Below are 144,179 nucleotides of genomic sequence, written 5' to 3'. Positions count from 1 at the left end.
ACGTGCGGTCCCTCCACAAATAAGCCACAGATATTTGGGACCTTATCGACGCAACCTCTTCAGACATCTTCTTCTTCACAGAAACCTGGAGCAACCTCTGCACCAGACCAGACATTGCCATCGCCATCCTTGACAGCTACAAAATCAGCCACAAAGACCGCCCCAACCGTCCAGGAGGAGGCATTGCAAAAGTCTACAAAAGCTCACTTCGACTGACCACGCACTCTAATGACCCAACGGTGACCAATGAACACCTCCACTTCCAGATCCGGACCAACCCCAATGCCACCCTCCGCGGCACCCTCATCTACAGCCCCCTGAGCACTTTCAACGATGCCATTGTAGACCTCATACCACCCCAGGCTCTCCCATCAACCTACTACATCCTACTCGGAGATCTCAAGATCCACCTGGAAAACCCCAGTGACAAGAATACCACCCCCTGGTAAACATCGGTTACATCGTGATGTTTACACCGGTATACCTTTACAACGCAGGTATTACAATGCAAGTCATTACAATGACTTGCGCTGGATAGCGCTCTGACATAAGGAATAGTATGATTTACTATTCCAACACCTTCCCTACTGTATGTAGACTGGAGTTGGAGTAGTAAATCATACTATTCCTAAGTCCAGCGCCCTACAGCGCAAGTCGTTGTAACGACTTGTGTTGTAATGCCTGCGTTGTAAAGGTATCGCGGTGTAAACACCGCAATGTAACGTCGCATATTCCCACACCCCTCCTGGGGAACCTCGCCAACATCGGACTCAAGCAGCTAGTCACCGCACCAACCCACGTTCCGGACACACGCTCAAGCCCATCATCTACGCCAGCAGTAACTTAAACTACAGCCACACCACCGAACTCTCCTGGATCGACCATCATTGTATACATCGTGCCTTCACCATGCCCACCATACACCAATGCCATCATCGTCTCCCTACCCCTCGCAGCTGGATCAAGGCCACCGAAGAACTTCTCGTCAACTCCCTCAGCACCACCACTCCGCCAACGCTTACAGATGACAACACCGCAGAGCGCAACATCCACTGATGGATCTCCAACTACGCACACACCCCTCAAGTGAAGACCAGGCAAACAACACTCCAAGAAGCCCAACTGGTTAACTCCTGCCCTCCACTAGTCCAGACGCACCTAAAGACGTCTCAAGAAGAGATGGAGCCACAACAATACCCCTGAAACTCACACAAACTTCCAATCCACTGTCAATGTACACCAATCAGAGGAAGAGGTAATCCCCTGGATTGATAGGTTTCGTTCAGGTTGGTGTCTCTTCCTGCACACCGTCAGTCAACTCTTCAACACCATGGCACAAGGGTGTCTGCGTTGGTGCATGGCAGCCATTGTGCGTAAATGTAAGGGAAAAACACAATGGGGCTCATTCATGAGCTCCTTCCGACAGTTTAAAGCCGCCAGTGCGTCATTTTCTTGACGTACTTGCAGCATTAATTTTCCACCACATTGCGCCGTATTTACAAAGTGACGCATCTAGGCATATGCGTGACCTAGTGAAGCCTTGTGCCACATTATACCTGCGCCAGGCATGACGTATGCAGGGTGGGCATTCCCACACAACCAAGCCTCATAGGAGTGGCGCAGTGTAATCCATAAAATTTTACTGCGACGATTCTAGGAGGCCACTGCTTCAGTACCTTGCGCCTGCCTCACAGCAGGCGTAAGGGTGACGCAGTGCCACAGGAATAGGCTGGCCCGTGCATTGCTGGAGTTGCATCATGCTTGTGACACAACTGCAGCAATGCATGGCTTTAGCACTGACAGATATGTCAGGATTCCAGATGTATCTGTCATTAATTGCGACATGGAGAGCCGTACAGGGAATACAGCGCATCCATGGTATTGCAAGAATAGCTCAGTGAGAAGTGTTGGAACACTGTTTGTTCACAGCGCTGCAACACTTTACATGGATTAGGCCCCTGAATGGGCCCTATCTTATTGATAGTGTGCATTCCTGCCCTTTTGTTTTGTCGCAGGGCAATGCAGCAACATTCCTTGCAGCGCTGTCCAGCACCAAAACCTTCTGAGATGAGACCCCAATTATTTGCACCAAGTTTAAGACCAGTTATTTTCTGGCCTTGAAAAACTGCCTCTAACTGGAGTTAGAGGCAGTTTTTTGGGTTTGCACCATACATGGAATTTCTTGTAAATATCTCAAAGTGGGTTAGCGGCAGTTTTTGCACAGGAACGCACACCTTGCATCTCATTTTCCTTAACTCCAGCTAACAGAAGTGGCGATCTTAAAAATTCACGTTTACACCAGAAAAGTGCTGCTAACTGCAGTTAGCGGCAACTTGTGAATACAGCGATAAAAAAAAGCTGCCGTAACATCAAAAAATTGACGCTACGGAGGCGTTAAGTCCTTGTAAATATACTCCTTGATTTGAGCACAGAAAAGGAAAGTGCAATGTGCAAAGGGAGTAAAGAAATGTCCCATGGTTGCTTCAGATGTTGTCTCCGAGCGTTCCGCGGAAGTTTATTTAGAGGAACCAAACAAATGTGGAAAATGCAAGTACAAGCAGCACTGTTGGCCCAAAGTTAGATGGTGGCTGCACAGAGATGTATCAAGCAGAGATCATCTTAGATTCAAAGCAAGTAGAAAAGCCACAATACAAGGGAGCAGCAGATTAACCCTGGAGTGCCTCAGATGTTGAATAGGGACTGTGCAATGAATTAATCAGATTTTAACTACCAAGTTTTGTAGTACAGATAGTATTTGCAGTACCCAGTTTCACTGCTGCCATCAGGAGGAATGTAACTTTTTTGATATTTAATGTGGTATAGGCAATTACCGCCTAGCGGCAGGTTTGAACTCCCAGACAGACAAAGTCTCTGCGGAGGAGAACTTTTCTTTCTGATGTTTCCAGGGAATGTAGAAGTTAATTACTGACCAAGCATGGGAATGCTTGCTCAGTGTTGCCATATCCTCTAGCCTTGACAGTTTTTTTGCGGTAGCTGTTGTGCACTTTTTAAATGCCAGCAGTGGTAGGCTATCTCTGCTTTCCTGTTCCTTCTCATCTCTTGTTCTGCTTTTCTAGCCTTTTTCATATTCTATTTTTCTTCAGTATTTCTCTTTTCCCACTTATTCTGTGCCTTTTTTTCATTCCTTGACACTGCTCTGCCCCTGCGGCCCCCACTTCCAGCGCTTCTTCCCGCCTGCCAGCGGACCAGACCCTCCCACCTCCCTATCACTACTTAATGGCCGCCACTGCGCGACCGTGCCGCCGGTGTGCCACAGGCACACTAAAGGCAAGTCCGTCTAGGCCTGTCTGCCCCTGGACCGCGCCCAGCTTCACAGACCCTGGTCCCCGTGCCTTCACCGCAATTACCCCAGCATCCTCCATGCTCTCAACACCTGACAAACCACTGCCTGTCACCTAGCGTTGCCAAATGACACCCAAGGCCCATTAAACCGCCGCAAGTGCACCTTCTCCCCTCCCCTCCGCACACCAGAACCACCAACCACACTCAACACATCAGCTGCATCCTACTCAACACACGCTCCCTTAACAAACACGCTGTGGAGATCTGGGACCTGCTTGATTCCATCTCCCCCGACGTCGCCTTCTTCACGGAAACCTGAATGAGCCACACCTCAGCCCCAGACATCTCCACCACCATCCCCAACAGTTACAAAATAATTCACTAGGACCGTGCCAATCATGCACAAAAACACTCTATGCCTCACAACTAGCTTCGATGACTACTCACCCGATATGGAGCATCTTCACTTCTAGGTCCAGACCAACCTGAATGCCACCCTCCACAGTACCCTCATCTACAGACCTCCCGGACCCCATTCCCCTTTCAGTGAATCCATGGCCGACTTCATTGCACACAACGCTCTCGCCTCAATGGACTGCATCCTCTTTGGCAACCTCAATTTCCATCTGGACAACCTCAATGACCACAGCACCTCATCCCTATTGGAGAGCCTTGCCACCATCGGACTCAAACAACTTGTCACTTTCCCAACCCACTCAGCAGGACACACGCTCAACCCCATCTTCTCCGCAAGCAACATCTCCGTCAGGCACACTTCCGAACTGCATTGGACTGACCACCACTTCGTCCATTTCTTCACCAAACTCACAGAACACCTCTGCACCCACAGCAACCCGCTCAGAAGCTGGAACAAGGTCTCTGACAACCAACTCACCACCTCCCTCCACAAACGCTAACGCCTCAGCACGCAACCTCCACCTATGGATCTCTGACTGTACCAACACACTGGCTCCACTCAGGAATCCCTCCGGCAAGCAGCTGTCCGAGAAAGGCAGCTGGTTCTCCCCTGCTTTCCAAGAGTCCAGGAGCACCTACAGATGGCTAGAGAGAAGATGGAGAAGCAGCAAGACCTTGGCAGACCACACAGCCTTCAAAACCACTGTCACCACACACCAGCACCTCATCAGAACCACAGAGAAAACTGCCATACAGGAACGTGTCAATGCCAATGCACACAACAGCAAAAAACTCTTCACCATGAGCAAAGAATTCGCCAAACCCTGCATGGATGACACAGACATCCCTCCTCTCAGGACCTCTGCGACAACCTTGCCACCTTCTTCCACCGCAAGATCATAGATATCTACGACAGCTTTGCAACCCAGGACCCATCCTCCCCACTCGCAACCACCACACCCAAATGCTCCAGATCCCAGCTGACCCTGCTCAAATGGAGCACCCTCACCACTGGTGACACCCTAGGGATCATGAAAATCATCCACTCTGGAGCCCCCTTGGACCCCTGCCCCCATGCCCCCACCACATTTTCAACTGAGACGGTTCCACCATCTCCACCGAACTCTACCACACCATGAACTGCTCCAGTGAGTCCGCTACCTTCCCTGAAGACTGGAAAGCAAAGATCAACCCCCAACTGAAAAAACCCTCTGCCGACCCAATGAACCTCAAGAATTACAGACCCATCTCTCTGCTCGCCTTACCAGCCAAAGTCATTGAGAAGGCCATCAATGCCAAGCTCACCGAATTCATTGAAACAAACCACACCCTGGACCCCTTCCAATCAGGCTTCCGAAGGAACGACAGCACAAGACTGCCCTCCTTGCTACAACAGATGACACCTTCACTCTCCTCGACTGAGGCGAACCCACAGCCCTCATCCTCCTGGACCTTTCTGCCACGTTTAACACTGTCTCCCACCACACCCTCTGCAGAAGACTCCACAACGCTGGCATCCCCAGCAAAGCCCTAATATGGATCATCTTCTTGCTCACGGCCGAACCCAGAGAGTCAAGCTCCCACTGTTCTCCTCAGGACATATAGAAATCAGTTGTAGAGTTCCTCAGGGCTCCTCTCTGAGCCCCACTCTCTTTAACTTCTATGTGGCCCCGCTTGCTGCCATCGCCAGAAACCACGGACCCAACATTGTCTCCTACGCTGACGACACCCAACTGATTCTCTCCCTCAACGAGCAACTTTCACAACGGGATGAAGGCAGTCGCTGCCTGGTTGAAGGTCAACTGCCTCAAACTCAACTCCAACAAAACAAAAGTCCTCATCCTGGGCACCACTCCCTCTGCCTGAGATGACTCCTGGTGGCCCGAAGCGCTCGTAACCCCCTCCACATCCTCAACTCTTCGCTCTCAATGAACCGCCAAATCAATGCTGTCTCATCCTCCTGCTTCCACACACTCCGCCTGCTTTGGAAAATTTTCAAGTAGATCCCCAAAGAGTCCAGGAAAGTGGTCACCCAGGCGCTCGTCAGCAGCAAGCTCCACTATGGCAATGCACTCTATGCCGGCACCATCCAAAAACTCCAAAAGAAATTGCAGAGAATCCAAAACCCTCGGCCAGACTTATCCTGGACATCCCCTGCTGCAGCGACATCTCCGGTCACCTGAGAGACCTTCACTGGCTCCTGATCAACAAAAGAATTACCTTCAAGCTCCACACGCACGCTTACAAAGCCCTCCACAACACTGGACCTGCATACCTCAACCACTGCCTTTCTTTCTACACACCCATCAGACATCTCTGCTCTACCCAGCTGGCCTTGGCCACTATCCTACGGATCCGCAAGACCTCAGCCGGCGGAAGATCCTTCTCCTACCTTGCTGTGAAGACCTGGAACTCTCTACCGCTACATCTCTGGCAATCACCTTCACTGCCTCATTCTAGGAAGGACTTCAAAACTTGGCTCTTTGACTAAACTGCAGAACCCCCTAACGGGTGATTAGCCACGCTCTATAAGAACCCCGATTGACTGATTGATTGATTGACCTCAGGCTTTTTATTTTTTGCCAGTGTGTACTGTGAACCCTAGCCAGAAGGGCAGTTACAATGCTCAAATACATGGACATCATACGAAAGGCTCAACAGAATTTTAAGGGTATTGCCTGGTATATTTATGATGAGGAGTTCATGGCTAGAGTAAGTATTAAGCCTGATAAGCCATGGGGAGAGGTGGCTCCTGTGCTGTGGTTGCAGTGGATGTTGCCAATACGCCCAGCGCTTGTGGCACACACTGCTATTGGACTTCTGTTGCATTACAGGCCCTTGCTGGGACGTCCCACATGTGTGGGGGTGCGGGTTTTGTTGGGAGAGGACAACCAATAGTACCAGGTGGGGCATGTTGAGGATTTGACAGAGGAGCCTGTTTTCAACAATTGTGCAAATTCAGACAAGAGTGTTTAGGGTGTTGGGGTAGGCAACCACTTACTCAATGCTTTGGACAAATCCCCTACAAAACGACCAGGGATCGCCCTTTAGGGGCAGTGGGCAGCAGTGTCAACCTTTACACATTGGCACATACTCCAGTTAAGATTGGAAAACTGTCATGGTGGTTGGGGTGGTATCCTGACAGGAAGGCAGCTTTGAGACTGCAGGCTGGATCTCAGTTTTACTTCAGGTTGGGTTATCAGGGTCCTTGACGGCAGCATGGAACAGATAGTTTGAGATCGACTAAGGACCTTCCTGATGTGGTGTGGGAGAAGTTGAGCGCTAAAGTACTCGAGGGTAGGATTGCAGGACCATTTTTGAATTGGCCACTGCCTGATCTCATGTTATCTCCTTTGGGGGTTGTGCCTAAGTAAACTGCTAAGGAATACTGCCTGAGTCATCATCTTTCGTGACCTACAGGTTAATTGGTTAATGATGTTATTGTGGAAGAGGATGCATCAGTGCAGTATGCTACAGTGGATGATGCTATCAGGCTAGTGCGTCGGAGTGGTCAGGGAGTAAAAACTGGCAAAATGTGATGTGAAATCTGCTTCTCATATATTGCCTGTTCATCCGGTTGACTTCCAGTTTTTTGGATGCAGTTTGAAGGGGCAATATATGTGGATATAGTTTTGCCCATGGGATGTGCAATGTAATGTTCCCTTTTCGAATGTTTCAGTACGTTCTTGCAGTGGGTGGTGATGAAGAAGGCAGGTTCTAAGTCAATGTCACATTATCTGGATGACTTTCTCTTTTCTGGTGGGGGGGTTCAGGTCAATTTTCTCAATTGCTGGATGCTTTCCAAGAGGTGGCACAGGAGTTTGGGGTTTCCTTGGCTCCTAATACAACCATGGTTACATGCTGAAAAGGTACAGAAAATTGTTACTATGTTGAAAGAGGCAAGTGAAGAAAGGAAGTTAGAGCTTCGGAAAGAGCAACGTTTGCTAGGCCACCTGAATATTACTTAAGGGGGAATCAGAACCGAGCGTACTTACTATAAGCATATCTGGGGCGCAGCTACCACACCATAGAGTGAAGGTCACATTGGCTTTGCAAGACGATTTCAGAATTTGGCTGCAGTTTTTAGTTTGCTTTAATGGTGTCAGCATGTTTTTGATGACGAAGAAACCACACAGCATGTGCAAATATTTTTGGAAGCAGCTGGAGCCACTGGTTTTGGGCTCTATTGGGATGGGTGATTAGGTGTGGAGCAGTGGCCAAGTCATTGGTTGAGTCAAGGTAGAAGCATATCTCATCCTTATTAATAGACTTACCCGTTGTGAACTCTAAATCAACCTCGACTCTCAAATATGTAGCCAAGCAGGCCCTGAGAACCAGGCTCGCAATTACTGATTGATAGGTCACAGGTGGGAGGGTGCGTAGCTGGCAGGCTAACATTCAGGCAGGAAACTCTTGATCAATCCTACATATAGGCGCAGCGACATTACAAATGTCAAGGGAGATTGCCCAATAAAGCACACATGGCTGGACGGGGTACGGGCATTCCAAAAAAACACCATAAAAGTCAGAATCCACATCAGTTGAGAACACATAGCCAATCAGGACCTGGCACACGTAGTGATCACACGCTCCCTATGCTGGACATCTGGACACGTTATCCACTGGCCAGATTGTGTCCGCACGAGGTAGAGACCCATCTGTGGTAACCATTAGACAATTAATTTATGACTTCAAAGGCAGCAACAAACATTCCTGATATATATGGTACACTGGAAACTTTTACAACCTATTATGTTTTTTATATAAAAAGGATACCTACAGATTGTAAATTGAGACGATTTTCAGATCCTGTACCTGTAAATGTTCTCCCGGCCGTAATGTTTAATAAAACAAACTATTCCTGTTTTGCCAAACACTTCTTGTCTTCTGTTTTTTAAGGGATTTTAAATGAAAGTAACATTGGCACTGGTGGTGTGGGGCTGTGAACGTGTTAATAGAAGTGTGGTGTTTAATTGAGATAATATGACGATAGTTCATTTGGTGAGCAGGCAGAAAGCTCGAAGCCTGAGGGTTTTGAGGTTGTTGCGGAGGTTTATGTTGAGCTGTCTACATTATAATATCATTTTTAAAACAAGTCCTGTCCCGAGAGCGAACGATGATACAGCTGATGCCTTATCTCGTTCACAGTGGCAGAGCTTACACCAGCTGGCCCTGGGAGCAGAGTACAGGAAGACCGAGTTGCCGCCAGACATCTGGGCAATGGGGGAATGAGTGTCTGGGTTTGGTGGAACATACTATATCCAGATCTAACCTGAGACCATACATGCAGGATTGGAGAGAGTTTTTAGAAGGTGGTGGTAGACAGAGGTAGTGATGTGTGTAACATTCAACCGCGTACTGAAGATGTTATGAATTTTGTGTTGTCTTTAATTCAGCAGCAACTATTTCTGATAAGTTGGTTGGTTTATCATTTTGTAGAAGACTTACCTGGGGTTATGACCCAATGGAAGGTGCTTAGGTGAGACTTGTTGGGTTGATCCAACTGGTCCAAGTTCGGGAGGAGGGGCGGTCTGGGTTTATGAAAGACCCAGTTTTGTTTGATTTGTTATTTAGGGTAATAGGAGTTTTGAGTTTTTGTTGTTATGGTGAATGTGAGGCTAGAGTTTTTTAACTTTGTATGGTTTGGATGTTTTTTGGGGCGTTTTGGGGATCTGAGTTATTGGGTTTCAGGAACAAGCCTGGATTATTATTCCAAGAAGTGATGATGGAGTTTGGGGTTTTAAAAATATGGCTACATCAGTCGAAGAACGATCAGCAGGGTAGGTGGAAGTGGATCATTTTGAGACGCTATATTGTGGGTGAAATTTGTCCCGAGGAGTGTCATGACCAGTCTGCGAATATGCTATGTCCTGCAAATATGCACCAAGTGGTTACCATATATCATGTGGTTGAGATGTTGGTGGCTGCAACTGTGCATATAAGTCACTGTTTGTGTTACAATGTGTTAAACGGTGCAGCCATGCCTTTATAGTTGGCGGGTGTTTACTGCCCCATTTGATGTACAGTGCTATCGCCACAAAGCGTCGTGCAGACTTCGGGATTTCGTGTACAAACCCCGGTAATGCCAACAATGGAGCATGTGTAAGTTCAAGGTGAGGCATCGGTGACAGTTCTACAAAGATTGCCCCCCCTCCCAGTATTTAGTATGACTTCAAAGGCAGCAACAAACATTCCTGATATATATGGTACACTGGAAACTTTTACAACCTATTATGTTTTGTATATAAAAAGGATACCTACAGATTGTAAATTGAGACGATTTTCAGATCCTGTACCTGTAAATGTTCTCCTGGCTGTAATGTTTAATAAAAACAAACTATTCCTATACCTGCAGAACCCTTGGACAACAGGGCCATAGTTGATTTATACATTTTCGACATTAGATGGTCCCCATCAGTGTCCTTAATGAGTAGTGTCAGAGGTGAGAAAACAGAGGGTTCAAGGGGATAGCTGGGAATTTGGGCCTTAAGCGCACCCTGCAATCTCGGAAGTATAAATTGATCCATCAACGGGGCATGACCACTTGGGAACAGGTCCCCTATTGTTTCCAGGCCATATTTGGCCACTTTGCGTTTGACTAGGTCCTCCTACGTGATGGGTATCCAAGTGTTAACCGGAAATGGTACAGCAGGGGAGTATAATAGATGATATCCTGTTGCCCTAATAAGTCTTTTACAGGCCCAACTAGTCGTGGAAACTGTTTGGATGTCATGCAGATCACACGGCAGGCCCGCAGGTAAAATCGCTGCCAGTGGCGTGGGGTATGTTAGATCAGCTTCAGGTTTAATATAGGGAATTCTTGCATCAACATGATACAGATGCCTGGCAAAACTACACCGAGCCACCAGATAATATATATGAAAGTTAGGCACCCTAATCCCACCGCGCTTATAAGGCAATGTAAGAGTGTCCCAGCTAATCTGCTGTTGTTTGCTGCCCTAAATAAGCTTCAAAAAGGAGGAGAAACCAAGAGCTTTTTAATGAGGTCCTGCACCGTGCTCCGAGGGATAGAGGACAAAACCAAGGGATGCAGTTCCTCTAGGATAGAAGGGGAGTGGGGGGGGAGAGCGATTAGTCTCTATAGAATGCCCTCACACACCTAGCAAGGTGTCATGCTTCATCATAGGGCTGTGCTCCTCGTCGGGCCGGCGCTGCAATGCCCGACGGGCTCCCGCGAAGGGGCTCTTTTTCGGAGATCTTTTATAGAGACAGCCGTATGGGTGCGTGGGGGTCAGTGCAACAAGTGTAGTGAGTGGTGGTGTAGTGAGTTAAAATAGGTATGGTATTGCCAGACAGTGAACCATTTTATTCTGATGGTATACCAGCCTAAGTAAAAATAGGTGATCCCAAGGGATTATAATGATCCCTAGGGAGATCAGAAGGTCGACATGTTTCTTGCTCTATGCCCAAACGGGTCGGTGGCAATTCATCAGGACCAGGTGAGAAAGTGCTCAAAGGAATATATAATAAATGAACTCTACTACATAATTGGTGATGCAAAAATTATAAATACATCACCATGCAAATCCATTGGGTCCCTATGAGGGGTGGACCCGTTGTTGCCCTAAATAAGCCCCAGCAGTAGAGTACGTAATGTTGTAAAGAAAACCTTTGTTAGCAGAATAGGGATATTTTGAAATAAATATATAAACTGGCATAGTACCACCATTTTGATTATTGCAATACGGCCTGCCATGGACAAAGGCAGCTTCAGCCATCTCTCGACACCGCTGGCAAGCTTGTCCGTTGCCGGGCCATAATTAAGCTGTAATATTTGTTCAGAGGCCCTTTGTATATGAATGCCCAAATATTTAACAGTCCTCGCACCACTTCAGTGGGAAGTCAATGTCCCTGTCACTGGGGGCAGTTGACAGGAGGAAAATTTCAGATTCGCCCCAGTTTATATGCAGACCGGACAATGCCCTGTATCAAGTTATTTCTCGAAGTAGAGGTCTTAGGTTGTTGGCGGGGTGTTGCACATATAATATAATATCATCAGCATACAGTGTAATGAGTAACGGGCCTGTGTTGAACTGTAAACCTCTGTGAAGGTGCTTCTCCTGTAAGTGACGCACCTGGGGGTCCAGCGCAATCACAAACAGCAAGGGGGAAAGCGGACAATCCCTGCTGCGTCCCACGTGTAGGGTCAAATGCAGGTGTCAGTCTACCATTTATCCGGATGCATGCCATAGGCTGTGTATATAACAGCCTAATGAGTGAGATGAACCCCAGCGGTATTCCCATTCTACCTAGTATGGAATGTAGAAACAGCCATTCCAGAGAGTCAAAAGCTTTTTCAGCATTCAGTAATACCGCTGCAGCAGGAAAACTGGGTGTAATTCTGTGAAGTGCAGCAAACAGTGTGGGCAAGTTGATACCAGTGGACTTATGTGGTACAACCCCGGACTCGGCTGGTGAGATTATCTGATCGAGAAGGAGCGAGAGCCGTGCAGCCAACAATTTGGCCAATATTTTATTGTCCAAGTTTATTAGTGAAAGGGGTTGTGAGAAGCTTGCTTGGTATATGATGCACACTTATGTAAGTGGGCACCTTGTACCAATCCAGACAACCCTTATGGTGATTTTAGTGATCTTAGACAACCTTAGAAAGCTCTCTAAGTGGTAGCTGTGCAGAGCAGCTTTCAGGCTTAGTCCAGAAGGAGTGTAAAGCAGCTAGTTTTACTAGAACATAATCTTGTAGGCATAGATTAAGTGAAAAAGAACCACACAGTGTATTTATAAAAATATGTATTTATTATAAGACACTCACTCACACATACATCTCCTAACCCGCAATATACACAATGCACACAATACTTTTCAATAGAAACAGGCAAGTAGTATGAAATACACAGTGGTCACCAGGGGAAGACCAAACCATATACTAAAATAGTGGTATGCGAACCACGACTCAAGTCAAAACTATACCCAGAAGTCGTAGAAGTGCCGGAGACCCAAGGAACCACCCAAGGTAAGTAACCAGGAGCCCCATGGAGGCCGTGCAGAGTGGGAACAAGACCACAGGATCAATGCAAGTCAATCAGTAAGTAGTGGTTGCAATTTTTAAGAAGAAGGAAACTTTTTGGTGGACCCTGAAGAAACCCAGTGGAAGACAGAAGGTTGGAGAGCCTTGGATACCCTAGGAACCAGGATACATACACCAGGGAAGCCGGGTGCATAGGTGTGAAGGGGCGTCGGAAACCGCAGTTGAACCCATTGGAGGACTTTAGGAAAATGTTACTGCTGGAGAAGGTTAAAGTGTCCAGTGGAACCCAAAGGTGGATCCATGGAAGTGAAGTACCTGCAAGCAGAGGGGAGAGATTCTATGCCACTCAGGAGTGACCCGGATGCACGGAAGACGAATGCCCACCAATGTCGAGTATTGCAGGGAAGCTGACGGTGACCTTGAAACTGCAGCTGTGCGGACCAGGTGACGCTGTGGATGACCAGGAGACTGGTACGAGCTGTCCCACGTTGGATGTCGAGAGTTGAGAGGTTGGTGTCTGTCGGGAGCACCAACAAACTTTGGCAACTGCAACCAACATGGAAGTTGAAGAAGGGACAATGTCGGGACCAGCAAAGTCCAGGTTACTCACCACAAGCAGGAGAGTCAAGGCAGGCCCCAAGCAATCAAGGGAGCACAAAGAATTCAAAGTTGACCCTTTAGAGGACCCACAGGCCGGAGGTACTGGAGTCGCAAGAAGACCTAGAGCAGCTCATCAAAGATGCAGGCCCATGGTGCAAGTAATGCGGTGAGGATGAAGATCTTGGTCACTGGAGATGCTTGAGGTTGGGGCTACTTGGAGTCCAAAGATCTTGGTGGAAGGAAGCCAACAAGATTTTGCAACTGTAAATCAACATAGTGCACAGGGGTTCGGTTCCTGAGGCTCCGACGAGTTATACTGGCCTCAAACTTGGTGAGAGGACAGGACAGGCCTCAAGGGATGTGAAGAACCACCACCTGTGTTCCTGAACCTTTTGGAGTCCGTGGGAGCTCAGGAGGAGCAGACCAGTCAGCTTAGTTGCGGTGCCTGCAGATGCAGGAAAGTGACTCCTTCACTTCAAGGGAGATTCCTTCAGGTGTCTGGGATGCCCACAGGCCTTGGAAGGTTCCTGTATGGTGCACAGGCATGGACGTTGCAGCAAACAAGCAGGGAGACGAGATCAGGACCAGCATAAATCTTCCCGGTTGCAGCCTCGATGCACAGAGCTAAGTCCAGAGTGCCCAGACGCTTGAGAAAGAAGTGGTGTCTGACATTAATCTTGTCCCACGATGAATCTATTTGTTTATTTATTTTATTTGAAAAGTTTTATATAGCGCTGGCTGGACCCGGAGGTATCAGAGCACTTTACATGAGTTACAGTGAGTTACAGGTTACATAGTTACATCAATTACATCAAAGAGTCACAGGGGGAGGAGGAGGGGGAGGGAAGGAAAACACAACACGGAAAACGAGGAAAACAATGTCAGATATCCGGCTGGGTAGGTGACGACCGAGGGGGTGAAACCAGGGCCAGACTCCTCTTTAGCTGCATATGACAGCTCCACCGGCCATCGGCCAAGGTTGCTAGTGCATCAAGATGAGTACAAACAGTTTTGGTACCTGCCCAGGGGGCGTCGTCAAAGGTCCATCAGAAGTTCCATCAAAGTTCTATCAGGTTAGGGCCAGGTTGATTCCGGCTCCTTGGAATGTACCGTGATCAAGGTTTCCGTCAGGGGGTCATAGGCCAATTGACAGCACCCATCCCGGAGTTACTGGGAAGCTAAGAATTGCTGTTGGGTTGATATGCATGCGATAGCAATGCTTCCAGGACCTCTATCTTAAGGTCAGGCGTGTAGAATGTGTAGGACCGGGGTAGTAGGGCACTCGGTTGATGCCCGTGCAATTCTCTCAGTGTGAGTGAGGTTGTCGCAGGACAAGGTGGAAAATCAGTCCTATTGCTAGACTTTTGCGCTGTGGAGACCCCTGATGTGAGCAACGAAATCACGCTCCGGGTGCCATATTAGGGACAGGCAGAGTCCTTGCCTAGCCACCTTCACGCAACTCTGCCATGATTTTCAGCCATTTTGGAGTCAGGCAGGGCGGGAAAGGATCCTCCCCCCGTCTGTCTGGTGCCTCGTGTGTCCCACCCTCCGGTAAGCCCTTAAGTACCCTAAGGAAAGGGTTGAGATGATTCACAGTTCCCTCCCAGAAGAGGGGTCCGACAGTAGGGCAGATACTTGCATGTCCTTTGTCCAATTTCGCGCCAGAGCGAGAGCTAACGGCTCCCTGATCTGGTTTGAAGTGAACTATGCATGGAGGGCACCAAGTGTGCCCCTCAAGCAGACTGAGTGGCGCTGGCAACCGCTCCCACCTGGCCCCAATAAAGTAAACCCTGTCTAGGAGGTGGTGACACCTCCCTGTGACAGGATACCTATTGTTCTGCCTTCCCCTGCTCAACTTTCGCTCAGCAGCAGGAGGGCAGAATCTTGTCTCTGGTCTGCAGCAGCTATGTTGTGCTGTCTGGGTCTAAAAGAGTGGTACCGGGTGCGCTGAGGGCCTCCCGGAGGGGTTTACAGTGCCTGGAATCATACCTTCCACACAGTTTACAGTGTGGTAGTACGATGATTCCCACATGTTTGATACCAAACATGATAGGGTATGTTACAGCCAGTTTTGAGATGGTCATTTCTTAATGACCTGGTGCTCCTCTTTATGTTATATGGCTGTCTCACTTACAACCCAGGAGAATGGACTCCGTAGGCTGTAGGGGTGTTGTGCTCATGCAGGGGCACCCTCACACTTAGAACCAAGCATGATGCCTTCTGGATTGAAAGGCATGCTTTAGGAGGGACTTATAGGTTTTAAGTGCAGTGATCCTAGATATAGGTAAACCTATATCTTTCGTAAGTGGTGCTAGCACCAGCTTACACACGCTGCAATGGCAGGCTGTAGTTACAGTTTGAGTGGTCCCTCATGGGTGGCATAATACATGTGTCAGCCCATGGGGGTCCCCTGGTGTACCTTAGTACCATATACAAGGGACTGATAAGTGTACACCAGTGTCCAATCTGGGATGTACCTAAGTACTTACCATACCAATTATGGGAGAAAGCACAGAGGCTGGGGTCCTGATTAGCAGGATCACAGTCAGACTAGTCAGAAACAGTATTACATCAAGCAAAAATTGGGGGTAACCACAAAAGCTGATCCGACTTTCCTACACAACCCCCACCCCAAATTTAAGGAGATGAGACTAACCTTGCCCAGTTGAGTCTTCATTTTCTAAGTGGAAATATCTGGAGAGTCCATCTGCATTGGCATGGTTAATCCCTGGTCTATGTTCCACTGTATAGTCCATCCCCTGTAGGGAAATGGACCACCTGAAAAGTTTGGGGTTTTCACCCTTCATCTGTTTAAGCCATAAGAGGGGCGTGCGGTCTGTCTGAACAATGAAGTGAGTGTCAAACAGGTATGGCCTCAGCTTCTTTAAGGCCCTGACCACAGCAAAGGCCTCCCTCTCAATGGCTGACCAATGTTCCTCCATGGGGGTCAACCTTCTGCTGATAAAAGCTACTGGTTGATCCTGGCCCTCTGCATTAAGTTGTGTTAACACAGCCCCTACCCCTATCTCTGATGCATCTGTCTGAACAATGTTGTTTTGGAGTAGTCAGGACTTTGCAGGATGGGAGCAGTGCACATGGCCTGTTTTAGGCCATCAAATGCCTTCTGACAGCTTATTGGCCACTGAACTTTCTTCTGCATTTTCTTTGATGTCAGGTCTTTTAGGGGACTCACTATGGCCCCATATCCCTTTACAAATCTTCTATAATACCCAATCAGGCCCAAGAAAGCTCTGACCTGTGTAGTGGAAGCAACACAGTCCACAATGGTCTGGATTTTGCTCTCCAAAGGTTGAACCTGGCCTCCACCTACCAGGTGGGCCAAGTATACAACCTTGCTGTGCCCTATCTGGCACTTGGTGGACTTGATAGAGAGGCCTGCCTTTTGCGGGCCTCCAGAACATTTCTGAGGTGGACCAAGTGATCCTCCCAGGTGGAGATAAAGTCAGCTATATCATCTAGATATGCTGCACTATAGCCTTTCAGACCTGTTAAGACTTTATTCACCAACCTCTGAAATGTGGCAGGTGCATTTTTCAGACCAAAAGGCATCACAATAAATGTATAATGCCCACTAGGGGTTGAGAATGCTGTTTTTGGCTTGGCATCCTCAGCTAGTCTGATATGCCAGTAGCCAGCTGTCAGGTCAAATGTACTCAGAAACTTGGCTGAGGCCAAAGTATCTATGAGTTCATATGCCCTGGGAATTGGGTGAGCATCAGTTCTAGTGACTGCATTGAGGCCTCTGTAGTCCACACAAAACGTCATCTCTCTTTTCCCACCCTTGGTGTGAGGTTTTGGCACAAGGATTACAGGACTAGCCCAGTGGCTATCAGAAGGCTCGATGACCCCCAATTCCAGCATCTTTTGGACCTCTGTCCTGATGCAATCCCTGACATGGTCAGGCTGTCTGTAGATTTTACTCTTAACAGGCAGACTGTCATCTGTGTCTACTTCATGGGTACACCAGGTGGTTTGACTGTATGTCAGGGAGAACATATGTCTGTACTGATAGAGGACCTGCCTGCAATCAGCTTGCTGTTGGTCAGTGAGGGTGCCTGCCAAGGCTACTCCATCTACAGACCCATTATCAGGGTTCTGAGAGAGGAGATCAGGGAGAGGGTCACTCTCTTCCTCCTGTCCCTCATCAGTTGCCATGAGCAATCCCATGTCAGCCCTGTCCACAAAATGTGTCAGGTGGTTCACATGAAATACCCTTTAGGGACTTCTTGGAGTGCCTAGGTCCACCAAGTAGGTGACCTCACTGTTCTGTTCAAGGATTGCATGGGGTCCACTCTACTTGTCCTGTGGAGCTGCTGGGGCCACAGGCTCCAACACCCACACTTTGTGGCCTGGCTGATAAACAGTCAGGACAGCCTTTTGGTCATGCCAAGCTTTTTGGAGTTCTTGGCTGGCCTCTAGGTTTTTGCTGGCCTTTTTCACGCACTCAGCCATGCGAGAACGCAGGCCAAGGACATAGTCCCCAATGTCCAGTTCAGGAGGTTTGAGAGATTGCTCCCAGCCTTCCTTCACTAGACACAATGGACCCCTAACTGGATGTCCAAACAGCAGCTCAAATGGGCTGTAGCCAACCCCCTTCTGAGGAACCTCTCTGTAGGCAAAGAGAAGGCAGGGTAGTAAGACATCCCATTTTCGCCTAAGCTTTTCTGGGAGTCCCAAAATTATACCCTTGGGGTCTTGTTGAACCTTTCAATAAGCCCATGCACTGTGGATGGTAGGATGTGGTAAACTTGTAGTTTACTCCACACCCTTTCCACATGGCAGTGATATAACTAGACATGAATTTTGTACCTCTGTCTGTTAAAACTTCCTTAGGGAAGCCCACTCTGAAAAAGATTCCCAGGAGGGCCCTGGCCACAACAGGAGCTATAGTGGATCTAAGGGGAATAGCTTCTGGGTACCTAGTGGCATGGTCCACCACAACTTGTATGTAACTGTGCCTAGATGTAGTTGGAAGGTTAAAGGAACCACCAATGTCAATCCCCATCCTTTCGAAGGGGACCCCAACCACTGGAAGTGGAATCAAGGGGGCCTTTGTGATGCCACCTGACTTATCACTGGCTTGGCAAGTAGCACAGGAGCGACAAAACTCCTTTGTGTCTTCAGACATAAGGGGCCAGTGAAAGTGAGAGACAAGCCTGTCCCAGGTCATGCTTTGCCCTAAGTGTTCTGCAAGAGGAATATCATGTGCCAGGGATAATAGAAAACCTCTGAGCCTCTGAGGTATTACCAACCTCCTGGTGGCACCAGGATTGGGGTCTCTACATTCAGAGTACAGAGACACCCATCTTTCCAATAGATCCTATGGGACCCACTGACATTCCCTCCTTCCTCAGCAGCAGCTTGCTGTCTGAGGGGTTCAAGAGAGGGGCAGGACTGCTGCTCCAAACTCAAGTCTGCTCTGGAAGGCCCCCCGCCACCAAGAACTCTGCCTGGCCAGGCCCAAGTTCCTCAGGGACAGTACCCTCACAGGGGCTGAGATCATCTCCCACAGGAGACTGATCCTCACTGGGAGTTTGTGAAGAAGGCAATTCCTTACCCTTCCGGTTCCTTCTCTTGAGGAGCGCCTGGTCCATTTTTCCAGGATCTGGTGCTTTGTCAGTGGTGAGCTGTTTGGCCTGAGTCCTATTAACAGCAAACACACTGGCAGAGATGCCCATCATCTCTGCATGAGTCCTGAACTCCACTTCAGCCAAGGCTGACGTTGCTAGATCATTGCCCAACAAACAATCTACAGGTAGGTCTGGAGATACCACAACCTTCTTAGGTCCAGTTACCCTTCCCCAGCTGAGGTTCACATCTGCCACGGAATGGTCAGTCCTGACTTTGCTAGTGTTGGTGACTTGGTACATTTGTCCAAGTATGATCTGATCAGGGGACACAGGTTTCTCTGTCACCATAGTGACACTGGCCCCTGTGTCCCTGTAAGTCATTGCTTCTTTTCCATTAATTAAAGCCTGTTGTCTATACTTGCCCATATTAGTGGAACTGATTAGTAAGATGGCAAGATCTATGCCACCATCACAGACTAGAACAGCCTGAGCTGGAGTTCTGACTAAGTCAGAACCCATCTCAGAACTCAAGGTTAACCCCACTAATCCCTTGGTTGCTGTACTACCACTTATACTTGTGTTAGGGGAGCAGGTGCCTTAGGGTAGTAGTAATAGTAGTAGTTTCCTTGGTCTTTGGACAATCAGCATACCTTGTCCAATAGGTCTTCACCTTACACAGGTAACAACAAGGTTTCTTTTTGCCTTTCTTAGGCTCTTGGGACCCCCCCAGATGCAGGTTGTTGGGGCCCTTGTGAAGACTCATTTTTATCTTTAGCCTTGTCCCCACCCTTATCCTAGGATTTGAAAGAAGCCTGCTTCTTCTGGTCACCTCCATTACCATGTTTTTTCTTGCTTAACCCTAGTGTGAACCCATTTGTCTGCCTTCTTTCCCAATTCTTGGGGAGTGGTCAGATCAGAGTCCACCAGGTTCTGATGTAAAAGCTGGTTCTGACAGTTATTACGGGTGTGCTCCCTCATAATCAAATTGTACAATCCTTCATAGTCCTGTACCTTGTTTCCATGAAGCCAGTCTTCCAGAGCTTTAATAGCACTGTCTACAAAATCTACCCAGTGCTGGGTGTGTACTTTCTGTGTGTCCCTGAACTTAATCCTACACTGTTCAGTGGTTAACCCATCTATGAGAGCTCTGTTCAGTACTGAGTAATTGTCCGCATCCTCTTCTATAAAAGCGAGGAGCTTATCTCTACCTTTGTTAGCAAACGAGAGCCACAGTATAGCTGCCCACTGCTCTTAAGGGACCCTCTGAACTTGACAGGCCCTCTCCAAAGCAGTGTTCCATTTATGGATATCATCCCCCTCCTGGTAAGGAGGAACTATCTAGCTCAGGTTCCTATTGTCAAAAGAAGTTTCTCTGATTCTAGGGACGCTGTTGCTGCCACCATGGGACTCTAGTCCCAGTTTCATCCTAGCCTTCTGTACTTACAGGGACAATTTGTCAAGGGCCAACTGCTCTTCCCTGAGCCTAAGCCTAGCTTTCTCAAGTTTGAGCAATTGGTATTCCCTGTCAAAAGAGCTGTCCCTTTTTACTAGATATGAAGGTCCCTATGGAAGTGTCTGAAGCATTGGATTCTCTAGAGGAGGATCTAGACCTCCTGGGTCTACTCTGAACCCTTTCAGGAGGATGAAAGGGTGTCTCCTCTGTGCTATCTGCACTGTGCCCTGAGGGGTCAAAGTTTGGCAGGTTGGAATCATTTGAGTCCTCCTGCCCATACTCAGAATTGAGATCGTCAGGAAGCGCCCCTGATGCTCTCTCTTCAAGAGTATCCCCACCCACATTATCCTGTCCTTCTGCCTCTACAGGATGACCATCATCCTCATGCAGCAGCTCTAAGAGCAATTTAATGGTGGGGTTGCACCCTGTCTTTATCTTTCTAAGGCTACACAGGGTCCTTAGTTCCTGGAACTTTAGACCACTGTAATTAGCAGACTGGGGCTTACTAGTATCCTCAACTAAAGACATGGTTCTATGTGTAGTGAGGTGTTGAACCTACCTATCCTAGTGGAAACTACACTCTCCGAGGTTAGAGAAAGGTTTGTGCTAGACCCTTAACTACCCAACCCTAAATTCAGTAGAACTTACTTATTCTAAGCTGTATTATATGTGCCTAATATTAGTGGTGTTTTTTTTTTTCAATTAATCGACACCAAGATTATCTGGTAAAACAATGCAGGCTTGAATCCCAACCGCTGCACATCAATCTGAGAAGCTGGCTTGGTATATGATGCACACTTATGTAGGTGGGCACCTTGCACCAATCCAGACAACCCTTATGGTGATTTTAGTGGCCTTAGACAACCTTAGAAAGCTAAGTGGTAGCTGTGGAGAGCAGCCTTTAGGCTTAGTCTAGAAGGAGTGTAAAGCAGCTGATTTTACCAGAACATAATCTTATGGGTATAGATTAAGTGAAAAAGAACCACACAGTGTATTTATAAAAATATGTATTTATTATAAGACACTCACTTACACATACAGATATCTCCTAACCAAAGATATACACAATGCACACAATAATTTTCAATAGAAACAGGTAAGTGGCACGAAATACACAGTAGTCACCAGGGGGAGACCAAACCATATACTAAAAAAGTGGTATGCGAACCACGACTCAAGTCAAAACTATACCCAAAAGACGTAGAAGTGCCGAGGACCCAAGGAACCACCCAAGGGAAGTAACCAGAAGTCCCACGGAGGCCGTGTGCAGAGTGGGAACATGACCACGGGATCAATGCAAATCAATGGGTAAGTTGCTGTTGCAATTTTAAAGAAGAAGGACCCTTCTCAGTCAACCCTGAAGAAACCCAGTGGAAGACAGAAGGTTTGAGAGCCTTGGATACCCTAGGAACCAGAATACCTGCACCAGGGAAGCCGGGTGCATAGGTGTGAAGTGGCATTGGAAACCGCAGTTGAACCCAATGGAGGACTTTAGGAAGATGCTGCTGCTAGAGAAGGTTGATGTGTCCGGTGGAACCCAAAGGTGGATTCAGGAAGGGAAGTACCTGCAAGCAGAGGGACAGAGTCTATCCCACTCAGGTGTGACCCAGATGCACAGAAGACGAATGCCCACCGATGTCGAGTGTTGCAGGGAAGCTGAGTGACCTTGGAACTGCAGCTGTGTGGACCAGGTGATGTTGTGGATGACCAGGAGCCGGGTATGAGCTGTCCCACGTCAGATGTTGAGAGTTGAGGGGTCAGTGTCTGTGGGGAGCACCAACAAGCCTTGGCAACAGCAACTAACATGGAAGTCGAAGGTACAATGTCAGGACCAGCAAGGTCCAGGAGACTCACCACAAGCAAGAAAGTCAGGGCAGGCCCCAAGTAATCAGGGGAGCCTAAATAATTCAAAGATGACCCTTAAGAGGACCCACAGGCCGGAGGCACTGGAGTCACGAGAGGACCTCGAGCAGCTCACCAAACATGCAGGCCCACGGTGCAAGTGATGCGGTGAGGACAAAGATCTTGGTCACTGGAGATGCTTGAGGATGGGGCTACTTGAAAACCGAAGATCTTGGTGGAAGGAAGTCAACAAGCCTTTGCAACTGTAAGTCGACGAGATGCACAGGGGTTCGGTACTTGCGGCTCCAATGAGGGATACTGGCCTCAAGCTTGGTGAGAGGACAGGGCAGGCCTTGAGGGATGTGTAGAACCACCACCTGTGTTGCTGAGCCTTTCCGTGTTTGTGGGAGCCCAAGATCAGTAGACAAGCCAGCCCAGTTGCGGTGCCTGTGATAGAGATCAGGGTGCATATAATATCCCTACTTCCACAGATAGAGTAATCTCACAGTTACACGCACATACATTCTTCATACACTAGGGCCCATTTCACTAACATACGCTCAAATACTCTACCAGCAATAACCTGTGGAAAGAAAAACTCCTAGACACCCTGCATCTATATCGGGGTCGATAAGATCTGGTTATTGAGACTGCCCTTAAACATAATCTAAACAATCTATACAATAATAATCAAATAGGATACTCAATAATTGACAAGAAATAAGAACCAACACCATATTCAAAGTTATATTGCTTTATCTAAAATTAGTCAAAGAAAATCAATCATAATAAATCATTTTTCTCATAGTTACCTATTCTAGCTAAATGTCAGAACGAGTCAGGACAAGTCTCTCGGTAAAGTTTCTCAAGACGAAGTCCTCTCAGCAACGATCCTCACCAACGCAGATTCGGAACGCGGCAAAAGGCAAATGGCAAGTGGCAAAGCCCTCTCTAGGCTAACAATTCTTATAGCAAGTTAAACAAAGAAAAACATAATTTGTAATAACTTCTTCCGTCAAACCTCTGAGCAAAGCGAGAAGGAAAGGATGTAGCATCGCTACATTTAAAAATCTCCGCTCAGGAAAAATCACAAAATAAACATAACGGAACAGGAACCAAAAAATACATTTGTATCGTGTAACTCCACGTCTCCTCGGCAATGAGATCATAGTTCAGAGTCTTTCTTTAAAGCTCCTTTGTTTTCCCAAAGCTGCCAAGGACGCTTCATTTCACTTGGAGATCGCCCAAAACTGCTGCTGTCCTCACAGAAATTTTCAATCAAGCAAGGCAAGGACTGTGGTCAGCTGACTTCAGGACCATATTCAGCAAGGCTCTCTCTCGTCACGAATTCTACTCGAGGCCAGGCCTTTCGTATCGGCCATCTTTATTTAGGCCACAATAGGCCACAATAGACCATCTTAATTAAAAGTGACAAAAACAACGTTACCACAGCATAGTGATTGAACAGTGTTAACCCCACTAATACCCTTATGTGTATGAAATTATCTAGCTCTTGCAACATAGAAAGCATTAATTCGAAAAGCAGTTCGTGCTTAAAAATAAACAGCACTCAGCAACATTTATTTAATAAAACATGCACATTGTCAATAGCAACACATAAGCGTCCCTCGTGTCGGTTTTTCTCTTGTTAATACATACATGTTGATTAATAAAAAAAAACATTTACACAAAACAAATAATTAATGATTAAAATTAATAATTTTATTTTTACCACGTTTAGACAACTGAAGCTTCAAAACCCAAATGAATTTTCAACAGAAAACTCTGCTCCAGCAATCCCCCCTTTGGTGATTTTATCACCAAATAAACCCCAAAAAAAAATTAGTGAAAATTTAGTCCCATTTTAGGAGAAATCGGAAATGTCTTTTTCTCATTACACAACACTACACACCAGTCACTCTTTCATCATCCCTCTTTGTTTCCAAATAAACACTCTCCCTCAATTCTTCTAATTCAATTTCTTGTGGTTCTCTTTTCAACCTTTTGTTTTTCTTCTCTTTATTCAGTTTCTTTTTCCCTCCCCTGTTTTTAAAACACACACACACTAATCTCAGTATCAATAAAGCAATAATTATGCAAGTTAAAGGAAACAATATTCTACCTATAATAGTACTACCTATTTTTGCAATAAAATCTTTAACAGCTATCACTTTATTAGCTATTTTAGTCCATAAACTCTCAGCTTCAAGTGGTACTAATTCTTCATGCAAATCAGTAATATTTTTGATATAGACCTTCAGGTCTTTGCTTTCATCTGGAATGTAAGTGCAACAATGTTGAACTTTCAGCATTCCGCAAACTCCACCCTCCTTGGCCAATAAAATATCAAGGGCAAGTCGATTTTGCATTGACATGGCACGTACGGCACTTAATTCCGTATTCACTAAAAGAAACCCCCCAGCGGTATTTGTCGATAAGCGATCCACCACTGTTGACAGTTTCCGAATTCCATAAGCATTTAAAGAAATTCCCACTGCTGGAATTAAAACCCCAAAACTATCACCCACAATTTCAGACCAAGTTTCTCTCTTGAAACGCATTAGTAAATTAATATGTTCTACATCTGTTATTTTATCTATATGAAAAATCTTTGGAAAGACCAAACCCACATAACACGTGCCATACCAATGGTCAGGCAACTTGTAATAAGCCTTGTTCCCACAAACATAATACACTCCTGGGAAAACTGTATCTTCACCACCTCTGAAACCCCAACCTGTTGCAATGAAGTATGTATCATGGCACTCACTAGTCCCAACAAAATATGTATCATATTGGGATTTCCTTCTTGTAATGCATAGTTTACCCTTTTGTGGTACATCTAGAGCTAAAGTTGGACTAGCCCCATTTCTCAATTCTTTTCCCATCTCAATGTCCCAAATTGTTTCACTCACTTCATATTTCCCAGCTTTCTCATGCATGTTCAATCTCCTTTCCTCTACCATATCCAGGAAAGCTTTTTCCTCTTCTTTCAGACTGCAAGTTAAATTATTCTTAAAAATGTAATCTAATGTTAATCCTTTTTCTTCAATAAAAATTTCACCAAAAGTGTTAGCTTCTTTAGCTGGATTCAACTCTTTGTTCATTGGCAAATGCAATGCCCAAAAATACTATCTCTGTTAGACATCTTATAATCTACTTTCCCTAACAAATAAAAAACACTACTTAATATACTACATGAAATACCATATGTAGGTGGCAAATGATGATAAGTAACACCCTCTGAAACGGATGCAGGTAATTGCATACAAACGTAGCAATCCCTCACTTCCATTGTTTTCACATATTCGTACAACAACTTCGAAAAAACATTACTAGAAAAATTATTAATTGACCTATCTTTGTGTATGTAAGTATTACTAATTCTATTCAAAACTACTTTTTGCGAATTCTTCTCTATATCTGTCATATTTTCTGTATGCATCTCAAATGTAACTTTAAAAGTAACTAATAAAACTAAAACTCCCCATAATAGCATTAATAATCCAGTACAGCAGCAGCACATTCTACACCATCTTTTAAAGAAGGCACATCTACTTTGATCATCCTCTATGTTAGCCATTTTATTACTTTGACCTTGTCTTTTGACTTAGCCTCTACTACTCCACTACTGTTATGCTTTGGATTACTTCAGACAACTGAATTTTAGACTTTCTCTTTTCACTTTTCCTCCAAGTGATTTCTCAGTTCACTCAATTTGGATATTCATCAGTTTTCACTACTTCTTCTTCAGCAACATCAAATTGTATCAGATCATCAACAACATCTTGTGCATCTGACTCTTCTCCAATGTCAGTCAGAATAACTTTTAAGATTCCTTCTTTTTCCTCAACCACTTTTCTCAAGATCCCCTCCGGATTATCTCGAGTCACTGTTTCTTCTTCTCCTTCTTCAGACAGTGCCACATAAGACCATTCCGGTGATCTGTACTTTTGGTTGGGTCTTCTTATTCTTTTTATTTCTTCAGGTTCTCCTGATTCTTCTTGCTCCTTTCTTTTCACTTCTTTTTGACTCGATACTTCATTCACTTGTTCAGCATTTGATGTATTCGTTCTTATCACTCTGTATCTCAATCTCTTTACTCTGTTGTTAGGCCAACGATCTCCTTTTATCACCTTCTTCGGCCTAATTTCTTTATTGTTTCTTTCTCCAATCCAAGTTCTCTTTCTCAGAACTCGACCCTCTGTTTGTTCATTCTCATTCTCATCCAATTCTGTTTCAAGTGCCTTCTGTTTTCGTTTTCTAGCAGTTTTCTTTTCCTCCACAGTTTCTTTCACCACTATTTGAGACTTCCCTACTCCTGTCCCTCCTCGGATCTCCGACACGCAATCTTCTTGCTGTCTACTTGTCCCTTCACCTAGCTTATTGGAAGAGTTCCCTACACCTCCTCGGGGGTCTTCCGCAATCTGTCCCTCTCTATCTTCTTCTGACCCTGCTTCTTCAAGTATAATCTCAAGTGGTTCTTCAGTCTCCTCCTCTTCTGATTCAGGAGTAATCTCTGTGGAATTGCTCTTTTCTTTTCTTTTTCCCTCACTGCTTTTTAAAACTTCAGGCTCTCTTACAGAATCTGATCTCCTTTTTGAGACTCCCAATGGTTCTCTTGGAGTTTCTTCTGCTTCTTTTCTCACTGGTTCTGGGTCTTCATCATCACTGTAATCTGATTCTTCAAAATACTCTTTACCAGTTCCCTCTTTTGGGTTTGAAACTCTCAGAGTATGACTCGCATGCACCCAGTTTTTCACACCAGCACACTTCACTGCAGTTGTCGTTGTTAGAATGACTTGTCTCGGTCTTCCCCACCTTGGAACTAAGCAATTTCTTCTTCTGTGCACCTTAATCCTCACCCAGTCTCCTGGACTCAGATCATGAGCTTGCTTCTTCTCAAGTGTGGTAGCTTCTTCTCCAACCTGGTGAAACACAGAATGAACTGCGTCAGCCAGGCCTTTACAGTAATCCAAAATCATGTCATCAGTTATTGTCATCAACTTATTGACAGGTACAAATGCATGGCGCATTGCACGTCCCATGATTATCTCGTGCGGACTTAAACCAGTAGTTCTATCTGGAGTAGATCTAACAGTCATTAGCACTAGAGGCAAGACGTCCGGCCATTTCATGCCAGTGGCTAAGCACATTTTTCCAATCCTATTCTTGATTGTGCCGTTTATCTGCTCAACCACACCAGAAGCCTCTGGTCTGTATGCACAATGTAGCTTCTGCTGTATGCTTAATGCTTCACAAATCAAACTCATAAGTTCATTATAGAAGTGTCCACCTCTATCAGACTCAATCGTCACTGGAAACCCGTACCTAGGAATCAACTCCCTTAACAGTAATTTTGCCACTGTCACTCCATCATTTCTCCTAGTCGGATAAGCCTCAACCCATCTTGAAAACAAACAGACTACAACTAGTACATATCTCAGTCTATTCACTTGGGGCATTTCAATGAAATCAATCTGCATTCTTGTAAAAGGACCTCCTTCTCTGCCTATTGTTCCCAGACTCACCACTGTTTTTTTCCCAGTGTTAAATTGCTGACAAATCAAACACCTTTGACAGATGCTCTCTGCAATTGTCCTGAACTTTGCATTGTACCAGGTCTGTTTGAACGACCTTATCATCGCATCCCTCCCCAAATGTCCCTGGCCATGATACATCCTTGCCATTGACGACAAAATGGAGTTGGGCATTACTGGTCTGCCATCCCTGTAGACCCAAACATGGTCTTTTTCTCTTGGGGCACATCCTGCCTTAATCCAATCTTTTTTCTCTTCCTCTCCTGCCTCATCCTGCAACTGCTTCACTTCATCCCATGTCTCTAAGGCATTAGTAAACATCACAGAGCAAAAAGACATTTCCCCCTCTCTTTCCCTATTAATTGACTGATTCGATTTTGCACAGTATTGAGCAATGTCATTTGCATACCGGTTTCCAACCGTGATAAAATCATCCCCTTGTCCATGGGCAGCACACTTTACAACTGCTAACTCTTTAGGCAGCTGTATCGCCTCAAGTAATTTCCCAATTGATTCAGCATTCTTTATTGGAGTTCCACTCGATGTCAAGAAACCTCTTTGTAACCAAAGCTGGCCAAAATCATGCACCACTCCAAATCCATACTGACTATCAGTCATCACAGTCGTCCTCAAATCTTTCCCAATTTCACAAGCTCTTGTCAATGCCACTAATTCAGCAACCTGTGCAGATTTCACTCCTTTCAATGGTGATGCTTCCATAACCTCTGAAACTTTGCACACCGCATATGCTGCACATAGCACACCATCATCATTTCTCAGACATGAACCATCCACAAACAACACATGATCACTCTCATGTAAGGGAAGATCCCTTATGTCTGGTCTCGGTTTCGTACAGTACTCAAGCACATCCAAACAATCATGATCATCTTCTGTTTTCACACCCACATTTTCAATATCTGGCAAAAGTGTCGCTGGATTCACATTTACACATCTCTCAAGAGTCACATTTGATGCTCCTAGAATCACTTTCTCATATTCAGTCAACCGACTATGTGACATGTACTGAGTTCTGCTTCTTGTCAAAAGAATTGCCACATTATGAGGTACGAATACCCTTACAGGATATCCCATTATGATTCCCTCACTCTGTTCCAGACTCCTGCATGTTGCAGCCACAGATTTTAGACAACCTGGTAAACCCACAGCTACATGGTCAAGTGTCGATGAGAAGTACGCAATAGGCCTTCTCAGTAATCCATGCTTCTGAATTAACACTGAAAGTGCACATCCATTTCTCTCACTGCAGTACAATTCAAACTCCTTTTCGTAATCAGGCATACCCAAAGCTGGAGCCTCACACATTTTATTTTTAAGCTCTTCAAATGCTGCCATTTGTTCCCCATCTAGTTCCAATGGGTCTGTCATCTCACTTTTTGTCAGTTTAATCAGTGGCTTTGCTATCAGCGAAAAATTAATTATCCACTGACGACAATAACCCACCATCCCCAGGAACATCCTCACTTCTCTCTGGGTCTTTGGAGCTTTCATTTCCCTGATGATTCTGATTCTGTCATCAGTCACTTTTCTCAGACCTTTTTCAATATTATGTCCAAGATAATGCACCTCTTTCTTGCAAAATTGCAATTTGGCTGGAGATACCTTTAACCCTCCATCTGCCAGATGATTCAGTAAAGCTATGGTATCTACTTCACAAGCTTCTCGTGTCTTTGATGCCACAAGTAGGTCATCAATATATTGTACTAGTACTGAACTTTCAGGCATGATCAAACTCTCCAACGATTTTTTCAACAACTGATTAAATATCGAAGGACTCTCTGTATACCCCTGTGGGATTCGACACCATGCTAAAATACGCTGGCCAAACCTAAATGCAAAAATCGGCTGGCTGTCATGATGCAATGGAATTGAAAAGAACGCATGACACAAATCAATCACTGTATACCACTCAGCATCATGTGGAATCTGATACAGGATCAATGATGGATTTGGCACAATAGGACAACATGCCACCACAATTTGATTAACTTTCCTCAGATCCTGTACGATCCTAAATTTCCCATTAGGCTTCTTTAGCCCCATTATCGGTGAATTACACGGACTACTCAGTAGTTCTCTCAGGACTCCCTGCTGAATCATTTTCTCAATTATAGGAGTTATTCCCTCAATTATTTCTGGTGTCATTTTGTACTGAGAAATGTTAGGATATGTAATTCCTTCTTTCACTGCAATTTTCACTGGATCTACATTATTCATCAATCCCACATCCTCTCCAGTAAAATCCCAAACTGTCCTTCTCACTGTGTCCCTCAGCTCTCGAGGCAAATCCTCTGGATCAAACACAGCAAATGCACCAATTAACTCACTTTCCCTGTTTTCTAGAGTCACTCGGTACAAAACATCCTCATCTGGTGTTTCAAAAGCTATTCCATCCGGTGTACAGAAAATTGTGCAATTCATCTTGCATAACAAATCCCTACCTAACAGGTTCACCGGACTCGTGTCACAGACAATAAATCTATGCATGTCTGAAAATTTCCCTATCTGTACTCTTACTGGTTCCGTAAGACGTGTTCTGATTTGTGTATTGGCTACACCAACTACTTGGATTGCTTCATCCGAGAGAGGAAGATTTCTAATATCTGTTGACCTGACAGTTGATCTTGTCGCACCTGTGTCTACTAAAAAAGTAACACCTTCTTCATTTATTTTCCCATCCACAAATGGTCCTGCCTGGTCTATTTCTAGAGTTGCACCAAGTATGCACTCTTCCTCCTCTCTTCGGCACCGTCAATAATCACCCTCAGACTCACTCCCTTCATTCTTTAACAAGTACTGTTGTACCTGATTAGAACGCCTTGGTTTGTTTACCTGCTCATCATTGTAGAATCCCGAATCCTGATTATACTTTTGTGCTCCTCTATTCTGCGGCAAGGGCGGTTTTGGCTCTTGACTCTGCCGTCTCACAACTTTCTGCTGTTGCTGCTGTTGATTATTCCCCTCGTTCTGCACCTGTTGATTCAAGGTTTTACCCTCATTATTCACTAATGGTGGATTCGTACAATCATTCCTCCAATGTCCCAATTGGCCACAGTTGTGACAAGGAAACTTTTTTTTTCGTTTCCTCAAGATTCCCTTTTCCATTCCCTGCATATCTAGGTCTATTCCCTGCATTATTTCCTGGATTATTTGCCTGTTCCATCAACTGTGCTTCCTGTCTTTCTGCAACTTTCACTTGTGCCCACATTGCTTTCTCTTTCAGCTTTCTTTGTTTTGCTTCAATTTCATCACTGAAGTATTTAGCATGTCTCAGAATCTCATCTATTTTCTTACTCTGCCAATCCACTGTATGTTCACGAATTCTCTCACCAATTTCAGGTCTAAGACCATATACAAATCTGTATACAAAATGACTCAAATCTTTGTCACCCAGGTGTTCATCTCCACTGAATTGTTTAAACACCAGTATCAGCCTCTCGTAAAAAGCATGAACTGATTCTTTTGCTTCCTGTTGTGTTCTATCTATTTTTACCCAATCTGTCTCTTTTGCAGGTACTTTACTCTTCAGGTATACCATCACCTGATCATACTTTCTCATTACCTCTGGATCTGGTGCTCCTGTTCTTGGATCTCTTGGATATTCCTCAGTAGGCCAACTCACAACTATTTTACACTCAGTCCACAAATCTACTGGAACAATTATATCAAACAGACTATTCAGGTCAATCCACAGCACCTTTGACAATTTCACAAACCTATCTACCTGCCTATACCACTCGACGGGCGTTTCTCTCAATCGAGGAAAATCATTCGTAAATGATAAAATATCCTGTCTGGTCCATGGAACATGTACATATCCTCCTCCAGGTGTTTCTCTCATAGGATAATTATCCACTGATTTCTCTTTTTCTCTCACTGGAAAAGCTGAATAAGTTGTTCTATCTTCAGATTCCTCTCTTTTCTTATACCACCTATCCTTCCATTTTTCTACATCTCCCCATCTTCGCAATAATGCAACCATTTCTTTAATCTGTCCTGTTCTACCAGTCGCATTCAAATTTTCAATGTCCTTTTCTGAAAAATCCATCCTGTAGGTTTTTTGCAAAGCTTTAACCTTATCAATGTCAACTCCCTGCTCATTCGCTATTGCTCTTAACCTGTCATGTGTATTTCTCGCTCTCCAGGTAATATTTTTACACATGAACATTAGTTCACCATCATGATGACTTTTAAGAATTTCTGTTGGAACTGTCCCTGTAACAAGCTCTTCTAATTCTACCCGTAACCTAGCCACATCAATTGTTTGCGAATCCTTATCCTTTTTCTGAAGAACTTTCATCCAATCATTCAAATCTTCAGCTGTTATTGCAGTAGTTTTCCTCACTGGAACCACTCTCTTTTGCGGTTCTAAGATTGGCATCCCTGAACAACTAGCTTCACTAGCATCTAATATTTCACTACATGTGTCACGTCTGGACTGTCTCAGGTCACTACTTTCTGTCCTTTTTTCTGAATCTCCTGAAGGACCAACTGAACTTATCAAATTATTCCCAACATATGGAATCACCAAACCATTTTCACCTATTCTCTGCTTGTCAAACACAGGAATAACCGGACCTATTGTTACAGGCACCGTAACAGCTTCCAGATTTTTCGTTAACTCCCTAATCTTTTCAGTTAGCTCTGTTGTAGTTCTAGCTAATTCTCTTGCATTTTCGTCACCACTTCGATTCACTTTCTCCCTGAAAGAATTACCATTTCTTGATTCAGGTGTCACATTTTCTGTCTCAATGATACAAACTGTATCTCTTATTGGAGAAACAACTGGTGTACTCTCTTCTGGTTCTGGTCTATATGGAGGTGGTCTTTTGTAAATCATGTCATTCAAGACTTCATCTTCCTATTCATTAACTCCATATCTTCTCATTTCTGCCTCAGGAACCCTCTCTGCTCCTTCTTCAACTGTTCTCATTGGATATAATCCCTCTGACATACTAGCATCTCGCCACCTTTTCATTCGATCATGATGAGTCTCACGATCATGTCTCCTCCCAAACATGTACCTGTACTGTCCTCCAGATCTCTGTTTTTCTCGCTCATGTACTTCCTCTTCCCATTCCACTAAAGCCTCAAACTGTGTAGGTCTTGGTCTCGGGTCAAGACATAACATCTTTTCCCGTAAATTTCTCAACACGGCCAAATTAAATGAACCATGTTCTGGAAATGCTAGAACACCATCTTCTTTAGTATACCTAATCCAATTCTCCAACCATATACAGGTATGATACCCATATCTTGCAGCCATGTAGGATGCAGGTGTTTTCGGTGGAGGTAATAATTCACCCTCTCTCGTCTTAACATCTTTATCCTTGTTAAACCACTTTTTAATTTTTCCAAAGAATGTTTTCTTCTTTTTCTCCTCTTGGTAATACATTTTAGTTTTTACCAAAGCTCTCTACTCTTTTCCGTATTATAAATATACAATACAGATTTTCAACCAATAATAGCGCGACTCACACTAACGCACCAATCCTGGAGCGTCTACGTCACTAGAATTGCTCTTCCAATCCTTGCGCGGCTCACACCAACGCACCAATCCCAGCGCGAACACTATTCTGATCTATTATCCAATCAGAGCGCGGTCTTCCTGACGTCAGCAGTCGTTGCAGTCGCTTGTCTCCTGTCTCCTGTCACTCGTCTACCCCTCCTTTACAAAATCTTTTCAGTAGACTTCGTGTCAAAATTTCTACAAAATCTATTAGTTACGACATATAAACATCTCCATTGTCTGCTTCGCTAACCACAGAATAGTAAAATAAATCTATTTCACAAGAACCTCTCGTTGACACAGTAGCACTTCCCTCTACTCTGCCCTTCTAACATACATTCATTAACTGTTTCCTCTAGGACTTATCCAAAGAGTCTTACAATCAACTAAATGTATATACATTCACGCACATTCATGCAAGAAAATATAGTACATACACACAGAATCCTGCTTCCCGAGAACAGCAAACAATCTGCTCCACTACAGAATTATAACACACATTAACCAAGCAGTTTACCTTGCCCAGTTCCTCAAACAAGCTCAGAGAATACCTATTACTCCTCCCGCGATAAGCTTTAACGGCAAACCTTACGGATCCCTGGGACTTAAGACCAGAGTTTCACAGATAACCTTCACTACCATACACACTCCTTATATACCAGAAATATATTCTAATAGTAACATACAATAATGTCACTGATTCCGAACCCAGACAATGTGAATTTTCCTGCATACATACAGGACCAACAATCCCGTCTTTCCCGAGAGCAGCATATACTTCCCTCTGCCCTACTACGGAACTGCTACCAGCTTCCAAATTCCAGAAGCACTACATATAACTCAACATGACAACTCCAACATATAGTATTAGTACATATACCAACATCAATAATCAATAATCAATATGTAATCTAATCAGATCAAGACAATCATCAATAACCATCCTAACTCTGCTACCAGGAAATTGATAGAGATCAGGGTGCATATAATATCCCTACTTCCACAGATAGAGTAATCTCACAGTTACACGCACATACATTCTTCATACACTAGGGCCCATTTCACTAACATACGCTCAAATACTCTACCAGCAATAACCTGTGGAAAGAAAAACTCCTAGACACCCTGCATCTATATCGGGGTCGATAAGATCTGGTTATTGAGACTGCCACTCCTTTCAATGGTGATGCTTCCATAACCTCTGAAACTTTGCACACCGCATATGCTGCACATAGCACACCATCATCATTTCTCAGACATGAACCATCCTCTGCTACCAGGAAATTGATAGAGATCAGGGTGCATATAATATCCCTACTTCCACAGATAGAGTAATCTCACAGTTACACGCACATACATTCTTCATACACTAGGGCCCATTTCACTAACATACGCTCAAATACTCTACCAGCAATAACCTGTGGGAAGAAAAACTCCTAGACACCCTGCATCTATATCGGGGTCGATAAGATCTGGTTATTGAGACTGCCCTTAAACATAATCTAAACAATCTATACAATAATAATCAAATAGGATACTCAATAATTGACAAGAAATAAGAACCAACACCATATTCAAAGTTATATTGCTTTATCTAAAATTAGTCAAAGAAAATCAATCAGAATAAATCATTTTTCTCATAGTTACCTATTCTAGCTAAATGTCAGAACGAGTCAGGACAAGTCTCTCGGTAAAGTTTCTCAAGACGAAGTCCTCTCAGCAACGATCCTCACCAACGCAGATTCGGAACGCGGCAAAAGGCAAATGGCAAGTGGCAAAGCCCTCTCTAGGCTAACAATTCTTATAGCAAGTTAAACAAAGAAAAACATAATTTGTAATAACTTCTTCCGTCAAACCTCTGAGCAAAGCGAGAAGGAAAGGATGTAGCATCGCTACATTTAAAAATCTCCGCTCAGGAAAAATCACAAAATAAACATAACGGAACAGGAACCAAAAAATACATTTGTATCGTGTAACTCCACGTCTCCTCGGCAATGAGATCATAGTTCAGAGTCTTTCTTTAAAGCTCCTTTGTTTTCCCAAAGCTGCCAAGGACGCTTCATTTCACTTGGAGATCGCCCAAAACTGCTGCTGTCCTCACAGAAATTTTCAATCAAGCAAGGCAAGGACTGTGGTCAGCTGACTTCAGGACCATATTCAGCAAGGCTCTCTCTCGTCACGAATTCTACTCGAGGCCAGGCCTTTCGTATCGGCCATCTTTATTTAGGCCACAATAGGCCACAATAGACCATCTTAATTAAAAGAGACAAAAACAACGTTACCACAGCATAGTGATTGAACAGTGTTAACCCCACTAATACCCTTATGTGTATGAAATTATCTAGCTCTTGCAACATAGAAAAGCATTAATTCGAAAAGCATTTCGTGCTTAAAAATAAACAGCACTCAGCAACATTTATTTAATAAAACATGCACATTGTCAATAGCAACACATAAGCGTCCCTCGTGTCGGTTTTTCTCTTGTTAATACATACATGTTGATTAATAAAAAAAAACATTTACACAAAACAAATAATTAATGATTAAAATTAATAATTTTATTTTTACCACGTTTAGACAACTGAAGCTTCAAAACCCAAATGAATTTTCAACAGAAAACTCTGCTCCAGCACCTGAAGATGCAAGGTAATGATTCCTTCACTTCAAGTGAGGTTCCTTTGGGTGTCCTGGATGCCCACAGGCTTTGGAAGGTTCCTGTATGGTGGACAGGCACGGACGTTGCAGCAGACGAGCAGGGCGACGAGATCAGGAGCAGCAGGAGTCTTCCCGGTAGCAGCCTTGATGCCCCGAGCGAATTCCAGAGTGCCCAGACGGTTGAAGATGAAGTGTTTCAGAAATTAATCTTGTCCCACAAAGAATCTAGGGACCCGCCCTCAGTTAAGCCCTTACATACCCTAAAGAAAGGGATGGGACAATTCAGGGTTCCCTCGCAGGGGAGGGGTTGGACAGTGTGGAGGATACTCCCATGTTCTTTGTCCAGTTTCACGCCAGAGCAGGAGCGAACGGCTCGCTGAGCTGGTTTGAACTGGACAATGCAAGGAGGACACCAAGTGTGCCCTTCAAGCAGACTGAGTGGCGCTGGCAAGTGCTCCCACCTGCCCCAATGCACTAAACCCTGTCTGGGAGGTGGTCACATCTCCCTGTGACATGATACCTATTGTTCTGCCTTCCCCTGCTCGAGAATTGCTCAGTAGCAGGAGGGTTGGATCGTGTCTCTGGTCAGCAGCAGCTATGTTGTGCTATCCGGGTCTAGAAGACTGGCACCGGGAACACTTAGGGCCTTCCAAATGAGCTTTACAGTGCACAGAATCATACCCCCCACACTGTTTACGGGGGTATGATTCCAACATGTTTGATACCAAACATGATAGGGTACGTTACAGCCAGTTTCGAGATGGTCATCGCGTAATGACGCTGTATTCCTCTATATGTAATATGGCTGTCTCACTTACAACCCAGGAGAATGGACTCTGTAGGCTGTAGGGGTGCCCTGCTTATGATTGGAGCACCCTCACCCTTAAAACCGAACACCCTGCCTTCAGGATTGAAAGGCCTGCTTTAGTGGTGATTTATAGGTTTTAAGTTCAGTGACCCTAGATATAGGTAAACCTATATCTTTCGTAAGTGGTGCTAGCAGCAGCTTACACAGGCTACAATGGCAGGCCTGTAGTTACAGTTTGAGTGGTCCCTCATGGGAGGCATAATACATGCTTCAGCCCATGGGGGACCCCTGGGGTACCTATGCCCTGGGTACCTTAGTACCACATACTAGGGACTGATAAGTGTACATCAGTGTCCAATCTGGGATGTACCTAAGTACTTACCATACCAATTTAGGGGAGAAAGCACAGAGACTGGGGTCCTGATTAGCAGGATCCCAGTCCGACGTTGATGTTTATATGTTTTGTAGAAGCTACCCGAGAACCCATCAAGTCCCGGCGCTTTTGAGCCTTCCATAGCATCAACCGCTTGAATGATCTCTTCCTCCGTAAACGGCTCCGTAAGAAATTCCTGATGGGCTGAACGTAGCCATACCATGGCTATTTCATCCAAATATTAATTAACGCCCACACTGTCCGCAGTGGCTCTTGATGTATGTAGGTCAGAGTAATAGGCACGTACTGCTTTTTGTATGCCAATGGTGTCAGATATATATTCGCCGTCTAAGCCCTCAAGGGATCTATGACTGGCCTCTTGGGGGTTGCAGTAATCGTGCTAGTGTGCGTCAAAGTTGATCACCCTCCCCGTATCATCAAGCTGCTGCATATTTACCCAGGTAGTGTGCTTCACTCTCCGCCGCTTTGTTGTACTCGGCCAGTAACGTAACACTACGTTTTAAACTGGCGGGCTGGTGGTGTGATATTTGGCTTTGGTCCAATGCTGCTAATTGTGCCTCTAACTGTGACAGTGTGCACCATAGGTCCTCGAGTAGCCCAGCGCTCTTGGATATACATAACCTCCTTATGTAGGCCTCAAAAGCCTCCCATAACGTGGCTTTGGTTTTTACCGTCCCAATATTGATATTGATGTAAACCACTGTAGCCGAACGCAACTTGGATTTAAATAGTTCATCCCGAAGGGCCATCTCCGGTAATCTCCATGTCCTCTCTACCCCACCTGCCCTTGGAATACTCAACTTCAGGAGGACTGGAGCGTGATCGGACAGTGTATGTGGCAGGTGTGCCATCGATGCAATACAAGGAGACAGTATGGGCGCAAGGAGCCAATAATCTATGTGGGCCCACGTGCTGTATGGCGGGGAGTAGTGAGTGTATGCAGCTTGAGCAATATATTTATGTCGCCAGGCGTCAGATAGCATGTATGCATCCCTGGGTGCTGTTAGTGTACATCTGACCCTAGGTTTTGTATCCGGGGTGGAAGATGTACTATCATGCTTGGGATCAAGCAGTATATTAAGGTTGCCCCTTCATATAAATTTGGTCTGCCTTTATCTGATCTATTTGGGTCAATAAGTCCAGGTAGGATTCCGGGTCATCTACGTTCAGGGCATAGACATTGACCATGAGTAGAGTGTGTCTCAGTAGGCAGCCCTTTACTAACACATATCTCCCCGCCGTGTCAGCGCGTACCGCTAACTAAACCGGCACCCTCGTTTATGAATCTGTATGACTACCCCCTGGCACACGTGCTACAACCACCAAAGTATCTGTGTAGGGCCTCAGCCCGCTGTAAAATATAAAATTGTACTAGGTGGCAGGTGTGTTTCTTGAAGAAAAGCTATGTCAACCTGATTTCTCTGTAGTTAATACACTACCTGCTTACTCTTGCATGTATTATTCAGACCTCAAATGTTCCAGGAAATCAGCATGAGGTTGGCAAAGGGGTAAATCCTATCCTTCATAACCCTTGCTAGGCAGAAGCGTGTGTACTGTTCTGTTCAATAAACTTAGTACGGTTGTAACAATAAACATGAATACAAATACCCTTGAAATGCTTTGTGCATGTCCTACCCTCTCCAGCCCCCACCCATCCCATATCTTCTACTACAGGAAACCCCCATACCCCAAAAAGAACAAAGGGTATGAAAACCTTCAAAACGTCTAAAGGTTATCAAAACGACTTACAAGTACTGATGTGCAACCGCACTTGGGGGGTGGCAACACTACGCCGAAACCCCGTTCATGCAGAAAATGTAATAAGCAGTTCAATATACATTTGCAGTGAGACCCATTTCACATGCTGCCCAACATGACAATCATCCCCACACCCTCCGGAAAGGTTATACATTCCTATGCATATCCCAGGTCTGTATGCACGCAGTGCTTAACTGGCAGAAAACAAGTCAACACTGGCCCCAGAGTTGGGCCCTGGGCGGGGGCGGTCTGGCGAGGCTACTGGACAAGTTCCCTGCGACTTGGAGAAGATGCAACAAAACTCTTGCGTGACGGCCGGTGTTTCGAAAATCCGAGATCTTCCCTCGATGTCAACTTGTAAACATGCAGGGTATAGCATACAATATCTCAAGCCCAAATTACGGAGGGTAGCCTTGACACCAGCGAATTTGCAGCGGGCGTCCTGAACCATTGCAGTAAAGTTCAGGTATATCGATATTGTTGAACCCTGACAGTTCAAGGGACCCTTTTCTCTTGCCAGGCGTAGGGCAGTGTCCCTGTCTCTGAAATTCAAGAGCTGAGCAATTATCGGACACGGTCGGCAGCCCGGGTTAGGGCGTGGTCCCAGGGCGTGGTCCCAGGGTGTGGTGTGCCCTTTCCAACACAAATTACGTTGTAAAGGCCTTGCGACCAAATATGTCATGTAGTGGTGGCTCCACAAAACCATCCAGTCGCCCTATGCTTGTGCATTCCGGGACGCCCACTAAGTGAACATTATTGCGTCGTCCACTGGCTTCCAAATCTTCATTTTTATTGCCCATATTTTTCAAGAGTTTTTCCATGCATCCCATTTGTTTAGTGGTCTGGGCAGAGCTGTCTTCTAAATTGGAGATCCTGCCGTCCACATTGTCCGGCTTAAACTTGTGGCGGTCCAATCGCACACCTATTACATCTAAGCGCCTGTCCAGCTAATCAAAACAAGTGTATAGCGCCCTACAGCCAGGCCTTAATTCCAACATGAGGGCCTCTGTGACCCGCAAGGCAGCAGCAGACACCGCCGCTCGGTCCCCACCTTCAGCCATCTCGGTGCAGGGAGGTTCTCCCTTCAGTCTGGTCTTGTCAAAGTTTAGCCTGCGCTGTTTAGGGTCGCCACATACCATGACCCGTGTTTGTATAGGATATCAACTTCTCTGTGCACAATGCGCTAGTATTCTGTGCAGGCAAAAGGAAGGAATGGGCAACCCGCCCCACACTACACAGCTGCAAGGTGATCCACTAGTTTGAGCTAAGTGGGCACAGGCCTGACCGTCTAGGGTGCTCTGCAGGGGCTTAACCTTGCTCCTGTTATTTTCGTCCGGCTTTGGTGATTAGTTCATAGCCGAAAAGTGGGTGAACCGTGCCATAAGGTCCAAAGGAGGAAGAGGTGTGGCGCTGCGGCCAGAGCGACTGACTCTGGAATCTGGGGATCACGGTTCGATCCCCAACACCGGCGGCAGATTAGCCCAGCACCATGTGACTCCGGGCAATAGCTTGCTTAATCTTCCTGACGGCCCCCAGCGCCTAGAGACCCTTACGGGTGATTGTTTGCGCTTTACAAATGTGGCTATTAAAGGCCCATCCAGAACTCACTCGCATGTATTTATGTTTGTCGCGTGTACTTCCTGTATGAGGCCACGGGGACACACCACAGCTCACCCAAATACTGTGCTCTCCTGGTGTGCAACACGTGGACTCATTGTCAGTGAAACTGATCTCCCTCCCTCGCAGCTCCTCCATTAAGTGAGGCCTTCCCTGAGCCCCTGCACTCTCGAGTGTTGGTGTTCGAGACCCTCCTCCACCCGCAGGCTTTACCTGCGCCTCATCACTAGTGGTCCAGTGGACCTCTGTCTCCATTCTCTCGCTCCGCTTTTTCTCTCCTTTTTCACACGTTCTTTCCCCTCACTTCTATCTCCCACCTTCACTCTCCTTCTAGGTCTTTCCTCCGTTTTCTGTCGTTTTCCCCTCATTTCAAGCTCCCCCCTTCACTCTCCTGTCTTTCCTCCGTTTTTCACTCGTTTTTTACCCTCATCTCAATCTCCCCCTTTCACTCCCCTTCTGAGTGCTCTGTCTTTCCTCCACTCTTTCTTGCACTTTTGCTGCCTTATTTGCACTTTTCCCTCACTTTTTGCCTTTTTACTTTTGCCTTTTTCAGCCTGTTTTATCACGCCGCTGCTGCCCCCGCGGCCCCTCCCCTCAAGCACGACCAGTGAAACTGGCCCAATCCAGCTCCCCTCCCCGCTCCCAGCTGTCCAGCCCTTCCCCACCTCTACTTAATGGTGGCCGCTGCCTGGACAGGCGAGCAAGACCACTGACTCATTGTAAGTGAAATTGCTCTCCCTCCCTCGCAGCTACACCATTAAGTGGGGCCTTCCCCCGAGCCCCTGCACTCTTGAGTGTTGGTGTTCGAGGCCCTCCTCCACCCGCAGGTTTCACCTGCGCCTCATCCCTGGTGGCCCAGTGGACCTCTGTCTCCATTCTCTCGCTCTGCTTTTTCTCTCCTTTTTCACTTGTTTTTTCCCCTCACTTCTATCTCCCCCTTCACTCTCCTTCTGGGTCATTCCTAAGTTTTCTGTCGTTTTCCACTCATTTCAAGCTCCCCCTTCACTCTCCTTCTGTCTTTCCTCCGTTTTTCACTCGTTTTTTACCCTCATCTCAATCTCCCCCTTTCACTCTCCTTCTGTGTCCTCTGTGTCTTTCCACCACTCTTTCTTGCACTTTGGCTGCCTTATGTGCACTTTTCTCTCGCTTTTTGCCTTTTTCCATTTGCCTTTTTCAGCCAGTTTTCCCCGCCGCTGCTGCACCCCCCCCCCCCCCAGCACAACCAGTGTAACTGGCCCAATCCAGCTCCCCTCCCGGCTCCCGCCTCCCAGCTGTTTAGCCCTCCCTGACCCCTACTTAATGGAGGCCGCTGCGGGGACAGGCAAGCAAGACCACTGACTCATTGTCAGTGAAATTGCTCTCCCTCCCTCGCAGCTACAACATTAAGTGAGGCCTTCCCCCGAGCCTCTGCACTCTCGAGTGTTGGTGTTCGAGGCCCTCCTCCACCCGCAGGTTTCACCTGCGCCTCATCCCTGGTGGTCCAGTGGACCTCTGTCTCCATTCTCTCGCTCCGCTTTTTCTCTACTTTTTCACTCGTTTTTTCCCCTCACTTCTATCTCCCCCTTCACTCTCCTTCTGGGTCTTTCCCTCGTTTTCTGTCGTTTTCCCCTCATTTCAAGCCCCCCCCCTTCTCTCTCCTTCTGTCTTTCCTGTTTTTCACTCGTTTTTTACCCTCATCTCAATATCCCCCTTTCACTCTCCTTCTGTGTCCTCTGTGTCTTTCCTCCACTCTTTCTTGCACTTTTGCTGCTTTATTTGCACTTTTCGCTCTCTTTTTGCCTTTTTCCTTTTGCGTTTTTCCCGGCCGCTGCCCCCGCGGCTCCTACCCCCAGCACGACCGGTGCGACTGACCCAATCCAGCTACCCGTTCCCGCCTCCCAGTTGTCCAGCCCTCCCCAACCCCTACTTAATGACGGTTGCTGCATGGCCGCGCAGCGGCCACGCCACCGGCGCGCCAAAGGCAAGCCCGTCTGTGCCCGTCCTCGACCCGACTGCGACCAGCGCCAGGAACCTTGGATCTCTGCACCGCCAATGCTACGACCCAGCGGCACTCCACGCTCTCAACCCAGGCCGCAACAACTGCAAGCTATCATCACCAGCCGACACCCACGGACCCTTCAGTTGTCACCGCTGCCGGCACACCTGCAGCACCGCCAAGACCAAGGACCCAGCGCAACCCGCTCGCAAGTACACAACCGAACCGAAGACCCTGCAATGCACCCTCCTCAGCGTCCGATCCCTCCACAAACACGCCACCGAAATCTGGGACCTCCTCGACAGCACCACCCCGGACGTAGCATTCTTTACTGAAACCTGGACCAATTCCACCTCGGGACCGGACATCGCCAATCCCCAAGGATACAAGATCTCCAGGAAGGACCGCCCCACCCGTTCGGGAGGAGGAATCACCATCGTCCACAAATCCACCCACCGCCTGAGCACACTCCCCGACGAGCCCACAGACCTGATGGAACACCTTCACTTCAAGATACTGGCCAGCCCTACCTCCACCCTCCAAAGAACCCTCATCTACCGACCCTCTGGACCCCGCGGACTTTTCGCCAACTCCATAACGGACATCATCTCCCCGCTTGCCATCGCGTCCACCAACTACACCCTACTGGGAGACCTCAAATTCCACCTCGACAACCAACTCGACCCCAGCACCACATCCCTCCTGGACAACCTCCACAACATTGGACTCCGCCAGATCGTGACCGAACCCACACACTCAGCAGGACACACCCTCGACTCCCTCTTCACAACAGGAAACTCCATCACCTTCAGCCACACAACCGAACTCCCATGGACTGACCATTGAAGCGTCCACTTCACCTTTAGAACACCCACCATCCACAGACACCAGCACCTGCTCCCACGAAGAAACTGGACCAGAATCACCGACGACCAACTAACCTCATTACTCAGCAACTCCACCCCAACCATCACGGAAAACGATGACCCTAACACCGCAGCCGGAAGGAACCCTGCACAGATGGATTTCCGGCAGTGCCAACACCATAGCCCCCCTCAACAACACCCACGCCAAGAAAGCTAGATGGTTCACCACCGAACTTCGAGAGTCCAGACGCACTTGCTGCCGCTTAGAAAAGGCCTGGAAGAACACCAAATCCACAGAAGCCCACAACAACTTCAGAGCTGCCACCAACGCCCATCACCAACTCATCAGAAAAACAAGCATTTACAATGCAATGGTCTCGGCAATATTATAGGTAGAGCTATTGGTATTGCTCATTATTTTTTTATCATTTTTGTATCCCTAAATAAATGGCATTGTCATTTCTATTGGCATTAGCTTTTTTTTTTTGCATATGTGATACCTATTGCATTAGCAGAGAGAGAGTGAGGTAGTGAGATAGAGAGAGAGAGTGAGGTATTGAAATAGAGAGTGAGATAGTGAGAGAGAGTGAGGTAGTGAGAGAGAGTGAGGTAGATAGAGAGTGAGGTAGATAGAGAGTGAGGTAGATAGAGAGTGAGATAGAGAGAGTGAGGTAGTGAAAGAGTGAGGTAGTGAGGGAGAGGGATGTTGTGAGGTAGTGATATATAAGCATAGAGTGAAGTTGTGATGTAGTGAGATAGAGAGAGAGGTAGTGAAAGAGAGAGTGAACATGAGTTAGTGAGATAGAAAGAGTGAGGTAGTGAGATAGAGAGTGATTGAGGTAGTGAGTGAGAGAGAGTGAAGTTGTGAGCTAGAGAGTGAGGTAGTGATGTTTTGAGAGAGAGAAGTTGTGAGATAGTGAGGTAGTGAGATAGAGTGGAGTAGTGAGGTAGAGAGTTATGTAGTGAGAGAGAGTGAGGTAGTGAAACAGTGATGTAGTGAGGGAGAGGGATGTTGTGAGGTAGTGAGATGTAAGCAGAGTGGTGCTTTCCACTTAGGTCAGATAATGAACCCACATCAAACCAACCCAAAGAAGCTTCAAGATAACTTCTCACACAACCGCCCAAAGATAGGAAGTATCTGTTACAGGTATGCTACAACATGAACGGGGCAGCCTCCAAGCCTTGAGCACAATATTTAAGCTCTTCCACCATTATCCACACAAAAAATCCACACTCTTAAAACCATGCACAACAAATGCCAATTATTGGGCCTGCAGGAAGCTTCCTGACTACGTCGCCGGTATCATCACAATACAAAAGCTACTGTAAAATGCATAGGCCTTGAAGCAGTTCATCTTTTTTGTAAGGCTGCAGTCCCAATTTAAACAACTAGAAGCTGACATCTCATGTCATGTCATGCTGTTGGAAAAAAAATCTATATTGCACAGCTTGCGCTTCATATGGCTTTGTGATGGAAGTGTATTTTCCAATATGAGTGAATCGACATGTACAGCAGGAATCATTTGGGACTTCAGTGGTGTACTATATCCTGAGATTCGAGATGTCTCCACGGGACACATTAGCCTCTGTTTTCATGCTGAAATGAGGGGCATTCGGTGCCGCCAACCTTTTGGCAAAACTCTCTATGGGCATTTCAATGAAGAACACAGACAGCCATAGCGACCCCCACCACTCGAAGCCCCTGCCGGCCCCAACAGACTGCACGAAATCTCCAAAATGTATCTCTCAAGTTTCGCTTTTCATAAGTTTTAAGGAATTTTTTTGTCAAACTGTTTTTATTGGGATTACAGGGTTTCAGCACCGCACAGTAGTTCTACGGATTTCATGGGGATGTGTCTGAGTGTTTAATTCATGCGCATCTGCTGGGTCTGTTTAAAGGTAAAAATTATAAACTAATTAAAGGTTTTACTAGGTGCACCAAGTAAATTGTCTGTCATAGGCCTAGTTGGCCAAGCTTGCCACACTTTTCCGATGCAGTTGGTTTTGAACAATAGCACTTGATAAGCGTGGCTAGACTTGAAAGCGGTTTTCGAAGCGTGCTCCTACAGTAATGCTTATACTATCCGGCCTGCAACCAAATAAGATCTCACACACTGCGAAGCCGCCCCCTTTTTTTAAATTTTAATATAGCGCAAAGTCGACCGCTTTACGAGAGCATCAGTTGCATTACAGGCTGATGGTGGAGCAGGTAAAACAAAAATGTATATACCTTCTCTATTTTGCATGGAAATACAAAATTACGTAATCATTCTAAATATTAACCTATACTAATTGTTTAGAGAGTTGGTATTAATCAACCTTACACCTTAATAAACACGAATTACACGCGGGACTAAATGCAAATTGCATGACAAATAACCCCAATGAATATCTGTGGTACACATATTAATGGTAGATTGTGTTGATATAGGAAATTGCATGATTTATGTTGCTTTGTAATGTTTTGCGTTCCTGGGGTGGTGAAATCGCGAGTATTATTGCTTTAAATGTTGCTGTAAGCTAGGAGAATACTAATATATAAAGGGATTAGTGTGGGTTTAAACGTTAGAATCTTCATTTCCGCATATTAATAATTCTTTATCTTTGTTTTGCTTAAGTTGGCATTCGGGCCTACTAGGCCGCCATATCCAAAATGGAGATCGGAAGTGGCCACCGTCGTGTGAGTGCGATGTCTACTGCGCAGACTCGGATGGCTCTGAAGATCTCCAGGCGTCCTCTGACCGGGTCACAGTGTTCCTCGTCAAGGATAGGAACGTGGAGGACTGCCAAAACTCAACTAGTGTGACTGACAGAGAATACAAAGGACACCTGTCCTTAGCGGCCTGCATATTGATACTTCGGACCCTTTCGCATGAGAACTGTCCAAACCATGGGATGACATCTTCGGTCGCATGAGAAACAAGGAACTCTGTGAATAAAGTCCGATATTGCAAATTTTGATGGCTTAGCCAATCAGAGCTATTCCTAATGTAGCAATGTAGCATGTTACCCAAAATGTATTATAAAAGGGGGGTTAGTAGAGGGGAGGGAGGTTGTTGCGTTACAAGAGTGTGATCCGAATTCCACGTTGACCGATTTGCTTGCACGAGTATCGGGTCCCTGGAGATCTATGGGACTGTGCCGAGCAAAAATAACTTTTCTCCGAACCGATTGGGGTTGTAGACTGAATTTGATTGGAGGGTTACATCGGAAGAGATTTGATTTATGCAGGGCTGATAGGTAGTGGGAGAATGGTCGCCAAAATCAGAGATTAGGTAAATATAATTGTCATACTGCTTCATGCCAATGTTATTAATATTCTGATTTATTATAATGGTGATTATGCCAATGAGGGTGAATTTAATTAGATAAACTAAACATTTATTAACAGAGAATGAGTTTGTGATTCTTTAACCCCTTCGCTGCGGCGGAAATTCCGCCGCAGCGCTGGGGGGTGCGGGGGGGCAGCGCGGTGGCGAGGTGCTCATGACGGAGCCACTCTGTCATGAGCCACGGTTGGGCTGTGCTCATGACGGAGTGGTTCCGTCATGACTCCGCCCACGGCGCTAATCGCCCGCACGGGCAGCGAATTAGCGCCGCGTGGGCGGCGCGGCCGCCAACGGCCGCAGCATGACGGAACCACTCCGTCATGAGCACACAGCAACCGTGGCTCATGACGGCGTGGTTCCGTCATGAGCACGGAACGAGTTAAAGGGTATTGATTAAAGATTGAGACTTTAAATGTGTTTTAGCTGGTTCTAAATAACCAGTCCAACTAATCGGTCCATCGACCAAGTGGTGGAGTGCCTTGATGTTAAAGTTAGGATTCTATAAGTACAGATGTATAATATGTAAATACTGTAAATATTTCTTTCTATAGGTAATAAGGCACCCCCACCACATGTCCAGCACTTCTCTTCATCCTGTGTGCAGATTCGAGTGAGAGGTAGGAGTGTTGGTGTTATGGGCCCCACCTGTGAATGTGTGCATGAATGAGTAAGTGTGACAATGGATCTGTGACGCAGGGAGGATATGTAAATGTGCCCTTGAGCACTGACACGTTCTTTTTGCTAGGCAGGGGGGAATAGTGATTTGCCCAGAATTACAGTAAATTGAGAGTCCCTGCCGAGACTCGAACCCGGTTCCCTCTATTCGAGTTAGATCGCGCTAGCCGTTAGGCAACATCCGGCGATCTACCCAGGGGCCATCTTCCCCTTCTCTCCCACTCCCTTCGTGTACGAGTGCTTAGTAATTAAAAAACAGACCACCAACATAAAGGCCACAATGATCCCTTATCACTAAAGAGAAGACTCGCACGAGAGATGCGGAAACTCTGCTTTGGCTTCCTTCTTTTCCGTCCGTCTTTTCTCAAGCTCGCCCTGCACTGGTCACTCACACTGCACAGCAGACCCCGCCTTCTACTTTACGGACCACCCTTGATATGACGTCTTAGCTAGTAGGTCGTCCCAACCCTACGCTTATAGTAGGCCCGCCCCGCCGCCAGGTCTTTCCTCTGAAGTAGAGCACCGTTGCGCCCTTGAACCTGAAGGTAGGCCACACCTCCTTCGGTCGAACACTCCCTTTGGCTCCACCCCTCCTTCCAGTGCCGCCTCCTTCGCAGCAAATCTCCATTCTCCCGGCCCCGCCTTTTTTTTTTTTTTTTAGAGCCGCACGTGAAGCAAGCGTTCAGACGAGTGCGATCTATAGGCCACGCCCTTTTACAACCTTCCTCAGAGCGGGCTTCTTTCAAGCCCGCCCACTACCATTAAAGGCAACGCCTCGTTTACCTCCGAATTCAGTTTCTTCATTCAATGCTCCGCCTTCCCCCTCGAAGCCACGCCCGGAGCCCGCCCTCTGGCTTGTGCTACCTTGAACCTGGCGATCGTGGGCACACTGAAAGGAGGTGGTGTTGGCACCCTGACGGGACGTCGGAAGCCCAGCATGTCCCGGAGGAAGCAAGGCAGCAACCCGCAGCACCGCAGTTCCCTCACGGGTTCGTAGCATGGTGGTGTCGCAGAGGGGGCGTGGACAGGCCGGACATTGCGAGGGGGCGCGTCAGATAACGTAGGGAAGGGTTGAGGGGTACATATAAGTTATTTTCACTTGGGTAACGAGATTTGTTTACCAACCCCTCTTTGTCCTTTATTTGGCTGATATGCTGTCATGCAGCGATACCTACCACTAACTGCCCAAGACTCCTTCCAGAGTGAGTAGCACCTGACACGTGTCCTGGGTGCCGATAGATCGTTGTATCGTGCCCTCGGTGTAGAATGAAGTGATGTGTTTCAGAATTTCGACTGTTCCCTTTATTCAGATCGAGCGCGCTGTATATCTAGAGTTTATTTATGCATATGTATGAATTAAGCTACACCAGTGCCTGATTTAGGTCGAGTGTGACCTGAAATGAAACAGCGCCTGCTGTCTGACCTCTTACTCCGGTGATCGTATCGACGCTGACACGCGTCCTCTGAAGAGGGTTCTTGCTGTTAACGCGAGAGAGAGCAGGGATGCAGTTCACGGAGGAGAGCTACTTTACACACATGTACTTTAAGGAGTTATCCGAAGAGAGGTTTTAAAATGTTTTTTCAGACCTGATTTAGCCTAATTCAACTTTCAAGTCTTTCAAATTGTAATTTGCATATTTTCTGGAAGATTGTTCCAGAGGCCAATTGCATTTTGTGCATTTCTACCAAGAGGAGTAAGTGGTCTCTTAACGCTTGTGTAGAGCCTTTATTGTTGACATGGTATACATTGAGTTGTTTAGGTTGACAGCCATGTTGGAGATATGCGTGTTTCTCATAAAGAGGTAGTCAGGAAGAGTGAACATGGTGGTCGAATTGATGGATGTTAGTTACTGATTGGTGATCTGAATGTGTCCTCCATACGGAGTGATCTCAATCAGACCACCAGTGTTTTGGTAAATAGTGATGTAAATGAGATGATTCCAGCAGCTTTACCTCACAATGTGCGGTCAAGAGAGGGTTTATAAAATACTGAGTGGCAGAGTCCTCTATCTTGGGGTGCAGTAAAGTCGAATTGACATTTTGAGTTCATAGAGGTGATATTTTTAAGTGTATTAAAAGGAGGGGACTTTTGCAACTTTTTGGAAGATATACCAACAAATGCTGAGTAGGAGACTATTGCTGTCGATGTGTCATTGGTTAGTGTGTTGAAAGGCATAACAGTGCCTTGGTGTCATTGTGTGGTGCACGATCAGTGATAAAACAGTTGTCACACTTGTGATACAGTATTATTAACACGTAATATGTATGTCAGTCACCTGATGGTGCTCGTTGAGAATTATTAGCACACTGTTTCCCTTTAAATGCATGGTGTCCTTGCAGTGTTATAAACGCACAGTGCTATTTGTGTCATTCCATAGTGTGTATGTATATGATAACAGCCCACTCAGTGGATCACAGCCCATGCACACACAGTGGATGATCCTCAGAACATTGAATGTGTTTAGGATTCATAACATAACCCGCCAGCGTATGAATCTGTTTTTGCATGATGTTTGTGTGTCTGCATACAATAATATTTACAGAGTGTGCCCCTGTCATTGCCTGGTGTGTATTTAACGATTTATACATTTACATGTAGTGTACGTGCGAGTGCTTGCATCAGTGCAGATTGTATGTACATTAACGTGGTCATACGTTTTCACACCTTTTTGTTCGCTGGAGTACCGAAATAATACGTACACAGTCTTACTACCTAGTCAGTGTGTGTCTCTGAGCATTAACTGAGGGTGTGATTTTTGTGTTTCAATTGTTCAAAGGAAACAAAACACATCTCGAGAGCTCCTGTCACCCATGGGCCCTTCCATTCTCAAATGAGGTGTACATCTCCCATGATAACAATTTAAGAGAGGCCCTGAGTAGTTCATTTTCATCAACAAAAACGTTTACAGGCGATTCTTCATATGTTGATGAAATGCTCATGTATGCCTGCGCTCTTTTTACACGTGGCGTTCCTAAACATCCGCCTACATCAATCAGCCTGCCTTCAAATGCGGCTCAGCCCAAAATATGGCTGAGTTAAGACAGCAAACGTGTATGTGAATGGGCCCATCTTGGGAGAAGAGAACCTCTATACTTGTGCTCTTCCTCCTAAATCCGTATACAGGTTATGAGAGCAGCGGTGTTTTTGGTTTGCATACAGTAATATAAACACGGTGTAGCTACACCTGTGTTGCCACGGTGTCTCTGCACCCGTATTTCACCACATGGCATGAGTCCATCTCAATACACACTCTGTCTATATATACACTCTGATTTTGTGTGTGCATTGTATTAGGCACAGTGTGTGTGTGTCCCACAGTGTAAACACACAGTGTGCGCACTTGGAACTCACTATGGCATGTTTTTACTACCATATATGCATGCACCTGCCTTATTATCACGTGGTTTGCATTGTAATACACCTTTGTCTCGGCATGGTAGCTGTACGGTAGTTGCAAGCACATGCTGCGTGTTTACGACGCCGTCACCACTTGGCGTGCGCGAAGTTTCTAAAAGACGCACGCCGTGCGTGATCCCGTGTCCCTGCCTATTGTGCGTGTAGCAGAATAAACCCATGGTGCTCGTGCAGCAGTAAAACCCGCCGATGTGTTCAGGCACCCGCCATGCGCCTCGTGCGCAACTGGATGGACCTTCCGGAAGAGAGGTCTGCTCGATGCCCTGCTCGTGAGTAAGAATCTAGTTCCTTATCTAATCTGAGCAGCACGGGAGGGGGACCTTGGCCATGTGTCCGTGTCTGAAGCAAGGACCGGGGCAGGGACTGGGGGAGGAGGCCCTCCGAAGAAGGAGGTGGAAAGAGGAGGGGCCAGTGCTCTGGTTCTTGAGATGCGGAGCCGAGAAACAAGAACAGGAGAAGGCTGTAGTGGCGCAGGGATATACTAATTTGAGACACGGACTCGTGGACTGGGGGCCACGAAGAGGGTAATTGGAAGAGGAGGTCTATGCATTGGAAGAGCGAGGGGAGTTTATAGAGGAGAACGAGGGACACGGTGCCCGAGGGAGAAATTTGACGAGGAATACCGGCTCAGACAGTTGGGGAGAAAATGGGTTGATGCACCGAGAAGAGTTGGGGGCAGGGCTAGACAGGAGGAGAGGTAGGTTGGTGACGGAGTGGTTGGATGGCGATGGAAGAACTGGAAATGACCACGTGTCTGTCACGTAATACTTCCTGACTTTTAAATCAACCTCACTTTGCATTCTTTTACTTGCAGTTTCACTTCCTCAATTATTAGCATGGACGTAAATGTCTACGCTTGAGAAGTGGTACTTGGTACACCTACTGGGCAGAAGAAAGAGTGGTGCGGTAACTGAGATGCGAGGGAAGGGAGTAGCAGAGCTAGAAGAAGTATAAATGACACAGCTGTTAAACGGATCCACCCAGGTGGGGAGTTTCAGCCTGTCTTGTTCCCACAGCAAATAAGAGTAGCCGTGCCGGGGCTTATAGTTACATTTCCCATTACATTTATGTGTCCACAAGTCCCTGGCAGACTAGAATATTTATGATTTGGGATTAGTTGACATCTATGTAGTTAGGTGTGTGCACTGAATGTCGTGGGATTCAGTAGGATGAGGGTAAGAACTACATAAACCATAATAATAATAAGAAGAGGGGGATTGGGAAAAGTAGAAGCAAGTGTGTACGTCTCTTGGGAAAAGTCAGCAGGGACATGAACAGTGGAGGAACAAGGGTTAAATGGTCTGGGGCAATAAAGACGGGAACTAGAGACTTACAGAGGGGGATGGATGCAGTTATGGGGAGAAGGGAGTGGAGTAGAAATGCTCGGCCTAGGAAGATTGGCGCATAAACCAGTGGAAGAGAATTCTGCACAGGAGCGGGACATAAGATGTCCAGGTCACCCCAACCTCGCAGTTCTTGAGTGCCATTACTTCTGGCATGTGATTTGTAGTCACAAATTTGATTTCAGCACCTCTGCTCTGGAAACGTTTCCTCTTCCATTCAGAAGATGGGGAAGAGATGCACACCCATGCACGTTAGTAAACTGGTGGAGGAACTGGTAGGAGCCCACTATGGGTACAGTGACCGGGGTGGATGGCAGTAAGAAGTGCCATATGCATACCAGGTGAGGAGGAATACAAGGGATGGGCCACGGTACAGGGATTAAGTGGAGAGAGAGAGCGAGCGCAATTCAGTTTGACGCGCAGGCCAGGAATTGATTGGCATGTGCAGTGGAAATGGAGCTGCAGAAATTGGGGTAAATAATGAGGGGCAGGTGGAGGATAGTGAGCAGCAGTGTGCACTGTGGAGAAGGAAGTGGAGTACAGTAATGAAGGAAGTAGAGCTGGGTGAAGTTAATGATGATTCAGAGGAAGAGGGAGTAGATGACGTATGAAAGATAGGATATATGCCCCGCAGAGGAGTGTCTGATGGTTGAGAGCTCCACCCTGTCAGAATAATTCTCCTCCGCAAAAGCAGGGGACAGTGAAGTGAATTGTCTGTTGCACTATTTGTGCAGTTATTTGTTTGACATAGGCGTTGGTGGAAGGGCTTAGTGATGTGCTGATGATTGGATGCAGGGGTGGTTATAGTGATGAAAAGGGTTTTATGTTAGCTTTGTCATGACTGTTGTGGCTAATCTGATCCAGTATGTTTGGTCCAAGGCTGTTATGGGCAGGGCCACTGGAATTCTGCGATACTATGGCGGCAGCATTTTTTGCATAATGATGGATTTGATATTTTTGCTACATAATCCATCATTGTATGTATAATCCGCAGATTTTAACATAAAAAAAGTTTCTCGCTCAAACTGATCAAAAGTTACTGAAAACGCAGTGACATGTTCATGCACAGTCAATGGTGCTTTGCAATGGTTAACTAGTCAATCTTTCAGTTGCTTATTTGCATTTGGTTGTTAAACTGGTACTAATGAGGTGAAATCTTTTCCCAGACAGTATTACCATGTGTAAAAATGGCAAAATGATGAAGAAATACATCAAAAATGTGCAGCATTATGCAGAAAAAATGATGTAGAAATACAATACAAAATGTGCAGCATTATGCAGAATAATTTGTCTTTAGTTGCTGCATAATTTGGTCAACCCTGTCGCATAATTCAGCGCTACCCTGCCGTATAATTCTAGTGGCCCTGGTTATGGTTCATTGATAGCAAAATACTGTTTGCTGGGCACTTGTGTTGCGATTGGGTATATGACCTGTTAGTTGTGGCACACTTAGACTGTCTTGCATTCCCTTGGTAGTTGTCAGTGGTATACATACGTGTATTCTTGGTTGACTCTGGTATTAGTTGGTGGTATGATCCTGTTGCTTTGACCTACAACCGTCGTACACATAACTATGCAATACAAGGTAGTTCTTTGGCATGACGGACATGTTATATCAAACAAAATATTTTATAGATGAAATACTGTAGTCTCTACAGTAGCTGTCTTTTTCATTTTCCACAATTTCGAAGCCCATGTTAAAAACACGTGTCTCTTCTGGTGACATACATAGTCACAGTCTGATGCTTCCCACTACTCTCCGCTGTTTTTGGCAGGTCTCCTACCATAACGCAAAACTTTTTTCTTCTTTGAGTTTGGTGTTGTGGGAGAGGCTGTCTCTCAGTCTACTCTCAGGACACTACAATAGCAAATTCTATCTTCAGAGAATTAGTGGCTGGTCTGTGTCGACCAGTCTCCATTTCCAGCATGCGGTCACTCCGCATGCATTTGGCTAGTGCTTATTATGATGTGGGTCTTTTTTTTTATCTTTTCTTGATGTCATTTTTTTCACAGTTAGTAAATCTTACAATTTAAAGTTGTGACCAAATGATTAGTAACATTTTGCTCGATTTATATATGTTTTTGTTTGTCCTTATTTTTTGTGCAGTTACCACCTTGATATGATGTGAAAAAAATGGTTGTGCTTACTATTAAACTACAAGGGTTAGATGCCACCAACAAAGCCAAAAAAATAATCACACACCTGACAGTACACGGGTTCTAGATTCTCTTCAGAAGGTGGAAACATCATACTGTGTGTATTCTGTATTTAGAGGCTTTGCATACTGCCTGTTGTAACCCTGTCGGTTCAAGCAGGTCTTTTTACAGCCTTCCCGTTAGAGTGTCTGGACCATATCCGGCACTAGATAGAGATTAAGGACGGATTTAACACATCGGCCCGTGGCACAGAATCTGGGCTTCTTTAAAAGTGCAGGGGATCTGAAACATTGGCATCACCATGGTTCAACCCAACAGATCTATCCAGCCAAGGCAGAACAGAGCATCTTCACCAGGGAACATGAGACACATGTAGGCCATATTATTACACTTCCTGTCAGAGCTGGAGATCTCATTTTACACCATCATGTAAGTGGCTTAAATTCTGTACTAGGATTTCTACGTCCTCCTGCAAATGAGATGCGTTTGAAAACCCAAGAAGACCATACTATGGTTCCTTGACTGTCTTTTCACCTCCCTGCCCAATACATCCCCAGAAGCAGGGCGCCTCTTTCGTTGTCTGCTCTGTGGGCCAAGTGCAGCTTGGCAGGACTCGGTGACAGATGATCCCTGGAGAGCCTGTGGGGTTCTGGCTCAAGTACAGGCTTTCCCAATGCTGCCTGTTTACGACTTCAGGTACTGAGGCCAGTCTCCTGGCGAGCGCCCAGCTCTGATCTGCAACACCTGCTTTCCGCCCGGGCTGGTCCTGCGGTGGCGTGCCTGAGCACACCTTTGGCAGGCCTTGCTGTCTGACAGTTGAGGACTTGACGGGCAGAGCCTGTGAAGGTGTGTTCCTGCCCATGGACACAAACAAGTCCAATGTGAGAATCTTCCTCGCTGTCTCACCGGCACATTTTTCCACCACACCCAGGCAGGTGTGCGGGGAGGGGGTGTCCATGGAGCCAATGCTTTCCTTGTCTCCTGGCCAGCAACCATCGCTGTTTTTTTTTTTTTTTTATGGTAAACGTGTTCACTTCCTGTACAGCTCGAGAGTCCAGGTTTCTCTTTAAAATGTAGGTCTTTTGTTTCTTATGCTTTGCACAAACACTTTAAACCTTTTGCCGAGCAACCTATGAAGTCTTGTGTGTTTCTGTCCATTTTTAAAGAATAAAAAGTCAGACTATATCGGTTCTAAGTGGTGATGTTAGTGCTCAGCATGTCCCCTCTGCCCAGTGGCTAATCTTCAATCTGTAATATATTGAAGTACCGCTGATGATGCCAGAGGATTGGTTTATCCCGGGACACATAGATTAATACCCTACACAGATTTACCAGATCCAGTTGTAATTGCACTGAGTGATGACCCCCATCTAGCTCTGCCAGTTTCATTGTCACAGTCTGATTGGTCCATATGCAACATAAAGTGATGATGCCACATGAAATCGATGGCTGGTGATATGGGAGTCTCCTTCTGATGTCATTGTGAAATGATAGTGATGTGAAATGAATGGTAGCACGGAAAGGCCAAGCAACAAGTGTCCATGGTAGTACTGTCATATCTATGAAACTTCCCCCACGCGACGGAAGGTCATTATCCATGGCTCCTTGGCATAGAATGCCCTAAAATAGGCTGAATTATGTTGTCAGGTGGTTTCTGGCCAACTCACAACAGACTCCTCAACGTCTGCACACTGGGGATCCTTTATAATCTACCAGCAGAAGAGGCTGCTCGAATCTCACCACCCCTTCACCGCAGGGCCTGATTTATGAACAGCCCTTCATTTATATACCAAATACAATGACATCTGAAATTTAGTTGCTGTCTGATATCTAACTAGCAACAAGTGTGCCAAGAATCACATGAGATGGTGAACTTTTCAATCAGAGAGGCAGGGATGCCAGTTGTGATGGCTTTTGGGATGATGCAGCTGTCCTTGATGATTCTGTGAGCAGCAAGGGCATGTGATCTTGTTTTGTGAGGTGATTATCTGTATTGTAAAAACAAAGTATGCAAATAAATGAATTGGATGCAAAATAACATACACAAGTGAGTAAAAAACATTGCCAATGCTAATAGAGCTAATAGTACCTCTTTAGTCATTGACTAATTTAGGCACTTAGTAATTCATTATACACGCACTTTGTCACTCATATATCCATTGATTCACCCACTGACCTTTCTTCCATCCACTTAAAATCCACAATAAAAAAACAAGCATATAGACGGTAAATTAAACAAAAGTGCAAAAAGGGAAACCTCCACCACCTGAACTCAGTGGGCATCACCTTACAATACCAAAATAAAATTAAACGTACGAGCGGGTAGCCGTCTTGTAGAAGTATCATACATATTGCATTGTTTCACCTTTTAAAAAATGGAAAGTCGAAGGACTGGTCACCAGCTGAAACAGTGAAGTGCATTAATTTTCAGGTAGATTTGTGCATGTGATATGGCAAAATGCCTTTACTCACAGGGCAACACCGCTAGTGGCAAAAATGGTCGAACTAACTTCCCCATGTCGTGTACTATCATATGGGGAAACAGAATGTGAATGACACTTGACCAGACAGAAGAGGGCTTGCCCCAAGACCCTCTGTGGATGTTTGTACGTTTGTAGAGTTTTTTTTTTTTATCATTGTAAGATTTATCATACAACTACTTCTGCCAGGCTCGCCTAAGAGAATCTAGTAAGGATTATCAGAATGCAAATCCTCTGCCTCTAGGGTTTGTCAAAAGAAGTTACTAGTATCAAAAACATGGTTTACTACAGTAATCTGTGAGATTCCATGTATCAAAATAAGTGCCTGTATGGAGATTTTAAGACAGTGTAATACCAATCTTTGGTAAAAGGTTATTGCCCTATTCAGGTCTAAACTCTTGAGTGGAGCGCTCTACGTTCTAAGGATATCTCTATTACCTGCCATTCACTAAGGCTTTTTATTTCCTTGTAGTGCATATTAGTGCCGCAGTTGCCTGGCTTTAGTCACTTTTGGGAGCCATCTTGAGGTCATGCTACCCGTCATGTGTTTTAATTATTTTAACTGTTTTCACCTTTGATTTAGTTCAACTGTGTTTTCTCCAGTACTGCTCCCTGGCAGGGAAGCCTTCCAAAAGGGAGTATAGCTGCTGGTGCTCTAGTTTTCTCTTATTTTGCCACCCGTTTTCAGTGTCTACACACCATAGCCATGCCCCCTTTAGATATGGGCTACCTAATGTTGCAATCTGGGCATCCTCGATTGGTCTAAACTTCTGAGTCATGCGCTCTATGCTCTGAGGATACCGCTGTTACCTGCCATTCACAAAGGCTTTATATTTCCTTGTAGTGCGTATTAGTGCTGCAGTTGCCTGCCTCCAGTCCCCTTTGGAAGCCATCTTGAGGTCGGGATACCCATCATGTATTTTAATTGTTCTCATCTTTGATTAAGTTTAACTTTGGTATTGCCAGTACTCCTCCCTGGCAGGGAAGCCTTACAGGAGGGAAGGGAGGTGCTGGGCTCTAGTTTGTTCTTATTATGCACCCCCGTTTTTGACGGCGGTGGCAAGCTGTAGCCACGCCCCCTTTAGATGTAAGCTACTTAATGGTGCTATCTGACACGCCTAAGGCAAGCCCGTCTGTGCCTGTCGGCGCCAGAATGACACCAGGGCCTAGGAGGTCTGGCCTGGAGGCCTTAGCAGTCAAGCAGTACTCGTCCCTGGAACTTTGGTAGATAGCATGTACGATCCCTCATGCTTGCCACCAGACACTTGATGTGAATGGTAAAGTCCTAGTGTGTGAGGGCTGTGACTTTGCGCTCCTGGGCGTATCAACCTCTGGCCTTATGGTGGGTGCCAGGATGCAGTCTGTTTTAACCTGTGTGTGACCATCTCATGTTCCTTCTAAAGCCCTTTTCTATTCCCTTATCTGTCGCTCCCAGGCAAAGCATAAGCTCAAATTATTAGATTTTATCTCTGACTATGCACCAAGTGCAGTTTTTCTGCCTGAAACTTGGCTCGCTGAAAACTCTGATCCGTACATTCTAATAGCTATCTGTTCAGGTTATGCAATAGTAAGTTTAGACAGACAAGCCCAACGGGGTGGGGGCATCGCTATTATTTTTCAACAGTCCTTGTGTAATTTCACAGATTTAACTGTAGCTGGCTGCGAGTTGGCTTCTTTACCCTGGCTTGTTTGAGTAATTTTACGATCTCTGGGATCTTGATTTATCGACTGCCAGGTCCAGCTTCTAGCTTTATTCCCTCATTGGCTAACGTTTTGACCCCGCTGATTCTACACTACTCCAATTTTACCTTGGTAGGGGACCTCGATCTTCATTTTGAGGACACATCATGCCCTTGGACCAAGGCACTAGTCGTGGATTTAGCAGCCCTTCAGCTACCGCAGCTAGTCTCCTGGCTGACACATAGGTGTGGGTATACGCTTGACTCAATTTTTTCATAATTTTAAGTGAACTAGTGGTTGACACTCTCCCTTCCCCATGCCTCTCGTATGGTCTGATCCCCTTCCAGGTCATCCAAACACAAAACTCTTTCTAAAGCTAATTCTGGTCAGAAGTTTAGATCCAGGAAATGGGCTATGGATACTCCCATTAATTGCACGAATGTTTTGGCTGAGAATCGCCCCAAACTCGATTGTTGTATCACCATTGCTAATACTCAAGTTGATGCTTGGATATCTAGAGCCCTGGACTCAATTGCACCAGTTGTTGAGAGGGTAGCATGCAGAACCAAACCCATGGTGGACTGGTTCAATGAGGAAGAAGCAGTGCTCAGAAAGAACTGCAGGTGTTGTGAGCACTTATGGCACAGAGACTTTGCTCAGGCCAGTCGGGATATGTACCAGTCAGCCATAAAAAGTTATCATAGTCTTATCAGGCAGGTGCGACCGGAAGTTTATACCAATAAAATTGAGAGGGCTCAGAACTCTTCTAGAGGCAATTTCTCTAGTGTTAAAGCTTTGTCCGTGTAGGATTGAGTTTCCGCTTCGACCCCCTACCCTTTTAGAAAACACTCTAGCTAAATTTTTCACGGACAAAGTAGCATTCACCTATTCCTCCTTCCCATAGGCTGCTAGAAATGCTTCTTGCCTCGATGTTTGGTTTGTGCGTTCTACAGACTGTAACAGATTACTTCAGTTTAAACAATTAAGCTTGATGAGTAACAGTCTTGCATGTTCTCGGTTAAGTTAAGTCTGGCTCTCCCTCCTATCCGGCCACTCCTGCCATCTTGGAGCATGGAGCGGATGAGCTTCTCCCTGTATTTAGGGAGCTTCTTTATAACTCTTGCTTGGCCCAAAACCAGTTGAGATGGAAAGATATTTCTGTGGTTCGCTTCTTAGCCTTTTCTTGATCCCACTTAACCTGAGAGCTATAGGCCGATTTCTCTTTTTCCTTTCCTTTCGAAAGTGGTTGAAAAATACATCAATTGTCAGCTCTCAGGGTTTATTGAGGAAAATAATCTACTGCATAGAACTCAGTCGGGTTTTAGACCTCAGTAGAGTACTGAGTTGGCTCTTTTGCTTGCCTCTGAGTCCATGCACCAGATTATGGATAGGGGTGACACTGCAGCTCTGCTGTTGATGAATCTGGGTACGGCCTTCAACACTGTATCTCACAGCCGCTTATTAGAGCAGCTGTGGGAAAACGGGATCGATCATAGGGCTCTGAAATGGTTGGTGTCCTTTCTGCAGGGCCACACTTTTCAGATCCTACAGAAGCCTTTTTGCTCACAGGCTGTTCCACTGTCCCAGGGGGTGCCACAGAGTTCCTCGTTGAGCCACACTTGTTCAACATTACTGGATGATATGGCGTTGTTTTAATATCATATCATATGCCAATGATACTAAGCTGATTTTCATCCAATTGCAGAATTCTGCGGCTGCCACACTGAGGGCTTGCCTGACCGAGGTAGCTCGGACGATTAGGCCGGGTGTCTTAGTGGACTAATGTGTACACTGTAGGGTGTTTGACCTCATGGTCACAAGTTCAAATCCTGGCAGGTCTGCTCATCCTTTCATCCTTCTGGGGTCGATAAAATGAGCACCATTGAGTTGGGTAGTAATAAACATCTGTTCTTCAGTGCCAAGATACCCTTCTTGGTGAACTGCTCTTCTGACGTTTTTTTACAGCTTCTAGCTTAGTTGCATCTCTCTGTTGATCTGATGGACTTCTTCCATCAACCACGGTTATCCGCTATGCCTGGAGAAACTCTCCATTCAGATATTTTCTGTTTTGCTTTGTGGTCGTAGTTTTTATCACCTTTGTTATTTTTACATATTACAATGATATCGATGCAAGTGATGCATTCCCTGCTAAGTTCACAGGGGATAAATGAATTCCCTTATAAATCCCTGGAAATACACAGACATTGGCTGGTGCTTATGCTTAACTGAAGTTGTTATACCTTCTCTCAGCACCTAGGATGCTAAAGTGAACTCAGCAGATTGATGCACCTACGGCAGAGATCTGGGTGGGGCCTTGTGAAACCGAATGCCTGCCTTCTCTTTCAGAGCTGGAAATATCGCATCTTGTCGAGAATAGACAACTATGAAACTGTTATCTTTTTGTGTGTAGGTCGTTTCTTAGACTTGATCCAGCCCTCTCCCAGTACAACTTGGAAGCAGGCATGCTTTGTGCAGTTGTATTGCCCATCTTAAATTCCCTTTGAACTCCCACAGTCTGCAATGAGTGTTAATTACTGGACCGCTCAACCATGGACTTGTGCAGACTTCTCGCCCTTACCCTCCACGATCTTCATGGGGTCTATGAAAGGTGCCATTGGACCTGGTCATCCCATGGACCTGTGCAATTCAGCTCTCTTGGGTGTTGGAACTAGGCCGTTTAGTTTCCCTGCCCTCACAGCAGATGGGTGACTCTCTCTGGGCTCTTACATCTATTCTCTGAGCACGGCCCTTGCCCTGGAGAGAGAGTCTTCTAGAAGCCCCCGAACGAAAAGGTGCGGCTTTGTTTCGACCTTTGTGTTGGGCGGTTCACCTGGGTTCAGGTAGCCTCGCTTCCCTCCAATTTGTTGGCAGCTGGGCACTGAGTGGGCGGTTCCACCCGGGCCGGACCAGAACACTCTTTTGTCTGAGCGCTAGCAATGCAGCTGTGTCCCGCTGCCCTCCCGCCCAGCCCCAAGACACTGGGTGTTTGTTCTGGAAGGTTTATCATCTCGATCCATCTTGTTATGATGAGTGCGTCGAACGCCTAAAGGCCATTCTGGTGGCCGGCTGCCAAGAATGCGCGAGCAGGCCCACACCTAGCCCCACCTGCGCCAGCTGCTCCCTTGTTCTCAGGCTTGTGGGCTTCACAGTAGAAGTGGTGTGGCCAGGCTCCAAGCGGCCGTTGGTGATGGCGAGGCAGCACCTTGTCGTTCAGAGCCGGGGACTCCCGCCCAGGGAGGGGCAGCTAGCCTCTGTTCCCACAGGTGCACAGCACAGCTGCGGGCACACGTCGGCACCCACGGGTCTGATGTGCGGTCCAGCTTAAGGACATTTCTCGCCGTGCTTTGACATTAGACAAATTAAGTCTGAAGTAGAAACGGTACTCAAGGAGTTAAATACGTGCAGCTGCCAATCTTCAGAAGAGACGTGGTGGAGGAAGCTCATTCGTGTTTTTCAGTCTCAGCCTGGACAGACTCGAAAACGCCATAGAAATAAAAAGGTAAAGTTAGGCACCAAGCAGTGTGCGATTTGAGAGGAGGGAAAGCTGCGTACTTTGGGTATGCCCTGCCGCCATGTTTTTAGAGGATAATAAGGAAAAAAAGATGAGGACTGAAAGGCCAGGCTATGCACATGATTCCCATAGGAGTTCTGCTCTTAAATAAGTGGGACACTCGCAGCACCACAGCCCTCTCCATAAGGCTACTGTCGGATGATCTGGGAGAGGAGGCCTTCTTCTCCCCATTGGTTGTGGTTGTGATTGTGAGATGGCTTTCCGTTGCCTCCTCCCTCCCAAGGAAATTGGCAGGAAGTGTGATGAGCGTGTTACACTTGTGCCCTGAACATTTTGCACTCTGGACCAAGGGTGAACAGTGAGACTTTTCAGGGTACATAAGCAGATAGTATAATACTTTTGCCACTCATGAAGTCAGTCAGTCATTGTGTGAGGAAGCATAGAACCTGTGTTAAAAGCTTGTGTCACATGGATGACTATTGAAAGAGGACTTCATCTTACAGTGCCATCAGTGTACCACTTTTCGTGGGATCTGAAAATCAAGCCTAAAGATGATATAGCTATCGGTGTCCACTACAAAATCAGTGCATTTATTGCATTTGCAGTTTTCTTTTTTCTGTATTGTGCAGATACACCACCAATAAGAGAAAGTGCTGTGTATGTGTGTGTGTGTGTGTGTATATATATATATTCACTGAAAAAACCATAGGTTTCACACACGTTATAGTTAGGAATTAGCATTTAAAAAACCTTGCAAATTCCCTAAAAAAACCATAGGTTTCACACATGTTATAGTTAGCGGAAATTTTACTGATAAAAAAACAATGAAATTCCCCCGTTATAGTTACTGCAGGCAACTATAACTCACGCGACCGCAATCCTCTGCTGATGCCAATACTGTATTTAGACACTTATTTGCCCATGTCTTCTTCCATACATTTTTAGCTATACATATATTACAAATATTTTTTTTTCATAAAGACACATATGTCATCAGCAGAAGATTGCGGTCGCGTGAGTTATAGTTGCCTGCAGTAACTATAACGGGGGAATTTCATTGGTTTTTTATCAGTAAAATTTCCGCTAACTATAACATGTGTGAAACCTATGGTTTTTTCAGTGAATTTGCAAGGTTTTTTAAATGCTAATTCCTAACTATAACGTGTGTGAAACCTATGGTTTTTTCAGTGAATTTGTACGTTTTTTTAAATGCTAAGTTACTTTACGCCATTCGTGGCGTGCGCGCCCACTTAACGCAGTTAGTTCTGTGCGCGCACAGTGAGCACGCGGTGCGCTTCGCGCACCGCGCGCCCACTTTACGCAGTTAGTGCCATGCACGCACGGTGGGCACGCGGTGCGCTACGCGCACCGCGTGCCCACGTTACGCTAGATGGGCCATGTACGCACGATGCGCTTCGCGCACCGTGCGCACATGGAGGACATATGATGCACTTCGTTTTGAAAGGTAATATTTTAATTTTTCGTATATTTTATAAGCCATGCACAAATGGTGCCCTTCGGGCACCATTTGCACACGGGGTGGAGAGAGTGTGGATAATTTTTTTATTTATTTTTTTTAAAAATTTTAGTTTATCTCAGCTGTGATAAGCCATGCTCAATTGGTGGCCTTCGGCCACCAATTGCACACGGGGTGGAGAGAGTGTGGATGATTTTTTTTTTTTTAATTATTTTTTACCGTACGCGTACGGTAAGCGTAATCTGCGAAATTACCGAAAAAAAAAAATTCCGTTTTTGGCCTTGGGGGATCTTTGGGGACTCCCTCAACATGCCTATGTGTGTGGGAGCTGTCTAAACAGCCCCTTTACATGTTTTTGGGCTTTAAATTTTAAAAATCACTCTCAGTGCGAGAGAGAAAATGGCGGCCGCCGCTTCCTGGTTTCGGCCGATTCGAATGTTTACTAAGATCTAAGAGCCAATCAAAATCGCGCTCGCGCACGCCACCGTACGCGTACGGTAAGCGTACCGTAAGCGCACCGTAAGCTGGCTCAGATATATATATTGATTTAAAGTCTATTTTCTCAGAATCTACTGAACAGATTTACACCAAACCTACAAAAGGCACTTCCTTGACCTGAGGACTACCTCTCTGCCAAATTTCTAGTAATTCTGTTCAGCCGTTCGGGCTGTAGCCCTGTCTAAAGGTCCTATGGAAAAATGCATGGGAAAAACGCGTTTTGGGACCCCCCTTTTATCTCAGCCCCCGCTTGACGAATCCCCCCGAGACTTTCAGGGTAGGAGCGGAGCGTAGCGCCCCACCTATTTTGAAAAATTCGCGAGGATTCGTCGACCGGCGCAAAAGTTATTCAAAATAGAATGTTGCGGATTTCCTATGGAAACGTGGTCCTAACTATAACTACCTACTGGCGACCGCCAGTAGGTAATATATATATATATATATATATATATATATATATATATATATTACCTACTGGCGGTCGCCAGTAGGTAGTTATAGTTAGGACCACGTTTCCATAGGAAAACCTCAACATTCTATTTTGAATAACTTTGGCGCCGGTCGACGAATCCTCGCGAATTTCTCAAAATAGGTGGGGCGCTACGCTCCGCTCCTACCCTGAAAGTCTCGGGGGGGATCCGTCAAGCGGGGGCTGAGATAAAAGGGGGGTCCCAAAACGCGTTTTTCCCATGCATTTTTCCATAGGACCTTTAGAACGAGCTACAGCCCGAACGGCTGAACAGAATTACTCAAAATTTGGCAGAGAGGTAGTCCCTAGGTCAAGGAAGTGCCTTTTGTAGGTTTGGTGTAAATCTGTTCAGTAGATTCTGAGAAAATAGCCTTTAAATCAATATATATATATCTGAGCCCGCTTACGGTACGCTTACCGTACGCTTACGGTAAGCGTACGGTGGCGTGCGCGAGCGCGATTCTGATTGGCTCTTAGATCTTAGTAAACATTCGAATCGGCCGAAACCAGGAAGCGGCGGCCGCCATTTTGTGTATTTCACTCTGAAAAAAAAGAGTGAAAACAAGGAAAGGGGGCAATGAGGAGAGTTACAGACCCCCTAACATTTGTAAGGGGGTCAAAGAAGGACAGAAAAGTACAAAAAAAACATTTATTGATTTTAAAAAAAATCACGGGGTACGCGTACGGTAAGCTTGCGGTAAGCGTACGGTTGAAAAAAAAAATGAAAATCAGATTTAAGTGTTTAGATATTAGGGGGCTCTAAAAAGAGCCAGACCCCCTAACATTTGTAAGGGGGTCAAAGAAGGACAGAAAAGTACAAAAAGCACATTTATTGATTTTAAAAAAAATCACGGGGTACGCGTACGGTAAGCTTACGGTAAGCGTACGGTAAAAAAAAAAAAATGAAAATCAGATTTAAGTGTTTAGATATTAGGGGGCCGTTGTGTTTATGAAATGATTTTTTAGTGGTACCTACAAGTAAGTACCGATGCAGAGTCTAAGGTTCAAGAGGAAGACTCTGTTCCCTTCATCATTGAAGTGCACACCATCTCCTCTATAAATGTCTTGCATGTCATAACGCAAGTTGTTGTGGTAAATGGCACCCATACCATAGTCACGGAGGAAAGCAGAAACAGATTTGTTGACGTGCTTTCTTGCTTTGTCATCGCACCGCGTGCCCACCGTGCGTGCGTGCGTGCGTGCACGGCACTAACTGCGTAAAGTGCGCGCACGGTGCGCGAAGCGCACCGTGCGCGCACGGAACGAACTGCGTTAAGTGGGCGCGCACGCCACGAATGGCATAAAGTAACTTAGCATTTAAAAAACCGTACAAATTCACTGAAAAAACCATAGGTTTCACACACGTTATAGTTAGGAATTAGCATTTAAAAAACCTTGCAAATTCACTGAAAAAACCATAGGTTTCACACATGTTATAGTTAGCGGAAATTTTACTGATAAAAAAACCAATGAAATTCCCCCGTTATAGTTAGTGCAGGCAACTATAACTCACGCGACCGCAATCTTCTGCTGATGACATATGTGTCTTTATGAAAAAAAAATATTTGTAATATATGTATAGCTAAAAATGTATGGAAGAAGACATGGGCAAATAAGTGTCTAAATACAGTATTAGCATCAGCAGAGGATTGCGGTCGCGTGAGTTATAGTTGCCTGCACTAACTATAACGGGGGAATTTCATTGGTTTTTTATCAGTAAAATTTCCGCTAACTATAACATGTGTGAAACCTATGGTTTTTTCAGTGAATATATATATATATATATTTTATATAACAAGAGACGCCGCACTCTGGAACCAGTTTGTTCTTGGGCTTTGTATAAATAAAGCTTTGAAAATAACTGGTTCCAGAGTGCGGCGTCTCTTGTTATAAAATTGAACTTGGCCTGGGTTTGGCCCTACGCTCGCACCCGCTGCTGTGCGATCCGGCACTAAACCCCATTGCTACAAAAAAAAAATATATATATATATATCTCCAGAATACACAACGTCTGTAGTATATCCTAGTAAAATCCATCTTTCTGCGTTAAACTACAGGTAGTCTGTGCTGAAATGGAATGAAAGATGAGAGCTGACCTGCCTTACTGTAAATGATGATGGTAGTGTCCAGATCGGCAGTATTTATTATATATTTGGTTCCGGGAAAGAAGAACATGGTAGATATTGCCTTTTTGGTAGAACAACCAGCAGCAGGTGGTCATGAACTATTTGTGCCTCAAAAGGGAGATCAGTTTAACGTTTTAATGGTGCTAATGCAGGTAGTTTCTTTCATGTGGGATAGCCACCTCGCTCCTTGTATACATGGACCTCTTCAACTTCCATGTGGTAACCTAATGTCTTCTGGGCATTGTAGGCTTTCTTTGCTTTCATTCACCTAATTAGACCTAGCAACAATGATGTGAAAGTTAGACCCCAATGACTGGGGATTTGGTGTCTAATCTGGAATTAGAGGGCAGTCTGATATCGCACATATTCAGTGTTTTAAGTGGAAAGAAAAAGATGGATGCTCTTTAAAAGTGACGTGGCCATAGAAACATAACAGGTGAGGCCTATGTTATTGTGGGCATGAGTCGTGTTCTTGTGCTCCTATCAGTGTTTTCTGTCAGTGCAGTCAGATAGATCACACAAAAGAAAACACATAAACTGAGATAACAGGGACATATTGGCTTTACCAAAGCTTGATAACACAGAATAATTTATTTTACTCCCATTTTTCATTGAACTCCATTTTCCTTTGCAGTCTTACGTAGTCACCAATGTCCTTTCTCTCCACACATTTTTCTGTAGTTCATCCATTTACATGTCTCCCTCGTCTCCATCGTTGTCCGGTCACTCTCTTCCTCTGCATGTCCTGAGTGCATATAGAGCGAGCTGCACCTCCAGCCGCCTGCCTCTGGTGTGTTGGGAGGCACGTGTACAAATGGGCTTACCAGAAGGTTGGTTCTCTGAAAGGCGAGTAGCATTAGGGCTGTCAGCCATGTGTCTGAGCTCTACACCCTGGCAATCATAGAGGTGGCTCTTTAGTAGTGGGGGCGGTGTGGAAAGGCAGGAACGGCCGCCATGTTGCCCTTCTCTAAGCTATGAGGAGAAGGGGAGTGGTTTACTCTTTCATGCTGTAGAGAGGTGAGTGCAAGTGACCTTTCTCATTAAACATTCAAACTGAATACTCTTCCTATATTTTGCATTTTAGAAGACGAGAGCGAGATGGAAGCAGTAACAGCAGCCATGTGGGAGAAGCCGGGCAACTTCCCAGGGCAAAGTGACCTCCTCACCTGTGGGCAGTGCCGATGCACCTTTCCACTCCGTCACATCCTGTCGTTCATTGAGCACAAACGAATGCAGTGTGACCCCTCAAAATACTGCCAGGACCGCAGGAGCCGGGACCGCAGTCCCTCACCAATCAGCGATATGACTGAGCTGTCTCCCCTGCTGTCTGATACAGAGTCCAAGACACGGGGGCTTGGGCACCTGGTGAAGAGAGAGATTTCAGTACAAAGTGAGTACCTGCACGTATTGGGTGAAGTGGCGCTTTTGACTTAAGACAGTAGTGTACAAAATGCCTCTTTAATGTGCCGCTCCCCCATCTTATCGCCTTAAACATATGTCTTGAGATTGTACACGTTTGCGCCCTGGGCCAAGACGGGGAAAGACACCCCACATATGAATATAAGTAATATGGTATTTATATATAGAGCTTCATGTCATGGTGCTGCTGAGATACTAATCAGTGGCCTCCAATTCGCAGTAAATTGCAGTGGCAATCTTTAACTCGCTTTGCATTGTCCTCTGAGCATACCTCCCCTGATACCTCTCAAAGGAACTCCTGTGTCCTCCCCCGAGTTCATCTTTCACTCTCGCCTTTCCTACAGCTAGGAACTTTGCACTTTTCTCTCTCATGTATGATATCAAAGTGCCACGTCCATAGCCGTACAGCTTGAACTTTAACCACAATATCCCCTCTTGCGTCAATGTGTGCACTATTGTGTAGCTCTACATAACCATTTTTACAAAAATGTGCTACTTTCCCGAGCGATCCGGTAAGTACAGTTGTTAATTAAGCATACGTTCTTGCCTCTCTGGTATCGGCACTGTAGCATCCAGTTGCCTGTCCCTCACATGTAATCTCACAGCTCGTGTCACAATTTTGTTTTGTCATGGGCGACCATGGGTCTTGCATGTGCACCACGACCTAGGCCTGTCTGACGAATTGCGCTGTTGGTCTGGGAGTGGCACCCAAAGCACTACCCTCATAAGTGGGAAATGGTTACTGCCCTTACCAAAGAGTAAGTATCAGAGGCATAGTGATGTTTTAGTAAGGATGATCAGAAGTGTGACCAGGCCTTTTTATCTGTGTCACTGGAGTGGGGTCCCCAGGCCCACTTATGTACAATTCTACTGCTGTGTGCTTAATTCATCCATGAATAGCATGTAGCGCTGTGCAGAGCATGTATATGTGACTTTTAGTGGACCATGGATGCCTGTGGGTTCCATATTGGAAGCCCAGGACCTTGAGGAAGGCATGCAGAGGTTGAATGAGCCCTTCGGACAAATTTGTGTATTGCTACATTTGTGAGAGCTAGATGGGGCACACAAAAGAGGAAGGGAGAGCCAGGCTCACCTGTGCACTTCAAAAGGGTACTTTGATTCTGGAAAGGTTACTGGTCAGTGGGCCCTGGGCACATCTCAGGGAGAGGATGGGGCTGTAAAGGGAATAATAAAGAGTAGGGCTGGGGGACTTTGTGCCTTTTGATAGGGGCATATGAATGCGCTGACCTCTAGGTGTGAGCCTCTAGTCACTTCTGTGGCCTGCATTGTGGGGGTCTTCACGAGTGGTGTCGTTCCCGCTGATACAGGTTGCTTCCTAGATAAAGAAAACAATAGAGTAATGGGCACTTCAAAGTGAGTCCCACATCCCCACAACACAAACTTTCAAGACTAAGACAATAAATCACATCTGTGTATGGAAAGAGATTATAAAAAGCGTAGCTTGATCTGCCCAAACTTGTCAAACCGCAGCTGTACATCAGCGTGGAGAAGCTCTGCACAAGTTCTACCTGTTACGCCCCGGACTGGGGACAAAAGATATGCTAGTGTCCCTGTTGGATGAAGGAACATCACCCAGGAGAATCAAGACCACTTGCCTGGAGGCACCAGCATTTGTTTACCTGCCGTGACTAAAGGACCCTGTGAGGAGTAGGAGAGTGCCCTGAGGAAGTGAGGTCCAGTCGGGATCTTCTCAAGTGAATCCCTGAAATAGAGTGTTAGATTTTGGTACACATTGGGATCACCGCTTCTGTCCCTCCTGTTAACCCCATCATGTATGCCAGGTATGTGCTGCAGTGAAAATTAAGGGCCATCACCCTAGTGCATCGCTGTACCACAAAGTAGGCTTTACCCTGTGCCGTACTGTTGCCTGGAGGGGCTGTCCCCCTGTGTGTCGCTGTTCGTGACCACTGTATTCCAAATCAGGGCCACAGTGAAGAGAGGGGCCCATCACCCCAGAGCTGCATGCTATTGTGAAGAGTTGTGTGTTGCGACCTATGGAAGCAGAGCATTGATTCAACCACCCAAACTCTGAAGCACCCAAGACCTGCCGCCGGACTCTGGAAGGCTTACCGCATGACCAGAGGAGAGCCCCGGACTCCTGCTGTCTCGCTCACAGCACCCAGACTTCTGCTTACCATTGACATGCATCTGGACCTTCCTTACTTCCACACCAACAAGAGTGGGTAAGACTGAAACCAGGACACTGGGGCTCTATGAGAACTTGCCCTGACTGAAGCACTTCAATGCTGAGATACTTTGACTTTTTAAAAGCTGTTGTGGAACTTCTACGGCTTAAATAAATAGTTGTGTGCATGGACGATCATCTTCAGTGATGAAAGTTGGGCAGATCTGATGGTAGTCCTATGAAAGAGCTTTATTCGTTTTGGTGACTACTGGCAAATTGGCAAATAATTGTATGGACGCACCGTTTGCTTTTGTGCAACCTGGATCTGCACTGAATATCCTGCAAAAAAATCTATGAAATGTGGTTTAGAAGTTCCAACCCATCTCAGCTGTTCACCTGGCCCCTGAGGTACTCCTGCTTAAACCATCTCCGAAATATTGGTGATGACTGCTGCGAAATGCAACTAGTCTTATGTCAGCACTGTTTCCTTGTATGCCTCCTGGTGCTGCAATGTGTGGCCAAAAACGTAAGAACATTTTGTATAGAAGTTCCAACATATCTCGGGTGTATGCCAGACAGCATTAAATGCTCTTGCCTGATTCTTATCGATGCTCTGATTTATATTTTGTGACTTAAGTAAAACCTTTTTCCTCCATTCTTCTAATTGAGGTTGAGCATTTGTCAATGAATGATGACTAAGATTATAACTTTGCACTTTGGCGAACGCATACAGAAAAGGGCAAACCACAATTTGCAACATTCAAGATCACTTTATACTTGCCAAGTTTAAAAGGAATCCAAAATGTCCGAAAGTCTGTGCACCTGAAGACTTATACACCGACTGGCGAGGATATAGTGGTATTGCTCTTGAACTGGGTAAAGGATGCCAATTCTGGGTTGATGCTAAACAGAGCAGCTTTAGAGTGGTACAAAGTTACAGGGCCAGTAACTTGGGACTGCATTATTATTTATTATATTAATGAATTGCCTGAAGTAGGAACCCATATTTTGTGAACGTTGCTGATGACCCAAATTTGGGGAAAATAATGAACACTCTGAGAATAAGAAAACTACAAAAGGGTTTAAAGAAGTTGGAAAGCTGCAGGGGTGCAAAAGGGGTGAAATGTAACTTAAGTTATGTGACAGCGTGCTAGTAAGACACCCCAAATAATTAAAAATGTTTACATCTCAAGTTATTACTTAGAACATTTTACTTCAAAAGAAAAGTTCAAAATAGTAAAAAAAATTAGACATCCCAAAAACGAGTGAAAATGTCACAAGATATTATTCGAAAAACAGAAATACAAAAAGGGGTAGAAAAGCAACACTGTGGGTGCACGGTTTTCCAGATGCTAAAAGCTGATGTGACGAGAGAGAACTGGTTGAAATGGGAAGCAGGAAAAATGAAAACGGGGGTTTTGGCAGGCACCTCCAAAACGAATAAAGACATGGGGAAGTAAGAACAAATAAATCTGGTGAAGTAATGCAGTGACTATAGAGGAAAAATCCAAAAACTAACATTTAATAAACTTAAAGTGTAAAATTCAAAGCAAATAGTATTAGGAAATAAATATTTGTAGCAAAAAAGTACACAGACTAATTGTTTATAGAACTGGGTGAATTTCTGATAGCTTTTAGTATGCCAAGTTTCAGAGAATCTCTTTCCTCCCAGTCTCTGAAGGATCCCAATTTGTGAAAATGAGGACCCTCTCCCTAAGACTTGAGCATACTGATCGGCTACCTCACTAACCAACTTCTCTTAGCCTTTCCCAGGACCTGAGAAGTTTGAGTTGTTGGTCCCTGACAGCACTTTGCCTCCCCAAAGCTATGAGAGCTTTGACTTTTTCAAGCTACAAAAGTTCTCACCATCCACCCACACCCCAATCTTAAATCTTGGTTTCCCCTCCTCAGTCTCAGAGAGTTCGGCTCTACTCCCATCACTCATAATAACTGTCCCCCCTGCAGATGAAAGTTGAATCTTTAATCATATTCTTCATTATATATTCTGCCTGGTTTTTCATAGCGGATCAAGACTTGATGCCGTGCAGCTGCCTAGGGCAAGGCTTCCCACGGGTGCTCTGGCTCCGAGAGTCTTCCTGTATTGTTTGCTTCATTGGCTGCATGAGTATTCAAGAGGCGAAGTGGCGTTTTTTCTATTTTTTTACCTCCTGTTGGCTAGGATCTTACAAGCCCAGATTATTTTCCTAATTCCGGGGTGTGATTGGTCTGACGGGGCAACTAGGTGTTAAGTTGCTTGTAGGCGACTTCAGGTTCAGTGTTCCAAAATGTTTTTAAGGTGCTTGTACTGATACCTTATAGTCTGTAAGATACTCTTCTATATAATCTTCTGAGTCTGAAATTTGTCTGGCTGTGTTATGGTTCGTTTTGTAGCATTTTTGAGAACACTACCATGGCCCACTGTTTATAGCCACTACAAACTCTATTGTGGCTTGCTACCAAACCCCACATGGGTGTATTCTTGAAGTATTTCTCTACTGATGGACTTTATGGGCGTGCTGGCACACTTTGAAATCCTCTCTCTGTAGTGAACTGTTGTTTGTTAGTTATTTATGGATTATATCCAGTACTTACCTTCCTCATTTTTTTTCAGTGTCTAAGTGAGCAGTGGGCTATAACTTTGTGGAGTAGATTAAGAGGCGCACTCTTCTCCTTATCCAGCATTTTCCCCTTCCGTTTTCCTTTATTTTGTCCACACACTGTCCCTTGGCGCATTTTGATATGTTCTCACTGACAGTGGAGTAACTTTAGTGGTAATATTTTAGAATTTTTAGTCCGTCCTAGGCTGAAAATATCCACAAATTCTTGCTATGGATTCACATGCCAATTGATAGTTGTTAACATGCAGAGCCGCAAGTATACTGCATCGCCTCAAAACTTTGAGTATTACATTTTGTTTACCTGTTTTCATATGGACAGTGCGAATACAATTTGACCTAATGTACAGACTGACAAGTGATAATGTGCAGCTGTACACCCTTTTTTTTTGTAGCGAGAAAAGTGAAAGATCAGGAGGCAAAAAATACCAGCTGTAGATGCTTCACCTAATAAAATCCCTATTCATTTCAGCCATTGAAGAGTATCGATCTGTCCATGATTTTTCGTGGCTGAAAGTTGCTTTTACTTTGTAGAGTAGTCTTTGGGGCCATCATTGATGTAAGCGACAACACTTTGATTTTTTTTGTTTCCAGAGTTCGATTTGTTGTGTGCCACCTCCTTAAGCAGGAGGTCGAAACATTGCTGAAAGGTATCTTCAGGAGCTTTGCGATCCATATTGTAAATGCACTTTGGTACTGAATGTGGGTGATGCTTGGTCAGGGTTGTCATGGGAACACCTAAACGAGCATCTGGTCAGTTCAGGAATGCACTTGCTTCCAAAGCATGGGTGAATGACCACTTATTGGCTTGGGTGTCAACCTTTGTGTTGAAACCCTATGATCTGGAAGAAGGATTAGCATAGATCCTCTTCACTGAGTTTTAACCTTCCATCATAGCGCCTTGACAGTCGGTTTGATTTCTGTCCTCTTTGTTCAGGATGTACATGCAAATGGAAATGCCAGCATTTGTAAAGCGCACAGCTACCTCCGGGGAGGTGTCCCGGCACTGGGGGCCGTCGGGAAGATTAAGCAAGCTATTGCCCAGAGTCACATGGTGCTGGGCTAACCTGCCGCCGGAGCCAGGGATCGAGCCGTTAATCCTGTGGTCCGGAGTCAGGCACCTTGGCCGCTGCACCACACCTCTTCCACTTATAGTTGCAAGTCTTCATCTTGTGTCAAAACTATTGGCACATCATGTGACCATGCAATTTTAACCATCCTATTAAAGGTGCCCCTGTGAGTGACTGTGAAAGAAATGGGGTGAGGCCATACAAAGGAAGGAAGATTCATGGGCACAAGAACAACTGTAAATCAATAAGTGGCGCATCTGGGACCGCTCATCGAGCTGCTCCCGGAACTGGAACAGTGCATCAGAAACCTCTTGTCAAGTTGTTCATGTGATGAGACAGTTGGTTCAGGATTTGTGGTAAAAGTGAGGATGTTGGTTTCCTGGCTCTTGATGTAGGTAGTTCTAAAGGAGAAGGTACCCATGCATCTCAAGGAGCATGACTCTTTTGACCCTAAAGCTTGAATATTCTGATATCTCAGGGCAGCGCCCTTAATGCAGTGGACGATGCAGAACTTTGGCATCTATAGTGGCCCATTTAATAGTTCTTAGACCCTTGATCAGGAGCAGCTCTGCTGTCCAGCTGAACTGCCCTTGAATCCTTATGAGTCCAGTGAGTCAAGAGGGTTGTTTTTAAAGTCTTTCACACGCCTTTCGAATGCAGAGCACATAATGTCCCTTGCCAGTGAGGTAGGATGGAGGTCACAGCGAAGACCTGTTCTAGGAGATTACTGGACCGTGTCAAGTAGATGCCTGCCCTTCCCCTTTTCTAGATCTAACATGAAGCATGCGGTCCCCAGGGACTGTCACTGCTTTACCTGCATCCGTCTGCACATGAAGAAACCAGCAGTATGTAGTTCAGTTTCTCCTTACCCAAATATTTTTTTCAAGTTTTATATTGTATGGACCACGCCATCGTTGATGACAGAATTAAAAAAAAAAATTCTTTTAAAACTCTTTTGTCTCCCTCTTCTTCAGAGTACATTGTCAGTCTGCATCTGCGGTCTATTCACGTGTTCTCTCACTGTGTTGCCCATTATCCTTCCCTCCTCTGCCCATTTCTCCCCTTCGTTATTTCACACCTTCCTCACTGCCCTCCATTTTCTCCCGCAGGTTTTCCATCCAAAATTCTTCTGTGCCCCTTGTTTTCTCTGCTTCTCCTTGTCTACCCTTCACGTTGTCCCACCTCTTGCCTTGCCCCATACGTTCCTCCAATTCGCTCCTATCAGTCCCTCACATTTTTCACCCCTATCCCATGAATTCCTCAGTTATCCCAAAGTCCCCCTGCCCCCAACCCCCTCTGTGGTTGTCTGGCCCAGCCCTGTCTGCCTGGGGCACTACCTGCTGGGATCCGGTCCAGACTCGGAACAGGGCCAAAATCAACCCTTTCAAATATCATTTTTTTTGCTCCTCCTTGGCCTGGGGCGGCCTCTGTGCCTCGTGGTGTGGCGCACGAGGCCTTCTTCCGTGCACAAACTTGTCGCAGCCTCAGCCAGTACGAAGTGGTCTAGTTCCAGGGTTAGCCCCCGTGGAGCATAGAGACAGGGTAGTAGAGTGGGGGGCCTTGGGGTGAATGTGGAACAGGTGGGGGTGGAATTGGGGCTCGAAATTTGAACGCGATTGTTCCCTGTAACAGGGGTGCAGGGCTGTAGTGTTTGAGGGCAGACTAAGGGCTGGGGGAATTGAGCAAAACATGAGAGGGCGTCTGAGCTCCATCATAGGCGTAAAAAGGTTTGGCGCAGTTAAGGGAATGAGGGTGGGGTTGGGGGTTTGGGCTGAAGAGGAATGTTTGAGTGGGATGAATCACTCCGGCATTAAGGGGGTGCTAGCGGCGTGGGAGAGGGGTACAGGACTGGGGTGAGAGACATAGTAGGAGATGCCTATTATGCCTGCTTGGGGGCTTGCTTGCCTTTGTGAACTTGGAGCGCAGATAGGTGAGGAGATGTTGAAGCCGGTTGGAGAATGGAAAGGTATTGAAAATACAATTTTAAATACAATTTTTATTTATTTTTTTACCAGGAATTTCCTGTATTTAAAAGCTGGTAACTCTCTGTAGACCACATCATTTTACTATAAGGCCTGTCAGCAGCTCTGCTGTTGATGGGATTGTAGTAACAACGAAGTAGCGTTTGGCAGTATGATCCATCTGTAATTCTGATGTGATCCTAGGTTCGAATCCCAGCAACCCCATCGTCCTTCAGAGGCCGGTAAATAAAGTACCATTGAATTAGGTAATTGTTACTCAATTTAGCTTCGAAATGGAAGTGTGATATGAAATTCTTCGTTAAAACTGCAATTCTAATTATTAATAGTAATCCATCCTACCTACTTTCCTGCTGAAGTTGCCGCTTGAACAATTTCTGTCTTCTAGCATAATTGTCAACTATTACTATGGCAACTTGACCTCTTCAGCCTGTCCTAGCCTTTGATCTAACAACACCTTGCACGCTTAGACTTGTAGGCCCTCATCCGGAAGATGAACAAGTACAAGCCCAGATAGCAAAGTGTAGTTTGCCTGGAGCCCAGGGCTGGCCCAAGGTGCGACCTATGGCGTAATGCGCACGAAGATAGGTCCCTTGGCAGCACTGCCTTTGCCACTTTCTCTTGTTTATCCTGTTCAGATTTCGTGCAGCTTAAAGCCAGGTGGGCCACAAAGTGGATTTTCACATTTTGATTTGGGGATGTGCTGGTTATACAGTTCTGATAGCCTTTCAGCTGTGGACTCCACTATGTCAGACACAAGCAGTAGTCCCCAAGTATAAGAGTGCCCTATGCAACCTTGGCATTTCAGACACTAAACGAAGAGGCATAATACTTTGTGTTTTTGTTGCACGCAAGGCTGCCTCTAGTTTTTTTTCCCTGTCTAGAGGCATCTGAGAAATTTGTCTTGAATATAAACTTGAAAGGTTTAATTTTTCACAGCCCCAACTGGCAGCACACTGTGGATAAAGCAGGGCCTTGGACTTGTAGCTGCTTCAGCTGAAGTGACAGCGCCCCCACAACATCCAAGGTCTGGCATAACCCCAGACAATACAAGCGTCACCTAAGGGAAGACTAGCCGGGACCCAGATTGAGCAACAGGGCAGAAGGCATGATGGTGTGGTCCTAAGACTGAGACTCTGTCGACACATAGACTTGCATAGTTTAGAGCCAAGACTGGATTGTTGTGCTAGCAGAGCAGGGCAATTTACTTTGCCATTAACTATTTTCTTTTGAGCATTTACGTAGAATTATTGTACAAAAACATATAACAGATTGTAAAAAGCTTAATGAGTTAGTGCATGCTTCCAAGGTCTATGGTAAGCACAGGGTCCCTCCTAGTAGACCAGTCAGAGCCTTTCATGCTATGAAGTCGCTACATTCAGCCCTAGTAAGTTGGCCAGTATTATCAAATGGCCTGTCCTGCAAAGAATGTAGTAACATGGACTTGTAAAACACCCAAAATACTGTTATAAGAAACCTTACTTCTGTCACCTGCCCTTGCCTATCCCCTAAAATACAGACATGGGGACGCCGATGTGGTCCAAGATTCATGACCTTTTCTTAATATCCAGAGAAGATAAAGGTCTATATCGGACCAATTCATATACCAGTGTTTACCCTGAAAAAATGGCAAAGATCTCGACATCGAACATCCCTGCTATAGCTTCATATGCAAAGGTCAAACAGTCTTATTAGACTGACATGAAAAAATGATACCTGGTTAAAACCTGGGCAGTATCAGATGTATGCGACCTCAGAATTGCCACTACTATTCCTTCTTTTAAGTTTAGAACCGCTGTATATTACGATTTGGTAAGCGAAGGGGCATTGAAAATAAATCTGTGTTAGTTCTTTATATGGGCCTTAAATGGTATGGGAAACAGTTTTCATTAATTACCACTAAACAGTGTTTATTAATTTTACCTGCTTCAACTGTTTACATTCGTTTAATGGTGTTTGTGGAGTAGCAGACCTAAAGCTTGTATTGGAAATCTGCAAAAACAGTTGATCGGCAGAATGCAGAACTATGTCATACATTCACCCCAGTACAGAGATCCTGGCCTAAATCCATCGTTTTTTTGCTCACCATACCATTCCAGTTTGAACCCAGCCATATGCAAATCAGTCTTGGCCCTGTGCCTCATGGAAACGGTCCAGCCCGAACTGCCAAGCCAGGTCCTCCCTGGACTGGATACAAGCATCCTAGGACCGGTTTCGGGGTTTCACCCCTCTTCAGCCAGGATAGCTTGATTCCAGTGGCATAGAGAGCATGGGACCCACGTCTGGACATGCCCGTCCCACTCGGGGTGCCAAATGCAAAAACAACAGTTGATGGACAGAATGCAGAACAAAGTCATACATTCACCCCAGTACAGAAATCTGGGCATAAATCCATCGTTTTTATGCTCACCATGCCATTCCAGTTTGAACCCAGCCATATGCAAATCAGTCTTGACCCTGTGCCTCATGGGAACAGTCCAGCCCAAACTGCCAAGCCAGGTCATCCCTGGACTGGAAACAAGCATCCTAGGAGTGATTTGCATATGGCCAGGTCTAAATTGGGGTGGCATGGTGAGCAAAAGAAGGATGGATTTAACCAAGATCTCTTGACTGGGGGTGAATGTTTTGATTTGTTCTGCCTTCCGTCCATCAATTGTGTGTATTGGAAATCTGGGCTGTATGTTTTTTGGGTCGTACATATTCAAATCGGGGAACTAGGATCTGGCAGTGTTGGGGCCTTTCCCACAGAAGATGTTAGCATTGGGTCCCAAGGTTTTGAAGTCAGTTCTTCGCTCAATAGAGAGCCAGTGAACGGTGTTCGCTTTGGGGTGACTTTATCGTTCTTCTTCAGATTGAAACACAGTTTGTCAGCCATTGTTTAAGCCTTTTGGAGCTCCTCAGTCAGTTTATTTGACGATCGGCATTGAGGTGGTTGTAAAAAATTCTAATCTGGGTTAATCCATGCCTGTCCACGTACACCTGATGGCTCAGTTGAAGGAAGAGGGGTTCCTCAGTAGGTTTAGCTGGTAGTTACCTTAACCACCATTTTGATTGGTAGGAGCAGGAAGAGATCAGCATAGAAGAATGATTGTCGTGTTCATTGCTTTATGAGTAGCCACTGGGGGGTGGGCCCAGGGATTTTGATGGCCTGCAAATGACAGAGGGCTGCTTTGCTTGCCACCAAACAGAAGTACCTCTATATTTGACCCATGACTATATGGGATACTCTCTTTTATCCAAAAATGTTATGTACGTGCTCTAGACGTGCAGAGATGTTGCACTGGTAATGTAGACCTGCTTCGTGCTGAACATGGGCATTTGTGTACATTTTTGAAGTGGTAGTGATGTAACTGGGGGAACTGCACCATTGGAGGCTTGTACCATTTGCGCTGCAGAGGGTAATGGGAAGAACCCTGGGGTACCCCTTTTGTCGTATTTATTGGTACTGGATTTGGTAGTGTCTTTGTGTATTTGTTAACTTGAAACTGAAAGACACAACTTGATCTACTAGAGAGCAGTTTTAGAAGTCCTCTCTTTAATGTTTTGGTGGGGTATTAGAATTCTATTTAATTGTGTTTTTTCGATGGTACTACAAGCCACTTTAGAAGTGCCACCATACTATGGTGACACCGGTAGCAGGAAAGGATTGTCGCTTAGGTGTGTTTTTCGTTGCATCCGTTGCTGTGTCCAGCTAAACTGGATGTGGTCCACACAGTAGTTCAGCTCAAAGTTGCTTCTGACTCCAGTTGACAGCGAATAAACTCCCTGTCATAAGAGCAGATCTTCCGCTGTATGAGCCCATGCGCTTGTTTAAGTACAGTTTCTAGTATGTAGGTGTACGGATGATTAAATATTAACGCCAGGGTAGCATGAGATGACACCCGGCTTGTATGCAGTCTCGGCATAGTGGCACAACTAAGTAGCTGTGAAAACAGAATTTCCTTGCATTCAACAGAGTGTGTCTATAAGATGCTTGGGTTCCATTTGAAAAGGTAGTGCTTGGAGTACCATAAGTAGCATTCTGTATTCAGGGCCGTGGGGGAGCTTCATGTACTGTACTACAGGGAGGGCTTTACGATCATTGATTTATATGGACGTGTCTGTAGTCCAGACTGCAGAGCACTCCGTGGACAGCCTAAAGTGACTATAGCTAGGGCTGTGTGGCAGTCCATGTATAAATTGACCTATAACCAGCGCCATAAAGCAGCCATTGTGTGAAGAAAACTATAGCCTGGACTGTGTGGTCTTGCATTACGGACTGTGTTATAGTCAAGTCTGCAGAGTAGTCGCTGTCTGAAGTGCACTAGAACCAGGCTGCAGAAAAGTCCATGCATGGCCCAGACTAGAGCCATGGCCATATAGAAGGGATTGCACGGACAAGAGTGGAGTTGTTTAGAGCTCTTGTATGGTCGGGACCAAAGCCAGCCTCCGTAACTCGTGGCTTGGTCCTCTGTTCCTTTAGATGTTATATGGATCCGATCCTAGCTTGGTGCCTCTTGTCTGTTTTTAAAACTTTTTTGTGCCTTCATGTGAGCGTTAATGCTATCTGGTTCTGGTCTGTCCATCCATGGCCTGTTTTTTGCACCATGTGTCTTTCAAATGAGAGGTCATGATCTCCAGCCATGGCATGGGCCCATTTTGGCTTGCGTTTCCTGATTTATATCCTTTTAACCAGATTTTCGAGGGGATTTCCTTGGCCTGGCACACCATGGCCTGATTCTCATACGGTTTTGTCTGTCCAGCCTGCTGTGTAGCTGGCAGAGTAGTTTTCTTCTCACACCTGATTATGGAAACCGAAATGAGGAACCTCCCATCTTCACTTCTCGTTTCTTCTGTCAGGGGCAGCAAGGGGAAGTGCAGAGAGCCAGTCTGTTGTAAGGAACAAGCCACCCCCTAGAGTGGCTCTGGCCGTGCAAACACCTGTCTGCACACCCCAGGGCAAACCTTTAATACCAAATGAGCTACATTTTCAAAGGCAGTGGGATGGTGATGTGGGGACCAGGCTGCGGGCATTGTGGAAGAGAAGGGAGGCAAAGTCTCTAGCACTAATGTGACGGAAGGGGAATACTAGGATGGCATTGGTGTAGACTGTAGAGGGCGACGGTGTTGAGCCCTTCGTGTGAAAGAAGGAGGAAATACGAAGAGCATTTTAGCTGTGGAGGGGGACAAGTGTTTAGGGTGTGAGTGTGGTGTAGAGAGGGTGCAGGAGTAGTGGCAGCTGACAGTGGCAAGGGCATGAGTGTGGTGGAAGTGTTCAAAGTCGAGGATACTTCTGTGATGGGTGAAAATATTCACTGCTGTTGAATATGGGCGGCTACGTCCTCTGCTTTAGCTACAAGTATTTATTGCCGCGTGCGCACCGAAACCACCACAGGCTCTAGGGTCCTGAAACTGGAGATATGGAACATTTTCACTCGTGCTACCATACTCTTGGCCTCATTCTCCAACTGTGTTTGCAGTGCATTACAGCCATTTAGTGGCAGTTTAATAATGTGCACAGCAGCCATCACCTGTCATGTAGGTCCATAGAAATAGAGGATTACACAAGCCTTCACTCCTTGACATCAGAACTGTGTTCTTTGATGCCTCATCAGAGTGCCAAGCGCTATATAAATGCAAACCCTTCCCTCTTCTATCTCTCCACTATCCTTTTTCAATCCAAATAACGGACTCAAATGTCCACCACTCAAATTGATTTCATATTTCCCCATACTAATTTACCACTAATCCTTTTTGGGTTCCGGAGTAGCGTGCTACTTGCCGAAAACCGCTTTGAAGCCTCGTCAGGAGTAGTAAATGCTTTATAAATGCAATTACAATTACTTTGACCCTCAAGCAATTCAGGAACAAACTGAAAACATATCGATCTCTTCGAAGAACGTTACACCCCTGCACACTAGGACTCTTCTCCCTTCCATAATGGACTCCTACCAATGTTCAGTGATGCGTTGCTCCTCACCAAGGTTTGTGCTCTACAAGTACCTTCACACCCAAGCAGTCAACTTTGTCGAGACAAACTCTGCTGCATAATTAGGATCTCTTTCAGCACAGTGAAGTGTCATCGACTTTCTTGTACCAGTTTGATCCTCGCCATTGAACCACGTTCGTCCAGCCAGTCACAAGCCCAGCAGAGCTTTTCCAGTCTTTAAATTCACTTGGGCCTGATGAGGCCTTTTCCATCAATAAACTTTGTTACGGCTGAACATTCCAAGTATCCCACATTAAGATTTGGGATGACTGGAATAATCCGTGTAAAACAACTGATGTAATTGAAGAAGGATTTATTTCTTTTAACGAGGTTTTGCCCAATCAGTTCATCTGTAAAACGATCCACCTACCCACCCAACGGTACAGGGGGCTAAATGGTCGAAAATTATTCCACAGAGGGAGTGAACGGTCCAAATTATAGTATAGTCCTGCAGACACAGCAGGGCAGCCAACCACTCACAATGCATGGGGTTTCAAGTTTCCTTCAGCTTTTCTTCTTTCAGCTGCCTCACTGGCAGAGGTAACTCACCTATTTTTCCCGTGTCGATTGTTCCTGTATTCATTGTCAGACAGAAGGCCTCCTGCTGTAACCTGAAACAATATCAAGGGCTGAATACATTATAATTTAGATGTGGATATGCACGGAGCTCGGAAATCTGCATAGGTCATATGGGACCATGTTATCTTTTAGTTTGACGTCAAGCCATATTTTATAGTCCAGGAGCTTGACACATGAATAGTTGTAGGCCTGGGGACAAGGAAGCAGTGGTGGACAGAGTAGTGAGGCCACAGCATGAGAAATTGGCACTGGGGAGATGTGCGACAAGCCAGAAGTGCTGGGCGTGTGAAATGCTGACACCGGGGTGCAGTGTGAGAAGCATGATCTTGTGGTCAGTGGGAAAAGCTACCACTATGGTCTGTGTGAGATTGTGGCTCTTAGCTGTGCACGGACCTCGCAATTATGGTCAGAGTAAAAAGCTGCTGTTGGTCGGTCCCTGTAAAAAGCTGGCCCTCCTGCGAATTTTAACAGCCCACAGCAGTTAATTACATCTCACTAGTGGGCAATATCCGCTTCAGTCACTGGCGGGTTTTGTGGGGGAAAGAGGCCGCTGTAGCTGTGTGCTTCTGGCCTCTTGCTCTCAATACACCAACGGCACCAAACACAAGCCTGGAAATTTCAGAGCTACTTGAGAAAAGTTTGTGAATCCTCCAGAGCAACAGTCAATAAAAAAGAAACTAGACCCATCTTAGAATTGAGTACCAGAAAAAGCAGTCAGTTTGCCCTTATAAAGTCCTTGCCCTTGGCATCATTTTGTGTGTTTGATCTGATGAGTTTGGGTGTCAACATGTCCCTCGGGGATGCTTGATGGAGAAAATCTTGCAAAATCACCCACATTTGACTTTTCTAATGCATGCCAGGTTCTGCGGGGTTGCCTTTTATTTTAGGGCAAAATGCAAAACATGACCATTTATTCATATATATTTAAATGTATGGCTTCCACTAGGGGTGTCTGAGTACTCCACATTTCTCAAAATTATTTTATCATCTTCAGCTTGCAGTTAAAAACATGTGGCCTGCCTGATCAGTACACGTGACTGGGCGTAAGTTGTACTTATGTGGCGATAAGTGAGACATAAATGGGGGAAACCATTAAGTAATCTCAGGTCGGTTCAAATCACCAGGGGTGGCTGGTCTTATTGCGCAGAGGGGATGTGGGCTATCAGTCCTGGCCAGACGGCTCCTTCAGGGGTGGGGTTGAACTCATTTTCATAAGGTTGTGCCCCTTCTGCTATGGCATATGTGAACTAAAAAGAAAAGATAATAGGGTTGCTGCTCTGTCGGCTTCCAAATGGCTGAAAATGCTTTTTGCTCAAATTTTTATTGGCGGACAGTGATGGGTTAGTGCGCAAAGATTGTTCTATATGGAAAAATAAAAGTTTAGATAATGTAGTGCCGTGCACTACACCCATAACCAGTCCCTACATTGTGACAAATGAAACTTTGTTTTCCTGTACTTACAGTCCTTAAATGTGGAGGTTGCCAGGGACGAAGTGGTGTCTGGACACAAGCGAACAGCATTCTTGCACTATTAAAGAGGGGCCGCCCAGCATCCCTCTGAGCATCCGTTCGCTGAAAGTTATTACTATTCTCCCCTTACCTAACGTATTGTGAGCAGACCAGGGGTGTTGCCTTATGCATTGGTGGTAGCTTCAGAAGAGATGAGAACAATAATGGATAATGATAGTAAGGCTGCAGTGATTCTTCCTGATATGTCTGCCGCCTTCGACACTGTGAGCCATGGTGTCCTCACAAATCGCTTAGCTAATATTGGGACATGTGGATCAGCTCTAGATCTACTGCGATCCTTTCTCTCCAATCGGGAGCAGTCTGTGTTTCTCAGGGAAGTCATCTCAAAATCCTTCTCCTTACCTTGTGGTCCCCCCCCCCCAGGTTCATCTTTGAGCCCTACCTTTTTTTCAATATTTATGTTGACCGCTAGTTAATCGTATGGCTTTTCCACAATTTCTTATGCAGTTGACACTCAAATTATTGTGCCTATTTCGAGCAGTGCTGAAGAGGTTTCTCAACGCTACAACTATTGTACGGGGGTCGCCAATTAGATGAGTTACAGTAGTCTTAAGTTAAATTCTGACAAAACTGAGGTCCTCCTTTTTGGAAAGGATACCTCATTTACGAACTCTTCTTGGTGGCCTTCGTCCATTGGTGACCTCCCTTGTCCGGTTCAAAAAGTTAGAAATCTAGAGGTGATGTTTGATGCCAACCTTAATTTTGGAGATCAGGTTAGTAAACTTACCTCTTCCTGCTTTTGTATTCTAAAAATGTTGAGAAAAATTCTCCCGGTTATTCCTTTTTGAGTTGCAAAAATGGGTTTCTATTGCGTTATTACTGTCTAGGCTGGACTATTGTATTGCCCTTTATCAGGGTGTTCAGCTAGGTTCTCTAAACCAACTCCAGCTTTTACAGGATGCTGCAGCTTGGCTCCAAAAGAAGATACCCAAATGTCTCAAGCGTCGGAGGAGCTTCACTGGCACCTGGTTAAGAAATCGATGGCCTTCAAGGCACGCTGTATGGCCCACAAATATCTCTTTGGGATAGGCCCAGGGTTTTTGTGGAAGAGATTCACTTGATGCGTACCTCAGAGACTTCTGTGCTCCACCACATCCAAAACATTGGTAGTCCCCAATTAAAACAAAGTTTCATGGGGCGGCAGGAGCTTTATTCATTTCACCTGTACATTGTGGAACAAACTTCCTCTGGAATTAAAACTCCAGCAGAACGTTTCTAGTTTTAGAAAACAACTTAAAACTTGGCTTTTTTCGGCCTCTTTTTAGTTTGTTCTACCTTCTTATATGTCCATGCCAAGACGCCTTCGGACTTTTGTTGCTCTTAATAAACAGTATGAATAATCAATGCCCCACTCCGTGCCTCTTAGCTTTTAAAATCATTCCATTCTATTGCCTGTTCACAAGATACCTTTTATCACCCTGGCATAATTCACTTGATAAATAAACGAGGGGTACTTTGGTGCGAGAAACTCTATTTAGAGGTATCTGCCCAACCTTGACCTGTTTAACACTGTATTCTGACCTTACAAAGGTTGGTTCTTTCCGCTAAAAACATTCCAGCAAGACACAAAAGCAGCACTCTTTCTTGCTGACGATGAAGATTTACAATAACAATAAAAGAGCTATGAACGTAAATGTGATCTGCATATTGCACTTTTTATATACATTTCTTTAGATATAAAATATTTGAATAGACTCATTAGATGACACCTAATAAATCTTCGATCAGGCATGATGGGTACCTAAGGTTGGCTTGAAGTGTTAGAGCTTGAAAGTTGTATCACCCCCTCACAGACTTGGTTGGGTAACCTGTGCTGCCAATCCTCTCCACACCTGTAGCTCCGGTCTGGCCTGTGGCAGCGTTGGCCTTCGCTACCAGGTTCCCAACAAGCTGTAGCTGGTAAGACTCTTTACCTTTTCCCTATTGAGTTTTAAACCGTATCTTTGTGGCTGTCATATTTGGGTCACCCTGCATTCCACTTAGGCAGGAACTACACTGGTATTAACACAACCAGACAGCCCTCAATCCTGTGCAACCCACACTAACTGGCTACAACACCTACTCTAGTGAATTTCAGGAAATGTTATCTTAAGTAGTTTTGCAAGGCGATGAACTATATAAACACTGTGGGAAGCCTGTGATTTGAGCCTTTTTGTAGTGAATAGGTCTTCACAGTGGCTTTAGTATACAAAACAATATTCCGATGTGCCTCTTTTTCATAAACAAAACAGGGGGAAGATGTGTTTACCCTGCAAGAAGCAGTCAAATCATCAGACATTCAGACGAAATCCAGCTCAAAGGCGACGATTAGAGGTTATACAGCGTTTGCTACCCCATATGAGGTGTTGAAGCTCTTTTTTGGCGAGTAGCACGCTACTCTGGAACCCATAAGGGATTAGTGTGTTAATCTGGATGTCATGCTCAATAGCATAAGTACAAGCTGCATAAAATAATCAAACTTTCTGTTGAATTCTTTCTTTCTTTCTTTATAATAGCGAGCTCATTTTTTGGCCCTTTGGCCTCTAACACTGTCACCCGCAAATCTTATACCAGTTTCAGTAACACAGTGGCACCACCAATATAAAATACATTGCCCTCTGCATCCTCCCATTTGAAGGGTTTTTTAGTTGTCTTTCTTCAGCTTCTATGCTCCCCCCCCCTGCCTCCCCCCCCACCCCACAATTTCTACAGGAAATATAGTTGCCATCTGTGGTAGGGTTGAATTTCAGTCCAAAGCAAGGACCATTCTATGAGACTACGCGCAAAAACAATTGTTATGGAAATTAGCAAATTTCAACTTCTTTTAAATATACTAAAATTGAATCTTTACTAACCAGTTCAAATAAAAATGCTTTTCATAGTGTGGATTACTGCGCCTTCATCCTATAACCCCAGTGCAACACGGTAAAAGATGTAAGAAGACCACCAAGTGGTCATAAGGAAGATTATAATAGTGTTAAGAGGTTTGGGTTCTCCTTTAACAAGTACTGAACCACGGAAACTGTGAAATCTGCATGGAAAGCACATTATCAACCATTTTACCAAAGCAGGAAAATTATGTTCACAACACAGATGAATTATAAGCTGTTCTGTTCATATTCTGGCGTGGTGCCTTCGGAAGGTAATAACAGAGATCGAACAACTGCTGTGGCATTGTATACCGAGATATGTATCACATGAGGAGGTTTCTTTACCACATGCTCAAATTGAAATGTGGAAACCGGTTTTAGCTATTGCTGTCTACATCCGTGTTGACATTTCTTCTTCGCACATGTACTTTGAATATTTTTACCCACAAGTCTATGCAACGCTCTGCGGCTCACTGGGCATGGTTCACACAGTCTGAAACTGCTAAAATAAAATAAAAACTGCCTGAAGTGAGAGAATTAATGTTATTACACATATATCTAAATTGAAATTGTTTAATTATGTTTTTATATTTTTGTGAAGCACCTAAACCCCTCAGAATTGTATTCATATAACTGGATTTTTTATAGCGTAGTGGCAACTTGCAAGATAATAATACTTGAAGTAATTTCCATATTCCCAGGTAAAAACATATCTCCACTCTGGGGTTCCTCGCTATTGTGAGGTTTCCTGGTGCAGCAAATCACAATTTCGAGGTTCTCAATTGCAGCACATCCCCACTGTGAGCTACATAGGCACACATAATCACTCCTATAAGGTGTCAAGTACAACAGAAACTACTGCGAGATTTATGAGATCCACATATCCCCAGAGTGTGGTTTACAACTAAACTTGGCTACTTAGTGAGGCTCCAAGCACAACCCGTCACTACTGTAAGGTTCTGTGGCAGAAAGTGACCACAACATAGTATCTTAGTGACATTCCAATGCATAACCTAGTACCACTGTGGAGTTCTCGTATGCGGTATAGTGCCTTTGTGGCCTTCAGGCGCACAGCATATAACCATTGCTGATGGTCTCCTGCACAAAATATCACTATAATGTAGACACTTGAAGGTTTCAATGGACGATACATCACATCACTGATGAGTGCCTGTCCAGCAAAACACCGCTGTGATGTTCATGAACACTCCATAGCTGCAGCCAGTGACTCTCTGCATGGCACAATACATCCCTCCAATGACTTCATAGCACACAAATCATCACTAGTGTGAATAAAGTCGATTGTTTAAAACAAAGTATTGCACACATCAAAAACAGGTCTACAAGCACACACTTCTTCTATTTAAAAAATTGTGCATTATTTATTTGGTGAATTCCAGTTATGTTTCTGGTAGTCTTGGGTGCACCCTATAGAGCTTCTGGAAGTGCCTCTCTACATGAAGAACACTGATATTTACTGTTGGGTGTTGTCTCAAAGGAGATACTTTATTTTTTAGGATTCAAGATCTGGACCTTTAAATTGAGGTGCACCATGTTTGAGATGTCTTTTAATGTCGGAGTGCATTCTTTAAAAACTGCTTTGAGAACAGGTCAAACACAATGAATGTATGATCATGGAAGTGTTTTGTTTCCTTAGTCCCAGACCCAGAAATTCATGAGTTGCATTTAAGTAGTCAAAGGGTCAATCCGGGTAGTAACGTCTGTCACCTCAAAGAGACGTTATCAAACAAAGCAGAACTCCAGAATGCAAATTTTTGCTTGTCAATGCTGCAGGACCGGCTAAAGAGAACCGTTTTTTCTTTGCATTAGATGGGCCCCATTAAAGGTTTTTGTTTCCTGCTGCATTCCTGTCTGATGAGGGGGTGATACCACGAAACCGGTCCTAGGATGCTTGTTTCCGGTCCAGGTAGGACCTGGCCTTGCAGTTAAAGTGCATTGTTCTCATGGGGATCAGGGTCAAGACTGATTTGCATATGACTGTGTCCAAACTGGAATGGCGTGGTGAGCAAAAAAACAGTGGATGTAGGGCCAGATCTCTGACTGGGGGTGAGTGTTTGCCAATGTTCAGCATTCTGTCCATTCCTGCTGCAGCCAGAAATACTTCATCCCAGTCCATCAGTTGGATTTGTTTACACTGTGTATCCCAGTGCTGTTACATCTACGCTGAATATTGCTGTCAGCAGCTGAAAGTTCACTTTTGTTGAGTGTCCAGTGTAGTACTGCACCCCGTGTGCTGATTTCAAGATCTTTCTAGGCATGAGGTAGGGTCCATTTTTTTGCTATTAAATGTTGCAAATTATGCAGCAAACTTAGCGTACCGTGTTTATATTTCCCGAGAAACATCTGCATCCGCGGAATAGCATTTTTGCAATGGTCTTTCCACTGCATAAGGTACTTGGCGACCAGTGAACTTGGTATGACTCCTGTTATTGCAGCTCCGGGTAGTTTAATTTTACAAAGTAAAGTTTTGGAGTTGCAAGTAACAGTAATGTAAAGGTAATGTTTAGGTAACGCTTTCTTCTAACCACTTTTGCTTCACAAAATGTATGTGCACTGTTATGTGAAGCAGGGAACCACTCGCTTTCCAACACATTGCCACTCCCTAAAGCATAATTTAGTGTGTGCAAAGTACCATTTAATGTAGAATTTTAAAAAGAAAATTCTAGAAATTCTAAATATTAGAGAATTGCCTCTTACCTCAATGGCTTACCATTGCTGATGAGGGATGTACGTGGCAGTGTGTTAGTGCTGCCTTGTATGCTGCACTTACTCACAGTGGGGTACCCTCAATATATTTCTGTATTAACTGCATCAGTATGGCAGTACAGACAGACACCACTCTAGTAAATGGAGACTACAGCCACAGAGGTGTACACTTCCGTCCAAGTGCAGTGTCACCCGTGGGTGGCATGGGTCATCCACTCGGGCTGCAATAGTAGGATGTGCCCTAGATGTGCCCTGTTGGTCCTGTTATCGCAAGCGACCCTCCCGATGCGTACTACTTATACTGTTGTAGCTCTCCCGATGGATGGTACTAAAACTGTGGGAACAGCCGGGTCCAGATGTGTAGCACTGGCCCTGCAGTATGAGAGAGCACTTATTGCTTCTGTACTCAGGGCAGCGCTACCATGTTCTTAAACGGTGCATTTCAGCCCGGAGCTGGGCTCTGAAGAAGACGGGGGTCGCACAGGAAGCCGAGTCTACCAGGCACCTCAAAGGACAGACACATTTGGGAATTTAGTGTCTGCGTCCCTGCAAATGAGAGAGAGAGCATGGCACCGGGGAGGAAGGCCCTCACCCCATCACTTGGCATCAGCCTCCTCATCCGCCTCTCATGAATATTCGGGGCTCCTAATTCTTCCCTCCTCCCCAAGCCCCCCTGGGCCGCGGCCTGGGGACACGGAGATGGAAATGTGCATTTTTAATAAGCAGAGCGCCGTCTCCCGCACATTCATTATTCACCGTTACCGCAGCCGAGGCCCGCCCCTCGCTCCGGCTCCCAAGCGCCTCCGTGGAATTACAAATTCTAGCTCGTGCTCTTTGTATCGCTTCTGTAGAGCCTAGTGCTTGGTGTTTTCAGCCTTTGTATGGCGCTCTCTGAAGAAATCCGAGCTATAAAAGTATCATTTGAGGTCGATCTTTGTCTGAGCTTGTTACAAAAATGAAAATTGGACCATTTGCCAACTACAGGGAGGTACGACTTCCAAAGCCTCGCATTCATGACATTACCTGTCACAGAGTGTGAGCAAGTCAGAGCCGCCCCTACCCACAATGTTCTGCCTCGCGCCCTGATTTTTCCCTGTGGCAGTCCTGCTCCTTCAGACACAAGGACAGACCATGTCTCCACCCCCCCCCCCCGGGTCTTCCCATGGATCTTTCCTTGTTCGCTACACCCACGGTTCATGAATCGAACCAATGCACCAGAATGCCTCGAGCAGCGCCCCTTGACCGTATGCAGCATCCCACGCATGTCACAGTATTGACTCTACTGATCTGGAGCACTCTATAGCGCCGTAGCGTTATTCCTACACGTCTAGGACACCCATCGTGCATCAGTCCTGCATCCGGCAGTGCCACAGACGAGGTCCTGCATATCTAGAACACATCTTACTGCCACAGCTCCAGGCCTTTTCGTCTTGAGGCCCTGGCATCTAGGGCACGCCTTGTTCTGATCTTCAGTCCTATATACCAAGAGTCCTATACATCTAGACCATTCGTTGCTGGCACACCATGAGCCCTTCTAGTGAACCCCCTTCCACCGCAACATCAGTCCTGAATGTCATACGTGTTAGCCCTTGCTACATCAGCACCAACCCTGCACAACGGGACACCCTTCGCCTCCTCAGCATTAGTCCTGTGTGTGTGTGTGTGTGTGTGTGTGTATATGTATGTATGTATACATACACAGGATCCCTTGTACCACAGCATCACTTCTGTACATATTCAGGATCCAGGATCCCTAGCTACCACAGCGTCACCCCTGTACATACACAGGATCCCTTGCTACCACAGCATCAGTTCTGTACATAAATAGGATCCCTTGCTACCACAGCATCAGTTCTGTACATAAATAGGATCACTTGCTACCACAGCATCAGTTCTGTACATAAATAGGATCCCTTGCTACCACAGCATTAGTCTTGTACATATTTAGGATCCCTTGTTACCACAGCGTCCATCCTGAACATCACAGCTGTGAATTCATTGCTGCAAGAGCACCGCACGCCTCGAACATCCCTTCCTTTCACAGTCACTTCAGCACATCTGTGGCACTTTTTATCTAGAGCAGTATAAACAGGAAGGGGAGAGGAGGAGGAGAAGAAGAAACACAGGTGCGAAAAGCGAGCGATAGAACGCATGTTCAGAGCAAGAGTTGAAATAGAAGAAAAGAAGGCATGATAACATTATAGGAGAGAAGAGAGGGGATGAGAAGAGAAGGTGCCAGGAAATAGTTGGTTGAACTGGAAAGTTTTTGAGTGTAGAGCAGAAAGGAACAGCTGGAGGCCAGAGAGGAAACAAGAGCTAAATGATCTTGGAGGTAAGAGGGAAGTAGATTGAAAGATTTGATGTGAGAGGAAGTAGAGGAGAAAAGAATAGGTATGTAAAAGAAAAGACGGTTTGATAGGAAATTGAAGTTAATGGAAGGGAAGATAATAGTGACCTTCCTGTATGAAGCATATGTACAATGGCCCTAAAAGGTTTGCAAATGAGCTATAAAAAGAAATTGGATGTAAACCAGATATCTCCGTAATGAAGAACCCTCCACCGATTCTCATGATATGCCTTCTCTTCAATGTGATGATGGTGCAGCTGACCAGTCTTCATCTTAGGGTACTGCAGTCCTTCGTTTATTTCATTGACATGCCCCAATTTTCAGGTGGAAAATCAGACCGCTCTACCTACAGCCGTATATTTAGTCTGCCTTTGAGGAGTGGTATGTCTCACACTAAGTTCTCATCCAGGGGATACTCATCAATAGTCCTAATCTATGAATAATCCCCGCCTATGTGCGGGATCCCGGAGCATATAGAAAATACATATATATACATATATATGCATATGTGTAAACATATACATGCAGCCTAAAAATGTTTCAAACATGGCAAAGCTGTAAATTGCATGGGTTTGCATTGCAGTGCCCCCTAACCCATAAGGAAACACGGAAGCACCAAGCCAATTTTCACACAACAATGCTTTATTGCCATAAAGCAAATCTGTAATTGCAGGCATTTGCCTGTAGGCTGCAGTAGAGTATCAAGAAACAAAGAAAACTGACACCTTGCCTTTAAGGCATTAGAGTAGGGGGACCGTGCCTTTAAGACCTGCAGGAGACCCCCTGCTCCCATGATGCACCACAGGTGGCAGTTGGGCCAGTTCTTTTTTCCGGCTCCTTCTGTGAGGATCCTGGAGCCTGAGCTCTTCAGTTTTTTGACTGAAAGTTTGGTAATTCAGATTTTTTCACAAATTTCGACATTTTCTGGCTCCTGAAGGGTTGTTCTGCTGGTTTCCTGAAAAATTCCATATTTTTTCCAGTCAGAATGCCTGCTTTAGTCAGGAAATGCCCTTCATGTGGCAATAAGATGGCACTGGCGGATCCACACTCTGTGTGCATTGTGTGTTTGCCAACTTCACACAAGCCTGACCGGTGCCCTCACTGCCAGAAGTTTTCCAAGTGCACTCTGAGAGACAGAGAGCGCATTAAGCTACATGCCCAGCTGGAGAAGGAGAGAAGTTGTCGTGAAGGCGACCATTCAACATCAAAACCACCTGCTTCACAATCTCAAACGGCGACACACCAACTCTCCTGACTCCAGAAAGACCAAGGTTCCAGGAGATTCGCCGTCGACGGTACTGTCGAAGAAGCAGAGGACGACTTCTGCGTCTAGGGATTCATCTCGACGTCGAGATTCTCCGCTGCGAAGAAGTAAGTCGGCGTCGAGGCGCAGTCCTTCGGGCTTGAAGGCTGTTAGTCTGGTGAGATCTGGACTGTCTCCGTCGAGGCTTCCGTCGACGTCGAGACACTCTCCGCCTCCCTCGAGGGGGTCGGCGTTGAGAGATACGGCGATGTACGTCTCGCCGCGAGTGGGTCGTTCGACGTCCAGACAAACCCCCACTCGGCGACATGAATGGTCGACGTCGAAGTCACCAAGTCGACGTCGTAGAAGGTCGACGTCGTGGTCGCCAGGTCGACGTCGTAGTCACCAAGTCGACGGCATGGAAGGTCGACGTCGAAGTCAACAGGCCGACCTCAAGCAGCTGTTCGGCGACGAAGATCGCCGTCTGTCTCCACAACGCCGTAGGCGATCGGCGTCGAGACCGCCGTCGAGGGCTGATCGCCATTCGCAGCAATTGGCACCGATGGTGACACAAACATCATCGACCTCGAGGGGTTCGCCGTCGAAGGATACAGCGGCAGTGGCCACGGAGAGAGGAGTCAGATCTAGATCTTCTGGAGGGCGATCATCATCTCCAGGCCTGCATATCGTGCAGATCTCTCCGGAAGTGTCACCTAAAGCACCGGAGAAGTTCGGACTCTCTCCTCGCTGGTTGGAGGGTGTGGGTACAGGTGACTGCAGAAGTCCGGGCTCGGACTATTCCCATACGTGCTCTCCCTCCAGGATTTCTCCGCACAGGAGCAAGTCTCCGCAGGGTGGTCGAAGGCTGCCTTCTCCATGCCGGTCTCGATCCAGGGACCGTCCCTCTCCGCACAGAAGGCCAAGATCTCCTTCAAAGCACAGATCACGGTCCAGGGCTCACCGCAGCGACCGCCCCCACAAGAGGCGGCGCACCAGATCGCCCACCTGGTCTTCCTCCACAAGGTCCTCGGTCCGGGACTACTCTCCGACCTTGTCTTCTATACCGCCGTCACAAGTGTCCCCAGTTGATGACATCACTACTTTCTTTGATGTCCTGGTTAGAGGTGCGCAGAAATTGAATATCACGCTGCACACCCCTCTGGCACCCACTTCAATCATTTTTGATACTTTGCATCACCGGTCAGCACCCAGACCTTTGCTACCATTGGTGCCCGGATTGTTGGAGCCAGCTATGGCCACGTTTCTCACCCCCGCTATGGTGGTCTCTGTGCCTTCAAGACTAGCTAAAAAGTATAAGGCTCCTGCTGAGAACCCTTTGTTTCTGAGGGCGGACCCGCCAGCGCACTCGGTGATCGTGGCGACTGCCATGAAATCCCATTCTGCCTCAGTGTCGTCTTCTGTTCCCCCGGAGAAGGACAGCAAGCAGATGGACTCCTATGGCAGGAAGATGTGCAACACTTCCGCCTCCCACATTAAAGTGGCTAGTGCTTCAGCCCTGCTAGGGCGGTATGATCGTTCTCTGTGGGATTCCCTCTCCAGGTTTGCGGAGAAACTGCCAAGGGAAGACAGGCAGGATTTTACTGAAATCCTCCAGGAAGGTGGGCTTGTAGCCAATCAAATCATCAGTGCGGCGGCTGATGCTTTCGATCTCACCGCACATGGCTACTCGCATGGCGTATGTTCTCGGCGCTCAGCCTGGCTAAGGCTAACGGGCCTCAAGCCTGATGCGCAGAAGAAGATTCTTAATCTGCCCTTTAACGGATCATCTTTGTTTGGGGCTCACGCTGATGATAAAATGACCAAAATGAAGGCGGAGTTGGACACCGTTAAAGCCGTGGGACTGGAAAAGCGCAAGGAATATCGCAAGCGCTTTCAGCAGGGCAACAAGCGTGCCTTTCACCAGCGCGTTCAAACACCCCAATGGTCCTCTCAAAATCAACAAAGGTCCCAGTTTCAACAAAGGGGCTGTGGCAGAGGGAGAGGAGGTGCAAAGCAGCAACAGTCCTCCACCAAACAGCCCTAAAAACAGTGAGATCTTACTTCCTCCGCGCTCGTTCGCCACTCCGGTAGGAGGAAGTATCAGTATTCACCTGGCAGAGTGGGAAGCTATTACAAAAGACAGATGGGTGCTGAATATTGTACAGCATGGCTACTTGCTGAGGTTCAAGTCTCCCCCTCCGCAGGTACCCCGACGGAGGCAGGTCCTCTCTCAAATACAAAAACGGCTGTTACTGGACGAAGTAGCCACTCTCCCCTCCAAAAACGCCATAGAGGAGGTTCCGCTCCGGCATAGAAATCAAGGAGTGTACTCCCGGTATTGTTCAAAAACGAGGAGCGGTCAACGAGTACAGACCCATTCTCGATCTCCGTTTGCTCAACGGATTTGTCAAGAGAGAAAAGTTCAGGATGCTGGCTCTGCATCAGATCTTCCCGCAGACTGGATGTGTGCCAACGACCTACAGGATGCTTACTTCCATATTCCTGTCTCAGTGAAACACCGAAAGTTTCTCAGGTTCCAGATCTCTCGTCGGCACTATCAGTACAGAGTTCTGCCATTTGGCCTCAAATCTGCCCCACGGACATTCTCAAAGTGTATGGCGGTGGTAGCTGCCTTCCTCCGCAAACGGAAGATATTAGTCTACCCTTATCTAGATGACTGGCTCCTAAAGAGTTCCACTCCTGCTCGACTCCAGAGCCATATCTCGTTTTGCCTCAATCTTCTGCACTCGCTGGGATTACATGTCAATTACAAAAAATCGGTCCTCAATCCCACTCAGCGGATTCACTACCTGGGCGCCTCTCTGGATTCCGCAAAGGCAAGCGTGTGTCCTTCGGAGGAGAGGTTATCATCCATGCTTCAGAAATGTCACACGCTTCTCAACGTGGCACTTCCCACAGCCAGGCAAGTGTCGTCACGTCTGGGGTCGATGGCGTCGTGCATTTACATTGTCCCCAATGCACGTCTTCACATGCGACCCCTGCAACAAGAACTAGAAGATCAATGGTCGCAGAGGACCGGCCGCTGGGAGGATCGCATTTGTCTTCACCAAGCTGCCAAAGACTCCATCAGATGGTGGATGAAACGCTCCCATCTACTTCACGGCGTCCCTTTACATCAGACGCCTCCGACACAGACAGTGGTCACAGATGCCTCCATGCAGGGCTGGGGTGCTCATATGGGCCAGCTTCAAGTACAAGGTCTCTGGTCCAATACCGAACAGAGTTATCACATCAACTTCTTAGAGCTACGAGCAGTCCATCTAGCTCTCAAATCCCTGTATCCGTCCCTCCAAACCAACCATGTTCAGATTCAGACAGACAACACAACTATGTTCTATCTGAACAAGCAAGGAGGCACCAGATCACGAGTCCTATCTCTGGAAGCTCAGTCCATCTGGCGATGGCTTCTGGCGAGAGACCTGTCCATCATTGCTGTTCACCTGCCAGGGACCCTGAACGTACAGGCAGACTGTCTCAGCAGAGACTTCGTCGAAGCGCACGACTGGGTGCTCAACGAAGACGTCGCTCAAGAGATCTTCCGGTTGTGGGGAGTACAGGACATAGATCTTTTCGCAGACGCGGCAAACAAAAAATGCCCCATCTTCGCCTCCAGGTTCCCCCAACAGGGATCTCAGGGGAACGCACTTTTGATCGGCTGGTCACGGACATTGCTGTACGCTTTTCCTCCGCTCCCTCTCATCCCAGCTGTAATACAGAAGTTCTACAGGACCAGAACTTGGATGATCCTGATTACTCCGGAGTGGTCCCGTCAGTGGTGGTATCCGGATCTACTCCAGCTGTCGGAGGTGCCACACCGGAGGTTGCCTTGCCTACCGAACTTGCTGACCAAGGACCAGGGGAGGGTGTTCCATCCCAACCTCCCCTCTCTTCGCTTGACGGCATGGCTCCTGAATTCATCCAATACGGACACTTAGATCTTCCAGCGGACTGTATGAACATCCTCCGGGAGGCAAAAAGAACCTCCACTAGGAAGTCTTATACCTTCAAGTGGAAGAGGTTCTGCATTTGGTGTAGAGATCATGCCCTTGATCCGATCCGGGGTCAAGAACAGGTTATTCTCCCCAACTTATTGTACTTGGCAAAGTCTGGGTTAAAGTACGCTTCCATCAAAATCCACTTAGCTGCTCTCACAGCTTATAGGAAATCTCTTACCCAGGTCTCATTCTTCCAGATGCCGGTAGTCAAAGATTTCTTAGAAGGGCTTAAAGTATTTTCACCAGTGAGGTCTCCTTCCCCTTCCTGGGAACTCAACATTGTTCTCTCGAAGTTGATGGGAGCCCCTTTTGAATCGATTCATAAGGCATCCTTGCAGCATCTGACCTGGAAGGCTGCCTTCTTAGTAGCCATCACTTCTGCCCGCAGGGTGAGTGAAATTCAGGCCCTCTGCTGCAAGGAACCTTACACTGTTTTCCATGCAAATGGAGTGGTGCTACATACTCATCCGAGCTTCCTGCCCAAGGTGGTCTCGGACTTCCACATTAATCAGGTGATCACGCTGCCCACCTTTTTTCCTCAGCCAACCACTCCCCCGGAGAGAGCTTTACATTCTCTCGACCTCCGAAGGGTATTGAAATTTTATCTTGCTAAGACCCTTTCGCTTAGAAAGTCTGACAGGCTTTTTCTTAATTATGGCCCAACCAATACCGGGCTGGCTGCCTCCAAGAGGTCCATTTCTAGATGGATTGTCTCATGTATAGCCTTGTCCTATCGGCTGTCTCACAAGGTTCTGCAGGGTAGACCAAAAGCACATTCTACTCGAGGGAAAGCTTCAACTGTAGCTCTCCTTCGCAACGTTCCCATGTCTGAAATTTGCAAAGCGGCTACATGGCGCTCAGTGCATACTTTTACACGCCATTATTGCCTGGATTCAGACGCACAGGCCGACGCCCAGGTGGGGCAGGCCTCTTTGAGGAATTTGTTTGCATAACTGCTATGCTAATGTGATATTAATGCATGTTCTCAATGCTAAACTGCTCGTCTGCGAGACTTTGGGTATGGGCTTGCTACTCTATTCATAGATTATGACTATTGATGAGTATCCCCTGGATGAGAAGGATTAGTTACTTACCTGTAATCCTAGTTCTCATCCAGGGGTATACTCTTCAAAGTCATAAGCGACCCACCCACCTCCCCGGACGAGCATTTTTTCTCCTTAAGTTAGTGTTGCAGATCTACTCGGGTGCGAGGGCACCGTAAAAAAGAACTGGCCCAACTGCCACCTGTGGTGCATCATGGGAGCAGGAGGTTTCCTGCAGGTCTTAAAGGCACGGTCCCCCTACTCTAATGCCTTAAAGGCAAGGTGTCAGTTTTCTTAGTTTCTTGATACTCTACTGCAGCCTACAGGCAAATGCCTGCAATTACAGGTTTGCTTTATGGCAATTAAAGCATTGTTGTGTGACAATTGGCTTGGTGCTTCCGTGTTTCCTAATGGGTTAGGGGGCACTGCAATGCAAACCCATGTAATTTACAGCTTTGCCATGTTTGAAACATTTTTAGGCTGCATGTATATGTTTTCACATATGCATATATATGTATTTTCTATATGCTCCGGGATCCCGCACGTAGGCGGGGATTATTCATAGATTATGACTTTGAGTATACCCCTGGATGAGAACTAGGATTACAGGTAAGTAACTAATCCTACATGAGCTGATGATCCCGTTAATGAAAGCTTTAAGATGCAACTGCTTCTGTTGATGTTGACTCCAGTAGCCAGACTCTTCCCTTGGACAGGGGTTCATACGACTGCCCAACCAAGCTTCTGAAGGCGTGTCTGCCCTTAAAATAACATATTTATCGAGGACCTTCCCCTCGGGTCCTGGAGGGGGGTTCCCTGAATCTCAGAGTGGCTGACACGTTGTCACCTGGGCTTCCCACTCACCCAGGCGTGGAGCTGTAACCGGCCAGCTGGCGGAGGTATTTTTATCGCTGTGTGAAGACCAGAAGTGAAACTGACCAGGCCCTGGTGGTTTCACCCCACCCACCCCCTCTTCGCACGCACTCAGATTTGTCCCTCTTCACAGCCTTCTCCACCACCGTGGCATGGGCATCTATCTCCGTCATTCCTCAGTGCACCGTAAGCAGCCCCCCACGTGTAGTGACATGAACCCCTCTTGTGCCATGGGCACATCACTATCCTTTCCTCGACCAGGGTGGTGCCAGAGTGGCAGACTTAATATGCACTAAGGGTTGTCACAGGGTAAAATAGTTGTGTTTTCACAACTGCTATAGACAGACCACGGGGTCCGGGTAGATACTACTTTAAAAAAACAAACTGATTTACTTCTCCAGCGGCAAATGAAGCCTCATGTCTCTGTCGGCAGTTTGCTTGCAGAATGTGGTCTTGAGCTTTACCCTTGCTCGCTGCCTGCATTGATTCCCATGTGTCTGTGACAAGCCTCTTTTGTCTTGTCTTTCTTTTTTTTAGCTCTTGGAGGGGAAGGTGGGTCCACGTGGGAGGGTCCACTTGTGTTAATCATTTATTTCTCATTCGTATTTGTAATAGTTTTATTGATTTTTATACGCAACGCTTAACAATGCAAGTAGGTCTCACTCGACAATAAGTCCTAACTTAGGCAATAAGTCACAATCGATTAACAGCCAATTTGTCTGAAAATAGAGTATAGATGTCTTCCTGTCAAAGCCCACATATTTTATTGTGTTTCCTAGGAGAGCCCTTGGCTCTGCAAATTGCCTACTCAAGGTGTGAGCAGTGATTTGTACTACACAAGTACTCATCAGTAGGGGAGTGGGAGGCGTTCGCATTTCTGTAGTGACATGCTGCGTATCTTTTGGCTAGTAACTTGTGTGGAAACCCTGCAAACTCCCCGCACTCTCCGTAGGCCCCAACATTAGGATTTTGTGGTTAAATTTGAGGGACACTCCGAGGACTGCTGTCAGTCTGTGTTGAATGCATCACCAGTATTCCGCTATCACAGGGCATTCCCTTGCCGCATGTAAGAGGGACCCAACTGATTCACAGCAACTTAAACGGGCTGTAGACGAATTCCTTCTCCCTTTTCACAATTTTTCTGGAGTAAGAAGTTTTGTATAGGTAATTCAAATGTATAAGCTTGAAGGCGTGTGGATGACACAAGCCCCCCGAGTGCCACACGCACCTCTTGTGGGTCATCATCTTCAGTCTTAGGCCAATTTTTCAGGTTTCTCGAAGCAGGATTAATGGATCCTTGATATTTAATATCAGGGAGCGATGTAAGTGGGCAACTTTCTTCCTACCCAGCCTTTCAATGGTCATTTTGGCCTTTAGCTCGGTTAAGTCTGGGAGTATGTTCTGTTCTGCCCGGTATGGCCCCAGTGTGTGGTGCACTTACAGTAGAATTGTAAGATGTGGAGAATGAAGCCTTTCTTAACTTGTTGAAGGATGTTATAGTTTCCTTCCTATATTTTCACAAGCTTCTATACTTCAGTTGCGTCCCAGGCCTTGAAGCAGGTCCGCGAGTCTTGGGACTACCATATGCCTTCCCAGAGTCACAACTCCCTTCGGAGTTTGCGGTCTCAACCTATCCAACACAGAGTTTTGTGAGAACACCAAATGATGATTTTAGTCTCTCTGGTTTCTTAAAATACTTAACAATGTGAATGATGTTCGCATTACGAGTGTGACTAAAAAATAGACACAGAAAAAGAAAATGTGTGCAATCAAGGTCGTTTGCCGACTAATAATCTTATTTGTGCAGAATTTTGCCTCTTGTGGCGATGTGTTTGATATAGGTGATAGCAACTACCTCTGCGTAATTAAAAAAACGAGGGGTCAAATATGGATTTCTAGTTATGTTTTAAAATTTGTTTATTGGGGTTTTTACATTTCTTGTTACATATTAACATCTCGTATCATTGTAATACATTGACACGTGACTGCAGTTAGGAGCGAAATGATTGCGAGGAATAGCATGCACATCATTACTGCATAATAAGCATTATAAAACTAGACACTGTGAAAAATTTCTGGGCAGGACTCCCCTGCCGGTGGATTTCTCGTTATGTTGTCAAATGAATGGCAGTTGCATATTTAGGTCTGGTTATGCATCTATTGCGTGGAGGTTGGCCGGATCTCCATACACATGTTTATAAGACGTAACTGCGTGAAGTATATTTTTGAATTTTGTCTTCTGTGGGGAGCATGTTCAATATTGGTGACGGCATGATTTGTCATACACACTAACTTGAAGTAACCCTGACGTCAGTAGGTAGCATCACCAAATTCATGAGCCCGGAAACATCAGTCAGATACTCTAAACTGTTAATAGGTCAATTAGGTATCCCTAACAATGCTTCACGTCAACATTTTGCCTAAGGAGCCAGTGATTTTCAGGCCATACATTGCAGATGTCAATCCAAACTTTTAAAAAGCAACCAATTTCATATGAGAGGAATTGAAAAAATAACCAAATTCATTGTATTAATCACACGTTAACAGAAACAAGTCTGTCATAACATATCCACTCACTTTCCCCACCCACTCGTACATTGAGCTACACTCTCATCTCACGTAGACACTTTTAGTGTTCTTACTTATAACAACTTATAACAACCCTGACTCTATATCCGCTCTTTCACCACATACCCTCTTTCTCTCTACATCCTCCATTCACTGTCACCACCAGGATTCAATTTCTCTTTTGGCATCCATTTTCACATTTGCTCTACTCTCCGACTCCATTCTCTCTCTAGCTTGTTAGAAAATCAGAATATAAATTACAAGTTGTTTGTTTCCTGCAATTTGACCAATACTACGATGCTTAACTAATCAATATCTGGTAGAATTTGGAATTCTTTGTTAATTTTTCAACCTATTCATCTCAAAGCCTGACATTAATGTTATTTCCTTCTATTGTTTGATCAGTTCGGTTTTTATATATTCTGAATGGGCTCTTAGCTGCTGCCCATTAAGAGGTATGGGCCCGACACCTCCATATCCAAATACATTTGGAATGGACATCCAAGATTAGAGTCAGACTGCCATGCAGGAATAGTGTATGTATTTCACAATATTTTAGTGCATCTGAAATACAGGCAGGGGTGCGGTAGGCCGGGCCGGCAGGGTTAGTCAGTCATTCATATGTTCATCAAGTTCTGACAATTAGGTGTTTGCGAAGTTGCGTATTTGTTTCATGAAACTTTGTGAAATTCCATGTAAATGTAACAAAATTGCACAAAATGTCACTTATAGGGCGAATTTTCATTTGCTGGTAGCATTTGTGAGTTTTTACGCTAGCATGCACCTTGCTTGAAAATTTCTCCTGAGATGCTGGCAGTTATATGACACCTAACTGACTGTCTCAGATTTTAACTTTCAATCTGTTCAATCTGTTTCTGCAACATTATACATTTTATGTCTAATTAGTCTTTTGGGGAAAGATAATGCAGCTGGAATTTATTCTTCTTGCTATTGATACGATTTATTTGCTGCATGATCGAATAGTATACACTGCTTTAACCTGATATGCTAGTTAAATAATATAGTCGTCAGAGCAATAAAGTTTATAATGTGCTCTGACGCTGTCACCATGGGCAGGCAAATTCAGATAGCCCAACACAAGATCAGTCAACCTTCTTCCTCAGATGGGGCGGAAGTCCAACCAGGAAACTGCCCCAAAAGTAGAAACGTTCTAGGAGGTCACAACATTAGGCTGATACCACACATCCCACAAACTTGCCAGCTTGGATTAAAAGGGAACATGTCATGAAACTGTCAGCCTGAAAAGAAAGTAGAAAAGCAAAGGAATAGAGATTGTGGAAAGAGATTAATCATTAAGATATATTCATTAAAAACATTTTTTATGGTGTAGACCTGTCCTCCGGGGCAATCAACTGCTTCACCAGTAACCATGAACGCCAACATTTCAGGTGAAATGAAGACAGAGCATCAAACAAGCTGCATAGAGAAAGAAGTCAGTTGCTAATGTCGATTTTGGAATGATGAACCTACCGTTCTTTATGGAAAACGTAAGGTTAATGTTGAGTCTAGTATCTTCGGATAGTTAATTCTATAGTTTCAGAACCTGACACAATAAGACTTGTTTGTGGGGGTAAACATCCATTAGTACGCGACTTTTACTGTGCATTCCATTACAACGCAAGCGTAACAATGCATGTGCTGTAATAACACGTAGCCTTTAATACGCATGTTATTACATTGTATGCGCTGTTACAACGCAAGCATTGTATTGCGATCCACATCGTTGTGAGGAAACTGAGGCTCTTCCGTTTCCCACAACGACGTGCACCGAGCACCACCCCTCCGTTTCGACGCTGGAAGGAGAAGAGAGGAACCACGAGGAGAGAGAGGTAAGAGGGGCTGTGTAGTTTCAAAGGGTTTAGGGTAGGGCTTGGGTCGTGCAGGGGGTAGTCTTTTAGGATTAAGGGTAGTGTTTTTGAGTTTAGGGTAGTGACGTGGGCCGTGCAGGGTAGTGTTTGTGTGTAGAGACAGGAGTGGGGTCGGGGGAGTGTTGGGCAGGGGGTAGTGTTTTAGGGATTAGGGTAGTGTTGTGTTTGTGTAGGGTAGTGTTTTAGGGTATTGTTGGGGGTGTCGTGCAGGGTAGTGTTGGAGTGTAGGGAACGGACGGGAAGGGGGAGGGTAGTGTTTTAGGGTAGTGTTTGTGTAGTGTAGGGTAGTGTTTTAGGGTTTAGGGAAGTGTCGGGTGGGTCATGCAGGTAGTGTTGGAGTGTAGGGACAGGACTGGTAGGGGGATGGTCATGCAGGGTGTAGTGTTTTAGGGTAGTGTTGTGGTGTTTGTGTAGGGTTTTAGGGTTTAGGGTAGTGTCAGGTGGGTCGTGCAGGTTGTGTTAGAGTGTAGGGACATGACTGGGGGGTGGGAGGAGGTCGTGCAGGGGGTAGTGTTTTAGTGTAGTGGTGTTTGAGTTGTGTGGGGTAGTGATTTAGGGTTTATGGTAGTGTCGGGGGTTTGTGCAGGGTAGTGTTTGTGTGTAGGGACAGGTCTGGGGGAAGGTATAGTGTCGTGGTGGGGATAGTGTTTGAGGGACTAGGGTAGTGTTGTTGAGTTTGTGTTGTGTAGGGTGGTGTATTTCGATGTAGAATTTAGCGTTGTGTAGGGGTGTCTTTTAATACAAAAAATGTGTGGAAAAAGTATGCGGGGTAAAGGGATCTGTTGTAATGACATTTTAAAAGCATTTCCAGGAACTTGCTATCTAATGGTATGCGTAGAAAAATTGCGTTGTAATGGTACTGCGAACTAATAACTTAGTGGTAAAAGTATGCGTTGTTTTGCATTGCGGTGTATCGACATATATTCGCTTGTGGGAACTTCAGGATGTTAACAAGATTCCATAGAGCATAGGTACTCGCAAACATTTGCCCAGGGGCCACAAAATATGGTCTGTGGTGTGACCGAGGGCTGCACTGATGCCAGCAGAGTGGGGGTAAAGAGGGTCTGGGTGGGTCGGAGATGGTGTAAGGGGGTCTAAAACATTTTTAAGTATACAGGCAAGCATTTGTCAGCATTTAATATTAAAAATTATTTAAAACGTATCAAGTCACAGGTACACACGGCTTTAAGTGGGCCTGGTCTGAGGACCAGCAGTTTTTTTACGGGGGCCTCGAAACGGGTCTCTATCGGGCTCTGGTTTGTGCCCTGGCACAGGCGGTCCGTTTATTTTCCGGACAGCAGGCACATCGATGTGCACATGGTGAGCGATGTAGGGGAAGAGAAATCATTTAAAGAGTCATTTTCTCTCTGGATTTCCCTTCTCTTTTTGAATGTCAGGAGCAGCAACATTGTCGTGGTGTAACCACCAGGGCTTTAAGTGGAAGTGTTTTCAATATTGTATGCAAGCCATAGTTGCTGCTTATTTATCTTATGCAACTAGTAACCATTGACAAAGCCAATAGTCCTGACTTGTAGGTATGATGTGACTTGTTGTATCATATATCTGGACTCAATGACAGGAACAGCAAAATACAAGTCGGGCGACACACTGTGCTAAACACAGATTTTTAGTTTACGTGCTTTTAAGCCACACCCTTAATTACATTGACCACGCCCATTTGAGAGGACCCCCCCCCGTTTTTTCATCCCACTTAAAGCCCTGGGTACACACTCCTCAGTGTCCCAGCAGTGTGAAAGGCACCTAAGGGGGTGGGAAATATTGTTCTCCAGTATCCTGGTAGGAGCTTTAAATACCTTGTATTCCGTACGTGGATTAAAACAAATAAGTAACATGTTAAAAACCATTTGAGACAATGAGGAAGACTGGAGGACAGACTGAGTCAGATAGGAGAAAGCAGACAGAGCGGCAGCAAAAGAAAGAGAAACGGAGAATGAGCAAGATTGACTTTACAGATTAAGGGTTGGGGGTAAGAGCGGTAGAAAGGTGCAATGTAGGTGAAACAGACACAGAGATGCGTAAATGTAGAGCGAAATAGGGAAAGAGCAAGGAACGGAGAAAGATGGAGCCAGAGGGCATCAGCCTAGGGAGAAGGGACAGATATGGGGGCATTCAGCCAAGTAAACCCAAATATACAAAGACGAAAGGAAACCATGAAAAACAAATCTCCCTGTAGGAAAAACCTTAAGATACAACTTTCCTCTGTTATCGATGACGAGAAGTATTCCCCCCCCCCCCCCCCCCAATAAAATACATTTTGTCGGGGACAGACACTAACAGGAAGCTCTTGACATTCATAGCTTGTAGACACGCTCTCGTCTATCCGACTGTTTCCCGTTTCTTAATCAAAAGAGGCACAGATTGTTGAAATGTGCCCACATGTCTTCTTAAGCAGTAGCACTTCTTGATATTTCACAGTAGGGCACACTGGAAGCGAAAAGGAAACTTGAACATACCTGCCATTCTTAGCTTTTACTTTTATACCCACGAAATGTAAGCAGCCATCCCATTCCGTCCTGACATTTGTGCTAGGCTGGTTTTACAAGGTTTTTGCCCATCGACGTTGTTGCATTTGAATACGGTAAGCCTTCAGTGCGACTTGTGTGTAGAAAAACCTGACAGTCCAATTTGTTTATTCGTGCATAGTCATAGCCCTGTGAAAACCTTCATGCTTTCTTGCCGAGACGTCCCTCCCACATATCCCTTGGTCGATCTCGAACTTCTTTTGAAAAGTTTTTCATCTACAATAGTGCCCTTCTAGGAGAAAACTCTTTCTGTCTGGTTGGCCTTTTATCCAGTGCTGGAATTGGGGGAAAAATTACTCTGGGAACCCATACATTGGCGTCCCAGGTGTAGCAGAGGAAAGGGAGTGGAGTCACGAGGGGGTAGGGCTCGAAAAGCAGTGTCAGACAGTCAACATATACATTTATTTAAAATAAAATGTTTTAAATAAATTGACAGTGAAGTACGTGTGACAGTAAATATGTCACAAAGAGGTTGCATTTTAAAATGGCTTACAGGGATAAGACACCTGCTGCAGATATCTTTGTGTGCCTAGCAATTTTGAGGAGATAATAAATAGTGGTAAGATAACTCTAGTGGTTAACACCTTTCTGGAAGAGTTCTGTGATTTGTCCAGTCACTGGCTTGACTCATGAAGTAGCATAGAGGGTTAATGTGCCTGCTGCAAAGTGTAACTTGCAGATCACAGATTTATATTTTATGTAGATAGGTAAGTGGGCTACCGCTTTTGACACCGAGATCATTTTGTTACTTGCCCTTCATAAGTTGCAAGTGTACTTGTATAGCTCAGTGATCTATTTACTGGCACCAAGGAGTTGCATGCAAGCTGTAAGTTATGGGTTTATATCCTCATTGTTTTTTATCAGTCTGTTTTTATTCTAAGAATAGGTTACTTTGGACAGGAAGAAAGTCTGGTTAGTACAGCCAACCACAATACCTACATTACGTTTTATAGCCTGACTTTCTTTCGGCTGACCATTCATTCTTACCATCCATTCTTGTAGACATTATATGTTAAGTAATTCCTTCACCTTGAGGCCACCTTATAACCATCTCCTGTACACTGATTTACACACTTGTATGATTTATTGTGCTTCTATGTATGATGTAAAGTGCTCTACACTCTACACTGGAATGAGTAGCTCTATAAAAAGGATGAAGTAAAAAAATAGATGCCATTTAAATCAGTATTTGTGTAATTACTCGTACATACAGGTGAATCCAGTCTTCTTAGATTGCACACACATCTCTTACATATGGAGTTGAAAAAAGTAAAAAAAAAACTGCCTCCAATAGTGACTCTCTTAAGTACTTGTGACATGGTAACAAGCTGTGTGCCTTTGCTTCCATCATTGCATTGGCATCTAGATGTTAAGCTCCAGATGGCTACTAGCCAGGATGCTACTTGAACTACAAGCGGGACGATGTCCCTTCACATTAGGCCCTTGTTTTGCTCCCAGCTGGATGTTAAAATAAGAAAGCCCCCTCGCCTACTGCACGTTGCTTAACCGAACTGAATGCAGACAGCATGAGAGTGCCGCTGAATTTTGTCCTGGTGTTGGAATAGGACACCAGGACAAATTCAGCATGTGTCTCTGGGGAAATAGGTGACAGAACCCCTACTTTCCAGCTCTGCCATTACCGTTTCTTCTCTTTTTAAGGGCTGTGATGGGTTCATCTCTTAGCCACTGCCTGTAAATTTCTTGGGGGGGGGAGGGGGGGCGACCCCTTCCTCTTTAAATCACCCCCTTACTGCCTCCACTTCAATCCACCCCACCCCACCCAGGTAGGCTGCCTGTCTCGCTGTCCGCCTCCTCCCACCTATTTCTCTATTTGTTCGGTAGACTTTCATCCCATTTTCCCTACCTATCTTTGCTTCACTTCTGTTTATTCTTTTCTTTCTGGTTTGCGGTCAATATAGAGGAAAAACCACGCTACCCATTTTTTTCCTTTGGACATGTTTCTTTTCTCCTGTTTTTATTTAGTCGCAAAATTGCTGATGGTTTAGAATTGTAAGTTGTTTCTATATCTACAGGATACGAAATTCCAACCCAGGCCAGTTATGTTTTTTTTCTCACAAAAATCATTGGATTTTCGTGGAAAAGGTATTTTGTCAGTTTAAGAGTTCTCCCCAAAAAGTTTTGTCAACTTTTATTTTCTGGTGCCCCCAGTTTCAAGGTTTCATTATAATGAGCATGACCATCTTGCCATTTTGATATGTATTCCATTTCTCTGGCCTGTTTGTGAGGCAAGCCTTAGCCAAAACCTATTGTATCCATCTGTCTGCAAGTCTCCTAAATTGGAATTAATTAATTACACATTTATAAGATTACTTTTCAGGTGAGCGCTCCAGTCTATTTTTAGTGTGAGGAAGCCAAAATGAGCCCTATGCATGATGCGATGTATTTATTTATTTATTTATTTTCCCCCCTGAGACAACGCCCCGTAATCTGCTAAATATCAAACTGGCTTTTGACAGGAAAATCATGAGTTCCAGTCTACTGAAGGTATTTCTCAAATCGAAAAAGTCTTTTTGACTTGCAAAGTGACTTTTAAAATCCAGTCAGAATTACAAAGAGGAGCGGGAGTGAAAAGTGTATTCTTTGTAATTTTATAATTTGGTTTCAAACCAAGGAACAGATACTGACATGTGTGGAACAGCTTCCACTTTGGGAATGTTGGGGGACTGCCTCCGCAGTTAGTAGGCGGAGGTCCAAGGGCCACTATTTTCTCCACACAGTCTATACCTGCATGTGAATATTTTTTTCAAAGCAGTTGCTTTGAATTTTTTTTTTTCTTCAAATGCAGGAATCCAAACGCAACGATGGAGGTCTGTTGTTTCCGCTCATAGGCTTCAATCCCAGCACCTACAAATATTTGTAGGGTAGTCTCTAAATGTCTCATTCCTTATACATTTTAACAAAGTAGGAGATATTTTGACTTCTTGTAACTGTGCATACGTCTGCTCTTATTTAGAACATCGTCAGCATCGCAAAATGAATACCTGGTCGGAAACCTGTCGGTTTACCTAAAAAATTGACTTGAGCTTAGCCCATCGAATCCTATTGTCCATCTTTAGATACCTCCGCACATAAATGTTTGAGAGTAAATTACTTTAATAACAGAAATTAATAGCTCACTTGGCTAGTCTGAAATCTCCAGTCTATTTTCAATTATGAGAGCACAGCGTAAGGCCCAGAATCCAACTGGATATGTAGGAGTCCAATTTAAGCAAAGGAATGGAGGAAGAGACTAAAGTATTTATCATCGTCAGTCAACTTTCTTCGACTGGCAATCCAGCCATAAAAGTGCTATTCATTAAATCATACAATAAAACGCATTTCTGTTAGTAAGAACTTCTAAAAGTACATAAAAATGAATGATTAAAAGAATGCAGTGTACAGTTATAGAGAGCAAAGAAACTGACCTCGACCGTGCACATAGCACACCACATAATTAATGTTCTTTATGAGCATACAGCTAGTCCATACTTCTTCCTGGTGACTAAGGCACTTATAATAAAATTAATCACTGCTTAACAAATTTGAGGGGTATCTCCTCTGCAAAAAAAACGAGGCTGTCTTGTAATTTCTACAATTAGAAGTGCAGAGTAACAGGATCTGAAAGTGCTTCACCTACGAAGAATACAAAGTACAGAACAACAGAAAGTGCTTTGTTTTGTGTAATAATCACAGGGGCAATTCGGGAGATTGGAAAACCAAGTACCCTGAATGAATTGGCATCCTAGATTAAATACAGACACATAGATCAACAGAAAGCCATTGCAATTCTCAGAGGGGGTTCATCACAATAGGTTATAGTTGAGAAATAACGCTGGTTCTCCCTAGCAAGCTTCTGTATGAATTTGTTATTGTAAATCTTCTCCCATTTGTCTTGTATCCCCGTTTCGTGAAAATTCAATTGATTGACCATCATCCTTGCCTGCCTCCCCAACCAAATCTAGGTAAAGAGTTGCAGTTAGCAGACTGTGGTCACTATTGGCAACTACCACGTAGTCTTGCAACAGGGGACACATCATTTGAGATGATAACCTAGTCAATGTTACTACAATTCCCATTGCCCTTTAATGTTGGAGATAGGGGTTCATCAGAGCTCCTATAGTTATTAGTAAACCTCAGATTCCTAGAAAATAAAACTATTAACTGCCTCTCCATATGAGACATGTTTAAAATGAGTCACTTCCAACCCATGCAATACCTTCAGGCCACAGGGAATAGTGCTACTGTCATTACATAGGTGTAAATTAAAATCTACCACCCTCATTTCAAGAACTTTCTTAATATGGCTGTGCTGTAAATTTACTTTGTCGTCTTCTAAATCAGCAATGACCCTTGATGAATTGAGATCAAATACATTGGAATACAAATTAATCAAAATAATATAAAAGAAATCGGTCAAAATTATTAAAAATATCTTATAGAAACAGGTAGCATTAAGTTCCCTTATTTTAACAACTTAATTGCAAAGAAAGTGGACAAACCACCTTTGGGTCTTCCTGAGCAGGAAGGAGCTAAAGAGTTTATACAGAAAAATCCGTTTAGTTTAGACTCCTCTTGGGACCCAATTTCCTGTAAACAGATTATATCATGGCCACTAATAAACAATACCCAGTCTGGGTTTGCGAGCTTACACCAGCAACATTCCATGACAATATCCTTCCTAATACCATCTCTCATAGTGGGGTTAGTTGCTTATTGGGTGGCCAAACAAATTAACTGGGGGGCAAGATTAATAGTCCCCTTGTGAGCTCTCATTGCAGAGAGTACTAGTAATGTTATGTATGACCAGCTACACAGGTCTTCCTTAGAAGAAGATGGAACATATGTACACGAGTAGCCTTGCAGCTTGTATGCACTTCCGAAATGCAGTCAGTCCTGAGCATCCATTGTAGACAGAACTTCAAAACTGTTCTTGATGGGGACATTAATAAGTGGTTGACCAGGATGGCCAGTTGTAATACCCAACACCCGGAGGGCTTCCCTTTGTGACCAAAAAGGCCCTTTCGAAAAGGTACTTCATTGCACTCTGAGCCGGTATCATCCGAGTAAGGCGCATGAGGAGAAATTGACCAATTTAAATATTCTTAAAATTAATAATCACACAGTCCCCAGGTGATACCTTAGGGTGAATAATCAACCTAGTGGTCCTCCTGACAAAACGGACTTCCATTGCTAAATCCTATGACGACGTTGAATTGGATTCCAGTTAAAAGATTGTTTTATTTTTTTGAAGGTCGTATGGTCCTCCTCTCTTTGGGGTAGTGACACTGGGTTGTACTTTAAGATTATTAAATAAGGTGTACTCTGGGGGTAGTTGTGGGTGGACTATACAAGACCTACTGGGTCTACGAGGCATACTGTTACATGAGTCCGCTTCTGGACTTCTGTCTCTTGGGCTTTGACTGTTGGACTGTCAAGTTTATGCTACTGCCTGAGTGTCGGCTAAAAGGCTCTTTTGGCATAAAATGAAAATAAAACTTGACTTCAAACAGTTAATGGGGTGTCCAAGGCTCCAAAGGTGAAAGTCCAAATTTTTACAACGATTAATTGACGTCTGTGACTCCCTGCCTCATATTTTTGAAGGTTCTGGTATTGAACAAAAACCAGAACGTTTGAGTGACTTGAGTAAAGAACGTTGAAACTGTGCTTTCTCTCCCTTCATTTACTCAATATTAGTTAATGTCATGTGTTCTATCGCTTGTATTCCATTTTTGAAAATTAATGCTGTTAATTTTCCTTTGTGGTTCTCTCTAGTATACATGGTCATTGGCAGCGTTTAGGTGCAGCAACTAAACCTTTCTGCTAAATTGCGCTGGACTCCTAGGTTTTGGGCTCAGAAATGTAGCTATAATGTTGATGACAGTGGTAACCACTGTTTATGGGGTTTGTGGGCTATGACAGCCATTTTGAAGTTTATCCTAAATTTCTGAATCTGAAAGCTCATGTATTTTGTTCTAATGACTTTTCTTTCGTCTTTGCAGGTGACTCAGAACCATCTTGCTACATTTGCACCACATGTAATGACGAGTTCACCAGCGCATGGTTCTTACTTCATCATGCTCAGAATATCCACCGTTTACAGATCTACCTAAGTGCAGATGATGACAGTAGCCCACTTGTGAAACAAATAGATGACTGTGCTTTTCGAGGGACCAGCCTACTGCCACAGCCCTGTGACTTGTCAGATCGCAGGAGATCGAGCACCACAAATAGTGTCAAAGCCCCCCAGGCACCAAGAGAGCGATTTGAGGTCCGCTGCCACTCCAGTTTGATGCCTGCTTTTAAATTTCCAGAGAAAGACCTCTCAGAAAATGCCCAACGTTTTCATTTTGACACTAGCCCGATTGCAGTGTACCGTGGTAATCAGGAGCAGACATTCATCCCATTCCAGGCTACCTCAGTACAAGAGGAAGCCTTAAACTTTTCCACTAAGCTCCGGGAACTAGCAGGGAATTCCTTCCCCCATAGTCCAGGTCTGTCTTGCCAAGCACAAGCACATTCACCATTCCTCCAAGTACATCCAGGACCCCTGAGTGAAGATGAGGCTATGGATTTGAAGAGAAGATCCTGTGAGTTTTGTGGCAAGACCTTCAAGTCCCTGAGCAATCTGGTGGTGCACCGCCGCAGCCACACAGGAGAGAAACCGTACCAGTGCAGGTTCTGTGACCATGCTTGCACTCAGTCCAGCAAGTTAAAGCGCCACATGAAAGTTCACAGACTTAAAGAAACTATGTCCATCGGTGATGTCTGCAATGAGGACACTGACCTAGAAAGGCTAGAGAATGGTCCTCCGGATGATGACGAGGAGGAGGAAGAGGGGTACGAGGAAATGGATGACCATGGAAAGTCAGACATGGACAATCAAAAACCTGTCAAAGAAGAGCTTCAGGACCAGAGTGACCAGGATAGCCTTCAGGACCCTCCCATGTGTATCAGCTTCATCCTCAGTGAGAAGTACTCAAAAAATAAGAAGCCAGTGAATGAGTCCGAGACTGGGATGGGAATGGGGACCCCTTTCCAGCAGGATAAAGCACCTGAGAATGCACGACGACCAGTGCTCTTTACAAATTCACCAGGCTTTTATCATTCTAAGGAGAGCACTATGGAGCACAAAACACAAGATGGAGATGCAGTGACTGGTAGCATCCGAGCTCCTGAGTTTAGTCTTCCGAAGAGATTGCATCCCTCTCCAGAGAATCTTCTCTCTTACATCAAGAAAAGAGTGAAGTTAGAGCATGATTCTGAGCCCCTTCTCCCATTGCTGCCACCAGCACTCCATACTTTCTACTCTCAGTGGTTCGCCAACTGTTCAGACTCTCAGAACCTTGTGAAGGAACTCTTCCCAGGCTATAGAGAGGTGCGTCCCCACTTTTTCAACAACTCCTCTGAAAGTTCCTTTGATCCTGGCAACTCTCAAGCAGTCCCAGGAGATGACAGCTCGGAGGAAGCCCTGTCATCAGAGAGTGGCATCGCCAGTGGAAATTGCACCCCAAAACAGAACGGCTTGGATCGGGGTGGCTCCAAGCGTAGCGACACTTGCGAATACTGTGGCAAGGTCTTCCGCAACAGCAGCAACCTGACAGTGCACCGTCGTAGCCACACTGGAGAGCGGCCTTACCACTGCCAACTGTGCAATTATGCTTGCGCGCAGAGCAGCAAGCTAACACGGCACATGAAGACACACCTACAGGATGGCAAGCCAGCCTTCCAGTGTGAAAAGTGCAACATCCCCTTCAGCGTGTTCAGCACCTTGGAGAAGCACATGAAGAAGTATCATGGTGCCACACTCTCCTGCACTGAGCTCAACAGAGCAAATGACATGGACTAGACGCCAAGAACTTCCAGTGTGCAGAAACCCAATGTACACCTTTTTGTTTTTATAAATACAAATATATGTACTTGCACTGATTTTATAACGAACACTCCAACTTCTGTGTTTTTTATGAACCTTTGACTATGTGGTGAAAAAATGCTGGGACGTAGGCAGCTCCTATTTTCTCTGTAGCGACTGGGTTCTCCAGCAGTAGCCGATGTGGAGACCTGTGGGTGGCACTTCTTGGTTCTGTGATTGTTCGCACATGTTTCTCAGCCCGAAAGTTCATTACAAGCTGTTTTGTTCTTTAAACCGACTTTGTCATTTTATTTATTACAAGAATGTCAACGTATTCTGGGTTTCATTGCAGAAAATGAACAGAACTTGGTGAATAGGGGACAGGAATTGTTTCAATGTGCTGTGTAGTTGCGGGGTCTCTAGCCTTGCCCTTGCTTTATCTCCACCTTTCCTTCAGTGCTCCAAGGGCAATGCAGGAGACATTGGCTTCTTTGGAATGAGCGGAGCACACTTGGTAGGCTTGGTGGCTCTTACCTGACTTTAAGGTCTGTGCTGCTGTGTTTGTGTATCTTTTTCCTATTTTCTTTTTGTGTCTCCTTCCATTTTCCATAAGGAAGTTCTTTTCCTTTGAGCAGCCTAACGTGACCAGGTGTGCGGCAGGCCTCCCATGCTCGTCTTTGCTCTAATTGGGCTGTTTGACTACAAGACAGAATATTACTGTCTCAAATCTCCTGAAGGTATTAATATGGTTTTATGTTTATATTTGTCACATGTTCTGACTGAGCAACCTTGCGTCCGAGTAGCTAGCCATCCACCCACCACACAACAAACTGACACATCGGTGCTGTCAATTTCTCCTCATTTGCCTCTGCCCCATCACTGATGTGTACATGACATTCCCCCCTCATTGACCTTGTCTCTGTGGCAAGAGGGTTTCCTCCAATACTGTAAAACTGGAGTTCAAATAGTAAAAGGCCTATGCACGAATAATATGGACGGGGCTGGACGTGTTTTCCAGCTTCCTTTGTTTCCATACTTTTTTTTTAATTGTTTATATTTACGAACGGTTCTATTTCTTTCTGGGAAGAAGTCTAAATGGGAGACAGTAAAGTCTGGAAAAAGATACTCTTCACTTTCTATGGCCCAGTCTTAGGCAAAAAAGTGCCCAAACAGGGTGTCTTGGGAGGACCTGCTCCTTTATATGACTGACTGAGGAACAGTCCCCCAAACGTATAGCCAGGTTGTGCCTTGCTTTGATATTTTTTTGTCTGCTGTAGCTCATTGTTTTAGGTTGTTTGCTAAGCATTGGCAATTCTGTCTCTTAGAGATAGTTAGGTTCATCTGTGTTAATTTCCCTCCACCATCGAATTTCCCTGAAGGACGGGGTTCCTGTGCAGCACCACAGCCCAAAGATAAGGTTTTGAACTTCCATAGGGTTGACAAATAAATTGTCCATGTTTGTTAGAGTACCTCCTTATACTCGTCCAATGAGATGCTCCGTCACAGAAAAACAAAGATGTCTAAAATTTCCAAATGTTACTGCATCATGTCATGGTACATAGTCAATCTGCTGTTAAACGGAGGACAGTCTTGATTTCACTGATGATAGCGGTCATGGAGTTTTATTTTTATCTAAAATCCAGGGCATTCGGCCCAACTCTTTTTCTTAATACAGGCCTTCAGAATTTGAATTATAAATTCAAACTTCACCTACCAGGCTCTTAAACATTTTTTTAATTCTTACTCCACCAAAGAGACAAAAATATAGGAGGTGGAGTGACCGTGCTTCACAGCAAATATCCAACATTGACATCTTCCTTGCAAAATTGATGATTGAATGCCAGCAAATTGTGTTGAACCGAGTAGTTGTTAACCATTCCCCTGGAAGGAGCACATGTTGAACCTCAAAATTGTTATTTCTAATCCTGATGGCATTTGGCTAGAATCAAGTGTCTCCTGGGGAACATCAGCTTGTGGTTTGATATTTACCATGACCCATTGGCATCGCACCTGCCCCATTCGAAAACCCAGTCACAGCTAAAGATGTACACTGCTGCTTGAATGAGATTAATCTTTCTTTTTCTGGAATGCCTAGTCTGTTATCCTTGTACTGTAGTTCTAACTTAAGGTCCAGGACAGCTCCTCATTTTGATTGATGGAAAAGGTAGGGGCTCTACTAAAACAGAGGTCCTTATGGTGCAAGCCAGTGACTGCTTAGACACATGCTTCTGTTGTAGCTACCTCGCCAAAAACCTATTTGGAATCCACAAGGAATGTAGGACCCAATGTACCAATATTGTGTGCATTGCAGATGCAATTTTAGCACAGCATGTGTTGCAATCCAAAGTTAAGTTTTACGTTGGGGTATACAAATTCATCGAGGATGAAAAATAGTATTCAGTAGTGTTTGCAGAATCCCTGATCCATTTATAGCAATGTGCCAGGGATCGCCTTTGCAAATGCCCGCAGAATTTGGCATGGAAACCTGTGAGGATATCAGACCTCCATCCTTGCATTCGCTGAATTCCTTTTGTTTTACTTCTGGCATAAGCCAAGACACACATGTATATGTGTATATATGTATATGAATGTGTATATATTACCTACTGGCTGTCGCCAGTAGGTAGTTATAGTTGGGACCTATTATCCATAGGAAATCCGCAACATTCTATTTGGAATAACTTTGGCGCCGGTTGCTGAATCTTCGCGAAATTTTCAAAACTCATGGCCTGCTCCGGTCCGTTACTATCCTGAGAAGTCTCGGGGTGATTCGTCAAGCGGGGGCCGAGAAAAAAGGGAGGTCCCAAAACGGGTTTTCCCCATGCAATTTTCCATAGGGACCTTTAGTCGCAGCTACAGCGGAACAGCTGAACGGAATTACACCAAATTTGGCAAAAAGGTAGACCTTGGTTCAGAGTCGTGCCTTTTGCTTAAATGGTGTAAATCCGCTCAGTAGTTCCTGAGAAAATCAAAATCACATATATCTCTGGGCGGCGCCTAACCACACATCTTATCGTGAGATCTGATTGGCTGTCAGCACCTCATCCAAGAAGTGTTGGCAGCCATCTTGGGACCAATATACATGATAGCACCTCGTTTAAAAGCATTGCAGTTAATAGAAGGTTTTAAGACTTTAGTTACATTATAAATAATTTGTTGATGGTACCATACTCCTTTTAGGAATTGTGGTGTGTTCTAAGGTGATTTTACCATGTGAAAAAGCCTTCTGCTGGGATATCATGAATCATGTTTGAGAGAAATATTTTCTCATGCTTTTCCCACAGAGGTTTGGAAGGTGATCTATGAGCTAAACTGAGAGCATATTTCCTGTAAATTCACATTATCTTTCTCAGTCATGTGAGAATGAAGTCTGACTTTCTCAGTAAAACATGTACATCCAACAAGGGCAGAGGCTGTCATTTGATTCCTTTTGTTCTACTGCAGCTTCCCAGAGTGTTCTAAAGGACAACTAGAGCGCTAACAGGCTTACTTATTACAAAAGTATGGCATACCTGAAGCAATCTTGATTGGAATAAAGTGGTAACACTTAAAACATTTAATTTGCAAAGGAACAAAATGAGGGGGTTCATTTTGCCATAGAAATTATGATTAGTGCTGCGAAAAGAAAAATGAGGGCACATTTTGACTTCTCAAATCCTCTTCTATTTCATTAAAAAACGTCTGACATGCAGACTGAAACATGCACTTTGAATACCAGCAGCAGACTTCCCTGGTGAGCAGTAGCTTTACTACAGTGATCTAATGAGCAACTAGAGTGCTAACATTCAGAATTTATGGCAAATGTGTGACACATCTGAATGCCTTCTTGATGGAACCAAAGTAAACAAGCATTGAAAATGCAATAGGCCTCGCCCTCGTTTAAGTTAAAGCAATTCTGTTTGTAATTAGGTGGATTTTTAGCTTTGCTTTTATTAGTGTTTTTCAAACGCTCATGTACATAACCTGCATGTGTATGCATATATGTATGCATGCATTTATATTTGCATTTATATAGATAAGCAGATTATATATGTTTATGTATGTGTGTGTATATATATATATGTATATATACATACATCTATATAAATGCATATATATGTGTGCGTGTACAGAAAGGTAGAGAGAGAGGTAGAGAGAGAGGTAGAGAGTGAGTAGTGGAGAGTGAGTAGTGGAGAGTGAGTAGTGGAGAGTAGTAGAGAGAGAGTAGTGGAGAGAGAGTAGTGGAGAGAGAGTAGTGGAGAGAGAGTAGTGGAGAGAGAGTAGTGGAGAGTGAGTAGTGGAGAGTGAGGGTAGAGAGTAGTAGTAGTGGACAGTGAGTAGTGGCGAGAGAGTAGTGGTGAGAGAGTAGTGGCGAGAGAGTAGTGGTGAGAGAGTAGTAGAGTGTAGTGGTGGAGAGTAGTGGAGAGTAGTGGTGGAGAGTAGTAGAGAGTAGTGGTGGAGAGTAGTGGAGAGTAGTGGTGGAGAGTAGTAGTAGAGAGTGAGTAGTCAGTCAATCAGTGTTAGCTAGAGCAGCTCTGCTGACCTGGTTCCCTCCCTCTAAAGCAGCTCTGCTGACCTGGTTTCTCTGGCTCTACAGCAGGTCTGCTGACCTGGTTCTCTGGCTCTAGAGCAGCTCTAATGACCTAGTTCTTAGGCTACAGAGCAGCTCTGCTGATCTGGTTCTCTGGCTCTACAACAGCTCTGCTGACAGGGTCCTATGGCTCTAAAGCAGTTCTTCTGACATGGTTCTCTGGCTCTAGAGCAGCTCTGCTGACCGGGTTCCCTCCCTCTAAAGCAGCTCTGCTGACCTGGTTTCTCTGGCTCTAAAGCAGCTCTGCTGACCCGGTTCTATGGCTCTAAAGCAGTTCTGCTGACATGGTTCTCTGGCTCTAGAGCAGCTCTGCTGACATGGTTCTCTGGCTCTAGAGCAGCTCTGCTGACCTGGTTCTCTCCCTCTAGAGCAGCTTTGCTGACCTGGTTCTCTGGCTCTAAAGCAGCTCTGCCGACCTGGTTCTATGGCTCTAAAGCAGCTCTGCCGACCTGGTTCTCTGGCTCTAAAGCAGCTCTGCTGGCCTGGTTTCTCTGGCTCTACAGCAGCTCTGCTGACCTGGTTTCTCTGGCTCTACAGCAGCTCTGCTAACCTGGTCCTCTGGCTCTAGAGCAGCTCGGCTGACCTAGTTCTTAGGCTCTAGAGCACCTCTGCTGACCTGGGTCGCTGGTTCTAGAGCAGCTCTGCTGGCCTGCTTCTTAGGCTCTAGAGCAGCTCTGCTGACCTGGTTGGCTGCACTCACGATGCACGCACCCGACTTCGCGAAAATATACTTAAAAATAATATGTTTATTGTAAGTACAAATATGTTATTTTTATGACTATTTTAGATAATCTCTTGCCCTAATATGTATATTAAAGACACATACATATCATTTTGGAACATAATTTATTTTGCGGGAGTCGCGCGCCCCAGCACGTATATGACGTCACGCGGGACCCGCCACCGCGCAAGCATCTTGTACCGTAATGTGCATGTGTCGTGAATGTGCGGGAACAGGAGTCGCGGACTGGTCACATACCAATCGCGCACATCACGTAATATTAAATGTATATGATGTAACTGAAAAACACGCAGCCGTCGCACACCGTAAGCGGATCCTTCACGACTTTTCTAAAATAGCTGCTAGAATCCGCGCACCCACCGTGATGTGTACGCTTTGAGTGCGCAATATTAAAATAAAAAATTAAAACAAAAAAATTAATCAATATTTCAGTATGATTTTTTTTTGTGCAATTTTCAGAAAAATGTTATTTAATTAATAAAATAATCATAAATAAACAGTTAAACTGTAGAAAATCAGTTAAAAAAAAATAGATATAACTACGATCACTTAAAAATTAGCATTTAAAAAACCTTTGAAATTCACTGAAAAAACCCATAGGTTTCAGAGACGTTATAGTTAGAAATTAGCATTTAAAAAAGCTTTGAAATTCATAGAAAAAAATATAGGTTTCAGGGGTGTTATAGTTAGCTGGCCATTTCGCTCGTACAAAACCATAGAAATTCCTCCGTTCTAGTGTTTTCTGCTAACTATAACTCGCGCGTCCGCAATGCACTGCTGATGTCACATACTGCATCATTCATGACACGGTCAGTGACATCACTGATGACCTCTCAAATGACATCATCCACGTGACAATCTGATACACCTCATCATACACTAGTATACCCTTTCATCACTCACTGTAAAATACAGAGTACCATATTTGAAACCATTGACACACCAATACCAGTTACTACATACCCACTCACTGATTCCGAAGTCTACATACACAACTACCCATTCAACCACAGAATCATTTATACATGCAGTCAGTAATTAATAGAACACTATCAAAAAATTAATCACACTTTCCTTTACTCTCACAATTATCCATTAACACCTCATTTATTCAAACACAGTAACTCATAGTTAATATGTTAAAAAATTACAATTATACACTCATTCATATAGTTACTCTCACAATCTTTGACTCTTACTCATACTTATTTATATACACCAACTCTCACATACAATGCCTTTTAATTTTTTTACGTTGTTGAAGATGTACAACTAAAACATATATTCGCTCACCAACACACAAATAAATACACTCAGTCACCCAACAACTGTTTCCACATGCACTCTTCAACCTATACACCTAGTCAATCAACCGTTCACACATCTATGCATAGTTACACACACCCCATCCAACCACACACAAACTCAGTGTCCCATACAAATACTCACCCAACGAATCAATAATTAATATACACACTCATGTAGTTAGTGACTAGCTGATGCAGCTTGTTATACAACAACAGAGACAGTGATGCACGCATTCACATAGTTTAGTTACTAATCCATGGCAGTGCATTGCGGGCGCGCGAGTTATAGTTAGCAGAACTAACTATAACAGAGAAATTTCTATGTTTTTGTACTAGTGTAATGGCCAGCTAACTAGAACACCCCTGAAACCTATGGGTTTTTTCATTGAATTTCAAAGGTTTTTAAAATGCTAATTTCTAAGTGTGATAGTAGTTATACCTATTTTTTTGTACTGATTTTCTACAGTTTTTTAACTGTTTATTTATAAATATTTTATTCATTAAATAACATTATATATTCAGAAAATTGCAAAACCAATATTAAAAAATTCAAACTGAATTATGGATTAAATTTTTTTTTTTTCATTTTTTATTTTAATATTTATTTTCTTTTTAAACATTTTTTAACAACGTGATGTGTCGCGCACTCAAAGCGTACACATCACGGTGGGTGTGCGGATTCTAGCCGCCACTTTAGAAAAGTCGTGAAGGATCCGCGTAAGGTGTGCGACGGCTGCTTGTTTTTCAGTTACATCATATACATTTAATATTACGTGATGTACGTGATTGGTATGCAACCAGTCCGCGACTCCTGCTCCCGCGCATTCGTGACACATGCGCATTACGGTACGAGATGCTTGCGCGGTGGCGGGTCCCACGTTGCATCATATATGTGCTGGGGCGTGCTGGTTGCGCGACTCTTGCAAAAAAAAATATGTTCCAAAATGATATGTATGTGTTTTTAATATACATATTAGGGTAAGAGATTATCGAAGATATTCATAAAAATAATATATTTGTACTTGTATTATTTTTAAATATATTTTCGCGAAGTCGGGTGCATGCATCGTGAGTGCAGAGAACCAGGTCAGCAGAGCTGCTTTAGAGCCATAGAACCAGGTCAGCAGAGCTGCTCTAGAGCCTAAGAAGCAGGTCAGCAGAGCTGCTCTAGAACCAGAGACCCAGGTCAGCAGAGCTGCTCTAGAGGCCAAGAACCAGGTCAGCAGAGCTGCTGTAGAGCTAGAAAAACCAGGTCAGCAGAGCTGCTTTAGAGGGAGAGAACCAGGTCAGCAGAGCTGCTTTAGAGGGAGAGAACCAGGTCAGCAGAGCTGCTTTAGAGGGAGAGAACCAGGTCAGCAGAGCTGCTCTAGAGCCAGAGAACCAGGTCAGCAGAGCTGCTTTAGAGCCATAGAACCAGGTCAGCAGGGCTGCTCTAGAGGCAGAGAACCAGGTCAGCAGAGCTGCTCTCGAGCCAGAGAACCAGGTCAGCAGAGCTGCTCTCGAGCCAGAGAACCAGGTCAGCAGAGCTGCTCTCGAGCCAGAGAACCAGGTCAGCAGAGCTGTTCTAGAGCCAGAGAACCAGGTCAGCAGAGCTGCTTTAGAGCCAGAGAACCAGGTCAGCAGAGCTGCTTTAGAGCCAGAGAACCAGGTCAGCAGAGCTGCTGTAGAGCCAGAGAAACCAGGTCAGCTGAGCTGCTCTAGAGCCAGAGAACTAGGTCAGCAGAGCTGCTTTAGAGGGAGAGAACCAGGTCAGCAGAGCTGCTTTAGAGCCAGAGAACTAGGTCAGCAGAGCTGCTTTAGAGCCAGAGAACCAGGTCAGCAGATCTGCTCTAGAGCCAGAGAACCAGGTCAGCAGATCTGCTCTAGAGCCAGAGAACCAGGTCAGCAGATCTGCTCTAGAGCCAGAGAACCAAGTCAGCAGAGCTGCTTTAGAGCCAGAGAACCAAGTCAGCAGAGCTGCTTTAGAGCCAGAGAACCAGGTCAGCAGTGCTGCTCTAGAGCCAAAGAACCAGGTCAGCAGAGCTGCTGTAGAGCCAGAGAAACCAGGTCAGTAGAGCTGCTTTAGAGGGAGAGCACCAGGTCAGCAGAGCTGCTCTAGAGGAAGAGAACCATGTCAGCAGAACTGCTTTAGAGCCATAGAACCGGGTCAGCAGAGCTGCTTTAGAGCCAGAGAACCAGGTCAACAGAGCTGCTCTGTAGCCTAAGAACTAGGTCAGCGGAGCTGCTCTAGAGCCAGAGAACCAGGTCAGCAGACCTGCTGTAGAGCCAGAAAAACCAGGTCAGCAGAGCTGCTTTAGAGGGAGAGAACTAGGTCAGGAGAGCTGCTTAAGAGCCAGGTCAGCAGAGCTGCTCTAGCTGACACTGACTGACACTGTCCGAGTGACACTCTGACACTGATTGACTGACACTGACTGACTACTCTCTACTACTCATTCTCTACTACTCACTCTACTCTCTACTACTCACTCTGCTACTTTGTACTACTGTGTACTACTCACTCTCTAGTCTCTATTACTCGTCCTCTACTCTCTACCTCTCTCTACTACTCTACCTCTACACCTCTACCTCTCTACACGCACACATATGTATGTATGTATATATATATATATATATATATATAAATTCACTGAAAAAAACTTAAACACACATGTTATAGTTAGGAATTAGCATTTAAAAAAACCTTAGAAATTCACTGAAAAAACCATAGGTTTCAGGGGCGTTATAGTTAGCTGGACATTTCACTCGTACAAAACCATTGAAATTCCCCCGTTATAGTTAGTTCAGCCAACTATAACTCGCGCGCCTGCAATCCACTGCTGATGACGTCACATATTACATCACTCATGACATGGTCAGTGACATCACTGATGACATCTCAAATGACATCACTGATGACATCATCCTTGTGTAAGAGTGGCAGACCTCCTCTTATCCTAATATAAACTTTGATACACACATTGAAAAATACAAACTAAAGTTTTGAAAACTATAGAGATACCAATACTAGTTAGAACAACCTATTCAGAAATTCCAAAATCTACATACGCATCCACTCATTCATCAACACTTCTATTTAGTCACTCATACATGTACTCAGTCATCATATCTACTCATACACCTATACATCCTGTAACACACCTACACTCATACATAGTTACTCACACACATACTCGCACATGCAAATAAACATCCATTTACTTGCATATACAGCTATACACACACCACTACACTTACTTCTACAGAAACGTACACATACTTACTCTCTTAAACAATCACTTATAGAAACACATACTTATTTATACAGGAACTCTTCTAATCTCTCACTCTCATATATCCTAACTTATATACATCAATACTCACATATACTAGTTTAAAACATATGGACTTACTCATAAAGACACCATTGAGACAGTCATTTACTCTTACTCACCCAAATACACACACTCATCCACCCATACTGTCCTACTCACATACTGTCTTCAAAACACATACAAACAGTGAGTCACTCATTCATGCATCTATACGCTAAGTAACATCCCCCACTGAACCATACAGACACTCATACTGATACTCTAAAAACGAACTAATAGTCCATATACACACTCATGTAGCTACTCACCAACCCATGCAGCCACTTATACACAAAGTGAGACACTGATACAGATATTTAAACATTACTCACTAATACTTGTATTCACTAAGATACTGTTAATAAGTCCGTTATACAATTAATTTTACAAAAAAAACATTAGTTTAGACACTTATTTACCAATTTATTCTTCCATTAACCTTTAGATAACATATATAAAAAATAATAATTTTTCCAGAAAGACACGTATTCTCTGGATGATGTCATCAGTGATGTCATTTGAGATGTCATGAGTGATGTCACTGACCATGTCATGAGTGATGTAATGTGTGACGTCATCAGCAGTGGATTGCGGGCGCGCGAGTTATAGTTAGCTGAACTAACTATAACGGGGGAATTTCAATGGTTTTGTACGAGTGAAATGTCCAGCTAACTCTAACATGTGTGAAACCTATGTTTTTTTCAGTGAATCTGCAATGTTTTTTAAATGCTAATTCCTAACTATAACGTCTGTGAAACCTATCGTTTTTTCAGTGAATTTGCAAGTTTTTTTAAATGCTAATTTATGTATGTATTATATTTTTTATATATTTATTTTACAATAAACTACCTATGTATATAGTTATAGATTGACTGTATCCTGTAATATGGAATGGCTCCGCTCTTTTTTTTTTTTTATTTGGCTAAAGTTGAACAGCATAGTTAATATCTTCTATAAACTTATAAAAAGTTTACTTTTTTTTTTTTTAGGGTTTTTCACGGTGAGCGCACCCGCAATTTTTTCTTTTTTTTAAAAAAAAAAAGCATTTTTTTTGCTCTTCTCTGTCCTTTTGAGACCCTGTGACAAGGCCTAGGACGTTAGGAAGTCTCTTCCGTTACTTGTTTTCACGTTCTTAACTTTTCTCTTTGGCTATCTTCTGCCGCGGGGGTGCGTGCTCCGTGCGCGCATGCGTGCGTGCTCCGTGCGCGCATGCGTGCGTGCTCCGTGCGTGCTTTGTGCGCGCATGCAAGTCATGTGATTACGAAACAACACTTTTCATTGGTTCATAGTAGTTTCAGTTCCAGAATCTTCAAACACCACACCCACTCCCCTCACGATTTCTTCTTATTTCCTGTTAGAATGAGCTTAACTGCTTTTCCAGTAAAATTTTACTTGAAAATGACAGAACAGCAGTCTACTTCAGAGAGTGAGGAGGAGACCTTTTTGGTACCACCAAGGCACAGCAAACAAAAAGACTCTTTCATATGGAAATTCTTCACCTTTCCAGAGGGCCAAAAGAAGGTCAATGCACCGAAGGTGACATGCACTATTTGTTGAAGTGTCTTATCTAGAGGAGATCCCACAAAGAAATACTCCTTTAGTATTTATTCCATGTTGAGGCACTTCAAGACAGTGCATCCTGTAGCTTATGCTCGTGAGTCGACAAGAGCCATAAGAGACAACCCTCCACCTGCTCAGCCGAGCACATCATCTGCGGCCGCAGATTCACCATGTACAAGATCACTGGATATCCGCCACTTCTCCAAGAAGAGCTATATTCCTAATATACTGTGTTGTAATTTTATTGAATGAATGTGTAGTGTATACATGAATGCTTGAAATGATTGAAATGACTGAGTGAAGAGGAGGAAAGGATTGACAGAATGAGTGAGAAAAGGAAAGTATGATCAGTCATGGAAGGGAAGTGAAAGACTGACTGCAACAAAAGGACTAAGGGTAGAGGATACAGGTAAGAAGAGTGAATGAGTAAGGGAATTGCAGTGAGTAATGGAGAGTGAGGGAGGGGGAGTGAGAAAAGGGGAGTAGAGTAAGGGACGGAGATAGGAAAAGGGAGTAAGAGATGAAGCGGATGAAGTACAGCAGGGTAAAGGGATTGAAAGTAAGAGAAGTGGAGTGATGGTGCGATAAGGGGTATGAGGATTAGAAAAGGGGAGAGATGGGGACTGAGGGGATGGAGGGATTTAGGAAACTGGAGTGAGTGAAAGGGAGTCAGGATTTCAATGAGCAAAGCAGAGTGAAGGAAAGAATGTGAAAAGGTGAAGGGGTGTGAGATGCAGACAGGAGGAAGTGAAGTAGGAGAATAGGAGTGACTGAGTAAAGGATAGTGACAGTTAGGGAAGGTGAGGGAAGGAGAATGACGGAAAAGGTAAAAAAATTAACATAGATGGAAAATGAGTGATGGAGAGAGGAGGAGTGGTAGAAACCGATGTTAAGGAAATTAAGGGTAAGACAGACAAAGGGAGAGAGAGAGAAACAGAGACCGAGAGCAAGGAACTGAGAAGGAGTAAGGCAGTTAGAATGACTGAGACATATGGAGACAGGGAGAGAAACATGGTTGAAAAAATAGTGATGGAGGCAGTAAACCTAGGGGAGTAGTAGAGAAGGAGTGAGGGAGTTGCGAAAGAGCAGTAAAGGAAGAAGATAGAGGAAAGGGGATTGAGAAAAGCAGAGAGAGGAGAAGTAAAGAAAAGGGAGCATGAAAGTGAAGGGGTGAGAAATACAGATATTTTAAACTTACCTGACCAACAAAATAACTTAATTAGAAATAAATGGGGTTTTTTAATTACAAGAAAAATGGATTCAATTTCCTAAATTTTCTTTCTAGATCTGAGAAAAAAAGTAGTAATATTTAACAATACAGAAAACGATATTTGATTGGCAATTTCAAAGCACATTTACTACTGTGGTAGAGCATGTGATAATTACTGTAACAGCCTGACACATTTTCATTATAGTTTAGAGAGGCAGAAAAGAGCACATGTCCTAACAGCTACTTGACACCATGAGCATGTGGAACCTGAGTGAGTGATTAGACTAGAGCAAAGGAAATGAGCCTTGGTGATGTTGAATGTGTTAGCGTTACACACTGCTATCTGAAATACCACACAGTGCTGAATAGTAAGCATGGGAGTGCAGCAGAAGCAGCTGCCTGTGTGCTAAGAGTGTGTTTCTGTGGACTGTGTATTGTCAGGTGCAAGAGAGATCTGCATGGACGCTTGCACAACTGCATAAAGACTGCAGAGATGTATGTAAGAGCACATGTGGTAAGGGTTAATTGGGCTTATGAACATGTAGGAACTATCTCACTCATTACAGTACTGCAAAGAAAAACTACCCTGCTTTCAAATGTGTTAGCATTTGCCTCTCATCTGTGAGATAGTGATTTGTGCTGAATGCTAACCATCACAGTTCAAGAAAACAGGCTGCCCCTTTCCTACGAGTGCAAGTCTTACAGAACAAGAGCAACACGAATTAAATCTCTTGACAACAATTCCTGTGTGGACACACAGACTCATGATGTGATTCTAGACACAAAACAGTATTCCTGGGTGATACCAGTACACCTTAACTTATGGTGAAGACATACTCCATAATATCTTACAAGTTCAAGGCAGTTAAATATCTTCCAAAACATAAAATGTAAAACACAACTTTAAAAGAAGAGACAAATTTCTATTATTTATATCAAAATACACCACATACATCCCCTCTCAAATTCATAACTCACCTTTAAAAGTAGTTGGTTGAGAAAGAAATGTGCCACTCACACAGCAGATTATCAGAGCCAGAATCTCTGAGCTGTACTCCTCTCACCAGAACCAGTAAATGGCAATGTTTCCCTCTCTTTTTTCACACATATACATGTTAACTTCAAATCACCTTGCTTCCCACATTTTTTTAAAATGGAAACACACATTTCTATTGGTTGCAAATTTCAACCCTTTCCAAATGATTCCTACCCCCAACATCACTTCTGCCTGCTACCATAGCAACAGATCATGTAACACTGGTTTGAGCAGAGAGGTCAGAAGTTCAGCACACAATGTTTCTAATCCAAAGAGCAAGAGTGGTTGACTTTTCAAACCTAACAGCATATCCAAAGTAATCTTCTGTGAAAACACATTTTTCCGAACCAATACAAAACATGCTTTTAAAAATGTAAACATCCAGCCTAGTTTTTAGTGTTGAATGGTCTGAAACAGCCAATGAGTTCTTTTTATTTAAAAAAAGTATGTAAGCCTCCATTTTACAACTATCTCTTTTCATATTGCCATTCTACTGAAAGACCCCTTCTGAGTGCATCCAGATCTCCTTGAAAGATGTTCACAGTGTGGATTGTAGGTCATAGCTATGTCTACTGGAGTGAAAAGTATGCAGACAAAAGAGGTATTGTGAAAGACCTTGCTTTGCCAAATGTAGACATTAAATGGATTGGTCAGAGAGGGTTAAAGTGGCACCAATTAATGCCTTGGATGAAATCCTTTCTACATCTCCCACAGCCTAACCTTATAATTGTGCACTGTGGTGGAAATGACCTAGGCACTTTAACTGGGGTAGGTCTGGAAATGCTTGTTAAGGACACCTTTGTGCAATTGTTGTCACTTTTTCCACAAACTACCTTTGTATATTCTAATATATGCCAAAGGCAAAAGTGGAACTGGTCCAACCAATATTGTCCGCAGATTGAGAAAGCACATCAATAAGTCTGTTTCTGCTTTCCTCAGAGACTATGGTATGGGTTCTATATACCACAACAACTTGCGTTACAACATGCAAGGCATTTATAGAGGAGACGGTGTACATTTCAATGATGAAGGGAACAGAGTCTTCCTCTTGAACTTTACTCTGCATCGGTACTTACTTGTAGGTACAAAAAAACAGTCAATGAACACAACGGCTCTTTTTAGAGCCAACCAACATCTAAACACTTAAACTTGATTTTTAATTCTATTTTTGTAAAGATTTGTTTGCCGCCGTGCGCGCACTGTGTGCGCACCCCGCGATTTTTTGAAAAAAAAAATGTTTTTTTTCACCCTTCGGGGTCCTTCAGGGACCCCCTGACAAAGGCTAGGGGGTCAGGAAACCTCTACCCTGCCCCCTTTTCACGTTCTCCACCTTTCTTTTTCACTGTCACACACAAAATCGCATCCGACCCTTCCTGATTTCGACCAATTGGAATGTTGACTGACATCTAACCACCAATCAGAATTACGCTCGCGGACATTTGGTGCGTGCATATAGATATTTATGTACTTTTAACTGCAATTTTCTCAGGAACTACTGAACATATTGACACCATATATGCAAAAGGCACATGCCTGACCTGAGGACTACCTCTTTGCCAAATTTCAAGTAATTCTGTTCAGCCGTTCGGGCTGTACCTTCGACTAAAGGTCCTATGGGAAAACCCGTTTTGGGACCCCCCTTTTTTCTCAGCCCCCGCTTGACGAATCACCCCGAGACTTTCAGGGTAGGAGCTGAGCGGAGCGCCCCATTAGTTTTGAAAATTTCACGAAGATAAGTCAACCGACGCCAAAGTTATTCAAAATTAGAATTTTCAGATTTCCTATGGGAACTCGGTCCTAACTATAACTATCTACTGGTGACCGCCAGTAGATTATATATATATATATATATATATATATATATATATATATATGCATTTATATATATGTGTATGTGTATATGTGTGTGTATATATATATATATATATATATCCTACTGGCGGTCGCCAGTAGGTAGTTATAGTTAGGACCTATTTTCCATAGGAAATCTGCAACATTCTATTTGGAATAACGTTGGCGCTGGTTGACGAATCCTTGCGAAATTTTCCAAACTTATGGCCAGCTCCGCTCCGCTCCTACCCTGAAAGTTTTGCGGTGGTCCGTCAAGCGGGGGCCGAGAATAAAGGGGGTCCGAAAACTCGTTTTCCCCATGCAATTTCCCATAGGATCTGTTGTCGCAGCTACAGCCCGAACCGCTGAATGGAATGACACCAAATTTGGCAAAGAGGTAGTCCTCAGTTCGGACTCGTGCCATTTGCATATATGGTGTGAATCTGTTCAGTAGTTCCTGAGAAAATTAGGGTAAAAAAGTCAGTGATATCTATGGCCGTGGAGCATCCGCGGACCGTACCCGCACCGTATGCGCACCCTCCCCGAACCGAGCGCGCACCCTCCCCGAACCGAGCGCGCACCTTCCCGATCGCGCGCTAAATGCGAATTAGCTGTCGAGTGTCTTTATACATTCGAAACCAGGAACTGTTGGCGGCCATTTTCTGCCTCGGTAGAAGCGAGGCTGAAGATATAAGGGGTAGAAGTGTGTAAAACATATAAAGGGGGCAGAGTGGAAATACTCTGACCCTCTAGAGTTGCTTAGGGGGTCCCAGAAGGACCCCCTTGGGCCCCCCTTTTTTTGGAGGAAAAAAACGGCGAAATGCGCGCATGGTGCGCGCATCTTATCGTGTTGGATGCACGGATCCTCTTGCGGTGGGTGCGCGGATCCACGGCAACGTTTTTTATAAAACGACAAATCATTGGTTGTATGACAACTTTCTACACTGAAAGGTAGGGTGTATATTTCTGTTTTTTAAAGGTATGATTGTTATTGGTTAACAAACAGATTGTAAGGAACATAATATATGATAAGCTGATATGTTGAAAAGTCAAGCACACTTCCTGTCTTGTGTAGGAACATTGTGTGCTGAACTTCTGACCTGTGAGCTCAGTGCAGTGTTCCATGACCTGTTTCTATGGTAAAAGGCAGAAGGCAGATTGGGGGAAGGGTTGAAATGTATTTCAGTTGGAAAGGGTTGAAATGTTTAACCAATAGAAATGTGTGTTTGCTTATGAGTTTGTGTGAAGGATTGTGATTTGATGTTTACATGTATATGTGTGGAAAATGAAAGGGACACTTTTTCATTCTTCGCTTTTGCTGAGAGGTGCACAGTGCAGAGATTCTGTAAAAGAAAATATGGTGAGTGATTTATATACTTCTTAATCTACAAAAGAACTTGAAAGATGAGTTATTTAATTGTGAGGGGATGTATGTAGACTATTTTGATTTTAATCAGACTAATGTATTTTTCCTGCTAAAGTGTAGGGAGTACTTTTTTCTCTACAATGTGTGTGCATGTAGAAACCATTCTGTGATAAGCATTTGTGTTTTTCATGTGTTTGTAGACAGATAACTGCTTTTTTTTATATTTTGGTAGAATTAGAAAACAGTCATTATTTATGAATTTGTGAAATGTGTTATGTTATGTTTCTATACTAAAATGTAGTACTACTTCTATATGAAGAAATGTGTTTTGGTATAGTGCAAGGGATAGTGTTTGTCTAGAATCACACAGTGAGTCTGTGTGCATTTGGGAACCACTGTGAGAGAAGCATTTGGTAACCTTGTGTATTTGCTGTCAGATAACTGTTTTAACTTGTCATGTTGTGAAGTTTTAGTAGCATTAGAAGACAGTTATGGCTTATGATTTGATTAAAGGTATCAGGCTTTGAAAAGTGCAGTCCTGAAATATGTAGATTGTGTGCAGTTCCCTTACCAGTTGCACTGTAGTGAATGAGTTTTGGTAAACTCCTAGGGATAGTGGTGCATGTGTAGAATCACACTGAGTGTGTGTGCATTTGGGAATCACTGTGAGAGAAGGATTGGGTAACATCGTGTATTTCTGACAGATAAGTCTTTTAAAACGTGTCATGTTGTGAAGTTTTAGTAGGATTAGAATCCAGTCTTTGCTTATGCGTTGATTAAATGAGTCATGCTTTGACACTGATGTGGTGTACTTAAATATGTAGATTGTGTGCAGTACCATTAACTCTTCCAGAGTAGTGAATGAGTTTTGGTAAAGTCCTAGGATAGCGTTGCTTGTCTAAAATCACACTGTGAGTCTGTGTGCATTTGGGTAAGGATTGTGAGAGAAGCATTTGGTAACATCGTGTATTTGCTGACAAATACCTGTTTTAACCCCTTCAGTGCCCATGACGAGCTGGACTCGTCATGGGCCGCGGTGGCGCTGTGCCCATGACGAGTCCAGCTCGTCATAGACCCCGCCCGCTAATACAACGGCCGGCACAGGGCGGGGAAAGGGGCGGGCACTGAAGGGGTTAAAACCGGTCATGTTGTGAAGTTTTAGTAGCATTAGAAGCCAGTCTTTGCTTATGCTTTGATTATATGAGTCAGGCTTTGACAGAAAAGTGCAGTCCTGAAATATGAAGATTGTGTGCAGTTCGCTTACCACTTCCACTGTAGTGAATGAGTTTTGGTAAAGTCCTAGGGATAGTGGTGCTTGTCTAGAATCACACTGTGAGTCTGTGTGCATTTGAGAACCACTGTGAGAGAGGCATTTGGTAACATTGTGTATTTGCTGACAGATAACTAATTTAAAACCTCTCATGTTGTCAAGTTTTAGTAGCATTAGAAGCTAGTCTTTGCTTACGCATTGATAAAATGAGTCCGGGTTTGACACTAAGGTGCAGTACCATGTACTATTCTGTTCACTGTGGCAGAACTGAAAATTTAAAAGTTTTATCTAAGCACTGTCCTAGAAGTAGTCTGATTATTTAGTCAGTTTCTAAGTACCAAATAGACTGCTTCAAATGTCTATGCTGTATGCATGTAGTGTTCTAACATACTATACACTTGTCTTTTACACCTTCAATTCCCTAGTCAGTATCCATACACTTCCAGGAAATATCCTGTCACTTCCTTTGCAGTCCTCTAGAGACCCATTCAAAAGCATGTACTAATCCATTCACTGTGCCAAAACCCAAACACTTATAAATTCACCAAGACACTCTCTTTCCAGTACTCTAATGATTCAGTCACTGCCTAAGTATTCATGCACAGAGCCAGGTCTTAGCATATGGACTTCTTCAAACCCCTATCCACTATGCATGCAGTCCTCTAAGCACCTACACACTTGTCTTTCACACCTTCAATTCCCCAGTCAGTATCCGTTCACTTCCAGCAAACACCCTGTCACTCCATTTGCACTCCTCTAGTGACCCATTCAGCATCATGTACTAATCCATTCACTGCGCCAAACCCTAATAAATTCACCCAGGCACTCTCCTTGCAGTACTCTAATCATTCAGTCAGTACCCAAGTACTCATCCAGTGACCCAGGCCTTAGTATATGGACTGCTTCAAACCCTTATCCACTATGCATGCAATCCTCTAACCACCTACACAATTGTCTTTCTCACCTTCAATTCCCTAGTCAGTATCCATACACTTCCAGGAAATATCCTGTCACTTCCTTTGCAGTCCTCTAGAGACCCATTCAACAGCATGTACTAATCCATTCACTGTGCCAAAACCCAAACACTTATAAATTCACCAAGATACTATCATTGCAGTACTCTAATCATTCAGTCAGTGCCTAAGTATTCATACACTGAGCCAGGCCTTAGCACATGGACTGCTTCAAACCCCTATGCACTATGCATGCAGTCTTCTAACCACCTAGACACTTGTCTTTCACACTTTCAATTTCCTAGTCAGTATCCATACAGTCCAGCACTTGTGACTGCCTTTGCACTCCTCTAGTGACTCATTCAGTACCAAGTACTAATCCATTCCCTGTGCGAAAATCCTAGCACTTATAAATTCACCTAGGCACTCTCCTTGCTGTACTCTAATCATTCAGTCAGTACCCAAGTAGTCATGCAGTGAGCCAGGCCTTAGCACATGGACTGCTTTAAATGCCTATGCAGTATTGATGCAGGCCTCTAATCACCTAAACAGTTGTCTTTCACACCTTCAATTCTCTAGTTAGTATTCATACTCTTCTAGCAAACACCCTGTCACTCACCCTGTGTGTCTCCTTATAGTACTGTAATTATTCAGTCAGTTAGCATGTAGTCTTTTAGTGAGGTAGGCTTTAGGACATGAACTGCTTCAAAGTAGTATGCACTATGCATGTAGTGTTTTAACAATCGTCACACTTGTGGTTCAGGGCTATAGTTTCTTAGTCAGTTTTTATATAAAATGTGTTTGTACAGTAATGGAATAGTATACATTTGAAAGTTATTAATATACATTTATTTGTGATTCTTTTTTACAGATGCAGAACAGGAGTGTTTCTCATCTGTTTGCACTCTTCTCGTGCAAGATTGTTTGGATGAAGGATCCTTGGGTGTTTCTTCATACTTGCTGTGCCGCACGAGTATTTTTTGTTAGGATCCCCTCGTAACAGAACTCTTTGGCAAATCTTGCGAATGAAGAAGGTGGCATTGGTCTTTGTTTGCCCCTTGGAAAAAATTAAAAATTTCTTCACCACTGATGAAAAACGTTGTGGGCGTGGTGCCTTCTGCAAAAAAAAATTCCTCCGATTCGGTAAATATTTTAAAGCGGCAACATTTACAGTTTTTGTATGTTAAACTTATAAAATTTTGTTAGCTGTATACATTTTATATATCTGTGATTTGTTTCTTGTGGTATTTTGTTAAGAATACCATGTTGTTTTTTTAACAATCTTTTTGATTTTCCAGGTCTGTCGCCGACATCCGTGGTTCCCACAGGAGTGTTCTGCTTTGTTGTTTTGTATTATTGTTGTTACATTTTGTTTATTAGTTTATTGTTTATATTTGTTAACCCCTTCAGTGCCCGCCCCTTTCCCCGCCCTGTGCCGGCCGTTGTATTAGCGGGCGGGGTCTATGACGAGCTGGACTCGTCATGGGCACAGCGCCACCGCGGCCCATGACCAGTCCAGCTCGTCATGGGCACTGAAGGGGTTAATAAAAATATAAAGTTTGAAAATAGTTTATCGTTTATATATTCATTAGTATAAAAAATAAAGTTTGAAAAAAAAATTTATAATGTTTTTGGTTGTTATCTTAACTGCTGTGTGACTCTTTCTTGTTCTTATTACTGTTATTTGATGGAGTCCACCATGGTGTTAAATGTTGGGGCACTTATCGCTGGAATACTAGTGATATCTGCAGTTTGCACCAACTTCTGAATAGTGTGTTAGATTTATCTCAACTTTACTTCCGTTAAAGTGCTGATAATGAAATGGAGAGTAGCCGTTCCCGTGCAAAAAGACATGAGGTGCACCTTTGCAATTTATTCTAAATACTAAAATCCTGTATTGTATTGCACTGAGGTATTGGCTGCACTTACAGTATACACACGTAATCTATTAAGAAATCTCCTTGTATTGATATTGATTGGGAATAGTGCGTCAGGTGCTGGATCTTGACGAGATACACTGCTCAGTTCGTATATTGTTCTGCATACGAAAAAAATCACATCACAACTTTCACACTAATTGCAATGCGAAACAAATTCCGGCGATAAGACACGTTAGCACCAGGGATTTTACACCTGCTTTCTGCTGGTGTTAAGCAGGACAACTACCTGCACCATGAAAGGGAACACAGCCAAGAGCCACACCAGAACACCCACAGGTGCCATAGAGTCAATGAGAATGATACAGGGATACCCATGAGGGCCAGAAGACTCATCTCAACAACTCCAGGACCGCCAATGCCCCCAAACCCATATCTTAGTAAGTGTGTTCCTGTGGTCATTGTCTTAGCATGATAGGCACGAGCCCTGCAACATAACAGTGTGTTGTTACCTCAGCGTTGGCAGTGAGCCTGGATGTGTAGCTACGTACGCATCCTCCTGCATGCACAACTGGCGTGTGCTGGTCTGGGGTTCACAGGTCAGTGGAGGGGTGTGCCTATCCGGCAAGGGGAACGGGGTGTCTCGGACATGTCCGTGTACAGGAAGTGCGGTAAGTGTGTGTCTGTGTTCTGGTGTGGCCTATTACAAGAGCCGCAGCAGTCGATGTTGTAAAGTGGCATGTACCACCTCCAAATGGCACTGTGATGTTGTTGTTGGAATGTAGTGGGACATGCGCAAATAGGCATTACAATGGCATGCCGTACGAGATACAACAGCTCACCGTACAAAAGTGTGGGGGCTCGTGGGAGTGAGGAGCAGCCGTTTGGCAACATAACACACAGTGAACTCGACCATGTGCCACATGCTGGGCATGTCATCCATGATGACCACGGTCGCAGACATCCCACAACACCAACGACTGGCCTTTGTACACATCCTGTATGAATGCAGCGTGGTTTTCACTTCTATGCTCGTTCAGTGGTGTGATGTTGGCGGGTTGTGTGACTTGTGCTCCTTGTTGGTGTGTTTCATTTTGGCCATTCTTTGTCTATACTTGGGCAGAATGGCACACATGCACAATTAAGTACAGCACATCTCCCCTAATCCCCCCACTCCCTGCTTCTTCCTCTTCCTGGTGCTGTTGTGTCTATAATTTTGTTGCTGCACACATAAATACATGTAAAGAATAAATTAGAATAGTTCCTTGATTCTTTTAGCTTTTAAAACTTCTCTATTGGTTTCTTTTTAATTTTCCATATGAACCGTTTTTTTAATATTCAACAACACATAGAAGTCAGAAGTGCAACGTATTCTATCAACACACTTTCTAGAACATTCTACAACACGTGCAGGTTAAAAGTTCATCAATTTTTTAAAACTTTACGATATTTTTTTGTAACATTTTCTTGAACATTTAATGACACGTGCAGGTTAAAATTTGACGATTGTTTTAAGTTTGAACAGTGCCTTCCAAATGCAAGTAGCAGGTGTGGTTGAGCTGAGCAAATTTTATCCTATGATATGTACTTCACGTTGAAACTGCTTTTTCTTAACCAATCACAAAGATGCTTTTCCACAAAACTAATGTGCACCCTACTTTTAAAAAAGAATGCTTTTCATGATATCTTCAGAGATAAGTTATAGCTAGGAATTGGCATTTAAAAAACCTTTGAAAATCACTGAAAAAAACAAAGGTTTGAGGGACGTTATAGTTAGGAATTGGCATTTAAAAAACCTTAGAAATTCACTGAAAAATCCATAGGTTTCAGGGGTGTTATAGTTAGCTGGACATTTCCCTCATATAAAACCCTAGAAATTCCCCTGTTATAGTTAGTTCAGCTAACTATAACTCGCGCCCCCGCAATGCACTGCTGATGACGTCACATATTACATCACTCATGACATGGTCAGTGACATCACTCATGACATCACTGTTGATATCTCAAATGACATCACTGATGATGTCATCCATGTGTTAAATTAGTGCATCTTCTCACACCCTAATATAACCTTTGATACACCGACTCAAAATTTCAGACGGCAATTTTGACAACCATAGATACTCCAATACCAATACCTACTCACCCACTCATTGACTTTTAGGTCTCCATACATCTCCACTCACTCACCTGTACAGTCACTCATACTTAGTCACTCTGTGCATTTATACACCTATATAGACACTCACACACCGCCAATCATCCATTGAGGTACTGATACATCTAGTCAGTCATGCAAATAATTAATCACAGTAAAATTTACTCATCTATACAGTTAAAAACACTCAAGTTCACTTACTCATAAAAATACTAACAAATTATGTGTCTCCCTGCAGAAAAACAAACAGCACATGACAGAGATATCCTTGCACTATGGCGCATACAGCCACTCCCAAAATCACACACACTCACATATAGATAGTTATATACTCTTACACACATATACACTGCGTTTCACATATGTAGTTACTGACACATGTACAACTGTGATATACATTCAATCACTAACACACCCATACATACACTCACCCAACCATACAGACCATCACAGATGCACTCTTAAAAACATGCACCCACTGAATCACCCACTCACACATCTAGTCACAGAGTCACACATCTAGTCACAGAGTCACACACACCCTACCCACACAAACACTCAGGCACCCATACAGATACTCAGACAACCAATCAATAACCCATATAGACACTCCTATAGCTATTCACAAAACCATGCAGCCACTTATACACCAACACACAGACACATACAGACATTCACACAGTTTAGTCAGTAGTCTGCAGTAAGATACATTTAATGACTCACTTATAGACTCAGTTACGCACCTAGAAAATCATCCATTCACACACTTGTACACCCACTTATTTTTCAACAGGCCTTTCCCTATATATATATTAAACATAATAAAACTGTTCAGAAACACATACTCAATGGATGATGTCATCAGTGATGTCATTTGAGATGTCATCAGTGATGTCACTGACCATGTCATGAGTGATGTAATATGTGACGTCATCAGCAGTGCATTGCGGGGGCGCGAGTTATAGTTAGCTGAACTAACTATAACAGGGGAATTTCTAGGGTTTTGTACGAGGGAAATGTCCAGCTAACTATAACACCCCTGAAACCTATGTTTTTTTCAGTGAATATATATATATATACATACATATATAAACATATATATAATCTGCATATCTATATAAATACATGCATATAGATCACTTTTTCCACAAGCTTTCCAAATTGGTTTCGCCACACACGGACACGGACCACAGAATGGGTACAATAATCACATATTTATTTTTGATGCTCCATAACGCGTTTCAACTCGTTAAGAGTCTTAATCACATATACATATTTGCATGTTATGTACATGAACGTTTGAAAAACACTAATAAAAGCAGAGCTAAAAAGCCACCTACTTACAAACCGAATTGCTTTAACTTCAACAAGGGCGAGACCTATTGCATTTTCAATGCTTGTTTACTTTGGTTCCAGCAAGAAGGCATTCAGATGTGTCACACATTTGCCATAAATTCTGAATGGTAGCACTCTAGTTGCTCATTAGATCACTGTAGTAAAGCTACTGCTCACCAGGGAAGTCTGCTGCTGGTATTCAAAGTGCAGGTTTCAGTCTGCATGTCAGAATTGTTTAATGAAATAGAAGAGGATTTGAGAAGTCAAAATGTGCCCTAATTGTTCTTTCTGCAGCACTAATCATAAATTCTATGGCAAAATGAACCCCCTCATTGTGGTCCTTTTAAATTAAACTACTCACTCGCTAATACTCTACTACTCTGTACTACTCACTGTACTACTCTCTACCACTCCCTCTCTACTACTCACTCTACTATCTACTACTCGCTCTCTACTATTTGCTCTCTACTACTTGCTCTCTACCACTCACACTCTACTACTCACTCTCTACTATCTACTTCTCTCTACTACTCACTCTACTACTCTACTTTCTCTACTACTCTACTACTCTACTACTCACTACTACTCTCTCTACTACTCCGTACCACTCACTCTCTACTATTCACTACCACTCACTCTCTACTATTCACTATCTACTACTCTTTTCTACTACTCTCTACTACTCACTCTCTACTACTCCCTCTCTACTACTCACTCTCTACTACTCACTCTCTATTACTCTCTACTACTCACTCTCTACTACTCACTATTACTCTCTTACTTTGGTTCCATCAAGAAGGCATTCAGATGCGTCACACATTTGCCATGAATTCTGAATGTTAACACTCTAGTTGCTCATTAGATCACTGTAGTAAAGCTACTGCTCACCAGGGAAGTCTGCTGCTGGTATTGAAAGTGCATGTTTCAGTCTGCATGTCAGAATTTTCTAATGAAATAGAAGAGGATTTGAGAAGTCACTCAAAAGGTGCCCTAATTTTTCTTTCTGCAGCACTAATCATACTTTCTATGGCAAAATGAACCCCCTCATTTTGTTCCTTTTTAAATTAAATGTTTTAAGAGTTGCCACTTTATTCCAATCAAGATGGCTTCAGGTGTGCCATATGTTTGTCATAAGTAGGACATTTAGTGCTCTAGTTGTTCTTTAGAACACTCTGGGTAGCTGTAGTAGAACACAAAGGAATCAACTGACACTCTTTGCCCTTGTTGGATGTACATGTTTTACTGAGAATGTCAGACTTCATTCTCACATGACTGAGAAAGATAATGTGAATTTACAGAAAATATGTCTCAGTTTAGCTTATAGATCACCATCCAAACCTCTCTGGGAAAAGCATGAGAAAATAGTTTTCTCTCAAACATGATTCATGATATCCCAGCAGAAGGCTTTTTCACATGGTAAAATCACCTTAGAACACCACAATTCCCAATATGAGTATGGTACCATCAACAAATGATTTATAATGTAACTAAAGTCTTAAGACCTTCTATTAACTGCAATGCTTTTTAATGAGGTGCTATCATGTATATTGGTCCCAAGATGGCTGCCAACACTTCTTGGATGAAGTGCTGAAAGACAATCAGATCTCACGATGAGATGTGTGGTTAGGCTTCGCCCAGGTATATCTATGATTTTACTTTTGATTTTCTCAGGAACTACTGAACGGATTTACACCATTTAACCAAAAGGTACGAGTTTGAAAGGGCTAGCTTTTTGCCAAATTTGGTGTAATTCCGTTCAGCAGTTCGGGCTGCAGCTGCGATTAAAGGTTCCTATGGAAAATTGCATGGGGAAAACATGTTTTGGGACCCCCCTTTTTTCTCGGCCCCCGCTTGACGAATCACCCCAAGACGTTCAGGATAGGAGCGGACCGGAGCGCCCCACCAGTTTTGAAACATTCGCGAAGATTCGTCAACCGGCGCCAAAGTTATTCCAAATAGAATGTTGCGGATTTCCTATGGATAATAGGTCCTAACTATAATTACTTACTGGTGACATATATATATATGTGTGTGTGTATATATATATATCTATCTATCATCCTACCACTGCCAGCAAACTTTATTTGCTCCAACTTTAACATGTATTTTTTATATACAAACGTAGTTGACAAGGTTCCCTCGATGGCTCATGCTGCAGGAACACACTCTAGTAGATCAACAATGTGGTTGAGTTCTATATACCTTTTATTCTTCACTTTACAACTTGCAATTCTCTCCACACTGGCGGTTTTCTGATTTAATAGCCACGTGGATAGATCTGGTTTCATAGTGCCTAGCTCGGTGGAGTGGTGCAAGGTAAGGGCTTACAGCTTTAGCTTTTTGGAAGTTGTTGATTCAACTTTCCCTGTCACCATCAAGCTTTTCTTTTAGCTAAACTCTAAAGGTACTTTTCTTGCGAAACTACTTCAATTCAAATTTCTACATTTCATCAAGTCGAAATATTCCAGATTCGAAGACGACAAGGACACCGATTTAGAGCCTTGTAGTTTAGTATCTTTAGAGTTTTCAGTGACAACATTAACCATATTTCATCTTGCATCTAAAGTCTCGTACCTAAACCATCTTCCGCAAAAGGCCATCATGTGGACGTATAAGAGTAATCGTAAATATTGAAGTTCAGCAGTTTTGAGCTCGCCTTTATTGAAAAGTGCTTTATAATTGTAAAAGTGATAGGCACGTTTAAAATGTAATGTTCCAGCTCTTAATCCACACAATATGGAAAAAAAAAAAATGTTTCCATCGAAATTGGTTATGAAAAAATTGGAAGGTGTTGTTCTGTGTTTGAGGAAGTATATATTGAATAGAAAATGTATACATCGAACTGGGAGGCCAGGTCCTCCCTGAACCTCAACATAAGCAAACTGTTTGTGTTTCAGTTCAGGGAGGACCTGGCCTCGTAGTTAGGACTGGACTGTTCCTACTGGAGCCGAGTCAAGACTGACTTGTATATGGAAGGGTCCAAACTGAGGAGGCACGGGTGTATAAAATAATGGACTGAGATGCGGTCTGAATTATTTGTGTCTGAGAATAATTCAAGCATTCTATATATCATTTTTATAGATACTTCAGTGCGATGCCCTATATGGGACAGGTAACCAGCCATGGGTGCGTACACACTGTGCGACTTGAACCAAGCTATATCCGACTGATGAGCCCTAATTAGATGAAAATAGGTCTTTGGTTGCTTGTGTTCTGGTAGGACCTGGCCTGTTACTACTGAAGCGGTGTCAAGGCTGGTTTGCACATGGCCAAACTGAGATGACATGGTGTGCAAAATAACAATTGACTGGGATGCAGCCCGAGTAATTACTAGCGGCTGAGATCAATTCAAGCATTCCATCCATCACTTTTTTGTATTCCTCAGATCAACATTTGTAAAGCCCCTTCTGCCATCAGCATGCCTGGGCCAGAAACACATGGAGCACACTCACATGCAAAGTTGGTGCTTGGAAAGTTTAAGAATGGCTATCCAAGGTTCCGTGAGTTACTATTCTCCCTCCTTACTAGCTGTGCAATGAACCACTTCATCATAGTGCATCATTAAAGTGTTGAATAAGTAATTGTTGTATTTGAGTCCTGCAAGGCACAATGTATGTTGATTAAAGCTGATGTACATTTATCTGTTGCCTAGACCAGAGTGGGTCCTTCTTCCATCCTCATTTCCATCCAGAATCTGGCCTGGTTGTAGTGACTGATGCCTAGCTACTGTGCATTTTTTAGGGAAAGATGCAGCTTCCTATTCATTTTCCAGCCCTCCACTGCTTGTATAAATACAGGCCCTAGCCCTCCTGGCCTAGGTGCAGCAGCTGATGTCCAGTCCATGTGCTTTTTGGCCAATATGTGAGAATCCTCTGTGTCTGGCGTTACTGATTAAATCTGCTTCCTACCTCCATCCTTAATGTGCAGCTATTTGCTGCAGTTTTCCCACCCCTACCATAAGAATATCTGCCTTATTCCCTTTTCACATTCCCTTGAACAATGCCCTCTTCTCTCATTTGTATAAACCTAAATGCATTTCTTCAAACCAACTGCTGATTGGTCCCTTAATCTCAGTGATGGCATGTCCTGGTACCACTCCTGGGTGAGTCAACCATGCGTTTTGTCTCTTGATTCCTTGGCTTGTTCCATTGCCACTATTCTGTGGCATCCGTGGAGCCTTCACGGAGCATACACCATAGCTGGTAGCACAGTGGTTTGTGTTGCTGTACTGTGGCCCGTCAGAGCATACACTAATGGTGGTTGCATAATACTCATTCTTAAGGGTTGTTCCTCTGCAGCTACTCGGTGAAGCTCTCAAAGCATATTCTGTGGTTGTGTCCTCTGTTGCTCCACTGTGGCCTATCAGACCTTATGCTATCACTCGTTGTATAATGTCCACTCAAATGGGTTGCCCATGCCACTCCTGTGTGGAATTACAGGAATATTGCTTGGCTGTCCTTGTAATAGTTGCACGTCTGTCAACCGATTATAGACCCATTAGAGCATGCAATATTGATGGTTGTGTAATGCTCCTTCGGATGGGTTGCTTCCTGCTGCCTAAGCACGGACTCCTTGGACCGCATACCATGGCTGTGGGGAAAATGCCAGTTCCGTGGGCTGCTCCTTTATTATTCTTGTATGGACTCCAGTGCATTTACACAAAGGAAATCCTCCGCACACGTCTGTTGTGTATCCATACATTTATCTGCACATTGCATGCATAAATATTAACACAGTATTTTGAGTTTCTTGTTTTTCTTTCTTTATTCTTATAGTTTTCCTTCAGCCGACACGTGTTTTGTCGCATACACTGGGAAATCGTCCCGCAACCTTCTCAAGGCTCTACAATCTTTGGTATATTCTTTTCTTAAGTGGTGATTATTTCAACCCACAAAGGGTAAAATAGCTGCCTTCTGCTTTAAAATCGGTTCTTCATTCAGGAAAGGTCTCTGTCTGACTAATCCACGAGCTCGTACGGACAGCTCCGTCATCAACGTAGTCCACAAACCATGTCTCGAGTACGAGAACAGTGCATTTACAGCAGTACATTCAAGATTGCACCTCCAAGGGTTGTATTATTCTCAGCTGGACACTTCTTAGGCCTATACTTAATGCGGTTCAGTCCATGTCACACGCAATCCTACTGTGTTGCCCCACTCGTTTGCTATCTGTCTGTATACTAAACAACGGATGCCTAAGAGTCCTGTTTCTCTCGCTCTTCGCTTCAAATTCATTCATAGGTCAATCACAATAATAGTACAACTGTGCTTCTCACAAGCATCAAGATTACTCCACACGACAAACACACACTCTCCTATCCATAGTACCCAAGGGAGTACCATGCTACCAATCCATATTATGCTTCAGCTTCTTGCAAGACGAATGAAGCACTACATAGAACGCTTTATAAAGGCAGCTATAACGCACATTACAATAGTATATTACACCACTGGGTTACTAATGAAACAAATATACATAATGCTTCATCTTGGTGGAGCTGGGGCAAATGTTTGAGTTGTCACTGTGCACTGTAATTTAAAGTATTAGTATCTCTAGCAAGAGCAGGTTGAGTTCTGTGCATCTATCCAGAAATCTTATTACAGTAAGACTCTCCCTATCACTGCTTTAAACGGAGAATCAAGGGATCGTTGATATAGTGGTGCTGAAGGTGTGCAGAGGGTGCAGATGTTATGTGGTACCTTGCGATGTCATGTGTTACCTTGAATGTTTTGTGAAGTGCTCCTACCTAATATGATTATTTATAATTCTAAGGTTTTATATAGCGTAGCTACCCAGAGTGGGTTTTCCAGCGCTTCCACAAAGAGGTAGGCGCTAGCAGCAAGAGA

The 144,179-nt window shown here is 44.5% G+C and overlaps 1 protein-coding gene across 6 annotated transcripts; it reads left to right on the top strand.

The window, feature by feature from the left end:
* Positions 1-48,155: 48,155 nt before the first annotated feature.
* On the top strand, positions 48,156-114,063 carry LOC146798433 (B-cell lymphoma/leukemia 11B-like). 6 transcript variants are annotated; one of them, XM_085625706.1, is made up of 3 exons: positions 48,156-48,349; positions 67,601-67,906; positions 111,920-114,063. In XM_085625706.1, exons 1-3 carry the CDS (start codon positions 48,298-48,300, stop codon positions 113,764-113,766), a joined length of 2,205 nt encoding a protein of 734 aa, XP_085481832.1. In that variant the 5' UTR covers positions 48,156-48,297; the 3' UTR covers positions 113,767-114,063. The 6 variants fall into 6 exon arrangements, with proteins under 6 accessions (XP_085481832.1, XP_085481828.1, XP_085481827.1 ...); XM_085625702.1 differs by lacking the exon at positions 48,156-48,349 and adding an exon at positions 48,433-48,562; XM_085625701.1 differs by lacking the exon at positions 48,156-48,349 and adding an exon at positions 50,888-51,044.
* The last annotated feature ends 30,116 nt before the right edge of the window (positions 114,064-144,179 follow it).

The sequence above is a fragment of the Triturus cristatus genome, chromosome 9, assembly GCF_964204655.1.
Source record: "Triturus cristatus chromosome 9, aTriCri1.1, whole genome shotgun sequence".
Taxonomy (NCBI): domain Eukaryota; kingdom Metazoa; phylum Chordata; class Amphibia; order Caudata; family Salamandridae; genus Triturus; species Triturus cristatus.
Note: the sequence above shows the minus strand (reverse complement) of the source record. Positions and strands in the feature narration are given on the sequence as shown.

What these genes read in the sequence shown, in the direction of transcription:
- LOC146798433 (XM_085625701.1), top strand. Translation starts at nt 50,984, where the DNA reads ATGCGCCTCGTGCGCAACTGGATGGACCTTCCGGAAGAGAGGTCTGCT. An exon ending in GTCTGCTCGATGCCCTGCTC is followed by an intron (nt 51,045 to 67,600) that starts GTGAGTAAGAAT and finishes TTTGCATTTTAG; the next exon opens with AAGACGAGAGCGAGATGGAA. An exon ending in GAGAGAGATTTCAGTACAAA is followed by an intron (nt 67,907 to 111,919) that starts GTGAGTACCTGC and finishes TCGTCTTTGCAG; the next exon opens with GTGACTCAGAACCATCTTGC.